At 37.7% G+C, this 144,179-nt stretch overlaps 5 protein-coding genes across 11 annotated transcripts; 2 read left to right on the forward strand and 3 right to left on the reverse strand.

The window, feature by feature from the left end:
* Nucleotides 1-29,133: 29,133 nt before the first annotated feature.
* On the reverse strand, nt 29,134-31,198 carry LOC149677328 (uncharacterized). The gene is made up of 3 exons (XM_089837337.1): nt 30,751-31,198; nt 30,573-30,704; nt 29,134-30,389 (listed from the first exon to the last, which is right to left on the reverse strand). The coding sequence occupies exons 1-3, from the start codon at nt 31,196-31,198 to the stop codon at nt 29,134-29,136; spliced, it is 1,836 nt and encodes a 611-aa protein (XP_089693463.1).
* Nucleotides 31,199-39,599: 8,401 nt separating this feature from the next.
* LOC149677329 (uncharacterized) lies at nt 39,600-47,815 on the reverse strand. Its single transcript, XM_089837338.1, has 9 exons — nt 47,662-47,815; nt 47,480-47,534; nt 47,284-47,416; nt 46,932-47,107; nt 46,693-46,824; nt 45,510-45,545; nt 45,356-45,444; nt 44,612-44,771; nt 39,600-43,212 (listed from the first exon to the last, which is right to left on the reverse strand). Exons 1-9 carry the CDS (start codon nt 47,813-47,815, stop codon nt 39,600-39,602), a joined length of 4,548 nt encoding a protein of 1,515 aa, XP_089693464.1.
* Nucleotides 47,816-79,173: 31,358 nt separating this feature from the next.
* LOC149677330 (uncharacterized) lies at nt 79,174-79,895 on the forward strand. Its single transcript, XM_089837284.1, has 2 exons — nt 79,174-79,733; nt 79,808-79,895. Exons 1-2 carry the CDS (start codon nt 79,327-79,329, stop codon nt 79,878-79,880), a joined length of 480 nt encoding a protein of 159 aa, XP_089693410.1. The 5' UTR covers nt 79,174-79,326; the 3' UTR covers nt 79,881-79,895.
* Nucleotides 79,896-99,370: 19,475 nt separating this feature from the next.
* On the forward strand, nt 99,371-101,509 carry LOC149677331 (uncharacterized). 5 transcript variants are annotated; one of them, XM_089837291.1, is made up of 6 exons: nt 99,371-99,575; nt 99,650-99,745; nt 99,823-99,978; nt 100,036-100,293; nt 100,368-100,520; nt 100,589-101,509. In XM_089837291.1, the coding sequence occupies exons 2-5, from the start codon at nt 99,664-99,666 to the stop codon at nt 100,400-100,402; spliced, it is 531 nt and encodes a 176-aa protein (XP_089693417.1). In that variant the 5' UTR covers nt 99,371-99,575; nt 99,650-99,663; the 3' UTR covers nt 100,403-100,520; nt 100,589-101,509. The 5 variants fall into 5 exon arrangements, with proteins under 5 accessions (XP_089693417.1, XP_089693418.1, XP_089693414.1 ...); XM_089837292.1 differs by having other exon boundaries at nt 99,826-99,978; XM_089837288.1 differs by having other exon boundaries at nt 99,371-99,745.
* On the reverse strand, nt 101,193-105,086 carry LOC149677332 (uncharacterized). Of its 3 annotated transcripts, XM_089837286.1 has the most exons (8): nt 104,816-105,086; nt 104,701-104,728; nt 104,344-104,620; nt 104,213-104,269; nt 103,741-104,140; nt 101,957-103,665; nt 101,769-101,898; nt 101,193-101,710 (listed from the first exon to the last, which is right to left on the reverse strand). In XM_089837286.1, the coding sequence occupies exons 3-8, from the start codon at nt 104,602-104,604 to the stop codon at nt 101,481-101,483; spliced, it is 2,787 nt and encodes a 928-aa protein (XP_089693412.1). In that variant the 5' UTR covers nt 104,605-104,620; nt 104,701-104,728; nt 104,816-105,086; the 3' UTR covers nt 101,193-101,480. The 3 variants fall into 3 exon arrangements, with proteins under 3 accessions (XP_089693412.1, XP_089693411.1, XP_089693413.1); XM_089837285.1 differs by having other exon boundaries at nt 101,957-104,140; XM_089837287.1 differs by having other exon boundaries at nt 101,610-101,723; nt 101,957-104,140.
* Nucleotides 105,087-144,179: the final 39,093 nt, after the last annotated feature.

Genomic DNA, 144,179 nt, shown 5'->3' on the forward strand with positions numbered 1-144,179 from the left:
ACAGGGCCGGTAGGCCCTTGTAGATATGACTTGATACCCGTTTGTAATGCTAAACAAAAAATAACCTTTTTAGGGTTAGCGTCCCATAGAAAAGCATTACATTTTGCCCGGTTTTTTGGGGAAATTGTCATAGGCGATACGGAAAAACTACAGCGAAGTAAGTTTTCGGAATACTTTCAAATTAACAAGCATTTACTAAATGAGAAACTTACCTGTTTAGTTTTTAAATAAAGTCTAATTTTTGTAAGTTAACTAATTAATTATGCCTCGAATTCCCTATTTCATAGCAGACGACAGTAAGCAAGTTTATTTCATAGCAGACGACAGTAAAAAAGTTTATTTCATAGCAGACGACAGTAAGAAAGTTTATTTCTTGGCAAGTTGGCAGACGACAGTAAGGCAACACTAATTAATTTTTTGATATTTCATCCGAGCTTTAACACCTTTATTTGGATTTTCTAATGAACTATAACGCCCTTAAAAACCAAAATTGTTTTTATCAGGTCCAATTTTCGTCTAAAAAAGTAATTCAGGTAAATAATTACAGTTAATAGAGGTTTTAATATCGTTTGAAGTTTGAAGTAATTTTTCGACGTTCGTTTTGGCCAAGGCCTAAGTGGAATTTTGGTAAGTCTGTGTATTTACGTAATATACTCTTTGTAGCGTCTTTCGTCCTTTAAGATTATAAAAAAGCTGATTTCCAGCTCTGTTTTGGAATTTGATATAGTCTGCTTCGTTTCATGCTAGAAACATATCCTAAGTTCCTAACCCTAGGTTTTACACTTTAAAATACTACTGGAAAGATGACAAAAAGTGTTTTCGCTTGGCAGTTAAGACAGTGGTGTTTACGTAAGCGCAATTAAATCAACACTTCCATATGAGGTATACAGGGTTTCATTATTTTTTAATTATATATTAATTTTATTTTGGCTATTCTCAGTGAGCATTCATATGTTAGAACGCAATATGGGATTTTTGTGGTCTCCCAAGTCTCCAAAACTGTAAGTTTAACATTTTAGGGCAAATTATTATAATAATCAAGAATATGTATAGATCATCAAGGGTATAAATAGGCAACCTAAGACCCATTTGATTTATGATGTAATAGATCATGTTAGGTTTAGATACAGGGTTAAGCCAGGGATAGATAAACTTTTTTAAGACGGAATGGGTAACAGGGTTATTCGGGTGCGCGTCCTAGTCCACGACCCCCTTACCCGTGACGGAGGAGTATGAAAGAAGAGGCGGGTCTTATTTTTGTTATGGCGTTGTACAGGCTGGGAAATAAGGATATTTTTTAAACTAGTCCTTTGGACCAGTGACCCCCTAGTGTCTGAAATAATTTACTGGTCTCCGGACTGGTCCCAGCCTTTGCTCTCCAATAGATTTGCAATTAATAAACTGGTCCCGAGGACCATTAACCCCCACTTCTTGAATTAAAAAACTAGTCCATGCAATTAATAAACTGGTTTTGGACCAGAGGAAGTGTGCTATTTCCCAGCCTGGCGTTGTATGTATATCCGGGTCAAATAAACGTCGTCTGCCCCTTCGTCTGCCAAGTTGGAATGGGCTCGGATTGTAATTTTTGAAATAACATTGTTTAAAAATGGAAGTTACACAAGACATAGGGCTTGCAACTGAAAAAAAAACGGGGAAGACCCAAGAAAATTAAAAGTGAGTTAGAATTGAGTAAAAGTCTTCATAGATATTACAGCACGAACAGGTTTTAACCAAACACTAAGCTCACAAAACTCCTGACCATTCACTAAGCCTTTGTTAACTTCATCAAATTCGTTTACAAAATCATGAGAATAGTAGAAATGATTGGCTTAAGAAAGAATTAGCGAACACTTTTCACCTTTACAGATGTACTCCAAATCTAAAACACCGGCACGAAATTCACTAACTACCTTCTTAATTGCTATTACAAAATATTCCCGAATAATTACCGTACCCTCGCATTTAGACAGCTCCATTTTGAACCACTGTGAAGACGCTTATCTGTACAACCATAGCCCACTCGATCCGCGCTCTATAGCTATAACGCGAGCAGCTTGCGTCGTGATCGAGTGGGCTATGGTACAACGCAAGAGGGGTCGTAGTCATGGCGACAGAGGTAAACAGGAATGACGTATTTTTGGCCCTCCCCGTAAGCAACGTCACCAATACGTAGTTTTTGTGAGCCAATAAGATAATTTCATTTTTTGGTTACGTGTTGAAGGAAGGGACTATATACTCGTCTATGAGTCGGACTGAAGTAAAGGCCAAACATTGTTTATTCCGTCTTAAAAAAGTCTATCTATCCCTGGTTAAGCTTATGTTAGGCTAGGTTGTTATGAGCGGCTAAATGTTCACCTGTTTTTGGAATTATCAAGTTTTATAAACTGAATATATTTCCCTTTTCCAAAATTTTACCAATTTGGATTTGTTTTTACCCCTGATTATTGCTAATTAGCTTGTTTATTGCCACAAATTTCCTAAAACAATGGTATTTTAGCTTCTTTCTACCCTAAAAAGAGGCGCACTTTTAGCCATTCGTAGGTTGCCTTTCTTTTAGCCATAATCAAGGCACCCATGATCTTCTCAGAGGGAATTTACATAGGCTGATTGCAAGAATGATTTTACAGACAGCTTCTTAAATAGCTTAGAGCACATTCCTTTTTTTGTAAAGTTTAACACACGTAACTTTCTCAACACACTTATTTAAGAAGTAAACAGTTCTACGAAATTAAATAGTTAATATATTTACGATTTTGAAAAGGCTATTAATTTTAATTAATACTCACTAATATCTCGTCACTAATGTATGACAAACCAAAGATGATTTCGATTTATATTTTATACAAAACCGCTAACTAATAGCATTTTTGGTTCCTTAGATAATAGGGACGGGAAATGACCCTTTTCAGCCTGTTAAGAGTTGACTACCGCCTTAAGACTGAAGTGACAGATATTATACAAAAACGTCTTTGTTTGGACCAAGACCGAAAAAACCAACGATATGAGTGAGGTTTATCAATTGACTGAAGTTCAGATATTGAAATTTTTCTTTAAGTATTTTTAGTAGTTTAATCCTTAATCATTAATTAATTCAATCAACTGATTTTACTCTTAATCGATCTATTCCCTCTAAATTTATTCAAAAAATTGCATATCTCCGCTTTTTCAAGAACAATTCCATTTTCCGAAAACATTATATCATGAAATAAATTATTTTGAAGGGATTTCGAATCGATGTTCCTTAACTTGTAAGCACCTTGACGGACATTGGTTTAAATATTAGTGGCTTGAGAAATTTTCAAGTTTGCACCAAAAAAGATTTTTCAACGGTTACAATTTGTTCAGAAGACTGGTACTCGATAAAATATGATTAAGAGTAATTTATTTTGCTCGGACTAATAAAATAATGTCGTTTACCAAAGGAAAAGGAACAACTTTTGTTCCATGTGGTTGCTTTTAGTAGGTAGCTCTCCTTTCATGGACTGGAAAAATATTATGTAAGCATAAAAATAACCAAAGGTTAGTGTAAAGATTCCATAAAAAGAAAAATTTCTCAGTGCTGTACCATGTCATTTTATATTCTTTTCAGCTAAATTAATACATAAATCACTTCACTCTAAACGAGTTATGATATAAAATTTGGGACCGTTCATAAACTACGTCACACTCTTATGGGGGGTTTCTAAATTTGTGACGGTCCGTGACAAGGGGGAGCGAGGGGTTCTTCGATGCGTGACGTCACATTTAGCATTGATTTTTTTACGAAGTCAGTAAGAGGCCGATTGGCTCTCTTATGTTATAGAAGAAGAAAGAAAACATTCCATAGTCCACCGTTACAATAATTTACCAAAATTGTTATTCCATCATCGCTTAAATTGTAGAAATTTAAGCAATTATCTACCATTTACACCTTTATATAGCCAATTTAAATAGCGCATTTAAAATAAACAGCGTAAACTCTCTTATGCCTCTGTTTATTCGCCCCTATTATTTGTGAGGATGAATCAAATCCCCCTACCGATTGAAATGATTTCGATTTTTTGGCAAATTTTCTAAATCTTAAGCTCGATTAGTCTGTTATCGGTTACAGTGTCGAAACCTAAAAAGTGTGCCCCTTTAACTAAGCTTTAAGCAAATTTTTTGAAGCTTATAAAAAGCACATCCAGACATTAAAATTCTAAAGGTCAATCAGAGGGAAAAAGCTTAAAACGGAAGAGACTTGAATTTTCAGCCGAGCAAAATATTTCTGAGAGGGCGGCATATCACTCAAAAAATTAGTCAAATTAAATTTGTAAATTAAGACAAATCAGAGTGCGGAGGGGGGGGGTTAAAGAAATGTGACGTGGTTTTTAGGGGAGGGGTCTGAGAAAAGCGTGATGAAGCGTGATCTGGGGGGGCCGGGGGGGTCAGAAAATGCTTTTTTTCGCGTGACGTAGTTTATGGACGGTCCTCGACGATCGAGTGGTCAGAATGAAGGATGGCGAGCGCGAGTTCCCATATAATCGACTGATACTGGTGGACCCGACGGTGCAAGCATCGGATGAGAAGATCCAGCCGAAATGCGCCGAGCGTGGGATCCGGCTAATTCATTACCACGACAGATTAAAATGGCTTCTGTGAGAGTAAGGTTGCGGATTTCTAAGAGCCTGGTTCGAAGTTGAGGATCGCGAATTCCTTCTACTATCTGCGTGCAGATTAAAGAATCATTGATGGGTTCGAGATCGCAGTGTTTCACGAGAGTTTTTAGTTCGGCGACAAATGAATCGAAGGATTGAGTGGGGCCCTGCCGCGACGCGAAGAATAAGTGCCGAGATAAAGTTAGGTGTTTATATGGTTTATAGTAAGTTGAGTACGCTGTGTATACATCGTCCAGCGTCCGTACCGGAGGCGGCTCGTGCGCAACAGGAAGCGGTAGTTCGGGAAAGTCTAAGATTTTATATAACTTACGTCCTTCGGCACCAATGATATGAAGGAAGGTATTGATTTGGGTTTCAACGGGTTTTTTCGAGAGTTCCGTCGCTTTAGCGAAGATTTTAAACTCATCCTTCCACGATTCCCATGAGTCAGCGGGCGTATCACCCGGTAAGAACTCGGAGGGTGCGCAAAACGTAGCCATAGATAGCGTTGAAGAAGAACTCAAGAGGGCGCGACTAGACGGAATACTGACCGAAAGCAACGCGACGGAAATAAAAGTTAAGGTAGAGCTAAAGCCAACTTGGGAAGGGAGGAGGGGTTTTTCATATGCCTTTAGTTTCTGCTCATTTCCAAGCAAGTGTTTCAAATAAGAAATTTCAAGGCTTTACAAACCGAAATACAACATTTCAAAGATTACAACAAAATTGTGAAATACTTTTATTTTTGAAATTACATTAAGTTAAATGACATTAAATTTAAAGTTACTAATTCCAATATATCTTGTCTTTCCGTCGTTTAAATTGCATAAAATTTTTCATACACGCGCATTTACACCCACGCTTGTGGTTAATCGAGACACTTTTGCAAAATGTCAATTATGTAACTAATTAAGCGAATAAATTAATTTAATTAGTGACTTAATTAGTTAAATAATTGACATTTTCCAAAACTGTCTCGATTAACCACTAGCGTAGGTGTAAATGCGCGTGTATGCAAAATTTTATGCAATTTAAACGACGGAAAGACAAGATATATTGGAATTAGTAACTTTAAATTTAATGTCATTTAACTTAATGTAATTTCAAAAAAAAAGTTTTTCACAATTTTGTTGTAATCTTTGAAATGTTGTCTTTCGGTTTGTAAAGTCTTGAAATTTTTTATTTGAAACACTTGCTTGGAAATGAGCAGAAACTAAAGGCATATGAACAACCCCTCCCCCCTTCCCAAGTTGGCTTTAGCTCGACCTTAAACGGCAAGAACGTGATGGAACGGAAAACTGACCGGCGATAACGGGACGGAACGGAAAACTGACCGGCGATAGCACGACTGAACGGAAAAATGACCTGCGATATCGCGACTGAACGGAAAAATGAACTGCGATATCGCGACTGAACGGAAAAATGACCGTGGCTCGACAATGGGAGCCAAGAATGTTATAAGTTCTAAATGAGAAACGCGTGGAACTTTGCCACTTCTGACACCATGTTAAGTCAGAATAACTAACTAGAGAAGAATTGTTTATTAACTTCCTTTATTGGGTGCGACTAGTTAGCTGCTTTAGTCTTGTACATTTTTGGTATCAAGTAAACTCTTATCTTATCTAAGCTCAGAGTCCAGCATGTGGTGATACATTTACATAGAACTAAATGAGATAAAAAACTAAACAATAAAATAGAGTAAATTACGTAACAAAAGTAAGTTGTCTTTATTCTTTTTTTATGGCCCTCGGGAGATTCTCCCTTAGTTAAATTATCATACGGAGGGTTACAATATTCTCTATGATTTCATACCTGTCATCATTGTCTTTAGTCAGTGGCTCTGATTTCAAATAAGCCCAATTCATCTCGTGGGAATCATCTACATCGAGTTCAGCTTCATCTATGGCCGTATCCTAAACGTTGGAACTAGTTGAGGAGAACTTGGACCAATTTCAATGTAGTTAAGTGCCCAATCCGGCTTAAATTTTGCTATCGAGCCTTTATCGCGATGGGGAGAAATATCAATTGGAACTCTTGGAGTAGTGGAATCACTGATCAGAAATACAAGTGAATAGGATGCAACAGTAGTTAAGCGCTTCAAATTTCTTATTGTTGCTAATTTTTGACATACTTCCATCAGGGATATACCGACATTTCGGAACTGTGCTGAAGAAAGATAACATTGCGTATCCGAGTTCTTTCTTTGTTCTAGGTGCAGCGCGACTTTTTAACAGCTTTTTAAATAATTTTTTTTCTTCGTGGTTTCCCCCCGACACAAGAGAAGAGGGGAAACTTTTGTTAGAAAATTTCTGGTCTGCCACGGTCGGTTAAAAAACAATTGCTCACACCAAGCCCAAAAATCCTGTTTTTAACGGGTTCTTCTTTGGGAAACTTATATTTTTATTTGAAAATGTGTAACTATTGAATTCGGAAAAGCAACAGGTATTTCCCCTAACACGGTTGAACGACTTATTTCATGTTTTCCGGCAGAATGAATAGGGGACGACGGGTTCTTCAAAAGAACAAAGATAAATATGTTGTCTTTTCTGCCTCGAAGCTGCATCTCCTGCCCTCGCGTAATATCCTTACTCCTACTTGAAACTTTGGAAGAAAATTTATTGAAGCATTTTATAATACTTTGCTTACACCTAAGGGGCTTCACCATTCTATTCCCTAATTCATCCCCTGTTCCTCGCCCCGTACAGGGCTGCCAGTCTTTGTAGAGTGTAAGTTACCAGACGGCTTTACGTTTCCCGCTGCAAGAAGTAGAATTTACCATAGGGGTCAAGGCTTAACTATTAATCTGTTTTCTAATTGCTTTAAAATGTGTTCAAACAAAAGCACCCCTGCAGCAAAGCCGAGTCGGGTCGACTAGTCGGCTGGCAGTCTCCCCGACTTTCCAAAGGCTGGTATTGATTGGGTCATATGGAAAGCCCCCGCGGAGTCGAAATGTCCTACCCGCCCCACAGTCGGCCGACTGAGTTTGTTTGAAACAAAAAAGACTGACGGCCTACTAACATTGTATTATCTACCGGACTCTAAATATCCATGAAACGTATATCTTAGCCGACCTTAGTACTCTAGGTTTGCCTACTCTTGGCCGTCCGAAATTAGACCTTGTGACCGACCTTTAAACAACTTTGGAAAAGCACTTTTGCTGGCTGTAACATTGCTTCCTAAACCACTACCTCCCGACCAAAATTATCTTGCGCCCGACTTTTAGATAGCTTTCAAAAAATGTGCACTGATCTCTAGAAGGTGACTAGTCCCATAAACGTAGGCCCAAGCTAAGGGGGAAGACTTAACTTCCCATTTTTTATTTGTCTTACTACAACATCAGTGAACAAAATGACAGCAATGAAAATGTTTATTCTTTTATTTGAATATAAAACCACTTGTTTCATATCACTGTTATGCTCTATCACAGAAGCTTAAGTGTATAGAGAAAAATAATGGACCCCGCACTATTAAAAATGAGAAATGGTTTCGATTAATTGAGTCGAAACTATGAATACCATGGTTAAATGTACTGGGTCCATGTCCAAAACAACTGAAAGTAATTTAAATGAAATGAGGAATCGTAGTAATTTTCTTAGTCTTCATCGTCATCATCTGTCAGCTGTTGACGATTTTCTTGACTTCTTCTGCTATTATTTCTTTGCCCACGTCCTCCATATCGATCTTTAGCATGCTTTATCCTGGTTTTCATGACTGTTTCCACCTCGAACTCTTTGGTGTGTTTAAGTTTTTGCGTCTTTCGTACAGCATCTTAAAAAACATGACATTGTTTATTAAATGGTGATAATTCCCTTTAAATGAGAAACGGCCAAATCGTTTCCAAAAACTTTCAATTGAAGCACCCAAAAGAGAGATGTGAAGTTACTGTAATTTTTACATCCAGTAACCTAAAGGGTAAATAAGCGACAAATTACTGATGAACTAAACGGTAAACTAACTATAAGTTACCGATGAATCTATCTATAAATTACCGGTAAATTAAAGATTAAAAATTCTGAAAAAGTTACCGTTCCGTCGCAAATTAATTGTAATTTATATTTTGAAATCTCTATATCGTCTATTAAAACACGTTGACTGCATGGTGAGCACTTTTTATTTGGTTCAGGTCCTTAAACACCAAGAACTAAGAGGAAACTTAAGATAAACAACACTCAAAGAAATGGAAGTGTTAAAAAAGTGTTAAAATGGTGTAAACACCGTGAAAACACCCAAAAGAGAGTTTTATTACCTTCAGTTTTTAGGGGCCAATTTAAAGTGTAAATTCGGTGTAAAATAACACTTTTAAAACACCGTTTTGAAATTAAACATGTAAAATTATAGTATACTGCGGGTTTCTTAAAAAAGGTTTTTCTTTTTCATTAATGTTTTAATATTCAAGTCAATCCGAAGTTCCGAACAGTAAAACATCATTGAAAACCTTAATTTTTAAACATTTTTTTAAAGATGATATTCATGAAAGAATATATTTTTATCCTTTAAATAAAATTAACAAGGAAATTGGTAATCCGACGGTATTGTACATTCATAAAGCACTGCTAAACGTGTTAGGTGACACTCTTAAAAGCGTTATGCGACACTCTTAAAAGTGTTATGCGACACTCTCGCAGTGGCGTCACTAGGCCTTTTATGGGGCTATAGCGCCCCCAAATTTTAAACTTAGCCCCCTCAAAAGAATCTGTAAACTATACCAAAAAATTGCTCGTAGAGTCGTAGCCCCCTAAAATTCTTTAACAATATAGTGTATAACAAGACGGCCCAAGGGCTCGTAATAGTAGCCATATCGTACGAGTGAATAGCCCTTCTATACTCTACCCTAATGAGTGGATAACCCCTCTATACCCTACCCTAATGAGTGGATAACCCCTCTATACCCTACCCTAATGAGTGGATAACCCCTCTATACCCTACCCTAATGAGTGGATAACCCCTCTATACCTTACCCTAATGAGTGAATAGCGCTATCTTTTTCAATGCTTAAATGATTTACCGTGCATAAAATCAGAGTGAATAGCCCCTCGATTCCCTACTCTAAACAGTGATTAAATTATAACCGTATAAATTTACTTATGCTGTAATTCTAATATTCCGGCGAATCGAAGAACAGATAGTTTTTAGTGATAATCCCCTCGATGAGTTTACAACATAGACTTATGCCGATGCACACTTATCGCATCTTATAAATTTCTAACAAGGACTTGTGCCCAGAAACTTTTGAAAGAGAAAGTTTAGTTATAGTGATTACGCATTTTAGTGATTATCCCCTCGAATTACCTTTAGCAATGCTAAAATGATCAAACGCATAACGCTCATTTAACACTATGTTAGCTCCATCTAAACCCACATTTGAATTAACCGCCAAAACGTTCCAGTCAAACATAACATAGATGACGATAGCTACCGAACGAGAACGAAACACATGAGGAGCGCGGTAGGAAACGGGGAAAATCGTTATCTATTTAATTAGCACATACATAAAAAATAAAAAGAAAATAAATATAAAAACCCCAAACATACAAATTCATAAGTATCCGACTCCACAGATAAAAATTCAAAAGTTTCCGACCCCACAGATTAAGAGGTACCCCACCCCACATCACCCCGACATTTTAGAGATAAGAATAAATAATAAAAAACTCAGCGTTTCCATCAAGTCTCTATGGTTCATTGGTACAATGGATGTCTTCTACGCCAGCGACCCGGGTTCGATTCCCGGGTCTGACCTGAAAAAATTTTAATTAAAATTAAATCTCTAACCGAGCCCAGTAACCCCTATGGGTGGGTTGTCGTAATATAAAGTTCCTTTTAAGCTAAAATCTGACGATAACGAAGCGAAAACTCCGGCCACAACTACTACTACTACTACTACTACTACTACTACTATTACGGCTCGGGTCAAACTATGAGCCTATCGTATACTACGATATGGCAAAAAATTATAATATAAAGTTCGTTAAGTTTCATCGTTTCATCTTTGTAGAGATGAATTTCAATATCAAACAGTAGTGGGGACTAAAAGCAAACGAAAACTAAACTTAAACAAGACGGCCCAAGGGCTCGTAATAATAGCCATATCGTACGAGTGAATAGCCCCTATATACCCTACCCTAATGAGTGGATAACCCCTCTATATCTTACCCTAATGAGTGAATAGCGCTATGTTTTTCAATGCTTAAATGATTTACCGTGCATAAAATCAGAGTGAATAGCCCCTCGATTCCCTACTCTAAACAGTGATTAAATTATAACCGTATAAATTTACTTATGCTGTAATTCTAATATTCCGGCGAATCGAAGAACAGATAGTTTTTAGTGATAATCCCCTCGATGAGTTTACAACAGACTTATGCCGATGCACACTTATCGGGGTCGACTAATCTGCAGGTACTCTGAATGTCTGAAATGCAGTCCACGGTAGGAAACCTACTATTTCTAGAATGCAGGTTCGGTTCACATTTACAAATATAAGAAAGCAATACTATAATTCATTGCCTAACATACAGTCGAACAAAATTAGAGTTTCAACTCTGAAATCTCTTGACTAAAATGCAGTACTCTGAAATGCAGTCCTCGAAAATTATTATTTTCAACACTGAAATCTTTTGACTAAAACGCAGTACTCTGAAATGCAGTCCTCTAAAAATATTAATTTCAACTCTGAAATCTCTTGACTAAAATGCAGTACTCTGAAAAGCAGTCCACGAAAATAATAAATTTCAACTCTGAAATCGGTTGACTAAAGTGCAGTACTCTGAAATGCAGTCCTCGAAAATTATTAATTTCAACTCTGAAATCGGTTGACTAAAGTGCAGTACTCTGAAATGCAGTCCTCGAAAATTATTAATTTCAACTCTGAAATCGGTTGACTAAAGTGCAGTACTCTGAAATGCAGTCCTCGAAAATTATTAATTTCAACTCTGAAATCGGTTGACTAAAACGCAGTACTCTGAAATGCAGTCCCCGAAAACTTTTAATATCAACTCTGAAATCTCTTGACAAAAATGCAGTAACCTGAAATGCAGTCCTCTAAAACTATTAATTTCAACTCTGAAATCTCTTGACTAAAATGCAGTACTCTGAAAAGCAGTCCACGAAAGTAATAAATTTCAACTCTGAAATCGGTTGACTAAAACGCAGTACTCTGAAATGCAGTCCCCGAAAACTTTTAATATCAACTCTGAAATCTCTTGACAAAAATGCAGTACTCTGAAATGCAGTCCTCTAAAAATATTAATTTCAACTCTGAAATCTCTTGACTAAAATGCAGTACTCTGAAAAGCAGTCCACGAAAATAATAAATTTCAACTCTGAAATCGGTTGACTAAAGTGCAGTACTCTGAAATGCAGTCCTCGAAAATTATTAATTTCAACTCTGAAATCGGTTGACTAAAACGCAGTACTCTGAAATGCAGTCCTCTAAAACTATTAATTTCAACTCTGAAATCTCTTGACTAAAATGCAGTACTCTGAAATGCAGTCCTCGAATATTATTAATTTCAACTTTGAAATCGCTTGACTAAAGTGCAGTACTCTGAAAAGCAGTCCAATTTCAAAGTTGAAATTAATAATATTCGAGGACTGCATTTCAGAGTACTGCATTTTAGTCAAGAGATTTCAGAGTTGAAATTAATAGTTTTAGAGGACTGCATTTCAGAGTACTGCGTTTTAGTCAACCGATTTCAGAGTTGAAATTAATAATTTTCGAGGACTGCATTTCAGAGTACTGCGTTTTAGTCAAAAGATTTCAGAGTTGAAAATAATAATATTCGAGGACTGCATTTCAGAGTACTGCGTTTTAGTCAAAAGATTTCAGAGTTGAAAATAATAATTTTCGAGGACTGCATTTCAGAGTACTGCGTTTTAGTCAAAAGATTTCAGAGTTCGAAATAATAATATTCGAGGACTGCATTTCAGAGAACTGCGTTTTAGTCAAAAGATTTCAGAGTTGAAAATAATAATATTCGAGGACTGCATTTCAGAGAACTGCATTTTAGTCAAGAGATTTCAGAGTTGAAATTAATAGTTTTAGAGGACTGCATTTCAGAGTACTGCATTTTAGTCAATAGATTTCAGAGTTTAAAATAATAATTTTCTAGGACTGCATTTCAGAGTACTGCATTTTAGTCAATAGATTTCAGAGTTGAAATTAATAGTTTTAGAGGACTGCATTTCAGAGTACTGCATTTTAGTCAATAGATTTCAGAGTTGAAATTAATAGTTTTAGAGGACTGCATTTCAGAGTACTGCATTTTAGTCAATAGATTTCAGAGTTGAAATTAATAATATTCGAGGACTGCATTTCAGAGTACTGCGTTTTAGTCAAAAGATTTCAGAGTTGAAAATAATAATATTCGAGGACTGCATTTCAGAGTACTGCGTTTTAGTCAACCGATTTCAGAGTTGAAATTAATAATTTTCGAGGACTGCATTTCAGAGTACTGCATTTTAGTCAAGAGATTTCAGAGTTGAAAATAATAGTTTTCGAGGACTGCATTTCAGAGTACTGCGTTTTAGTCAAAAGATTTCAGAGTTGAAAATAATAATATTCGAGGACTGCATTTCAGAGAACTGCGTTTTAGTCAACCGATTTCAGAGTTGAAATTTATTATTTCGTGGACTACTTTTCAGAGTACTGCGTTTTAGTCAACCGATTTCAAAGTTGAAATTAATAATATTCGAGGACTGCATTTCAGAGTACTGCATTTTAGTCAATAGATTTCAGAGTTGAAATTAATAGTTTTAGAGGACTGCATTTCAGAGTACTGCATTTTAGTCAAGAAATTTCAGAGTTGAAATTAATAGTTTTAGAGGACTGCATTTCAGAGTACTGCATTTTAGTCAATAGATTTCAGAGTTGAAATTAATAGTTTTAGAGGACTGCATTTCAGAGTACTGCATTTTAGTCAATAGATTTCAGAGTTGAAATTAATAATATTCGAGGACTGCATTTCAGAGTACTGCGTTTTAGTCAAAAGATTTCAGAGTTGAAAATAATAATATTCGAGGACTGCATTTCAGAGTACTGCGTTTTAGTCAACCGATTTCAGAGTTGAAATTAATAATTTTCGAGGACTGCATTTCAGAGTACTGCATTTTAGTCAAGAGATTTCAGAGTTGAAATTAATAGTTTTCGAGGACTGCATTTCAGAGTACTGCGTTTTAGTCAAAAGATTTCAGAGTTGAAAATAATAATATTCGAGGACTGCATTTCAGAGAACTGCGTTTTAGTCAACCGATTTCAGAGTTGAAATTTATTATTTCGTGGACTACTTTTCAGAGTACTGCGCTTTAGTCAACCGATTTCAAAGTTGAAATTAATAATATTCGAGGACTGCATTTCAGAGTACTGCATTTTAGTCAAGAGATTTCAGAGTTGAAATTAATAGTTTTAGAGGACTGCATTTCAGAGTACTGCATTTTAGTCAATAGATTTCAGAGTTGAAAATAATAATTTTCTAGGACTGCATTTCAGAGTACTGCGTCAAAAGATTTCAGTGTTGAAAATAATAATTTTCGAGGACTGCATTTCAGAGTACTGCGTTTTAGTCAAAAGATTTCAGAGTTGAAAATAATAATATTCGAGGACTGCATTTCAGAGTACTGCGTTTTAGTCAACCGATTTCAGAGTTGAAATTAATAATTTTCGAGGACTGCATTTCAGAGTACTGCATTTTAGTCAAGAGATTTCAGAGTTGAAATTAATAGTTTTCGAGGACTGCATTTCAGAGTACTGCGTTTTAGTCAAAAGATTTCAGAGTTGAAAATAATAATATTCGAGGACTGCATTTCAGAGAACTGCGTTTTAGTCAACCGATTTCAGAGTTGAAATTTATTATTTCGTGGACTACTTTTCAGAGTACTGCGCTTTAGTCAACCGATTTCAAAGTTGAAATTAATAATATTCGAGGACTGCATTTCAGAGTACTGCATTTTAGTCAAGAGATTTCAGAGTTGAAATTAATAGTTTTAGAGGACTGCATTTCAGAGTACTGCATTTTAGTCAATAGATTTCAGAGTTGAAAATAATAATTTTCTAGGACTGCATTTCAGAGTACTGCGTTTTAGTCAAAAGATTTCAGAGTTGAAATTAATAGTTTTAGAGGACTGCATTTCAGAGTACTGCATTTTAGTCAATAGATTTCAGAGTTGAAATTAATAGTTTTAGAGGACTGCATTTCAGAGTACTGCATTTTAGTCAATAGATTTCAGAGTTGAAATTAATAGTTTTAGAGGACTGCATTTCAGAGTACTGCATTTTAGTCAATAGATTTCAGAGTTGAAAATAATAATTTTCTAGGACTGCATTTCAGAGTACTGCGTTTTAGTCAAAAGATTTCAGAGTTGAAATTAATAGTTTTAGAGGAGTGCATTTCAGAGTACTGCATTTTAGTCAATAGATTTCAGAGTTGAAAATAATAATTTTCTAGGACTGCATTTCAGAGTACTGCGTCAAAAGATTTCAGTGTTGAAAATAATAATTTTCGAGGACTGCATTTCAGAGTACTGCGTTTTAGTCAAGAGATTTCAGAGTTGAAAATAATAATTTTCTAGGACTGCATTTCAGAGTACTGCATTTTAGTCAATAGATTTCAGAGTTGAAAATAATAATTTTCTAGGACTGCATTTCAGAGTACTGCGTCAAAAGATTTCAGTGTTGAAAATAATAATTTTCGAGGACTGCATTTCAGAGTACTGCATTTTAGTCAAGAGATTTCAGAGTTGAAACTCTAATTTTGTTCGACTGTATGTTAGGCAATGAATTATAGTATTGCTTTCTTATATTTGTAAATGTGAACCGAACCTGCATTCTAGAAATAGTAGGTTTCCTACCGTGGACTGCATTTCAGACATTCAGAGTACCTGCAGATTAGTCGACCCCCACTTATCGCATCTTATAAATTTCTAACAAGGACTTGTGCCCAGAAACTTTTGAAAGAGAAAGTTTAGTTATAGTGATTACGCATTTTAGAGATAATCCCCTCGAATTACCTTTAGCAATGCTAAAATGATCAAACGCATAACGCTCATTTAACACTATGTTAGCTCTATCTAAACCCACATTTGAATTAACCGCCAAAACGTTCCAGTCAAACATAACATAAATGACGATAGCTACCGAGCGAGAACGAAACAAGGAAAATCGTTATCTATTTAATTAGCACATAAATAAAAAGGAAATAAATATAAAAACCCCAAACATACAAATTCATAAGTATCCGACCCCACAGATAAAAATTCAAAAGTATCCGACCCCCACAGATTAAGAGGTAACCCACCCCACATCACCCTGACATTTTAGAGATAAAAATAAATAAGCATGGGCGAATACTCGAGTAACACGAATAACTCGATCGAATATCGAGACGAATAACCGTCTCGATATTCGATAAGCCCCATTTCGGGTATTCGAACGAATATCGAATAGTGAATTTTAATATTCGGGCCTACTATTCGTTAAATATTCGATTAACTATTCGAGAAAACAAAAATATTAACCCTAAAAATGTTTTAAAAAAGTAATGGCAGTTACACTTTTTAATGTATAAGTTTCTATGGGAAAATAGGCCTGAAGTGCTACTACTCTATAGCGCACCTAAATTCTAAATATAATTTAAATTGATTTTAATTAATCCTTCTATTTCTGACTATTCGATAACTATTCGATAAGGGCAATTTTAAGTTAAGCCTAATTATTCGATATTCGGTTCCCAAACAACTATTCGTCTCGGTATTCGATAAGAAAATTTTTCACTATTCGATATTCGTCTCGACAGTCAAAAACTGGTATTCGCCCATGCTTAAAAATAAATAATAAAAAACTCGGGGTTTCTATCAAGTCTCTATAGCTCAGTGGTAGAATTTCCTTCTACTACGTGAGCGACCCGGGTTCGAATCCCGGCTGCGATCTCAAAAAAATTTTAATGAAAATTAAATTTCTAACCGAGCCCAGTTACCCCTATGGGTGGGTTGTGGTAATATAAAGTTCCTTTTAAGCTAAAATCTGACGATAACGAAGCGTCAACCCCGGCCACTACTACTACTACTACTACTACGCACGGCTCGGGTCAAACTAAGAGCCTATCGTATACTACGATATGGCTAAAAAGACGAGTGAAATTCTTTCAACCACAATTGTCTCATAGTCGATAACTCGGTTCCGTACTCTTTATCAATAAAAGTTTGTATATCTTTAATATACGAATAATAAGATTAAGCCCCCGAAATTTCAAGCCCTAGCAACGCTATTGCACTCTTGAAAGTGTTACGCGATACTCTTAAAAGTATTGTGTGACAATAAAAAAACGAGACTAGGTTAGGTATCGGCCTCACAGTAGGGCGACCATTTTTTGAGAAAAATTAGAGTAGAAAATGGTTTTTTTTTTAAATATTTTAGAGTAGATTAGGTCAAATGCGTTTCTGGTGTTCGAAAAACTCTTCGTGAAAAGAGATTGTTAAATTTAACGAGTTCGTCTGTATCTACTGCTGGGATATTAGAGCCTCCAAAACCAATTTAACACCCGATGCATTTATACTAATTTAAAACTTTCTGCCTTTTCAGAAGTTATTGAAGAGTAAGTAGAGACATTTTTCTGGAAATGTTAATTCCTTCATTTTTGGTAAATATGAACTGTAAAATGTTCATTTCTAAAGTTTTATAAAAATCTGACGAGCGGTTATTGAATTATAATGAAAACAAAACGAGATTTAGAAAAGGCAACTTTTGTAAACATTAAACACGTGCAATATAGATCTGACGTCAAGAGAGCTGGCTCCGTTATTGGCTGGTATAATGCATTGTTTTGTTATGGAAAGGCGTGTCTAATTCTAACCCGATGTACGTATGGGGTGACTGCGCTTTACAACTAATGAAATTCTCTATAATTTGCACTTAACCTTATATGGTTAAGTGCAACTTTTTATAGAGAATTTCATTAGTTGTAAAGCGCAGTCACCCCATACTACATCGGGTAACGGGTCTATAGTAGGCAAGAAGTTTTATCTAGTTTATTTGGAAGGTATAAATTCGCCACATTTCTATCGTTATCTCCAGTCCAAACTAAGGTCCGGAATTAATCCCCGCCGCCTCTAAATTACAACCAGCATCTCATTGGTTCTTGAAAACTCACGTCAGCGCGACGCGAATGACGAGAACTACTGACGACTGTCCTTTTACGTCCCCCCTTTTATTTTGAATTGGGACTGGGACTATGGCGCGCGAATACTTAGGCATATTATACCTTCCCCCTATTAAACTAGATATCCCTTCTTGTAGTATAGGCTTATAAGTATAATCATGAATGATATAATAGGGCAATATAAAGAAATCATGAAGCTTATGCAATTATGGAAGTTAAATGGAGTTTTATACCTATTCTTTAGCGGCGATTTTAACCCGGCAAATCTGATCAATAATTTTGTAAATATTATTGGCTTCATACTGGGGCCTTGGGCTATGAGTCGGACTGAAGTAAATACTAACCGTTCTCCATTCCTACTTCTAAAATTTAATCTATCCCCGGCTGCGACTTAAACCCGGAGAATATGATCAATAATTTGGCTACCCAACATTAGAAGAATAGGATGCGCGAATGATTTACAATAAAAAAATCGGGTTTATATGAGAATATTTACCCTTTCTAAGATTGAATTCTACTTAGATAGCCTCATATTATACACCACTTAAAAAGTCGGTTTTTCGCTGGTTTAGCTTGAGGTAATTGTAGTTATGGCAAATATTAGAATTGCTTTTATTTTAAGCATAGCGCGGCTCCAGTGGATCCCTACGAGGGGACTTTGCTCCTGAACTCCGGGCTAGGCTTGCCAAGGCTATGGGCGGGTTTTATACATGCACGTATAAATCCCGCCCACAAATGTCTCTAGCAAAGCCAAAACTGGAGTTCGTAAGGAAAGTCAACTTGTAGGGGATCCACTGGATCCGCGCTATGCTTTAATAAGCAATTCTTATAAAACATTTCAATGAAAATTCGATATCAGAAACAAAAACTTAGGCCTACTTCTATCGTTCAGTTTCAAAGTTTTCGCGCTCACAGTCAAAAACTGTTTGAGTAAAACAAAGTGCACTAGACTGCCAAAGACGATAAAATTACCCCTTTTAACTTTAGAGTTCAGTATTTCGTCAATTTCCCCTTACCTGAACCAAATATAAAGTGCTCACCGTGCAGTCATCGTGTTTTAATAGACGGTATAGGGATTTCAAAATATAAATTACAATTAATTTACGACGGAACGGTAATTTTTTCAGAATTTTTAATCTTTAATTTACCGGTAATTTATAGATAGATTCATCGGTAACTTATAGTTAGTTTACCGTTTAGTTCATCAGTAATTTGTCGCTTATTTACCCTTTAGGTTACTGGATGTAAAAATTACATTAACTTCACATCTCTCTTTTGGGTGCTTCAATTGAAAGTTTTTGGAAACGATTTGGCCGTTTCTCATTTAAATATATACTTTTTATTTTAGAATAGTTAAATGAATACTGATGTAATTCCGTCTGGGTCTTTCGGACCAAAACAAATAAAGGCCATTTACAGCTTTTAACAGTGCCTGATTAAAAACCTCGGGGACAGGCGTTTTGGGGCCCCTACTGTCCAAAACCAGGAGCAATATGACTTTAAATAATGAATTTTGGAATTAATAAATTAACTCAAGTTTTTCTCAAAATTTCAAAGATTTAATTTCTAGTAATATATGAATTTCGAATCGAGTTCGGGTAATGAATAATTTACTTGTAGGGTATCGGAAGGGGGAACAAGTATTCTGGTAGTAGATTAATTATTCTCGGGTAACAATGAAGTATTAAAAGTTAGGCTGAATAGCTAACTAGCCTCTCATTTGAGAGTTTCACAATTCTATGTATAAGTGATAATAGTTGAACAGAATTAAAAGAAAATTTAATACTCGCCTTTAATTCCAATTTTTAATTTGAGAACTTTTGGAGTTGTATAACGCGTGTGTACTCATACGGATATTGGCTATCGCGTCTTTACGCACCCCGTGAACTGCGCGTTCTGTTAACCACTGCTTCCTTAAACTGTACCGTGGGTTTAACAGTATAATGGAGCAATATAAAGAAATCATGAAGCTTGACGCAATTATGGAAGTTAAATGGAGTTCCATATTTATCCCTTAGCGGCAAATTAAACCCTGAGGAGTGAATATCTGATCAATAATTTTGCTAACCAACATTATAAGCGTTGGAGAAGCGAAAGTTTAACACTGGAAAAAATCGGTTTCCTACGAGAATATTTACCCTTTCTGAGATTGAATTCTATTATAGTTAACCTCATATTATATACCATTTAAAGACCATTATACGTGTTTCATATAAAGTTAGTTTAACTGGTAATTATAGTTCATGGCAAATAATGTACTAGCTTTTATTCAATAATCTCTTAACCGTGACTTGCAAAACTTTGTGTAGAAAATTCGATATCAGAAACCATTATTTCGTTCGCGTGCTTCGATTTAAGGTTCTAGGAAACGTTCTGGACGTTGCTCATTTAAGCTAATTTTCAATTTTGTCCGCAATCGAAGTGTTTGATTTGATAAGTTGCACATGAATATTTGCAAATTTCAGGGTTTATTCATTAAGCTTAAGTCAAACAAGTCACGTGAGGAAAGTTTCCGTATTAACTAGGCGTGGTAGGGGAGACATGTTACTTTTTTATGTGCTAATGTAGTACAGTATTCAAGTTTTTTAACTCGCTAAGGTAATATTCGAGATCGCCTAATGATTACACCGCCCATCAAATTAAACCTAAACTTCAGGATTGCCGCAATAAATGTAAAATAACACTTAATATTTTAAAATTAAAATTCTATACCTGTATTTAAAATATCGGACATTTCCAAGAAATTCCATTTCGTTCAGCGCCATTTTGGGGGTCTCTTTATCAAAGACTGAAAAGTTTTCCTGCTGGATTTACCATTTTTGTCGATTAATTCAGAGGAAACCGAGGATGGTTAAGCGCGTTTGCTTTCAAACTAGGAAAATCGTTGCCGTTAAGCGCTCAAACTTTGTTGACTACAACATCAATAAACAAGTTGGGGAAACCAAACAACCTCTCCGAGTCGAGAAAAGGGCTATTTAGTAAGAGGTTTACTTGGATAATTAAATAAATGTAACTGATATTAATTTTTTTAATCATCAGTAATTTACCTTAAATCTAGTTAGAAACTTTATTCCTAAAATCATTTTAAACGTAGCTATTGTTAACGTTTGACTTCTATCGAACACCTTTTTCACAATTTTTGTAAATGTAGGGTGTGTAAGGACATTGGGAGGCTAGACGTTTCTCGTAACCATAGCCGACCACCGCGTACATCTCAACCCTAACGATGATAATGGAGTAGAAGTCAATATGGCTCTCTGTAAACTGCCAACGTGGTCCGGATATTGCGAATTCGTTTGCTCCGATTTGCCCACTGCGAACGCGGTGACAGACAGACGGACATAAACACAAACATACCAGTCTTGACGCTTATAGGTTTTATTGGAAATCGATGATTACTTTTTTTGTGACGCCTAATGAAACAGGTAAATATTATTTAAATACAAACAAAGAAGATTAGAAATGTTCGTAGTGATGTAAGCTTCAATACTGGGAAAGGGGGTTTCCAGCAGAAATAAATACCTTTCAATTCCCAGAAGCGGTAGTTTTCGAAATTAAACGAACTAAGCTCCTTTGGACCACGCCTCTCCTCGGTCACGAGCCTCTGACGTATTTAAAATAATTTTTACCCGCCCCGCCGATGCCTTCTTTACAGTCCCTTTAAGAAACATTTAGCAACAATAAGAATGAGACTAAATAAGGTGTGTTTCCGTGAAATCTATCTCTATATCTATATAAATCAAAGTCCTGACTGACTGACAGACTGACTGATAATCAACGCCCAGCCCAAACCGCTTGCCCTAGAAGCCTGAAAATTTGCAGAAACGTTACTCATAAGTAGTAGGCGCGTACTAGGAAAGATTTTTCCAATCCGCCGCCATCTTAAAAAATGGCGCCCAGAAATGTAAAAAATATACTGTATGCAATTAAGTACGCGCGTTTCAACCGATTTCACAAATATTTAGTACACTGGTTTGCTTTAACCTTAAGACGGGCTGAATGGTCTTTCAGGTTCGATTTTTCGCCATCTTTTAAAATGGCGCCCAGAAATGTAAGAAAATATTCTCTATGCAATAAAGTCCGCGCGTTTCAACCCATTTCACAAATATTTAGTACAATGGTTTCCTTTAACCTATTGACGGGCTGAATGGTATTTTGGGTTCAATTTGTTGCCATCTTTTTAAATGGCGGCCAAAACTTAAAACTCTTCTTTATGGAATAATGTCCGCGTGAAAAGTAATAAAAAATATCCCGACGGGCTGACGGACTGTGCCGAGTGCCTTCGCTCCTAGGGTGCTACAAAAATATTAGTCATCATTAAAATCTACCCATTCTTTATATCATTTTAGATGGAAGTTCTTATTACACGCGAGCGACGCCGCGGGTAACGGCTAGTATCTATATAAATCGAGGTCCTGACTGACTGACTGACAGACTGACTGATAATCAACGCCCAGCTCAAACCGCTTGCCCTAGAAGGCTGAAAATTTGCAGGAACGTTACTCATAAGTAGTAGGCGCATATTAAGGAAGATTTTTCCAATCCTCCGCCATCTTAAAAAATGGCGCCCAGAAATGTAAAAAAAAACTTCTCTATGCAACAAAGTCCGCGCTTTTCAACCGATTTCAAAAATATTTAATACACTGGTTTCCTTTAACCTATAGATGGGCTGAATGGTCTTTGGGTTCGATTTGTGGCCATCTTTTTAAATGGCGGCCCAAAACTTAAAAACCCTTTTTAATGGAAAAAAAAGTCCGCGTGAAAAGTAATAAAAAAATGTCCCGACGGGCTGACGGGCAACGCCGAGTGCCTTCGCTCCTAGGGTGCTATAAAAATATTAGTCATCAGTAAAAATTACCCATTCTTAGTGTCATTTTGATGGAAGTTCTTATTTCACGCGAGCGACGCCGCGGGTAACAGCTAGTACATGATATTTGTCAAACACTGTCTTAGAAACGACCACTGGCAAGGCAATGCAAGTTGGTATAAACACCAAGGAGTAATTTGGTTTCAGTCTGAAGTACCTGGATCTTTCCCAGCCCGTTTCCACGTAAAACCAATTGAGATTTCTGATAGCTATGGACTGAAGTATACAATAATATACATGTGTATGTAATAGTTGATTGCCAAATTTAGTATGTGAACGATATATTAATGGATGAATTCTTCGTGGACTCCAGCATTTATCACCACCTCTTTTTTGTGCAAATTGCTAGACATTTAAAACAATACCAGTATATCCCTGTTTTTGTGACTGAAAATTTTTGTGAAATATTTAAATGGCTGTTAATGATAGTAAATCACATTGATATCTTAAATATATAATTATCCTCTACATGTTAAAGAGTGGATTTAAAATGACGTAACACGATGTGATTTCGTTCGATTAGTATAATTTTGGAAGATTAATAACAAATTGGTGTCATGTATGGGAAATCGATTTCATGTTCCAACCTAGTTAAAAGTCAGTGTATAAGGGGGTTATTTGAAGATTATTTCGGTAATGACAACGGCTACTATTCCTGACAAGAGCATAAGAAGAAAGTAGAAAGGAACACTGACGCTACTCAGGTACAAGGCTTCGGTGCTTTGCAATGGTTTCTTCCACATGAACTGTTCAATAGAGTAATGTAACGCTAGTTCCTGATGCTTTAAAATTTGCTTTTCGAAAAACGGTTCCACTCTGAAATGAAACCGGAATTAAGACTATTAATAGGTTTATGCAGGAATACGTAGATTTAGTACTTGTAATCTTTAAGAGGCCATTTTTTGGGCCTGGGTGTCTGACGGAAAGGGGAGGAGGTGTAGAAACCGTCACCGTTGACGTCATGCATAATTTATTTGACGTATTTTGCGACCTGCGCCGCGACTCCCGCGACCTATGCGCGGTGAACCCGAATGTAAACATGATACGTCGTCTTAACGAGTAGACCTAGGATTATTTTTCTGAAAAAAAAAGGCGAAAATACTTGGAGACTTGCTTTCAGTTAAGAACTCGATATTGGGTGGAGTAACAATTTAATTCCTTCCACTCTTCACCAAAGTTATACAAAAACAAAACATCAGTATCCCTATGCAAAGGCTTAGGGTTTAAGGGGAAGTAAACGTCATCTTTTGTCAAAATTATTTATTATAGCATTCGTTTTCAATACTGAATTTCGAGCTACACTAACTTCTAAATCGTTGACTTTAGTTACAGTTAGAGAAATTTCCGCCTCAAAAACGTCGTTAACGTCAAACTGTTCCAAGTTCTCGCACTTCCCGTCAAATAAGACAAGTTTACAGGTCAAAAACCAGTTTATTAATAGCTTGGACCACTTTTATTCAAAACGTGAGGGTAACTGGTCCCAATGACTAGTTTATTAATTCCTACTTTTATTAAAAATTGATATGGGGACCTCTTTAATTATTTTCATTTTAACATAAATTTCGTTTCCAGGAGTCCAGTTGTGTATACAACCCTAAGCCGAGAGAGATTTTTTTAGAAGAGAGAACGACCACAAGTCCTGGGACCAGTAGAAAAATAAATAGGGGAAGGGTCACTGGTCCCGGGACCAGTTTCATATTTAAGACATCAGGGGTCACTGGTCCGGAGGACTAGTTCAGAAATAAACCTTATTTCCAAGCCTGTAGTTCCCGACCATTTCAGAGCCGAAACTGATGCAGACGACAGCTTAAAAGGTCATGATCTCGATCTGTCCCACACATTCGCATAACCAATGAGACGCGAGGAAGGAGGAGCAAGTGGTTTAAAAGTTTTTGGTGCTTCCCCTCACAGTCAATCAGATATTTGTGTGCCTCTTAAAGATTCCCAGAAGTAAATCTATGTATTCCTGGTTAGTGATAAAACTGTTACTGACATCAGTTGGGCGTTCAATTGTGGCATGCTTCTGATCCAAGAGGCGTTGAAAATGTAGTGTTTGTAGTCGAGTTTAAGAACTTGTGGCGAAAAGTAAAATCCTCCTTTTCTCACGATGAGCTCTTTATCCGTCTTGGGATCCTTCAATAAAAATCCAAAGAGCGATTTCATCAAGTCTGCGTTTATGATCAGAACCTTTTCCTCCAATAAAATAACACGGAGCGAATCAATCACCGTCGTCGAACCATGGTAGAAGACGAGCAATTTCTCTTCATCGAATGCGTCCAGCCATTTCTTAGCAACTGGGTCCCGGGCCGCCTGATACAAACCAATGACGTCAGAATAATATATAAAGGACTTAACATGAGGAAGATTATTCACCCAATCTTTAATATATTCGATATCGTTTTCGGACAAAAATGTCGGTTTAATTCCCGATTTGATCAAGTCCGAGAGAGTGTCGATGCAGTTGTAGCTTTCCGTCGAAAAGTTCGTGCACAAGTAACAACCCAAGAAGAACAGAATGAAAGTCACTCCGATAAGCCACGATGAGCAGACGACAAGTAATATGAGGCAGAACAGCAGGAACCGATACAAAACATTATTATCCTACTCGCTTATGTCTGACTAAAGCAACGGGCATCTTTCAGAATTAAGGGGGTTAATTGTATCTGCTATACGATGTTGAATAGGGATGAATTAATTGCTTACGTTCGGCGCATAAGAGTGACGCGTTTTCCCAGAAAGTTTCAAAGCCTTCTTGGGCAATTTTCCTAACAACTTTCCTGTTGGGCACAGATTTGTATTTGTTGGTTACGACGGAGTGAATGACGAGTAAAAGAGAAAGAAGGATCAAGGTCAACACTATTAAGATCACAACCTGAATGAATCAAGAAGAAAAACTCAACGATTTAGGTATTAAGTAGATTGTTATTGAGCAAAATTTACTTCGTTGTCCATATTTAAGAAGGACCAAGAATTGGACGTGACTGTCACTTTGGGGCTGGAAACGATAATCAGCTTGTTGATTCGACGGGGGGAGACGGATAGAAATGGTCCAATATAGTATGGAAAAATGAACTTGACGGTTTCTGTGCAATAACATGCGATTTCTAAAACCGGCGAAAGGGTTAATTACTTTTTAAATAGGTTCTTATTCGGAGCTTTTTAATATTAGCTGCAAAATCGCAAACCTTGAAAAAATTTATCATATCGTCTGCATTATAAAGGTCATTATAACTATAAACTTTGAAATCCAGCCTAAAAGTCATCAACAAAATTTAAATACAATATTCTGTAAATGTTCTTTATTAACAGTTCGTACGCTGAATAATCAATATAATCACAAGTAGAATTATATAAAAACGTCTTGGTTTGGACCAAGGCCGAAAAAACAAACGATATGTGTGAGGTTTATCAATTGACTGAAGTTCAGATATTGAAATTTTTTACTAATTATTTTTATTCACTCAATCCTTAATCAATATTTAATTCAATCACTGATTTTACTGTTAATCGATCTAGTCCCTCTAAATTAATTGAAAAAATTACATATCTACGCTTTTTCAAGAACAATTACATTTTCCGAAAACATTTTATCATGAAATTAATTATTTTGAAGGGAGTACGTGTTGAGGCATCAATATTGAATATTTGAAATGTTCTACTGGATGTCTAAAAAAGCAAGCGAACTTTGGCATAACTCGAATGGAAAATGTAAATATTTGATCGTGGATGCCAAACAAGGGTGTTGCGCGATTGTATACATTTAATTTCTGTTGTATTTATGGTAGTTTTAAAATCAATTGAGTTTACTTGGATAAACATTTTATTTACATTAAAAGATTAGATTACAATTCAGTGTTATGAGTCCTACTCTAGCTCCGGTTTGTCATTCAACTAGTGGCGCGCGTACAAAGTATTTTTATCTGTATATAGCTGCCGTAATACTTTTTTAACCCTTACGACTTTGTCTTGCCTAATACATGCTTTTTTAATCCGAAGTCTACTATTAGTTTTTTATCCTAATAGTAGACATCTATACATCAACTTTTTTTTTTTTAATTATTATTATCCCGGAGAGAACCACGCAGGTGTTTTTAATGGTCTTCCATAGGCGGATGTTCTTGTTGGTTGCTGTGGTTGCTCTTGAAGTGTTGGCGGAAGTGCCCTTGTGTTGTTTGCCAAGTCATGTTGTGGTGGTTGATCAGGTTGTTGGTGGTTATATGTGATATCCGCTCGTGAGACTGTAGAGGGGTCTTCGGTCCGAGTTTCGTTGGTGCCGTGTCGTGATGTGCTAGTGTTGGCAGTTGGCAGTTCCGTCTGGTTGCTGCGGCGAGGTTGATGTAATTACTGTTCTGTATGATGGGCTACTTGTGGACGCACACTTAGGTGGTTGTGCTGAGTGGAGAATGTGAAGCTGGCACGTGCTGTGGGTTGAATTCGCGTAACCATTGGAGGTGATTGGCATCGTTGGTGTGGCGTTACACTGGGGTCGGAGTCCACTACCGGTTGAAATCTTGTCAATGTTCTGCTCTGTGGTCGGAGTTGAAGGCGAGTTCGTCGAAGCGTTTGGTTGCTCTGAGTCTGTATTATGTATGAGTCCGGAGTATTGGCCGTCTGACGTATTGTTGCTTGTTTCCAAGTACGAGGGCCTGTGAGGTACCATACTTTCTCTCCTATTTGCAATGGACGTAGGCTTTTGTGTGGTCTGGTATCTGCCTGTAATGTCATCTTGCGCTGACGTTGTTGTAGTCCAGTTTGTATCACGCGTGTTGGAAAAATTGGCTTGAGGAGTGTATTAGACACTGTTAACGGACTACGGAGTTTTCTCCCCATCAACATTTCCGCAGGGGTGAGGAGGTTTGCAAGTGGTGTGGTTCGATATTCTAGAAGAATGTGCTCGAGGTTTTTGCCTTCGGGTTGTGTTTTGTAGAGATAGTTTTTGAGGGTTTGCACCATCCGTTCCGCCAATTAGTTGGCCTGCGGGTGATAGGGACTTGCGGTAACGTGTTTCACACCCCATTCCTGGAGAAACTTGGTGAACAAGAAGGAGGAGTAAGGCGGACCATTATCGGATATTAAACGTTGTGGGATGCCATGACGTGCGAAATGTGGCATCATGAATTTGATGACTGATTCAGCGTTTGTAGATGAGATTTGCTGGGCTTCGACGTACTTTGAGTAATAATCGATTAGTAATATGTAATCCTTTGACTGGAACTTGAAAAGGTCTGATGCTACCGTGTGCCATGGATATGGGGGTATGTCCAGCGGTTGAAGCGGCAGTGAAGTGTTTGTGCGCTGTCTCTCATTGCAGGTATTACACTGTTGTATGAAGTTACTAATGTCAATTGTCATGGATGGCCAGTATACGTTGAACTTCGCTCGAGAAAGACAGGCTGTCACTCCCTGGTGTATGCCGTGTATTTGTTGCATTGTCTCATGTTGTTGCAATGCGGGAATTACCAGACGTTCTCCGCTGTATACTAGACCGTCTTGCGCATGAAGCTCTTCTTTGATGGACCAGTAGGCCCGTACGGCGTTGTTCCGAAGCGAATTCAGGTTTGTTGGCCAGCCTTGTTCGAGATAGTATTGTATCTGCTGTAGCGTGGTGTCCTCTTTGGTTGCGTTTTGGAGTTTCTGTAACCTGCCGTCCGATAGTACCGTTACAGCATATAGTGTGGCTGATGGACCTTCCAGGAATTCAGTGGACATTTTGGAGTCAGGATGTGGCACTCGTGATAGAGTATCGGAAATATAGAGCTTTGTTCCTGGTACGTAGATCAAGGTAGGATCGTATCTGGCTAATCGCAGGGTCAATCGTTGAAGTCGAGGTGAGAGAAGATAAAATGGCTTCTTAACGATGGCTAGGAGTGGTTTGTGATCGGTGTGTACAGTGATTGGTGCTGCAGCCACGAAGTAGTGAAAGTGTTCGCATGCGTACAGAATTGCGAGCATCTCTTTTTCTATCTGTGCGTAGCGAGTTTGCGCGGGATTAAACGTCATGGAGGCATAGTCGACGGGTTTACCCTGTTGGAGGAGAACGGCGCCAACACCATGTTGGCTGGCGTCCACGGAGACTGTGTTCGGCAATTGTGGGTCGTAAAATGTCAATAGGGGAGAGGAAGATATGGTCTGCTTAAGATCTTCGAAAGCGCTTTGATGTGATTCATCCCATTGAAATATCGTGCCTTGCTTCAGTAAAGGTCGTAGCGGAGCTGTTCGTTCCGAGTATCCAGGTATAAATTTGGCCAGGAAGTTTATCATCCCCAGGAAGCGTAAGAGTGCAGGCTTATCCGTTGGGGAAGGTAGGTCACGTATGGTTTTAATCTTTTCCGGGTCGACAGCTACTCCCGTTGGTGTGATGATATGACCCAGGTAATTGATACGCTTAACAGCGAGTTGAATCTTCTTGGAGTTGAATTTCAATCCAGCATTCCGTGCCCGTTGCAAAACGGAGTACAAAGTCATGTTGTGTGACTCCTTGGTTTGGGCATGGAGGAGAAAGTCATCTGTAGAAATTCGAATCCTTGGAATGTCTCCGAATATGCTGTTCATTATCCTCTTGACAGTGCTCGGAGGCAGTTGCAATGCCGTATGGTAGGCGGGTGTAACGATAGTTCCCGAATGGTGTGGAGAAAGTGCAGAGTCGAGAACTCTCGTTGGTGAGCTCAATTTGCCAAAATGCTGACTTTGCGTCAAGAACGGTAAAGAGTTGTGATCCGGAAAGTTCCGCAAAGATTTCTTGCGATGTTGGCATTGGGTATTTTTCTCGTAATAGAGCTTTGTTCAGATTTCGTGGATCGAGGCAAATACGAATTTCGTCATTAGGTTTGGGAACCACCACCATTGGGTGTAGCCATTCTGTGTAGTCGGTGACGGGAATGATCACCCCAGCCAGCACCATGCGTTTGAGTTCTGCTTCAACCTTAGGTACTAGCTTGATCGGAATTTTTCGTGCAAGAGCGCGAGTGGGAATTGCGTCAGGTCGAATTTTCATGTCGTTTTGCTCAGGGAGCTTGCCAACTGTGTCGAAAACGTCTGGAAACATCTGTATTATCTGCTGAGGTGTCGAATTTTGTACCTCAGTTGGAGTTGCAGTCGCTTCCATTTTTGCAATTTGATGTTGGGAGTCCTGGTGCTCGTTCGTTTCGTCATTGCTCGTTTCGTCATTGCTGATGCCTAGGTTGTATGGGAGGCGCGTGATGAGGCCAAGGGTGGCAGATGCTGCTGCTCCTAAGATCGAGGTTTGATTCCGTGGTGTGACGTATAGATCCAGCGTTTGGTATGCCATTGCCGAGTAACATGTAGCCTGAATCTGGCCGAGTACATCAACGATGTGTCCCGAGTATGCTTTGATGGTGTGTTGTGCTGGTTTCAACGGTGGTCTCGGGTGTAGTTTATTGTAGGTATCTTCCGAGATGACATTGACTTGCGATCCTGTGTCAATCTTGAACTGATGTTCTATGTTTTCAATCTGTATTACGGCATGCCACAGTTGATCCTTGTCCTTTGTCATGGAGTTTGGTTGTGTGGCATATAGTGTGAGAGAATTAGCGTAGAGGTGATCGTCGTGGGAGCGATCTTCGGTAGGTGTGTGATGGAATGTTCTAGTAAGCTCATTGGTCTCGTGGACGTCAGGTTGAAAATATTCGTCCTCGGACATGTACTCGTCGAGTGTATGCACTGCCCCACATGCAGTTGCCCAATGATTACGTCCTCCACGAGCTCTACAAGAGGCTCCCATTGCCGGACAGCGGCGACCTGAATGACGGAGAGCGCATCTTTAACAGCGCAGGGTGTTTGGTTGGCTTGGCTCATGAAGGTTGTTAGCTCTGGTTGAGTGCGAGGTTGGAGTTCGACGACTGGTGTGATTCACCCGGGGTGTGGTGTACGTTATCGGTCGTTGCGTGTTTAACATCCGTCGACGGCGGTCATGTTGCTCACGTGGTTGATGGGTGGACTTGTGTCGCCACATTTCATGAAGTACAGAATTTTCTTCGTCAAGCTGATCCTTTTGTGTGTTGAGAGAAGTTTTGACTGGTTGTATAATTTGTGACTGTCGCAAGGAGGTTTCTTCTGCCTGTGCGACCTGTATGGCTTCGCTAAGTGTTAGAGCTTCTACCTCGGACTTCGGGATTAGTTGTCCCAATAGCGATGAGTGTTGCCAATAAGGAATCTGTGAGGTTCGGCTTATCTAGGTCACATTGAGCCGCTTGCGTTTTTAGTTTGGTCAGAAAGGCGTCGAAAGGTTCGCCAGACTCTTGTTTTGTAGTAAAAAGATTGTAACGGGCGTAGGTGACGTTTTGGTAAGGCTTGTAGTATGCGTCAAAGGCGGCGTAGACTTGCGCCAGCGTGCGATCTGGAGGTGTGGGCGGAAACGGTATCGTTTTATAGATGCGGAGCCCTTCGAGACCAATGACATGGAGAAAGACATTGAGTTGTTGTTCGGATTCTTCTTTATTCAACTTGCTGGCGATGGCGTAAATCTGGAAGCGTTCTTTATACGAAGCCCAAGCCTCAGCGGGGTTGGAGCCAGGCGTGAACCGTTCCGGGCTCTTGAAGGAGGCCATCACAAGGCGGCGGACGAGAGGAGACTATGCGACGGGCGTGAATCTTCAGTACCCCACTTCTGACACCATGTTGTATTTATGGTAGTTTTAAAATCAATTGAGTTTACTTGGATAAACTTTTTATTTACATTAAAAGATTAGATTACAATTCAGTGTTATGAGTCCTACTCTAGCTCCGGTTTGTCATTCAACTAGTGGCGCGCGTACAAAGTATTTTTATCTATATATAGCTGCCGTAATACTTTTTTAACCCTTACGACTTTGTCTTGCATAATAGATGCTTTTTTAATCCGAAGTCTACTATTAGTTTTTTATCCTAATAGTAGACATTTATACATCAATTTCGTATATCGAAATGCTACATTTCTATTGTCGCCTCTATGATGGTAAAGTTGCACTGGAACTTCCTTTTCCGTACTTCTTTCTAGGTCATAACTCAGTCTATGGTAATATTGGCTGAGTGTGTTGCGATGGCTCAGATGACCCATGCACTGAAACCACTGGTGGTTATAAAATGCTATATATTGGGAAAATAGAGGAAGGGAGGGGGTGTCGGAGTTAAATGTGACCTTCTTGGCATAACTAGTAATGAATGATGTGTTTAATCATATTATTTCCGCGGGAAATGAATATAACAAGTACTGAGAAGTATTTCTGTTTATGTGATCTTTACCCTTTACCACGCAGGATAAACTTTGTTGCTTTGTCTTAAGTAGACGACATTCACTGTAAACGACAGTCTTATCAACAACTTAAAACAGATTTAAACTTCTTTTGGTGCAAACTTGAAAAGTTGTCTAGCCAGCAACAATTAAAACTATATCGGTCAAGATGCTCACAAGTTAGTGAGCATCGACACGAAATCCTTTCAAAATAATTAATTTCATGATAAAATGTTTTCGGAAAATGTAATTGTTCTTGAAAAAGCGTAGATATGTAATTTTTTCAATTAATTTAGAGGGACTAGATCGATTAACAGTAAAATCAGTTGATTGAATTAAATATTGATTAAGGATTGAGTGGATAAAAATAATTAGAAAAAAATTTCAATATCTGAACTTCAGTCAATTGATAAACCTCACACATATCGTTTGTTTTTTCGGCCTATTACGTTTTTATATAATATCTGTCACTTCAGTCTTAATGTAATTAAATTTTGAATAATTATGGTTTCTTTACCGTCATACATTTGCACTCTAAAATATAATGGTGCATTCAAACACCATATAAGCTGTTTTTTCCAGTGCCAAAAAAGACATCATTTAGGGTGTACTTTAACCCCATTTTTATGATCAATTCACGCCATTTACTAATATTATTTGCAAGTATTAAGGAAATATTAGGCATTTATGCACCATTTACAGTAGTTTTTAACATCTTTTTTAGACAATCTGTTGAACTTCTAATATTACCAAGAATTTATTTACTATAAGAATGCCTAAGGAGCGCGATTTTACGCTTCTACTCTTGCGCCGGTGTTAGTGGACAAATAAGCCCCACCCTTTTCATGTCCGTCATTGCTCTGCGCTTTCCTATTGGATCCCGTGGGGATAGGTCGTACACACGCGATTGACGTATTCCGAATAGAGAAAAAAACCTCGAGCAAAGTAAACAAAAAATGGAGGCTACCAGCGGTGCTGAAACGGTACGCGAATGGTTTTTAATTGCCATTAACAAGTTAGTTAAAGGTTTTGAACCTAACTTAATGGATTTTGAATATGTGTCTCTACGTGAAAATCGTTAGTTCTATGATTGTTTCTAAATCGAATCAAGTGTACTATGCTTATGATTTCGTGAGTTCCAAAAACCAAACCAAGGCTTAACGAAAAGGTAAAAGAGATAGATAGTGGAAAACATAGAGTAAGAGAAAATATTAAGCCCCGCCTCCGTTTCCAGCCTCCCCCACCCATGAGGGGGGATTGTCGACTATCACGCGCGCACCGGACGCCTTTTTAGGCATTCTTATAGTAAATAAATTCTTGATATTACTTAGTTTAATGGTTTTAAAAGTAGGGAAAAAGTACGCTACCTATGTCACATTATCAAACCAAGTAGAGGGCTGCAAACTGAAAAAAGTCATTCCCAAAGCCTGCCATTTCCAATGGTAAAATTTTCACAAACGCCACAGCTACCCTGACGCCAGTGCTATATTTTCAACTCCTCCCTAACGCCACACTAAAGTTCATTTCATTTTTGATTCTCTGCCAAAGCCAATTTTGAAGTTTCACACGAATTCCAATCCCTGCCAAAGCCGATTGACAGATTTAAAAATCTTTCCAAACCCTACCAAAGCCAATTGATAAATTCAATAATATTTCCAATCCCTGCCGAAGCCAATGTGAAATTTAACAATTTTTCCAATCCCTGCCAAAGCCAATGAGAAATCCGACAAGTTTTCTAATAATCCCTGCCAAAGCCAATGAGATATGCGACAAGTTTTCTAATCCTTGACCAAACTAATGAGATATCCGACAAATTTTCCCATCTCTGCCAAAGCCAATGAGAGCTCCAACAAACTTTCTAACTCCAAACACAAAAGCATTTAACCTAACCAATTTTCATTTATATTTACCCCAACGTTTCCCAGCCGGCCGTGTGGTATATTATGAACTTATATATTATGCAGGTTTTCCAACGTTATCCCAATTATTTCTATTATAAACTCGAACATTGTTTATAATTGTAGTTTTCCTTTTTACGTTTAATCTAAGGCGACGGAAAAATTTATGACTTTCTAACTTAAAAAGAACAAATAGTTTTAGTTTCGTTTTCTCTCGCACAGCAATGATTTTGATTTTTTTGCGGAGGGACGGCTGTACCAGCCGCGACCGTCATGTGCCGTCTGTGTGGGGTTGAACTTCATGCATCCCGCTTGCGCCAAAACAACCGCGTGGGAAATTCAAAGAGGAAAAATTGACTAATATCACTAATGCCACCCAACTCCAGTTGAATAAAATAAGGCTGGCTCTTAATGCCACCAACTCCATTTGGATCCTATAAATGCCAACGCCAGCCAAAGCCACCTGAATCCAACAATAATCCAGTCCCGACCGACTCCCGTATAAGTTTTCAAAATATTTCCACTCCCTTCCGACTCCGTTCCATTTCAGAGATAATATTCCCAAAGCCACCCAAAGCCTAATTATTTATTTTACCCAACTCCAACTCCGACCAAAAATGAGGGAGTCCCTTGGCTTTCTATGGAGTTGGAGTTTTCGCAAAGCCTTTGCAGTCCTCTAGTTCTAACTGAACTGGTGTTGGCCCGAATTTGAATTCTTCTTCATAGCCTACTAACAGTACTAGGCACTAGAAGGTCATTTCATTTTCACTGCTTCAATTTCCAAAGAAGGCTATTGTCCTAGTATTTACAGAGAGGAGGACCGGTTCCCTTCTCCCGGGTCTCTACCCCGAACCCCTCACACGTGTTTTGTCATTCTTTCTTTCACTCGTTTTTGCCCAAAAGAAATTCCAAGAAGCTAAATCTAAAGGTTTTACTTCAGTAAGTTCAGTCTATTCTTAGGGATGAGCGATACAGGAACGTGGATTTTATATAAAGCCCTCGTTTCAAACGTTTTCTGCATATAGTAGACATAAGATAATAATTTTCATTGGATGAATCATAGTGAATTTTATCAAATATATATATATATATATATATATATTATCTAATTTTGGTCAGTTCTGCAGCGGGAATATGAATCAACTGGGTGCACAAAACTATACAAATGCGTTCAATGTATATCTTATTCAAGAACATATTTTCAAATGTTCTTACGCACATGAAAAAGATCACGAACATGACCCCAGCTTTAATGTTATTTGTGGATTTGAAGGATGCCAACGTTCGTTTAAAAAGATAGATTCGTATAGAAAGCACGTGAGAGATAAACATAAAAACAAATTTGAGAATGAGGCTTTCCAAGAAAATCATAATAATGAAGCAATTCCTAACGAAGAAGTTCCGCAAAATGAAGTGAATCACTTAGAAAACGATGAAAGCTGTGAGGAAATGATAGAAGGTGAAGGAAATCTAGACGATTGGGCTAAAAACAAAAATCCCCTGAAACCAGTTGAGATTAAAAACATGATATTAAAATTACTACTGAAATACCGTGAAAAACATCACCTTCCGGTGAGCATAATCGAAAGCTTATGTAAAGACTTTCATGACTATTCTATGTATTTACTCAATATACATGTTGAAAATGTGACTCAAATTTTAAAAGACAAAAACTATGAAATTCCAAAAAATGAGCTCTCATTCGTTTTGCACGATGTTCAGGATGGTTTTGAAAGTGTGTCTTCTAAATATAAGATTAAAATGATGTGCAAAAAAGAGCTTGGCATGGTGGAACCTATGCAGTATACTTTCACTGAGTCATTCTTTCAAAATAAAAAGAAGCATTTTCATTATGTGCCAATAATAAAGGTTTTGGAAAAGTTATATTGCAATTTCAATGAGCACGCGAAACACGAACCGCCAAATCATGACTCACCCATAATTTCTCATTATGTAAATTCAGAAATTTGAAAAAAAATTTAATCGACAAGCACATCAAAGTCCTTGGAATTTGCAGCTGCAAGCGTACTTAGATGAGTTCGATGTTTGCAATCCCCTTGGAAGCAAATGGGGAAGAATAAAATGTTCGGATGCTATTTTTCTATATTAAACCGGCAAGCGAAACATAAGTCAAAACTAAGTAACATACACTTGGTTTTTCTGGCCAATTCTGCAGATGTGGAAAGGTTCAGAATGAGAGAGCTATTTGAGCCTTTAATATACGCCTTAACCTTGCTTCAAGAAGAAGGTGTTTTTCTCAAATGCTTTAATCGAAATGTGATAGCAACCGCCTCTGTGTTTTCGGGGGATAATCTTGGATTGCATAAGCTTGGTGGTTTTAATCAATGCTTTAGCTCTGGACGGGTTTGTTGATTTTGTATGGTTGACTATCAAGATTTATCTGAAATTTCTAACGAGCGACAATGTGTACTACGCTCTCTGCCTCGACACATCTATTATCTTCAACAAATCGCTATTAGTGATAAAAACAGCTCTATTTATGGTGTTCGAAGCGAAAGTCCTTTAATGCGAATTAAGGATTTCGACTTAACTGAGCAATTGACGACTGACCCAATGCACGATATAAAAGAAGGAGTAATTCCGTCTATTTTGAAAGGCGTTTTGAAGAAACTTATATCTAGCAAAAGGCTTACATTGGAAGAATTCAACAAATGCATTGAAAACTTTCAATTCGGTAAAACGGAACAAAATAAGCCACAAGTTCAACTACGACAAGCAATTATGGGCGACAGTACTTTTAAAGGTTCCGCTAGTGAAACATATTGTGTTTTTCGACTCTTGCCTCTTATAATTTTTGATTTTTTACCCGAGGTAGGCGACGCGCATTGGGGCGTTTATCTTAGATTAAGAGAGATATGTGACATAATTTATGCGCCTTATGTTCATAAAGATTATATTCCAGAACTTGAGTTGCTTATAGAACGTTTTCTTCAAGATGTTAAAAACATAATGGGTTCACCCAAAATTACACCCAAGTTTCATTTTTTGGTGCATTATGCAAGGTGCATAAAGTTATATGGTCCCTTAAGCCATATATCATGTATGCGTTTCGAAAGTAAGCACCGTTACTCTAAAGATATAGCTAAGATTTCCAACAACTTTTGAAACCTTACCAAAACCCTAAGTCAACGGCACCAATTTTATCAGTGTTATGAAATACCACCTCAACCGACTGGTCAATGAGACCTTTTAAGAGCGGGAGAAGAGAAGTATTACGAATTGCTAGATGGTTATAGCATTCATCAAAAGAGCTTAGTCGTTGTGAAATGTAAATTTTTGGGAACAAATTAAGCCTAGTATGTTTTATAAATAAATTATTAAAACTCTCTGGCAGCTGTCGCAGATCTGCTTAGTCGGCGTTTCCCTCTTAGGCCTCAACAAGCTCACCGCAGACCTACTCCTGACGTACCTTCGCGCACAAAAAAGAGGCGTCGGTATGCCCAATTTCAAACATTATTCAAAACTAATAAAAAGAAGCTCTCTAAGCTCATATTGGATCCTTACTTGGACGCCACGGCGGTTCCCAGCGTTTCGGAAATCTCGTCTACCTTTGGCGAGCTGTTCTCCTCCGCGTCCGCTGATGACCTCGCGCCAGTTGTTCTTAAACCACGTCGCGCCCATACCTACTTCCCCGTACTCAGTTCGGAGGTATCGCACGCGCTCTCGCGACAAACGGCCTCGTCTACTGGCCCCGATCAACTTACCCTGATAAACCTGCGGTCCCTACGTATCTCCGACCTAACATTTATTTTTAATGTCTTCTTCTATTTGAAGGACTTGCCTGATTCCCTTAAACAATGACGCACGGTTCTCATTCCCAAGGCGGGCGATCTTACGTGCGCGACAAATTGGAGACCCTTAACTATTCTGTCCCTACTAGTTCGCGTCTTTCATAACATATTGGCGTCTCGCTTACGGCAGGCACTACATCTTAACCCGGCCCAACAGGCGTTCATCTCAGCCGATGGCGCTATGGCCAATACCCTACTGCTGGATTACGCGATAAACACGGCAAAAAAACGGCGTCGTCCTTTTTTACGCGACAGTTAGTTCAAGCAAAGGCACGAGTAATGTTCACAAGTACGCGTTTAAACACAAATGGTTATGTCTGTCGTAACGAGTCCTGGCAAACTCACCACTTTATGTAACCGTAAAATTAGAAAGTAGGAAAATGGGGCCAAATTTCACGACTCACAAAGAATATAATTTAAAAGAAGACTAAAATTTTCCCAGGTTACCCGTTTAAAGTACTTATTGTCCATGACTAATAATATTAACCAAATGAACCATTGTAGCAAGAAAGGGCAGTGGTAGAATAATAATAATATTTGGATTTATTAAAAAAAAACACGTCCAAACAGGAGCGCGAGTACAAACAACTGGGTCTGACACTACTCTGTTTAAATTTTTTCCGCGTCTTTTTATGGCGTATATAAAAAATAATAATGTATAGTCTGTCAAACGAAAGAAGAGCCCTGAGAAATTTGTCCAAATTGGTGTCGCCACCATCGACCCCATAGTACTTTATCAACTTGTTTTGTTTTGTCAATAGTCGTCTGTAATATAGTCTGCTATAAACAGATAGGCTTAATCGCAATAGAACCAATAAATTTTGCTATATATATTTAATATGTTTATGTTTCATGATTTTTTACGATCATCGAGTATTAAAGAATATAAAACAAAATTAACGACAAGACACCAGTTTTATCTTTGTTGAACTAGCATTGCAATATATTTTAATGACATAAGTTAAAGTACTTGTCCATAAGTAGTTCAGCATCTAAGCGTCTTCAGTCCACGTTTTCATCAGAGTCTTCGCTGTCTTCTTGCATATTAATTTTAAGAGGTTCAATTGTGGTTTCTGTTAGGGTTGAAACTCGATTACACTGAGAGGTTTACTTAATTTAGAATAACATAGTTTATTGTCCTCGATGTTACATTGCTAGCGGTCAGATTACGTCTGCCTTCTAATTGAAATGATCTCTATTTATATACATTGTTTTAGGTCATAAAAAACTGATAAGAGCTGATAAAAATACATTGCTAAAATGACGTAACTCTATGACAGAACTCTACATCACTTCCCTTTCTTTAATGAGTTCCCTAACGTTATAAACCCAAGAAGTCAGGTGGTCTTCTTCGACGCGTCGACCTGCGTAATTCGGGGGACGCTACTTGATCGGCATCGTTGCGCATTGTGCCTGCCCTTTGTACTGGTGCAGACGCCTCACGGTCGGCCTCCTGCGTCGGCATAACTGCTGGGCTGTGGATTGGTCGGTCTCCTCTCCGATACTGCATTCTCACAGATAACTGTGGCAGAGCTTGATGTCTGGTCGATTTTCGTAGGTGATGGAATGATGTCTCGGGCCTGGTGAGTTGTGGTTCGACTGGTTCGGTGGTCGATTGATTTTCGGTGAATCGAATCTGGTTTTTGTGTCGGCGCCATATGCATCCTGATGCTGTCTGGATTTGGTATAGCATTCTTCCCAACCGCTTTATAATGTGTCCCTGGACCCATCGTTCTCCCTTGCCAAAATTCCTCGCGTATACGTTTCGACCTGGCGGCTCGTCGGTGTTCTTTGATACTTGGACAGCCTGTCGTGGGTGCAACAGGTCCAGACGGGTACATATGTCTCGGTTTAGCATGGCTCGTGCAGGTGATGGGCCGCCGTTCACGGGGGTTCTTCTGTAGTTTATCAGGATTCTTGCTATCCTGGTTTCCAAAGAACCTTCAGTATGAGTGGAGAGACCGTTTCTTACCGCTTCGCGTTGTGCTGCCAGGTCGTCCGTGAGTTTTCCAAGCTGAGTTTTGACCGTTCATACGGCTCTTTCCGCTTGACCGTTCGACGGAGGGTGGTACGGTGGGGTCGTTAGATGCTCGACTCCGTTTCTTGCAGTGAAAGTCTTGAATTCTTCACTGGTGAAGGACGTCGCGTTGTCGGAAACCAGTTTTCGCATTATACCAAAACGTGCCATGTGTTGACGGAGGCATCGTATAACCGTGGATGATGATGTTGACTTCGTGATGTCGATTTCCATCCATTTGGAGTAGGCGTCAACCGTGATGAGCAGGTATTGACCCTCGATTGGACCGGCGAAATCTATGTGTACCCTTTGCCAAGGGGCGGATTCTTGTGGCCATGGTGAGTATTGTTGGGGTGGCAGGGGTGCATGTTTCCTGCATGTCTGGCATGATCGGGATAGGTTTAGAAGATCCTGGTCGATGCCGGGCCACCATATCTTCGATCTAGCCACTTCTTTCATGGATCTCAGACCTTGATGGGTACTGTGAAGCTCGTTCATTATTTTTGGTCGCAACGATTCCGGCACGACGACCTTGTTTCCGATCAGTAAGATGTTGTCTGCGGTTGAAAGTTCCATGGCGCGCCTGTGATACATCCGGATGTCTGGGTGGAGTTGGGCATTGTTGTTTGGCCAACCCTGTCTCGTGTACTTGATCGCGAGTGATAGAATGGGGTCTTCTTGCGTGGCTTTTCCAACTTCGTGGACGTCGATAGGGCCATCCGGCCCTCCGCGGAGCAGAAAGACTAATTCCGTAGGAAACGGCGGTTCCGTCTCGGGTGTTTTGAGGGGTAAACGGCTGAGGGCGTCGGCGTTGCTGTGATGAATTCCCTTTTTGTGTACGATCTTGAAGTCGTACGCTGCGAGGATTAAGGCCCAACGTTGAAGGCGAGCTGCCGCAGTTGCTGGAATAAGTCTGCTTTCGGAAAAAATAGCGATTAACGGCTTGTGGTCCGTGACTAGGGTGAACTGTTTTCCGAGTAAATAATCTCTGAAACGAGTGACTCCGAAGATTATCGACAGGGCTTCCCGTTCGATTTGCGCGTAATTGTTTTCGGCAGCTGTTAGAGTGCGTGAGGCGAAGGCTATCGGCCTTTCGACGCCGTCCACAATGTGCGATATCACGGCGCCTAGTCCGACTGGGGATGCGTCGCATGCAAGGAGAACTTCTTTCCTGGGGTCGAACAGTATAAGGAGATCCGAGGATTGTAGAGCGTTTTTTGCCTTGTCGAAAGTTTCTTGCTGTACTTGTGACCATTCCCATGGGGTTGATTCTTTCAATAATGCATATAACGGAGCCAGCAGTGTCGCAGCGTTGGAGATGAAACGTGCGTAGTAGTTTACGAGTCCGAGGAAGGACCGGAGTTCATTTACGTTCTGAGGTGCCGGTGCATCCTTGATGGCGGTGAGCTTTTGTTCTTGTGGATGGAGGCCCTTGGCGTCGAGGCGGTATCCAAGGAAGTCTATCGATGTTTTTAGAAATTGGCATTTCTCCTTGTTTAGCTTGAGTCCGGCTTGGGCGAACGTTGAGAAGAGTTTGTCCAATTTTGCTAGAAGATTCTCTGCTGATGTACCGCCCACGAGGACGTCGTCTTGGAATGGGGCGATGCCGGGATGGTTTTGAAGTAATATTTCCATGTGTCGTTGAAACAATGCCGATGATGATGATATGCCGAACGGCAATCGGTTGTATTGGTATAATCCTTTTGTTGTGTTGATAACGACGTATTTGCGAGAGTCTTCGTCTAATTCTAGTTGATTGTATGCATTTCTCATGTCAATGCGTGCGAAAACACGACAACCGGTGAGCCGTGCGAAGATGTCGTCGACCTTTGGCAGTGGATAACGTTCGGTGTCTATTATCTTGTTCGTGGTGACTTTATAATCGCCGCAGATCCGTACATCGTTGTTTTTCTTCAGGATTGGAACAATTGGTGTTGCGAACTCTGCGTATGGTACTGGAGTGATTATGCCTGCAACTTCTAGTCTGTGAAGTTCCTTTTCCACTTTTTCCTTGAGATGATACGGCACCGATCTGGCTTTGTGGAAACGGGGTGTTGGCGCGTTGCTACGTATGTGTAGTTTGACCTTGACGTTTTTTAAACATCCCATGCCAGGGGAGAACAACTCTTCGTATTTATCCAGTAAGGTGTTTAGGGGACCGGCGGAGGATTCCACATTGTGAACGATGTCGTCGGGACGAGTGAGTATTCCAAATTTGGAAAAGATCCATTCGCGTCCCATGATGTTCTTAGCTTGACCTCGGGCGATGAGCAGTGGCAGAACTAATGTTGTATTGTTATACTCGACGTTGACGTTAATCTCTCCTTTGATGCTCAAAGGATGACCTGTATATCCGGATAAGCGTACGGGGCTTGGAGATATCGGCCCACTATGGCGTAGCTGTGGTAAATGGACCTCTGAGATGATGCTATATCCGGATCCTGTGTCTAGTAGGAATGACATCGGAGCGTTGTTGACCTTGCAACTGATTTCGATGGCTGGTGGCGGATGACTTCGCCGCGTTGTCAAATGGGTTGTTGAGATTGGTGATAGATTATGAACGAAGTGTTCTGATGTCATGGTACTGAATTCTTCAATGAAGAACATGTCGTATTCTGTATGCGGCGCATGAGATGTCGCCGCGTGGATGGTGTGGTACTGCGGATCGTTCGTATAGTCGTCGTCGTCTCTGATGTGATGAGTGTGTCCTTGGTTTGGTTGGGATGTCATGGACCCTGGGATGCGATTGGTGCGTGAGAGTGAGTCTCTTTTTCGGCAAGCTTTCTCCAGATGCCCTCTGGTTCCGCATCCTCGACAAGTATAAGATATATATGGACATTCCCACTCTGGGTGTCTCGTACTGCTGCAGCGAATGCACGGTTTGGTAGGCGGCATTCGGTGATGGTTACGGTTCGGTCTTTGGTCAGGCGTGCTTCGAGACTTCGACGTGCCCCGACGTGGTGGTGGTTGGTTATGAGACAGGTTGTTGATGTCGGCGTCGGCATGGTTGGATCCTTTAAGTTCCTTAGCGTCGTGTTCAATCGTTTCTAACGCCTGGACGGTGCTGATGGTTTTTTGTAAGTCGAGTTGCTTGATGGCCAGGAGTTGTTTCTGCATGTTGTCGTTGTTGATACCGCATACTATACGGTCTCGTAGCATGGTGTCCAGTGTGGAGTCGAAGTTGCAAAATTCGGCCTTCTTGCGAAGCGCCGCCACGTATGACGCAACTGATTCCCCGGGCTCCCGATCTCGTTTGTAGAATTTATAGCGTTCGACTATTTCCGTCGGCATGGGTTCAAAGTGTTGTGTCAGCAAGGCCGTGATCTCGGCGTATGTTTTATCTTGAGGTCGGGCGGGAGCAAATAGAGTTCGGAGGAGAGTGTAAGTTGTTGTACCCAGTACCGTGAGTAAGATGGCCCGCTTTTGTTCTGCGATGGCCAGGTTGTCTGAGGCCGCGGCAGTCGGCTGGTTGTTTTCCTTGATGCCATGTGCTATAAAGAACAGCTCCAAACGTTCCGAGTAAATGGTCCATTGATCGGTGTTGGCGTCGAATGGGGGAAACTGTCCGATGGACGAAGAAGCCATGTCCGCGGTAAAAAAAATACAGGTTGACGCGGAATTGATGCTGTTGGTGCCCGCGAGATAGGGTTCAAGACTCCGTCGCCATTGTTAGGGTTGAAACTCGATTACACTGAGAGGTTTACTTAATTTAGAATAACATAGTTTATTGTCCTCGATGTTACATTGCTAGCGGTCAGATTACGTCTGCCTTCTAATTGAAATGATCTCTATTTATATACATTGTTTTAGGTCATAAAAAACTGATAAGAGCTGATAAAAATACATTGCTAAAATGACGTAACTCTATGACAGAACTCTACAGTTTCGATGATGGAATCTTTTTCCCAATACTCATGCATTATATTCTCGACGTGAACTTTATGAAATAATAAAGCGTCACAAGTCCAGAACCCTGAAGTACGAAATTGACGAGGTTGCTAAAAGTAGAGGTCACACGGTAGTGAGGATTCCACCGTACCATTGCCTGTTTAACCCGATTGAACTAATATGGGCACAAGTGAAGAACGACGTTACGAAGCAGAATTCTGGTTTCAAACTTTCGACGGTCAAAGATGCAGCAACATTGAGCGCCATTGAACGTGTGACACTAGAGAATTGGCGTAAGGCAATAGAGCACGTCGAGAATATAATGCATGAGTATTGGGAAAAAGATCCCATCATCGAAACCACAATTGAACCTCTTAAAATTAATATGCAAGAAGACAGCGAAGACTCTGATGAAGACGTGGACTGAAGACGCTTTGATGCTGAACTACGTAGACTTATGGACAAGTACTTTAACTTATGTCATTAAAATATATTGCAATGTTAGTTCAACAAAGATAAAACTGGTGTCTTGTCGTTAATTTTGTTTTTTATTCTTTAATACTCGATGATCGTAAAAAATCATGAAACATAAACATATTAAATATATATAGCAAAATTTATTGGTTCTATTGCGATTAAGCCTATCTGTTTATAGCAGACTATATTACAGACGACTATTGACAAAACAAAACAAGTTGATAAAGTACTATGGGGTCGATGGTGGCGACACCAATTTGGACAAATTTCTCAGGGCTCTTCTTTCGTTTGACAGACTATAGTGGTGCTCGAGGCGCCACTACGGAAAAACAATATTGACGCTTAAGGAGCCTATCTAAAAAATGAAACCAACAGCAGACGACGTAGGAGGGGTGGCTTCTTCGTCACACAACTTTTAATGGAAAAATGGAAAAAATATTTAAATTTTTTTTTGAACTTGGGCTTTCGTTTTTCCTGTAAAAATTTATTGAAAATATCAAATTAGAAAATTAAAAATTGAATCGTCGAATTGTGGTTCTTACTATGAAATCTTTTTTTTGTATTCGGTTTTTGGCTTTTCACTGCTGCCCAAAAATGTAAATAAGAATTTATCATTTTTTTCTAATTATCTTGCAAGTTTAATTCGAACGTAGACTTACGCTTTGGTAATAATAGCATTTCTTTTTCCTCCTGGACATGTTTTTTCTACTATTTCCGATGATGTTGTTCTTATTTCGTCTTCGTTTTCTACTTGTTTAGGAGGCAATACTCCTGCAACATTTTGATATCCTGGTTGTGTTATGGGATCGCCAGCCATTCCTTTAAACGCGTAGAAATTAATGAAAATACTTCGTAGGTGCTATAGTACAGTTTACACTTATAAAGATTGTGAAAAGCCTTTCGACAGTTTTTTTTCTTTAAATTGCAATTTTACTTGTTTTTATAATTAAAATTCTCCTATAATAAAGTTTTATTGAATATTAAGTATTGCGATTTACAAAGTTACCTTTCAATTGTTATTCTAAATATTTTAATAGATTCTTTTCGGTAGTTTTGTGTTTTTTCGCGAGTTCACTAATTCTTTTTTTCATTTCCATCATGCTTCTAACTTCCTTTTCGAATTCCTCTTTTTCTAATAATGACCTTAAATTGGCGATGACACGCCTTTCCTCACTAACGGATTGAATTTTCTTTTGTCTCTATAATTTCCGCCTCAGTTGTTTTTAGAGTGTCCTTTTGTGAGGCTATTTGTTTTAAAACGTAGCTATTTGTTTTTAAACGTAATAATCATTGTAAGTAATCATTAATAAGTAATTTCCGGCTCGGAGTCAGTTATATCCGAACGAGTTTTTTCCCAAAATACGACATTAGCAATTTTTTAAATACATTTCACTTCAACCTACCTTCCACTAAAGTAGTAGAAGTGAGTGTGCCAACAGAAACTGCCCCTGCATAATACTTTACATAGGCGCTCGGTAAAAGTATCATTTTTCTGAAAATTTTTTGGGTTTAGAAGTTTCTTGTAACCTTCTACGAAATAATTTGGCAGCTTCTTACCTTTTTGTTTTGATGGCTAGCTTCGATACTTCAGGTCTATATGATTAAATTCATTATATATTAAACATTAAACCATCAAATACTGGTAAAGTTTTACGAAGAAGTTATATTACAAATTTTTATTTTAATAGTACCAAAAGGTTTCACCAGGAAACCGCAAATTATTTTTGAGTATGGTTGTCCTTTCTTCGAAGAAAAAAGTTAGGAGGAGTGCTGTCAACCTTAGTGCGAAGAATCCCGAGCCATCGGAGGTGTGCCTACACCTCTCTTCTCATCGGCGGTATATTTTGCACACCTCATCGATGACCAAGGCTTAGTGCGAAGAATCCCGAGCCGTAGAGTTTTATTAGGTGTGCCTTTTCCATGCCGCGCAAATCGCAACTCTCATCGGCGGGAAATTTTACACACACCGTCGAGGACCAAAGTTATCAACGATGGTATTTTGAAAGACGAAATTTGATGGCGAAGAATATAACATGAAATATAAGTACCGATAATTGGGCACAATAAAAAAACAAATCCTTTTTTCTATATTATAAATCTATGAAACTTCTAATCATTCTTTGAGAGCCTGAGATTCCTTATAAGTGTACAAAACTTTTGAAGTGAACTTCTCCAGAAATGATTTTTTCTCCATGGAAATGGTACTAATTGGTGTGGAAAATTTATTAATAATTACTTCTAATTATTATTTACCATTTTGATAGGATTTAATGGGAAAAAATATCGATTTTGCAGATAGCCTTATTTATAATTTAAACCTTTACTTTAATAATTTAAACCTTTACTTTAATAATTTAAACCTTTATTAAAGTTGTTAATATTTACTTTAAACGTTAAACACTTTTCCTTAAAAGTTGTTAACCTTTTTTTCTTAAAGTTTCAGTTTTAAACCTTTTCTGAGATTCTTAAAATTTTTAACCTAGTTTGAGTTTTTCCTTAAAGTTTTTAAACCTTTTTCTTATTTTCTAACATTTTCCTAAACGTTGAACACATTTCCTTAAAAGTTTTTAAGCTTTTTTCTAAAATTTTTACCCTTATTTCTGAAGGTTAAACACTTTTGCTTAAATGTTTTAACACTATTTATTAATCTATTTTTGTTTAAGAAATTTTTCCCGTATTTTAACTTTTAGTTGCATTTAAGTAAAGCACCCTCATCCTCAGTTTGGAGATCCTCGCGAACTTCCCCATTATCTTCAATGGTAAGGTTTTTAAGATTTTCACATGTTTTTTTACCATTTCGAGAATTAACTTCTCCAGTGTCGAGAGAACCAAGTATTTGCGATTTATTTTGCGGTTTTGAAACGCCATATTCCTAAAAATTAAATTATGTCATTATATTGAATTCAGTGATTAACGTAGATTTAATTTTTTTTAATTGAACACTTTGTATTTTGTTCTTGTAGAAAATACTTTAGCTACCCATGTAAGTAACGCAAAACAAGGTGCAACGACATAAATCTTATCAAAATCCACTGCCTCAACTGTTCTTTTGTTATTGGCTTCCCAGAGTCATTTTGCACGGGTTCTTCTTCGTCGTCCAGCAGCATTTTTCTTAAATGCGAAAACCTTTCGCTCATCGATATTTTCGTTTTGTCCTGTAAACAATATTTGGAAGTAAGTAAAGACTTGCTTTTTAAATTTCCCCCTAAACTCGTGGTTTAGCTTGTTGAAAGTTAGGGCCGGATTTACAAGTACAAATATAAATCTGAACCACATATGGCTTCATCGTTTGTCATGGGCCCAACGTACAATATTTTAAATTATCATTCACTTTGAAAGTATTTGTAAAATATTTGATGAACGGCGGCAAATGTTCGATGACTAATTTTTCAATCATCTTCAAAATTAAACACCACCCCTCTTCATTTACGCAGAAGTCTGCCGCAAAGGAGTAAGGCGGGCTTCTATACACAAGAAGTTTAGTTTCATTATTCTAAATTAAATACCTTTAATTGACGCAAACTTACTTCTTGATGTATTTAGGTTGTATAATTTCGTTTACTTTTAGGACAGTTATAGAACCTAATTCAAACAATACGTACAAATAAGTATTTATTTAGAAATATCATAAAAGGTGGTGGTTGGGGTTCCTAACAAGACATTTTCAAACTGTCTCAGTTTAAAAATAAATTGCACTCATATAACATACTGTTAGCACTGAAGAGAACTTCAATTTTATCATCCAATGCCTTCAATTGACTTCTCTCTCCCTCGGAACTGTAGTTCGGTATCGGCGGGGTTATGAGAATTCCAAATTTATTTTCTTTCCAAATCGTGTACTCCAGTTCCATGAACTTGTCCATTAACTTTTTTTAAAATTATTTCATATTCTATGGCTTCGCCTTGCGATATCTGAAACATTCAATGTACATGGGTGAAAAATAATGTATGCTGTTAGTGTAAATAAGCCACTTGCGAGGTTTTGCATTTACACATTTTTCCCATTACTGGTGTCGTCCCCACATAAAACATGCAATTGATAACTTATTTTTATCCACAGCGATCTCAGATTGGTGAGTGCTTATCACAACTTCTAAGAGGCACCTTATGGACTTAATCTATATCATTAGTGTTTCTGGATAATTGTAAAGTACAGGTCCGACAAACCGCGAAAATCGTTAAATAAGGGAAAAGTATGTCTAGGTCCCTATACATATAACTGCGCTAAAGTGAAAACTGAAACGGGGGTTTGCTAATTTTCATATATCCACTTTAATTAAAAGGATAGAGTGCTCTAAATTGTGACATCATATACTAATCTAAACGTCGTTAGGCACGGGGCGATCGTAAAAGTTAGTACTTTAACCAGATTGAATGTCACTCACGAGTGTGTATAGGTCATTTGTACCCGTCCAAAGCACAACTTTTTCTAATTTCACTTTTGGAATGAAGTTAATCATAGATTTGATAGTTGTATCTGATTTGCGCTTCGTAATACCATTTTTCCAGATTATATATGAAATTTATTGAAACAAATATTGGGAAAAATTTATGCACTTATTACTTGTCCAAAGTGGTTGCGACATGTACTTTACTAATGGCACTAGCATTTGCATGTCGCCTAATAAGCAATGTTCGTAATAATATTGAATTTCTATAAAGAATGAGAAAAATATCTTATTAGTTTCGTAGCAAACAGTACCCATGAAAATTTTATATTGTAGATAGTTTTTAGACAAGTTTGGTCAGCCATTTGTGAGTTGTTAGGCGATGAAACTGTCTAGGAACATAAAATTAACTAAAAAATAAATTGATTACTCTCAATATCTCTTTCCGCATCTTTCAGCATTGGGCTTAGGTCGTGTGCGAGGAAAGCGGTTAATTACCATAGTCAAATCAACTTGAAATGCTGTAAATGGGAAGCCTTCATATGAGCAGTTCCCTTATGAGCGGATTACATAATAGCAGTCCTCATAACAGCATTTCGCTAAATAGCGGTTCCCGAAATGGCAGTTTACATATTACAGCAATTACCGATACAGCGGTTCTCGTAAACGCGGCGTAAGGGAGCGAATGTGTTAGAAAAGCATTCTAGAGGTTAAAAATGACTTTTAAAGGGCACCTACACGCTCAATAATTTGAGCAAAAAACGTGGGGCCCGTTATTTAAATTACAAAGTATAAATAAAACGTTATGCAGACTAATAATTTGTGCAAAGTTCAAATATAATGCTACAATATGTATTAGGAAATGGAAAATCATTTGCGTTAAATTTTGGACAATATTTGCTTAAAAAAACTGAACATATATATTGAGTGAGTTTTTATTGCTCAAAATATTACTCAAAATACGAACAATATTTCGCATTCGATTAAAACTAAAGTCTGTGTATTTAACGATTTATATGTTATGTTTGTTCCTTAAAATTGTACACGGTCCATGGACTCAACATGAACTTTTTCATTGCGACAAAATATATTCAATATAATTGAATAAATCGTGTGCAATGTGAATTTTTGTTCTACATATTGAGCTTTCAATATTATGACAGATATTTATTTGCACAAATAGTGAAAAGTCTAGGGAATAATTTATAAGATGATGAATTTTATAAATGTCCCCCACTTAATTTGTGCATAACACTGAGCGTGTAAAGGCCGCTTTAATCATGAATTGTGGTCGAGCGTTTATCGTAGCACAGTTGTTAGGATAAACGTAATTATTAGTTTTAATGAAAATTAGTATAGTTATTAATGTGTTACTCGGAGACTTTCCTATAATAAATATTAAAGCGATTAAAACTTGAGATTTCTAAAATTTTGACTTTCCTTTGGTTTAAGGTTGTTACAATTATTAAAATCACCCTTATACACCCGCCGAGTGTGAGATATTTTTCAACCAATAATAAAATGGGATCTTTCCGGCGGCGATTCGAAAAAATCGGTATTTTACATGGCGACGGGCGATTTTTTTGGCCTATTTTAAGAAATTTAATTTTAATAAAATTTAAATAAATAATCATGATTAAAACGAATCATTAATTTTCTAGAATAATTATCAACCGTTTCCAAACAATATAGCAATCTCGACTATAAAAGTCATTAAAATATTTAATGAAATATACTTTAATTTCTGTTCTCACCATGGAGTCACTTGTGTTTATTAGGGGGGAATACTTGAAAGGTGTTTACAGAAATAAAAAGTGAAAACGTTCTATAGGATGAAAACCTAGATGGCGCGAAGCGTCCACGAATTTTGCTATGGATGATATTTTCCGAAGCACTCCCACCTGAGAGAATTCAAGTTGGGAATAAAAACTTAGGTTGATAGACTGTCTAAAAACCACATGATCAGACATTAGAGACCATTTCCGGTAGGACTTTCTTGTGACCGAAGTCCACCTGAGAGTTGACTCTAGGCTCCCCCGCTCGTTTGAGATCCAGCGTCATATGTAATGTAAAAGGCGAAAGCTTCCATTCCCTTCATTAATTTTCTCTGCTCTACCACTCGCCGAAGAGCGGAAAAATTATTCCGGTCAGAATCTGTTTGTCGTGTTGGACCTCCACACATTGCTTTCGCATAGGTTGTCTTATAGCTTTTGAAAAGCCTTTTTAGAGTGATTCAGCCAAACACCATTCTAAATAGGAGGTCCAAAACGCTTTAATTACAAGCAATAAAACCGTACGCTGTTTTCAACAGTATGTTAGGTTAATTTTCTAATCGAATCAGAAAGATTCGTAGAAAAATTGAGCGAAGTATAAATTTTGTACGTTTTTCTTGGAAGGATTAAAAAAGGAGAGCCAAAGTACCTCTAAACTGAGCCTTTCAATAAAGAGCCAGTTTTCACGGATTTAAATAAAAACAACAAACTGATCCACAAAAATCCAGCAGAGTACAAATTTAGTTTTATCTAAATTTTAAAATTGAGCCTCATTAAAGAGCCAGTTAATTGCATTGCGTTTTAAATGCTCTAAGCTATAAGAAGACTCTCGGAAACGAAACAGGAAGCCAAGCGTTTCAAACGGGAGAAGACGAAGGCACTGTAGACCGTGAATTCGCTTTAAATATTTTCAAGAGACAGATTGACGGGTCTTTTAAAGGGAAGTTGCTTTCTAGCATTCCCAAGGAAGGTGTAAAGTGGGGTTACGTTTATGTGTTATCAAACGAGACATTTAGTGAGAAACAATTTTTAATGGGAGATGACATGTCTTGGCGACTAAAGCAAACAATTGCCAAGAACGATAACAGTTCAGTCATCCAAAGGTACTATTATCTCAAACTAGGCAAAGGTCCTGACAATTACACAACTGAATTTAATAGAAACGTCTTCACATTAAAAGACTCGAAAGATCGCCCCGCAGTGTACCTCGTTCACTATTTAGCAAACCAAAGCCTAGGTTAAAGATCAACTCCCGAAAACATCCCTCAAAAAACTGATAAAAGAAATGGTTCTATCAAAAATAACCAACAACATCCTTCTGCAGCAAACGAGGACCTTTTGCTCAGAAATGAGGAAGAGTTATTTGTCAAAAATAACACGGAGTTACCTGTCGATAATCGATCAGAGACACGTTTTCCTGAAGATTTAGAAAGCAATGATAAAAGGGAAAATATTGAAGACATTCCAGGTAAATGCAGTTTATCTAAACCACGGATTAGTCAAGATTCTCTCTGTTCATTGATGTCCTTGAGATCTACCGTTTTTGGAACCACAATAAAACAAATTAAGATTGATCGTGAACTAGGGGTAATAATTGCAAACCACAAGGAATTGAGTTGGCGAGATGACTTTTAAACGTTTGTCAGTTTGCAATGCATTTATTGCAGTACATCTATGAACTTGGGGGTTGTACCCCGAAAATACAGTGAAGCATTCTGGAGCACCCTTAAGCCTCTTTCAGACGATCCAACTTTTTGACTCAGCTTGATGGGTAAACTCGAGTTGAATCAACTAGTTGGATCGTGTGAATAGACGCTGGTGATTTGAGTTACCACAAAAGTTGGCTAGGAAAAATTGGATCTGTGATCCAATTTTTGCTGACCAAATTTTTTAACTTCATTTCTCCAGCCGATCAAAATGAATTACAAACAAAGCCTTTTTCGCGGGTTATTTCGTAATTGCCAAGGTAGGTCGCGCATAAAAGGTTACATTTGGCCGTGCAACGGTTCTCGTCCATAAGCCGTGGCAGACGACGGAGGACTGAACCCTCATTTAGGAATATGTTCAGTAGGCCGCCGTCCACGTCACCTCCTCTTCTTTCCTCCCTTTTTTCTGCAAAATAGTTTCGCACGAAGAACGACGATATAAAAACAAGTGGTTAGAAAATTTTTTCTCTCAGTTAAGAAGAGACCAGGCTCGGGTCTCGATTTTTTCATTTTTGTCCGCGAATCAAATATTCGCGAAGTTTTCCAGAAACGAATTTTGTGAAACCTTTTGTGTTCCAACGAATAAAAGTACATATACGCTATTAACATGAGACGATGGTATGTCTCGTTCGTTATTTTTACTTAGGTTCCCGATTGGGATTTGATTGACGGATCAACTTGGAATCCCTGTATCGTAGACTTGTACCAGTAAATCCCCCGTAGAACGGCCACTCATTTAGGTTAAAGGGATACCTGTTACAAATGGTGCCGTGCCCGTCTTTTTGAGCCTCGGTCATTTTTTTTCGCGTCCCGTCGCTTTCTCTTTTGCGACGGGGTGGTCTGGCCCGATTCGCGACCTTAGTTATAGGTTAGTTCTAGTTTAGACAAGATCGCCGCCATATTGGGTACCCTTCCTTCTCGAACATTCGAGGCGTAGTTCTCAAATTTCTATTTAAATCGGGCTGAATCATAGATTTTATTAATCCTACCATTGATATAAATTGAATTTATTTAATTTAGAATTAAATCGCATGATAGATATTATTGTTTTCCGGGATAGATAATTTTGAACTAAATTATTTTTTAAATTTAAATGAGCAATCCCGAATCGTGCCCAATTTCGAAATTATACCGCAAAAGATACAACACAGAATCTTCTTCGCCTTCAGGAAATATTTCGTAATCTTCAGGGTCCACATTGCCGTTAGCTAAGCCTAACCTCGTGGTCGCGGATATCATACGCCAACCTCGGTTGATTGATTCAAATATGGCGCACGCCCTAAACCCAACTGAAGATTCCCCATGGGATGATAATCTCGATGTAACCCGTATTTGAACGTATTACGGATGAAAGGATAGAAAATTCCGCCCCCACGTATAAGATGAGTAACCCAAGAGAGGAAGAAAAAAGTAAATATGCTAATAATTTAGCCCTCTTTAATCGTATGAGCGAAAGTTATAACCCCCAGGGGAGTAGCCTAGTTAGAGCCAGACATAAGGGGAGTACCCCTGATCTAGTCATGTTAAGTGAGATACCTAGACCGAGTCCACCAAAAGCAAAGGTAAAGGTTGTCAGATTGAATCAAACTCATATGCAAGGGCAAAGCATTTTATGAATAGTTGGGTTCACTCAAGGCACGTTATACCTAAAGCCACGTCAACTGCGAATATTCCGACAATAACAGTGACTACTACCTCTCCCTGTGGGGCAATTCCACGTAGTAGTTCGGTTGTATATACAAATGCCCCTAGTAGGCAAAATAGACCCAGACCAGTAAACCCGGGACAAACCCAGAGCCCTACAGGACAGGTTCCCCAGATTCCACAAGGAATTCCCCAGTCTCCACCTAGCTTTCAGCCTCAAGGCACACAAAACCCTAGCCATTCAACCGGGACATCCAACCCACCACCACAACAAAGCGCTCCAAATAGTGGAGGTGCTCAGGAAGCCGCATTTTTAGCATCGGTTCTGCAATCCTTTTCTAACATGGCTATAAGCCAAGGCGCCGTCAGAGGTCTAGAGCCCCCGGAAAGGTTAGCTTTTTACGGCAGGAAAAATGAAAGCGTTCCGGAACTCCTCAGAAACTTTGACGAATATGTAAGATTCCACAAAATCAGCGAAGATAACAAAATGCTATTTATGCTCCTTTTTATGAGGGAAAATGCTTTATATTGGTTTCGATCTTTCCCCCAAAATATAGAATGGCCAGCGCTTATAGGGAGACTAAAACGTCCTTATTAAATAGAGGGTGAAGAGGCAAAGGTTAGGATCGAATTACTTAATAGGCGACAAAAACAAAATGAGTCTGTGGATGAGGCTTTCGGCTATTATGTTAGGGTAAATCAGAACTTACATCCTCCAATACCGGACAATGAACTACTTTTAATGATGAAACGCAATTTAAGACCAGAGTTTAAAGGATTACTTATGTTCCTTCCAATGTATACAATCTCCGATTTGCATGATGCGTGCTTAAAAATAGAACAAACGTTCGACTTAGACCTACCCCTCTCATCCCAAGATAAACCCAATCCTACCACACAACAAAATATTGCTGTTAGAGAGCAACCTATAGCTAGTTTCGATACTATGAGAGAACTCTATGTTTGGAATTTTATAAATTGTTTATGCGTGTCTATCACCCATACGAGACAGTTATCAGCGGCGGTGTCTTTGACAAGACGCGCTTGTGGATTTTTGTCTCACCCCAAAACGAGGTTAGGGAGTTGATTGCTGAGGATTTAGTACCAAACAGTTATAGAATTAACCCCGTGCACGGTGCGATGCCCATCTGAAGTTTGTTGAGCGGGAGATCAAACAAAAAGGGAAGAATGACGTTACGAATCTAATGTATTAAGATGATACAGAGTGGCATCCATCTTCTATTATCCCCTTTTGATAATAACAAAACATGGAAAAACTATAAGGAGAAATGTAAAAAAGTTTTATTATTCATGTTTTAACCGTATTTTAACCGTTAGTTTTAATTATTTTCGAAATTTTGGCATTTTTAGTAATTTTGTTGTGTCTATTGATTTTTGGGTTTTTCTTTTCTGTGTTTTTTGGATTATCTTTTTTTTCTTGAGAAAAATGGGACACGTTACTGGTACTGGGCGCTTCCAATTCCTTTGTTTTTTCTTTTTGACTTTCTTCGAGCTCGGCTCCTCCGCTACTTTACGGATGTTCATCACCTAGAGTAAAGTAATACGAACGTACGTAAGTTCATGATCCAGGTCTCGTGTCGAAGGTACTCAGAAAAATTTATCAAATGGGCTATACTTACTCTCCGAAGCGCTTTTTTCGGATAACGCACTTTCAACTTGTTGTCCCGTTGGTGCAGGACTCTCGTCTTCACCTACAATCGCGTAACAAAATTAACGCCTAATTTAAGGTAAATGATTAATATAAAATATTCTTACTGTCCGAAGTTCTGCCTGGAGTACGCGGGACCGAGTCGCGTTCGTAGTCACTCGTAACTGGCCATTCAATTTCTTCTTCTAATTCTAAACGAAAAAAAACAGTTACTTTTTCATTACGGAATAATATTTATAATACCAACCATGAGGTGGGGATTTTGACTTGCTCGCGGTCGTGGGTTCTTCGTAATCTAAAAAAAATTAAAGTTATTATTGCCAGAAAATATAAGAGAAGCTTAAGCGCTTCCCCCGGCACTGTAAATTAGCGCGCGGTTGTCGGGAATGCTTAAACACTATAGAATTGGTAAATATGTCTAACCTGAATCATCGGGGCTTATAAGCCCTTTACTAGACGCTAACTGTCGGAGCGTTGACAAAAGATCTCCTCCTGTCTTTTGCGTTATTTTTTCGACGATAGAGATACATTTGTTAAACTCGGCTGGTGTAGCGTTGTTTGTCGCCAATCTCAGTCGCAATTGCTCCGCCTCTTTCTTTTCCACCATGAGTTTTTTCAAATTTTTGATTTTCATCTTATGGTTGTCGATCATTTTATCTGTGGCGCGGAGGGCCACCTCAAATTTCTCTTTATTATTTTGCAAAATTGATAACCCCTTTTCATAAAGATTAATCAAATTTGGAAGAGTAGAATGCTCTTCCGAGCTTTCCTCCGGAACAATTGGCAGCTCTTCGATTTCTAAGAGTCGTCAAAATTGTACAAATAATTATATTTTATTACATCATCATGATATACTTTATAATGCAATAATTACCGGCAACCGGGAACCTTGCGCGAGGAACGTTCGCGTGGGGCTCTTCAAAACATCCGCTTTCCATTTGGAACGGTTTACGCCAATTCGGATCTTTTTCAAATACATTATGGTACACCACCACAACCGCTTCCGGGAAAAGTTCCCTTAGATTCGTACCAGGGCCTAGTTTCGCCTCTACAATGAATGAGCAATATCAAATTTTAAAATGTCATATTTGTCAACCTTAACAATGTAAGACTTACGGACTAGTTTCACAACAAAACAAATTATTGTATACACGAAATAGTGTCTTTGTATCTTTCCGTCCTTTATTAGGAAAAGTTCGGAGAACTTCACAGTGTTATCCGAAATAGCTTTAAAAACTGTTCGCGAAGGCCTGTAAACGTAAAAGGATGAAGTTTGTTTCTCGCTTATTGGTTGTAAACACTCACTGTTCCGATTCTCCGCTTTCGAACAACTGCTTAAAAACTTGCTTCCAAGTAAAGGAATGAGTATTTTTGCGAAATGACTCCATTTGTTCCCGGCTAGTCGGGAACAGTTGTATTGAGCCGGCATTGATAAACGTTTTTTGAAAAGTTAAAGCCATGGCGTCCACCAACTGGCTCGTGTTGAATAATTTGCTTATTGACCCCGGCATGGGCCTTTTGTGCCATTTTGCAAGTTCTTCTTTAACGTAGCCAATGGTAATAATGTTAATTTTGAAGACTAAACGATAAACGGATATTCAATGAATAAACGGAAGTAGGCACCTGTACTTAACAAAACTTATTACTTAAACGGCAATAAGTTTGCCAGTGTAATTATTATTAACAGTCTTTGAATAAATCGGGGCTTTTAAAAGGTTAGGTATGGCTAAAACAATATTACGTACGCGTTATTTTTTCACCCGAATAACATTCTCGGCCAAAGTGGTTTCGGCAAATCAAGAATGTTATTTGAGTCAAGCTTGACCCTGGTAATGTATGGCTAATAGTGTTAGCTTTATATTACCTTTTCACCCATACGACTCTTTCCCCATTAAAATAAAAACGGCAACCATCTACGCAGCTATACTAGCGTTGCCCATTCCATACAGATAAGAGGAATCATTCTGTAGCCTCCCCGACTCCCTTTTATAAGTCGGCAAAGATTGAGTGAGTAGCCCCTCGACTACCATTAAAAACAGGCAATGATTAAGCGAGTAGCCCCTCGACGCCCTTCGTATTAAAATCTCCAAAGATAAAGTGAATAGCCCCTCGACACCCACTAAAACAGGCAATGATAAAGTTAGTAGCCCCTCAACTCCCTTTATAAATCGGCTATGAATAAGTAGGTTGACTCTCGACACTTTTGAAATCAAAAATGATTGAGTTAGTAGTCCCTCGAAACGCCAATCATTACTTATGAATTAGTGAATAGCTCCTCGATGCCCTTTAAATATTACCAATTATTCTAGAGGGCCGGTAGGCCCTTCTAGATAAGAACCCACACCCTCCCGTAATGTTAAAGAAATAATTCACAGATTTTAGGCTTAGCGTCCCATAGAAAAAGCATGGGATTTTTGGTGGTCCACTCCATCGAATAACTCAGAAACTACTTCGAAGTTAAGGTTCGGAACACTTTTGAATTATCAAGCAACTATTGAATGTTGAACTTCTGAAGTTTGATTAAGAACAATTAATTCTAAGTATTTTATTTTAATTAATTTATAAATCATGGTAAAACCGTTACATATATTACACTGTTTGCATAGCATTTTATTCAGCCTTCGTCGGGTTTGTGGCGCATAGGATAACGCGTCTGCCTATGGAGCAGAAGATTGCAGGTTCGAGTCCTGGCAAGCTCGGTGTTTATTTTTACAGATCTTTTATTCAACATAAATGAAATAATCCTATAAATACAATGTTTGGATAATTTTTTTGTTACGAAATACGGGCTTATGGCGTAATGGATAACGCGTTTGCATTTGAGGCAAAACATTGCAGGTTCGAGTCCTGGCAAGCTCAGTGTTTATTTTTACAGATCTTTTATTCAACATAAATGAAATAATCCTATAAATACAATGTTTGGATAATTTTTTTGTCACGAAATACGGGCTTGTGGCGTAATGGATAACGCGTTTGCATTCGAGGCAAAACATTGCAGGTTCGAGTCTTGGAAACCGCGTTGTCTATTTTTGATGAAGAATCTTAGTATATAAAAGGGAAAATTCTTAAATAACAAACTTTCAATGAAATAGGCGCGTGCTGGCGCGTGGTTTAGAAATAACGTTTTTTTAAACCTATACAAAGAGGTCAACTAAACTTAATTGAGTCACCAACCGCCTTTTTGTATGAAATAAGTTACCACCCGCCTATCTATGGTGAATTAATTTACCACCCTTCTACCAATTGTGAATTTATTTACCACTTCCCTGCCAAATGATTTAAAATTTTAATCTTTCCCATAAAATAATGAGAGGCACTTGGAGTGAGCCAACTGGAACATCGAATTAATGACGTTTGGCAAGCATATTATTATTTTTATAATAGATTAATACAAATTAAGGCTGAAGGAACAGATATTATATAAAAAAGACTTGGTTTGCCCAAGCCTTAAAAACAAAACGATAAGAGTTTTTCCAGTTGTCTGAAGCGCGGATATTTTTTCTATTGAATTTGAAAGACAATCCGTATTTTACTACTCTTTAGAATTTAATTCAATCACCTGATTTTACTGCTAATGGACTAGTTTCCTAAAAATTAATTGAAATAAAAAAATTACTTATCTCAGATTTTTCAACAACAATTCCATTTTCCTGAAACATTTTATCGTGCATTTATTATTTTGAGGGATATCGTGTAAACTCAACCAACACTTCTAAAATCTTCCCCACAAGTACTGATATACACAGTTCAATAATTGTGACTGTGCTTAAAGAAGAAACGAACCTCTTTATCAAATATAAGAATGGTGATAACAGCCCCCTTTTGTATTCGAAAAGACCGCATATAATACATAATTAATGAGAATATTATTTGAAAATTAAAGTACGTTCTCCATTGAAAAGAAAAGAAAATTCATGATAAAATGTTTCAGGAAAATGGAATTGTTGTTGAAAAATCTGAGATAAGTAATTTTTTTATTTCAATTAATTTTTAGGAAACTAGTCCATTAGCAGTAAAATCAGGTGATTGAATTAAATTCTAAAGAGTAGTAAAATACGGATTGTCTTTCAAATTCAATAGAAAAAATATCCGCGCTTCAGACAACTGGAAAAACTCTTATCGTTTTGTTTTTAAGGCTTGGGCAAACCAAGTCTTTTTTATATATGAAGTATAGGTCACCATTGAATAAGTGAGTAGCAACTCGAGTGAGCTTAAAAATTGCCAATGATTTAGGGACCCCCCTTTTGAAATCGCCTATGGACCTTCGACGCGTAAGCGTTTGAAAGAGAATTTTTCTTAGGGTTACGAATAGGAAATACGTAAGCGATTGAAATGAATTTGGTTTAGGGTTTCGGTTTCGTTTTCATTCTCTACTTAAGTCTGGCTAAAATTTAAAATCAATTATAGCATTTCCTAACGGATGTCATTTAAAAAGTTTCTTCAAAAATATGTAGCATTGCGCATCCGCACCGCACTCTTATTTAAATCATGACCGCTTCTTTTCCGTTTTCACTCTCCCTTTAAAAAGGCGAACGATACTTTTTCTTCAGACCAAGTGAAAGTAATAGCCCATCGTTCGATGTTCATCAAACGATGTAGTGAAAAACCATGGATAAAGAATGCGCGTCACCTTGAACTTTTATTATCACGACGCTACAGGATCGGCAACTCCCTATCTCGAACTACAGCTTATTCCGAATATACTCTGTTACAACAACGGTTGTCAGCACGCGCAAACCTAGATCTCTATTTAACCTAGCTTTGTACGTGGTGTCAAGAGACCAAAGGATTTTCAGGATCTTCAGGATTTAAAATCGTTTAAAATATCCCGAAGGGTTTTAGCCTCTTGTCAGCACGCGCAAGGCTAAATTACATGGAGACCTAGGTTTGCGCTCGCTAACAACTGATGTTGTAATACACGGAATAAGCTGTAGGGAGTTGCCTATCCTCTACAGTGGAAACAAATTTTACGCTCTCGGGCATTCCTTATCCATGGAAAAACTATCGCGCTACCTTTAAGATTGCTAAATTATAACCCATAAGCTGGAAAATTGAAACAAAAAGCACGCGTCTTCTATTCACCGCATTCTATTCTAAATTCTGGGCACCAGACACCAGGCCTGTGCGAAAAAATCGAAAATCGAGTCTCGAAAATCAAAATTTTGGGACTTGAAAATTATTTCGAGTCCTTAAAAATCTTCACTATTGGACTCGAGGAGGACTCGAACCGAGACTTGACGCCTTATCAAGTCCAAAAATATTTACTTTCTGACCCGTAATTTTAAGTAAAGAGCCGCATCTAGTAGGGTTTAATCGATTTAAAGTTTAGAATAGACAGGTGATTGGACAAAAATTTGACTTTAGCTAAAGTAGTCAAGCAAACCGAAACCAAAAGTTAAAAATTTTTGTTACTGCGCGTCATTGTCGTCGTGAAATTTATACTTTGTTAGTAAAATTTATCCTTATTAGAAATTAATTTATTATAATTCTTGTATTATTAATTATGTAAAATTAAACTGGACTCGCACAGGCCTACCCGACACCCTGGGAAATATGCATCTTAACCCGCGTCTAATTGCCCGTCTTTCAATTTGAGAGATTCTCGGCACTTTCCAAGAAGGACAATCGCGTTTAAGATCCCACGCATTTTTATAAACCAGCTCAATACATTCAAACAATTACCATTCAATTACTAATTTTAATTTGCTGAGAAAAATAATTAACGTGCGAGTATGGCTAATCGTAATAAAAACTATATAAAAATGACGACAATCGCCGAGTCTTAGTATTGTACTTACGGTGACGTCTCTCGAATGCGAAGTCCTGATGTTTCTTGACGAAACTTTTATTAATTGTAGGAAGAAAGGTTTTCAAACCAACGAATAACGCAAACTAAGTTTTTAATAAAGCTAATTTTAAAAGGATAAAATAATATTTTCACGGACGAAAAGATGACTTACTAGCTAAACTTCTCTAACTATAATGTGATAGGTCGAATAACCAGCGGCCTATGAGACGGAACTCGTAAGTCTATAATATGTATCGCATAAGTCTATAAGTTGTATCACGCGTCTAATAAGGAGTAATTTCAAAGGACTGTCAGATACTATTTCTCGGATCAGTTCCGCTCCACATAAACTTTGAAAACCAAGATTTTAAAACAATTTCCATTTTGAAATTTTAATTAATAACGAAATGCTTCAAAGTAATACAGAATTGACTCTAACTTTAAAAGCGAGACTTTCTCTTAGAATTCAGAATCAATTCTTTCATACGCTAACGCTATGAAAAACCCAAAACTTGAAGATGTAATAAAGCGCGGAACATTAATTCAAAAATGACAAGAAAGATTGAACATTCCAAACTTACTTACTAATACTTACTTAGTACGGTACGCGACAATTTGGTCTCGCCGTTATGGTCTTGCCGATTTGGTCTCGCTGTTTTGGTCTCGCCGTTCTGGTCTCGGGACAAATGGGTCTCGGGACAATTAGGTCTCGGGACAAATGGGTCTCGGGACAAATGGGTCTCGGGTCAATTGTGTCTCGGGACAAATGGGTCTCTGGACAATTGGGTCTCGGGACAAATGGGTCTCGGGACAAATGGGTCTCGGGACAAATGGGTCTCGGGACCTAACCCAACCCAACCTTGTTTCGAGGTAAGAAGATTATTTATATGAGTATTAAAAGCCCGCCTCTTACCACGAACAATTTATTAGCAATAATAGAAATATTTTGGATGGTGTCAGATAATTAATTGGAGAATATTTTGGAAAAGGTGGCAGCTAACTATTAGGAGAACATTTTAAAAAAAAGTGGCAGCTAATTAGTAGGAGAATGTTTTGGAAAAGGTGTCAGCTAATTAGTAGGAGAATGTTTTGGAAAAGGTGTTAGCTAATTAGTAGGAGAATGTTTTGGAAAAGGTGTCAGCTAATTAGTACGAGAATGTTTTGGAAAAGATGTCAGCTAATTAATTGGAGAATATTTTGGAAAAGGCGGCAGATAACTATTAAGAGAATATTTTGGAAAAGGTGGCAAATAACTATTAGGAGAATATTTTGGAAAGGGTGGCAGCTTACTATTTGGAGAATGTTTTGGAAAAGGTGGCAGCTTACTATTTGGAGAATATTTTGGAAAAGGTGGCAGCTAATTAGTATGAGAATGCTTTGGAAAAGGTGTCAGATAGTTTATAGGATAATATTTTGGAAAAGGTGGCAGCTAATTAATTGGGGAATATTTTGGAAAAGGTGGCAGCTAATTAATAGGAGAATATTTTGGAAAAGGTGTTAGCAAATTAATAGGAGAATATTTTGGAAAAGGTGGCAGCTAATTAGTGTGAGAATGTTTTGGAAAAGGTGGCAACGAATTATTGGGACCATTGCTTTGGAAAAGGAGGTAACTAATTAGGTAAACAAATAATCACGAGACCAAACCGTCCCGAGACCAAATAATGACGATACCAAATAGTCCCGAGACCATATAATTACGATACCAAATAGTCCCGAGACCAAATAATTACGATACCAAATAGTCTCGAGACCAAATAATTACGATACCAAATAGTCTCGAGACCAAATAATCACGATACCAAATAGTCCCGAGACCAAATAATCACGATACCAAATAGTCCCGAGACCAAATAATCACGATACCAAATAGTCCCGAGACCAAATCGGTGAGACCAATTAGTCCCGCGACCTAATCGGCAAGACCAAAATGGCGAGACCAATTCGGCGAGACCAAATTTTCCTGTTCGTACTTAGTGTCCTTTTGTCCAGTTTACCGTCGTCATATTGGAATAGCGGTGGCTAGAAGGCCCGCCAGCTTTACACGAGACCCGTCTTCAAAAGCTAGTAGCGAAAGAGTCCCATGCCCCTAGTTCCAACTTTGGACATTTTTGCGCTACAAACCCTGACTCGTAATGCTTTTTCTACGATGATCAAATTTCAAAAGTGGACTCATTTCAGAGCATTTCAAAGGTATTTGCTAAATTTTACAAGATTAGTCGCGTATGTTTTAATTTCAATCTTGAGGCGTATTTCGTAATTTTACGTCCGTTATTTGGCAAATAATCAATGTTCAAAGCTGATAGAAATGCTTTGAAACCGACTCTAGCACTACCGCGAAATTTATGTTGGAAGTAGGGGCGCTTTCGTTAAAAGTTTTTTAACATGGGTCGCGAGTAAACCTGGCAGGCCTTCTACTCAAAACTCATTGGGAACTCGGTATCTGGCTGGACTTTACCATCACCCCTTCAGTGGCGTCGCCACAGGTAGGGTGGGATTGGCTTAAGCCTATGTTGATATTTCCAAGGGGACTCAAAATTCTCATAATAGGGCCTCAATTTGTGAAAATATTTTGTCGTACTTATTTTTCAATGTCATTTACTTATGGCAAATCGCTTTTCTTTTTTGCAATTTCCAAAGAATGAAAGAAAGTAAGTAATTCTAGGAGAGCGATAGCTCTCTTAGATGAGACCTCATACCGACTTTAATGTATAAGGATGGTTTTTTGATTGGTTATAACTTTTTTTGTATCGTATTAACTGCTTTGAAAAACTTCCACAGAACTACAATTCGGGCCCTCAATATGTGGTTAAAATTTCAAAAAGATCCACTCATTAGTTTATTTTATAAAAAATAAAGTTGCTAAGGGTGGTTTTCATTTGCATAAAATGATTCAGCCCTTTTGGTGAAAAAGTTAAATTTTCCCATAGAAATAACATGGAGTTTTTTTCAAATTTAGCCATTTTGTCGCAACCCTTTTGAAATGAAATATTCGTTTGTTACGTTTGGGAACGGTTTTATATCAAAATTTAAACCTTTTTCTAGGACCATTTTTAAGGTTTTTGAGAAAAATTAATTTTAAGTATGTTTAATTTTAAATTTTAAAAACTACCCCAATCTGCGATATTTTAGCATGGATACGCTGTTTTATTGGTAAATATCAGCGCGACCAATATTGGCCTTTTTTTACGTATAGTTGCGTCATATTAATCCGATTGTTTTTTCTTAATGCCTTTTGGTTGAAATGGCCTATCGATAGTGAGATAAGACTGCTTTAATATTGCCGCCGTGACAAATTACCCCGTTTGTGGCCGCTATTTTTTTAAGGGGAAAAAATTTGAGAGTGGGTCCTTTTTCGTTGCCATTTTCATATTTTTTGAGGATTTGCTCATGGATGGATTTTAAATATAATTTAAAGTAGGTTTCAAGCTTTAATATAAGCCTAATTTCATAATTTTCCACCTTTTGATTGTCCCACAATCTATTTCTAAACTAGGCACTTTTTTTAAGGCGGTGAAATTGCGCTAAGCCTTGGCTTAACGTTCATTTTTGCCGTTTAAAAAAATGTTTACCTCTCGTTGCCCTTTACTACTTCGCCTTCTCGTATCGTCGTACTTTTAATTAAAGTTTAGACTTTGAAAGTAGTGCTTTGTTTTCTTAAATATTACTTAATTGTATAAAATTTCAATATTATAATTGCATAAAACGAATTCAATTTTGTTTGTTGATGGGACGCGCCTTGCATTTGAATTTCGTTCCCTCGAAACTACCCCCCGAAGAATTTTTATTTATCGCCGTCTTTCGGTCGCTTCAGCCCGAAAACAGCTGTAGTGAGAATTTAGAAATGTTATTTATTAAAAATGTATGCGCTCAGTGTGTTGTTGTGTTTGCATTTTAATGCTTCTAGAAAATCGTGGTGCGCGTCGAGGTTTACGAATCCAACGTGTGTTGCGAAATGAAAATCAAGGGTGGATACTACATGATCTATGCTTTAAAAGGAATTTGACCGCGCCATGCAGTCAAGCAAAACGGTATTAGGCCTTGCCAAAACTTGACTGAGCTATTGCGCCTTGTCAGATTATCTTGTCTATCTATCAATAATATAATAAATTCACCCTCGGATATCCTGTGACGAGGAGATGGTTTTAAAGTTACTAACACTCGATTTTGGAGGTAGATACTGTCTTGTGACACTTGATGTAACGATTTTATCTTATAAACAGACTATTATCATAAGCCCATATCGTAAATTAACCGCTGTTGATATCAAAGCTTAATTGAAATACTGATACCAATTTTTTAACTCAATGAATCATCAAAAATTATCTACTAAAAGAGATATCTACTTATATTCCATTCAAATTTCTCGCAACATTTCTAATTAACGAGTAGAAATGTGCAAATGAAGTTCAAACTGATTAATTGGGCAAATTGCTATATTGGTCACCATTACCGATCACAGATAGATTTGCGTCCTTCAGTAGTGTTTATTATGCTTGTAAAATGGTAAGCGAAATCCGTGATTAAAGTTTAAAATGGACATGAGCAAAAACGGCTTTATTCATATCAACTCTATTACCGAATATCTAAATTTGACTAAAATTAACAAAATATTCTATTCATGGTTAAAAATCTTGTTTGAAGCAGCAAGCCATCTAATCCTTATTTACCTTCTTTTGAAAAAAAATAATAGGTTGATACCTCTTTCAGTAGATGATTCATTGATATTTCAGTTTCATTGAGTTTAAAAAAAAATTAGTTCCACCATTGGTTGATTTTCAATATTGACCAATCGATAATCACAAATTTTAATAACTAAATTATTAAAACCGGTTCAAAACCATATTAGTTTTGAAACGATTAAATTATAATTTTAAACATATATACTAGTTAATTCCTCGTAGTCGTAGGTAATTAGTTTATTTCCTTAGTGAAATTAATGCTGAATATTATATACACAAAGTAAATAATAAATTAACTTCTAAAATTTAAATGTAAAGTGTGTGCATTATTTCCCAATTAATAAAAGATATACACCTATTTTCATTCAAATTAATTACTAATTTGTGGATAATGGATAGAAAATGTCGAGCTCTAATTGCGATATAGCTAAAATCAATCCCACGGGCTAATTATAATACAATATAACCTTTGCCCTATGTTTACTGTTTTGAATTTTATTTGTAAAATTTAAAACATAAAATAGTATTACAATTTTTTTTAATTAAATAATTATAAATAAATTTCAATAAAATAAATTCTGGTTAAATACATAACACTACTTTTTATTAATTTTCTGAAATTATCAGAGCTAAATATCAAAGACACATATTTAATTGCTCTCATTTCGACACAACTGCAACCGTATAGATTTATTCATTTAATAACATTTCTCATTTCTAATTATTTAAATTCAAAGGGCTGTATTAACTTTTAAAGGTGAAAACCCAGCTGACTTAGAAGTAAAAAAATACCAGGCTGTCAGGCTGTCTCTTTACACAACAGAGTTGGCCATTCTCGCTTATGAGAAATGAATCCTTGTCATATGCATCTCTGGACTTTAGGAGCTCCAGGACTCCCAACTGAATCAGGGTGGGAAATAGGGATTTTTTTAAAACTAGACATTGGGCCAGCGACCCCCTGCCCAGGAATAAATGAACTGGTCCATGACCATTGACCAGGGCGCGGCGTCTGCTAAACTAAAGAAGTGGGTAATTAAAATAGTTCAGATAATGTCTGGACCCTGGTTACCCTAGAATTTCCTTAGTGGTCCTGTGGACCACTGCTCACCCTTCGATTTAATTTTTAAACTGGTCATTTTCCCTGTGCCACCGCCTTATTTGCAACGCTGAACTGAAGATTTCTTTTGACCGGACCATAGCCTACTCGATAACGCGCAACACGTCGCAAGCTGCTTGCGCTATAGCGCGAGTCAGGGTGGGAAATAAGGATTTTTTTAAACTGGACATTAGGCCTGAGACCCTCCTGACTTGGAATAAATAAACTGGTCCGTGAAAATTGGCCAGAGCACGTCGTCTGCTAAGATAAGGAAGTGGATAATTAAAATATTAGAATTTTAATGTGTGGACTCTGGTTACCCTTGAATTTTTTAGTAGTCTCGTGGACCACTGACCCCCCTCCGATTTAATTTTTGAACTGTACCAGGCAATTTTTAAACTCGTCATTTGCCCTGTGTTACCGCCTTATTTCCCACGCTGGCGCGAGTTGCTTTGCGTTGTCGAGTGCGTGATGGAGCGGGCTATGCCTGGAGTCCCAACCCCCGTTACTTACTACCAAAATACCCACTAGCATAGCCCACTCGATCACGCTCTCTTTTCCCCGGCTACATATTTTGAAGAGGGCACTTTTTAGGCGTATTTATTAACAATCTTGGATCACCTTTGTGGACTTTTAGGGTAGCCCTTATAAACTGAGTCGGCATTGCCCTGACTATATTGTGTTTAAGGTTTATAAGCTTAATATCAAACAGACGTTAGTTAATGCTACAAAAAAGTTCGAAATTGATAATTTCGGATCGTCTTTGAGAAGTTTTAAGGATATCCGAATTTCATATTGGGCTTATGAAAAGTTTGAGCTAAAGGTTAAACAGACATAAATCAGCGTTTTAAAAAATTGTGTAAAACTGTCAATTTGGTCCTATTTGTGGAATTTTTAGGGGAGCGCCTCGCGTTTCAATAAAGGGTTGTAAAAAATTGTATTATGTTAATTACAATAAGAATACAAACTTTCAATGAGTTACGTTTTTATTTTTTGGAGTATCATTATAAATAAATGACTGATTGAGCTAAAGTTACGGTCCCCTTTTTATATGTTTCTGCTTAGTGTAGATTTTGAAAATGTAAAACAGTTTCTTAACAATCTTAATTAAAATGAAGACTGAAGGAGCAGATATTAATCAAAAATGTCTTGATTAGAATCAAGTCCTAAAAAGTATCGATAAGACTGAGGTTATCACTTGTCTGAAGGATCAGATATTAATTTTTCTTTTTAATTGAAACTTAAAGGCATGCTTAAGAAAAAACAACGTTATATTACCGTTTTCCGTTGAAATAACTTATTTTACAGGTAATCAATTTCAAAAATTTACTTATCTCGGGTTTTCGGGCACAATTCCATTCCCCCAAAACATTTTATCATTACATTAATTACTTTTGAGAGATAAAGTGTCAAAATAAGCTTTAAAACAATAAAAAACTGAATGAGCGGTCTGTTTAGCCATGACCAAAACCTTCAAATCAGTGTTGCTAATGTTAGAAAGTGGATGTTCCCACTTCCATTTTAAAAATTTCCCACACCCCCTTTTTTACAGTAATATTTCCCACACCCCCTTTTTTACAGTAATATTTATCTGGACTATTTTATCATACTAAGTTTAATATGGAATATCACTCCGCATGGCTTTGACAATATGTACAAATGCTATAAAGCTTTAAAATTCTCAAAATATGCTTTCTTTTTTTTTCAGTGCCAAACTTAAAATCACCGAATTTATTTCAAAATGTCGCTTGAAATTATTAAACCGGATAAAATTTTCGAAAATGCACTAATTTTAACTGTGCAGTTAAAATTAGTGCATTTTTGAAAATTTTGCACTATTAACCCTTGAACAGGAAAATTCCGACATTTGATTGATTTCGGAAAAATATTACTTTTTCCCCACAGAGCCTAAAACCAAACCTAAATCTCCCACGATGTGGGAAATTACCCACACATTGGCAACACTGCTTTAAAAACACACAACAAGCACACTTTCGAGACATGTTCTGAACAAATTAGTGCTTAACCCTCTAATCGTACGACCACGGAGAATTGATGTAAACTGTAGTTGAAATATATTCATGTGCGACCTGCGGCACTGAATGGTCTCTAACCATTGTTTGAAACTAGAGAGAGAAATAGTGAGCAGCATTAATCATGTCCTGAGCTATGAGAATGAACAGTATGACTGTTGACTGAAGTACACTAGACATTACATCATTTTCCATAACCACGAGTAAAAATCTAACTGTCCCTACTTAATTTTCCGCCATTGTTTTAAAACGTATCCACTGCGAAGCATGCCGGGCACAAATGAGGGAACCTTTTAAAACTCAATGTCATACACGTACTCTCTTAAAAGTAATTAATGTAATGATAAAATGTTTTGGGGGAATGGAATTGTGCCCGAAAACCCGAGATAGGTAAATTTTTGAAATTGATTACCTGTAAAATAAGTTATTTCAACGGAAAACGGTAATGGAACGTTGTTTTTTCTTAAGCATGCCTTTAAGTTTCAATTAAAAAGAAAAATTAATATCTGATCCTTCAGACAAGTGATACCCTCAGTCTTATCGATACTTTTTAGGACTTGATTCTAATCAAGACATTTTTGATTATTTAATAATAAGGAACTGTGGTTATTATTATTCATGCGTTATATATAGATCTCTTTACAACTAGTTGCTTATTTACACACCGTTATCTCACCATATTTAATAAATACTCCCAAGTTTTTCAACGTGATTCCTTATTTTTGGGGTTGGAAAGTGTGTGTTATTTTTACATGTATTTAAACTAAAAAGCCACGTGATATTAACATAGCTAGCGACCTTCACCGTGATTCGCGTGACCTCTGAGCGCCAAACCCAAATTTAAACAAATTCTCTTTGCGTGTGTTCTGAACTAGTAGAACTAGGGTTTTGGGAATTTTAAAATAAATTTTTTTGTTCCTATACATGTGAAGAGCGAATGAAAGGCGAGGAAGGAGGCGCGGGCTGTTAAACAAATTTTCAAGCCCTTCCCCATACATTCACTCAGTTATTAGTATGGGGTCTATGGTCTCTTAAAGATTCCAAGAAGAAGATATCTATTCCTGATGGAACTAATAGTTCTACATTAGTAGCAGTATTAGAAGTATTAACAAAACGCAAAGACAAAGAGAAAAATCGGCATTGAGGAAGAAAGTAGGGCATCGGTGACGTGTGGTTCTCGTTGCCTCGTTGCGAAAGAAAAATTATTCCCCCCTAACTGATATAGTGGGGCATTTTTCACTAGAACAATGTTGCCTAATTATGGGCTACATTATTTTCAGGTATATTTTGTGATCGCACGACTTCATTTACAGATATTTTGATTTCGAATTAAAAGCCTCGATTGTCAAATTTAAATGTACCCTATATACAGCGTGGTCGATATCAGATCAACACCTTCCTTTGTGAACAGCCCTCAATACTGCCAACGGATGACGTCACTATTCTAAATATTACAGGGTTTAAATAAAAGTTTGTAATTCATGTTTTATTGTATGCAAGTGACAACGGGTGACAAAATACGAATAGAATGGAGAATATGTCTGAATGCAACAAAACGTTTTAAAGCTCAGTCTTTTAGATCTTAGGCCTCAAATTACAACCTCTAATCTCTTTGGTAAACACCTCAAGTATTCGATGTGTCTACCATTACTGTGGACGCTCACTTCTAAACAACTGTCCATGTCTTGCAATACATTTGCAAGCCCTAAACTCATGACTCAGTGTACGGAACGCGTACGTTCTGATTCATCGCGGTAATACTCGCGATGTACGCGTCAAAAGATACATCGGCGGGTTGTTTAAACTGAGCTGTTTCTAGGCGGAGGGATTCCTCCGCTCGTACCGAAAAGAAATAGTCTCTAAACGCGCCTTTTAGTGTACGCCACGTTAATGCTTGATTAGGCCTATTCATGTCTCTAAACCAGATTAATGCACGGCCCCTTAATATTTGGGGGAGAAGCGCGATAACGTCATTTCCAGTCATGCTGTGTTATTCAGCGAATTCCGTCAAAGTCCGAAGGAATTCCGGCGCGCTCTCACCTTCGACACCACTAAATATTAAGTGAGGCGGCGGTTTTGGCCTACTTTTGGCGGCTGGTCCAGTGCCTACATTTGCTAACGTAGTTTCTAGAGTTTGAATAGTTTGTAGCCAAATATTTGACGCTGCACCTTGCAGTGGCGGCGGTGGAGGTGGGATTCCTCCAGCCGCTTGTCCTTGCGAAGGACTAGTACCGAGGCTTGGAGGGGGAGTGATCCCCCTCGGGGGAGTATGGGATCCCGGTAACTGCGCGTTAATCGCGGCGATTAAAGCATGCGGATCGGCAGGATTCATGACGCGACAGTTAATTCAAGCAATGGCACAAGTAATTGTCACAAGTACGCGTTAAAGCACAATTGGTAATTGTCAGTCGTAACGAGTCCTGGCAAGCTCGCCACTTTATGTAACCGTAAAATTTAAATGTAGGAAAGGGGCCTAATTTCACGGCGCATAAAGATATTTAATTAACACTAAGAATTAAAGAAATTCCCAGGTTACCCGTTTAAAGGTCTTATTGACCATGACTAACTTATATTTACCATATGATCCATGGCGAGGAAGGATAGACTCAGAGTTGGATAACAAAGAACTTTTATTAAACAATAAGCTGGTGTTTTTCGCGAACACGGACTAGACTGCCGTGTACAGATAGTACGCGGGGGTTTTTATCCCCGCGAACTAATGTTTTTTAATAGTTTGACAGCGGTGGCGCTTAAGGCGCCACTTCGGAACAATTTAACATTATGAAAAATTTAGTATAAAAAATACAAAATTAGTAAAGCAGACGACGCGGTTTCTTCCCGGGAAGGAGAAGCTTGGTGTGGACGGTTACAGTTTCAAAAACGAAATGCACCTAGACGAAGGGAGGAGTACACTTGCTTCCTAAGTAGTTTCGTTACCTCTTCAGGCTTGAAAACTTAGAACTTAGAAACATTTGAACTTATCGGCCCCTCCTCGACTCAATTTGTAAACGAGCGAATCCAGCGATGCGGGTATGAACCTAATAGTCTAAAAAGCGTAAATTGCCAATAGAAAACGAAATGTAGGTTTCGGAATTCGAGGGGATACCAAATAAAAATGGTGTGTGAAGTCCCACTGGGTTTTATTATTAATTTAAATGTTTCAGCTTTGATAGTTCTGTTGTTTTTCAAGAACATGATTACTGTCTCCCTCAAAATTACAAAGCTTTAGCTATGATTTTAAAGTCATATAAAACTAAAATATCTCAACTTCAAGCGAGTGCCAGTGAATGTAAGAAAATGAAAAACTTGAATATGACACTTATGAATGAGAACTTAGCATTAAAAGAGGAGAAGGCCAAGCTTGAAGACCAGCTATGGAGTTTCTAAAGGACACCATGAAGCCAAAACCGTAAGTAAATGTTGTTAAGTTATGTCCAATTCAAGAAGGGGCTTAGTTTGTTTTCTCCTTAAAACCAATATTCTAGGAGAGCGGTCGCTCTCTTAGATAAGACTTGATACCGCCTCTAATGCTAAAGGAGGGTTCTTTGATTGGCCGTAACGTTTTTCGTATTGTGTTTGCTGCTTTGAAATTTTGCCAGTGAACTAAAATTTGGGCCCTAATTTTGTGGTTAAAATTTCAAAGAGATCCAACTAATAGTTAATTCTATAATGAAAAAAGTTGTTAAGGGTGGTTTTAGAATCCATAAAATTAATCCGACATTTGGTGAAAGATACAATATTCTTCCATAGACATAACATGGGAATTTTATAAAAAAGAGCATTTTCTCCGAAGGCATATAAGGAAAACTATTCACTCGTTACGTTTGGAAACCATCTTAAATGAAAGATAACACTTCATTCTACCGACTTTTCAAGTTTCATAAAGATCAATTAAGTTTAAGTATTGATTTTTATCATTATTAACACATACTTTGACTTACGTTGTTTTGGGTATTGGAATTACAGCGTTTTACCACTGTTATTTAGCCCTAAGTTTTTAAATTGGACTTACGGCGTTTTTGTCGTGATTCACGCCATTAGAGGGATATTAAGCAAGAAAAACATGGCGTTTGAGCTCTTGTAGGTGCTTAGCCCGGGTGCTTGTAGGTGCTTGTGGATACTTGTAGGTGCTTGCGGATACTTGTAGGTGCTTGCGGATACTTGTAGGTGCTTGCGGGTACTTGTAGGTGCTTGCGGGTACTTGAAGGTGCTTGCGGGTACTTGTAGGTGCTTGCGGGTACTTGTAGGTGCTTGCGGGTACTTGTAGGTGCTTGCGGGTACTTGTAGGTGCTTGCGGGTACTTGTAGGTGCTTGCGGGTACTTGTAGGTGCTTGTGGGTGTTTGAAGGTACTTGTGGGTGCATGTGGGTGTTTGAAGGTACTTGTGGGTGCTTGTGGGTGTTTGAAGGTACTTGTGGGTGCTTGTGGGTGTTTGAAGGTACTTGTGGGTGCTTGCGGGTGTTTGAAGGTACTTGTGGGTGCTTGCGGGTGCTTGAAGGTACTTGTGGGTGCTTGTGGATACTTGTAGGTGCTTGTGGATACTTGTAGGTGCTTGTAGGTACTTGTTGGTACTTGTAGGTACTTGTGGGTACTTGTAGGTACTTGTGGGTACTTGTAGGTACTTTTGGGTACTTGTAGGTACTTGTGGGTACTTGTAGGTGCTTGTGGGTTCTTGTGGGTGCTTGTAGGTTCTTGTGGGTACTTGTGGGTGCTTCTAGGTACTTGTGGGTACTCGTGGGTGTTTGAAGGTACTTGTGGGTGCTTGTAGGTACTTGTGGGTACTTGTAGGTACTTGTGGGTACTTGTGGGTTCTTGTAGGTACTTGTGGGTACTTGTGGGTTCTTGTAGGTACTTGTGGGTACTTGTGGGTACTTGTGGGTACTTGTAGGTACTTGTAGGTACTTGTGGGTACTTGTAGGTACTTGTAGGTACTTGTGGGTACTTGTAGGTACTTGTGGGTACTTGTAGGTACTTCTGGGTACTTGTAGGTACTTCTGGGTACTTGTAGGTACTTCTGGGTACTTGTAGGTATTTGTGGGTACTTGTGGGTACTTGTGGGTACTTGTGGGTACTTCTGGGTACTTGTAGGTACTTCTGGGTACTTGTAGGTACTTCTGGGTACTTGTAGGTACTTGTGGGTATTTGTAGGTACTTCTGGGTACTTGTAGGTACTTCTGGGTACTTGTAGGTATTTGTGGGTACTTGTGGGTATTTGTGGGTATTTGTGGGTACTTGTGGGTACTTGTGGGTACTTGTGGGTACTTGTGGGTGCTTGTAGGTACTTGTGGGTGCTTGTGGGTACTTGTAGGTGCTTGTGGGTGCTTGTGGGTACTTGTAGGTGCTTGTGGGTGCTTGTGGGTACTTGTGGGTGCTTGTGGGTACTTGTAGGTGCTTGTGGGTACTTGTAGGTGCTTGTGGGTACTTGTAGGTGCTTGTGGATACTTGTAGGTGCTTGTGGATACTTGTAGGTGCTTGTGGATACTTGTAGGTGCTTGTGGATACTTGTGGGTGCTTGTGGATACTTGTGGGTGCTTGTAGGTACTTGTGGGTGCTTGTAGGTACTTGTGGGTGCTTGTACGTACTTGTGGGTGCTTGTACGTACTTGTGGGTGCTTGTACGTACTTGTGGGTGCTTGTACGTACTTGTGGGTGCTTGTACGTACTTGTGGGTGCTTGTACGTACTTGTGGGTGCTTGTAGGTACTTGTGGGTGCTTGTAGGTACTTGTGGGTGCTTGTAGGTACTTGTGGGTGCTTGTAGGTACTTTTGGTGCTTGTAGGTACTTTTGGTACTTGTAGGTGCTTGTGGATACTTGTAGGTGCTTGTGGGTACTTGTAGGTGCTTGTGGGTACTTGTAGGTGCTTGTGGGTGTTTGAAGGTACTTGTGGGTGCTTGTGGGTGTTTGAAGGTACTTGTGGGTGCTTGTGGGTGTTTGAAGGTACTTGTGGGTGCTTGTGGGTGTTTGTAGGTACTTGTGGGTGCTTGTAGGTACTTGTGGGTGCTTGTAGGTACTTGTGGGTGCTTGTAGGTACTTTTGGTACTTATAGGTGCTTGTGGATACTTGTAGGTGCTTGTGGATACTTGTAGGTGCTTGTGGGTACTTGTAGGTGCTTGTGGGTACTTGTAGGTGCTTGTGGGTACTTGTAGGTGCTTGTGGGTACTTGTAGGTGCTTGTGGGTACTTGTAGGTGCTTGTGGGTGTTTGAAGGTACTTGTGGGTGCTTGTAGGTACTTGTGGGTGCTTGTAGGTACTTGTGGGTGCTTGTAGGTACTTGTGGGTGCTTGTAGGTACTTGTGGGTGCTTGTAGGTACTTGTGGGTGCTTGTAGGTACTTGTGGGTGCTTGTAGGTACTTGTGGGTGCTTGTAGGTACTTGTGGGTGCTTGTAGGTACTTGTGGGTGCTTGTGGGTACTTGTGGGTGCTTGTAGGTACTTGTGGGTGCTTGTAGGTACTTGTGGGTGCTTGTAGGTACTTGTGGGTGCTTGTAGGTACTTATGGGTGCTTGTAGGTACTTGTGGGTGCTTGTAGGTACTTATGGGTGCTTGTAGGTACTTCTGGGTACTTGTAGGTACTTGTGGGTACATGTGGGTACTTGAGGGTGCTTGTAGGTACTTAATTGAGGGTGCTTGTACGTACTTGTGGGTGCTTGTAGGTACTTGTGGGTGCTTGTGGGTGCTTGTAGGTGCTTGTACGTACTTGTGGGTGCTTGTAGGTGCTTGTACGTACTTGTGGGTGCTTGTGGGTACTAGTGGGTGCTTGTAGGTACTTGTAGGTACTTGTGGGTGCTTGTGGGTGCTTGTGGGTGCTTGTAGGTACTTGTGGGTAGTTGTGGGTGCTTGTAGGTAACCCTGACTATATTTTGTTTAAGGTTTTAAGCCTAATATCAAACAGACGTTAGTTTATGCTACTAAAAAGTTTGAAATTGACAATCTCGGATCGTCTTTGTGAAGTTTTAAGGATATCCGTATTTCATATTGGGCTTATGACAATTTTGAGCTAAATGTTAAACGGACATAAATCAGCATTTTTAAAAATTTTGTATAATTGTCAATTTGGTCCTATTTCTGGAATTTTTAGGGGGGCACCTCGCGTTTCCATAAATGATTGTAAAAAATTGTATTATGTTAATTACAATAAGAATACAAACTTTTATTGATTTACGTTTTTTTTTTTGAAGTATCATTATAAATAAATGTCTTATTGAGCTAAGGTTATGGTCCCCTTTATATTTGTTTCTGCTTAGTGCAGATTTTGAAAATGTAAAACAGTTTCTTAACATTCTTAATTAAAATGAAGACTGAAGGAACAGATATTAATCAAAAATGTCTTGATTAGAATCAAGACCTAAAAAGTATCGATAAGACTGAGGTTGTCACTTGTCTGAAGGATCAGATATTAATTTTTCTTTTTAATTGAAACTTAAATGCATGCTTAAGAAAAAACAACGTTCCATTACCGTTTTCCGTTAAAATAAATTATTTTACTGGTAATCAATTTCAAAAATTTACTTATCTCGGCTTTTCGACCACAATTCCATACCCCGAAAACATTTTATCATTACATTAATTACTTTTGGGAGATAACGTGTCAAAATAACCTATAAAACAATAAAAAACTGTAATAGCGGTCTGTTTAGCCATGATAACAACCTTTTAAAAGTAACAAGGACTATATAACCCTTTCGAGACTAACAGGACCTGAGAAAACTATATCTTCACCTGCTACTAGCACGACCAGGGAGAATTAATGTAAACTGGAGTTGAAATTTCATCATGTGTGACCAGCGGCCCTGAAACTCCCATAGTCCCAGTGTGTGTAGAACATAGTTTTTTCGCTGTTATCTGCCAAAATCAATCTTTCTAGGTAGTGCCGCTCGTCACTTGAATTTTTCATGATATATTAAGGTTTGAACGAACAAAATTCTAGATAACTATTTTCACTACCATGTCCCTCTGCTAACTTGAAGCAAACTTTCCTCTCTTTCTGCTGCTCATTACCGGTGCCATTCCCTTGACTTTTTGTTCGTTATAACTACTATCATGAGTTTATTTATTTCAAACCAAAATATAAAAAAATTGGATTTTTTTCCTTTTGTGCTACTTAAAATTTACAAATGTATATAACGTTGTCCGTGCCATATCAAATAGTCTCTAACCATTGTTAGAAACTAGAGAGAGAAATTGGGCAGTAACACTGATCATGCCCTGAACTATGAGAAAGAACAATACGACGGTTGACTAAAGTACACTTGATATTACATCATTTTGCAAAACCGCGAGTAAAAATCTAACTGTCCCTATTGAATTTGGCGCCATTGGTTTTAGAATAATTAAAATGTTCCACTGCGAAGCGTGCCGGTCACGAATGGGGATGTAACGTCTTTAGGAACCTTTTAAAACGCAAAACCATACACGTACTCTCCCAAAAGTAATTAATGTAATGATAAAATGTTTTCGGGGAATGGAATTGTGGTCGAAAAGCCGAGATAAGTAAATTTTTGAAATTGATTACCAGTAAAATAATTTATTTCAACGGAAAACGGTAATGGAACGTTGTTTTTTCTTAAGCATGCATTTAAGTTTCAATTAAATAGAAAAATTAATATCTGATCCTTCAGACAAGTGATAACCTCAGACTTATCGATACTTTTTAGGTCTTGATTCTAATCAAGACATTTTTGATTAATAAAAACTGTCTTTGCGACAAAGATGAGAAAAAGTAAGAGATAATTGCCGGAAGTAACAGAAATTCAAATTTTGACTTTTGTAGACATGATTATTAAACATTGAATATTTTAAAAAATTGCTTATCTTAGTTTTTTCACCAAAATACCTTTAGTAAAAGTATTTTATTGTGAAATATCTGCATAACATTACGCATATCTGGGAGCACTGCCGTGCTCCCAGCCAAGTCGAGCACTGACATCCTTTTCTCGAAGCAACTCGTGGCACTTTTAAACCCACTGTAACTTCGTGATGGCTAGAGGTAAAAGTCTGAAATTTTGCTTGCCGCGAGGACTGTCAATCCTAGCTCTAGTTTCCAAATTTCAAGTTCCTACCCTATATACTTTTCGAAATATCGCAGGTGAAATTTACCTTATTTTGTCACTCACTCACTCACTCACTCACCGATCATCAAAATTCTAAGGTACTTCTAGAGGAGATAGAAACTTAAAATTCAGGATTTAGTTTTCATTTATTTTATAAAGCACAGAAAAATTAAAACATCCCGAAATTTTTATAAAATTGTTCTTTAGTTCTTTATTTATAGGATATCGCGTACAATCTTTATTACATATTCTCTGCGGGTCGAAAGGGGTAATTCAGCGTAAATATGGACAAACGTTAGCGATTATATTGGCAAACGAAGTACCACGAGAGGGTCTTGTTTTAATATAACTACCGAAGTATAACGAGAGGGTCTACAAAAAGAAGTGAGATCCTATGAAAAACATTAACATGTACAAAAATGGGCCAAGCCTCGCCTCGTGCCCTTTCCGCTGTAAAACGTTCTGAGATCCCATGTAGAGCCAAGTCTGCCTTTTGATCTCATTCAATCGCCAATTGAACAATTATGTTATAAATTAAGTCCTTTTCCTAGTTAATAACCAATATTCTTTGACTCTATCATTATTATACATCTTTGTTCGTATCAAAAATATCGTGACTTGGCAAGCGCGTGTATATAAGGTTATGCATGACTCTTCTTATAAACTTGTACATATCCCCTCGACCATAAACGATTTAGTGAATATCCCTTCGATTATTTTAAAATCGGCAACGATTTAGTGAATTTCCCCTCGACTTCCTTTTAATATTACTTACCTGCGATTGCCAAGTCACGATATTTTTGATACGAACAAAGATTTATAATAATGATAGAGTCAAAGAATATTGGTTATTAACTAGGAAAAGGACTTAATTTATAACATAATTGTTCAATTGGCGATTGAATGAGATCAAAAGGCAGACTTGGCTCTACATGGGATCTCAGAACGTTTTACAGCGGAAAGGGCACGAGGCGAGGCTTGGCCCATTTTTGTACATGTTAATGTTTTTCATAGGATGCATTTTACTTTCTATTAAAAATATACAGTTAGGTTTGAGTATTCGGCTCTATAAGGAGAATAAAATATACTGAAAATCGATGATCGCTGATAAAATAAAACTAGTATTGAGACCTAACAAAATGTGTTAGTTAATTGACTATAACCCAAGGGATTGAGCATAGCACGAAGGGTCGGTCATTCGAAGAAATCATCATTCTCGAAATCGACATACATACACAAATATACACACAGACACGCCCAGTGTAATACCTCTCCATGACGTCATCGTCACTCGGAATGGTAAAGAGTGAGATAAAAAAATCTGTTTTATCAGGGTTTTTTTAAAGGCATAATGAAATGGTCAGACAGTTTTTTCATCGATTTATAATCACATAAAAATCAATAACGAAATTTAGTGAAACCTTTATAGATAAAAGCGATAAAAAAGGTCCCCCCCTTTACCGAGTTGAAATGATAGGCGTTTCGTATGTTATCAAATTATTTTAGCTGCTAGGCCATTTAGAGAAGGTTGTTTAAGTTTTAACAGGAGCTAATATGGTTTTCGAAGCCGGACATAAGAAAATAGGAAATAAGATGATAGCAAGGTGCTTGTACCAACGGTACCTAAATTTACAAGTGCCCCTCGATCAGATTCACAAAATTGTTCATTTTCGAGAAATAGCGAAGGAATTGGGCGTTAGTTCAAGAAGTCAAGAAAATGCAGCAAAAATGTTTAGGGGAAGATTCATAAACGATTATAAGAGTAGTGACCCAACGGAAGAAGAAGGACTGAAAACGATTTTTATGAAATTAGTTAATTCAACAACTACCGAAGCTGACCCTTCTGAATCAACATCAAATGAAATTCAAACAAGATGGGGAGATTTATTGAAAGAAAATTATACGCCCAAGTCAGGCATGGCATCAAATACCGCATCTAGATTGTCAAATTTCAGTCCTAAGTTTGTATAAATTATTTAATTGTATTGTAAATCTGTTAAATCTATAAGTTAATTTTATTTTATTTTTCTTTTAGTTGTCAGTCAACTCCCGTTAAAGAACAAGATGAAAGGAACAATTGGGTAAGTTGGTTTTTTTTAGCAGCTTAACAATAAAATTAGTAAAATTACACTGTATTTCCACCAATTAGGATGAAGAAGATTTAATGGCGGATAATTTAACCCTAACTGGTCCTGAAATCACAGTTTCAAATATGACAGGCTCTCATGTCCCATTGCCCAATCAGATCTGAATCTCTTATGTCTTTTCTTAAACATGAAGAGGAGGCAAAAGCAACGCCATGATTTTAGTTATTTTTATTTATCACTTTTATTAATTCATTTGTTTGTTTATATTTTTAATTGTCTGTAATTTTTGTTCAAAATTTAGTTCTTTTCTTTTGATAATTTTACATGTCTTTAGAATAAATTCAATTGTTCAAAGTAAAATATTGATTTTTATTAAGAGAGGGTGGTCCTAAATAGTGTTCCTGGCTTTTTTAAGTCCAAAACTTGGGCCTAAATAGAAACAGCCTTTTATTAATGGAGTCTTAAGGCACCATCTCGATTAAATCCGCTACATTTTTCAATATAATAAATAACTAAATCTAACAGAAGAGGATGTTTGCGCCATTCTTCAAAGGGTTCTAATTCTACATAACTTTCCATGTTGGTGAAATGTTCTTTTTTTTTTTTTTTGGAGGTTTCAATGCAAGCGGGTCAGAGGACCTCGGCAAGGATGTGATTAGTCAGGTTTCATTATGCGTGTAAGCAGGGGAAGGAAATGAGGTTTACTTGGGAGGTGACGGATGGGGTGTGGGGGTCAAGTCACCTCCGGCGGACACGGGGCAGTCGGCACCTATAGGGTAGGATCGCCGACATGTGTCTTATTCCCTCAAACTTTGCCTCCCAGAAGCTTAGCTTACAGGAGTACGCCACACTCCCGGCTGTTGGTGAAAATTACAGCAACCAATTTTTCAGAGTAGAAAATGACGGGTAAACTGTTCCATAGCGCTTTAGGTTGAAACATTTTATCCTTATTTTCTATTATTCTTTTACATAAAACTGTTTTACCTGATCCCGAAGGATCAAAAATAATTAAGTTTCCAGGTGTAGTGAATGGTATCATGTCTAATACTTGAATGAAACAAATTTGTAATTATCATTCATACTTAAGCGCGATTAATTAAAACGCGCGCGCGTGGTTCGCGACCCCCACCCCCCCCCCCCTAAACGCGGTCGGACGCCCCCAAACGGCTCGCGGAGGAAAAAGCGCGGTTCACGCGGGTAGGCCAGCACCACAAACGCGTTGACATCGTCCTGCCTTTCACTATAGTATCTTCTATAAGCCTTTAACATAATCTGTCACTATTCGAGATGGTAAATACGGTTAAAGTTCTGACAACCAAAGAAGCTTGGATGAGCAAATAAAGAAATGCTGGGGAATTTTTCAAAATCTCCTTAAAAGTAGAGATAGTGTGGTCCAACGACATGGCTTCGGACCAATTTGCCCGCGAAAATTTTTACCCTTGTACAGTCGCCGCAATTAAAAACTTTCTCTCTCGCGACGTCTTGTTTCAATCATAAGCCGCAAATTATTGATCTGATACAATGGGTATAAAAAACGTATCTTATATTGTTGTTTCAATAAATTTTTTACTAAGCGTTTTTTTTTTACACTCTCCACTTTCCATTTCCAACTGCTAAATAGGGGGTTTTGAATGATTGGGATGATTTTAAAGAGAAGGTGAACAGTTGAGCATAGCTCGTCCGAATTACCGAATGACATTCCAGTAAAGGGAGAGTGATGTTAATTGCAATTTTCTGAATACACGTCCCCCACGGAATCAATGCCTTGAGCCATATTCTTATGGATAGAGATACCCTTTAATGTTGCACAAAGATATAATCAACAATTGTGGAATGAAACTTCAAATCTTCCTCCGGTGAAGATTTGGCCACGGGTGCGACATTCTGTTCCACTATGGTTCGCAAATGCCAGGGGTTGGAGAAAGATTTCTATCTAGATTAGTGGGCGATTCTTGATGTCAGATTCAACATAAGTCTGCACGAACGTTTGGTTGAAAACGGCACATTTCGGAGAGAACCATCTAGAAATTCAATGGCCAACCAATTCCCTCAATATGTCACCCATTGAAAACCGCTTGGTGGAGGAAATACAGGTTCACTGAAAAGGAGAATACCCACATTCAAAGCATAGCATGGGTCACAAAGTGGTGCCTATATTTGAGGAAGTGGTTGTGTTCATTGTATTCAACTAATTGGGATTCGCCATAATCAAGATGACGAACCTTTCTCAAGAAACCCTTTACGAAATTAGTAATATACTAAAGTTCCACTAGTCTTAGCAGTGTATCCGATGGCAAATTATGGTCTTTTTGACAATCAATGGAATCTGCTGAGCTGCACGAAGTATTAAATCCTTGAAGGTTAAGTAAGGACGCAATTAATGCAGAGTGTGTATATATTTTATTGAGAACAACCCAACCAACATAACAAGTTAAATAAAGAACAAAGACACTTTGCTAATTACTATCCAACATTTATTCTTAATTATGAACATGGTTAGGATAAATACATTTATACGTTTTCATTTTTAATTTCATTATGCGATTAATATTTGATCATTTTCCCGTTGGCGTTTACAACCTGTTGCATTCTCTGCGGCATTGATGAAAACAGATTGCTTATGTAATCGGGCCGCTCGCCAACCTCTTCCCATGCGGCCTGGATGATGGTGAATAGTTCGTCCTTATCATTGGGAATTATATTGTTCTGGGATACAATCCTTTTCAGAATCGCCCAGACGTTTTCGATTGGAGATAAGTCGGGTGAATTTCTTGGCCAGTTCATTAGATCTATTTCCGGATGATTCTCATTCAAATACGCCATGGTTGCACGTTGACTTGTGTATACTCTAATTATCTTGTTGAAATATAAATTTACCGTCCGGAAAATGATTGTCTACGACATGAGGGAAAAACGTATGTTCCAATACATCAATATACTTATCGGAATTTAGGTGCCCTTCTATTCGTGCTAAGGTGCCAATTCCATGTTTTGAAATATAACCCCACACTGGCACAGAAAACCGTCCGCTATTCCGGATTGAATGAATGTTAGCCGCATCATATCGGGTCCCTTTCTCTCTCCACACTCTTACGTGATGGTCCGTAGATGAACAAAATGTTGATTCGTCGCTGATGACAACTTCATCCCATTCGTTCCTCCAGTGCACGTGAGCGCGCGCAAATGCTAGGCGTTCTTGTTCGTGCTCTGGTTTGAGATATGGCTTCTCCGCGGCGATACGACTGTGTAGCCCAACGTCACGTAATCGGTTTCTAATCGTTGTTTCCGAACTGGTCAAGAAAATCACCCGACTTATCTCCAATCGAAAACGTCTGGGCGATTATGAAAAGGATTGTATCCCAGAACAATATAATTCCTAATGATAAGGACTAACTATTCACCATCATCCAGGCCGCATGGGAAGAGGTTGGTGAGCGGCCCGATTATATAAGCAATCTGTTTTCATCAATGCCGCAGAGAATGCAACAGGTTGTAAACGCCAACGGGAAAATGATCAAATATTAATCGCATAATGAAATTAAAAATGAAAACGTATAAATGTATTTATCCTAACCATGTTCATAATTAAGAATAAATGTTCGATAGTAATTAGCAACGTGTCTTTATTCTTTATTTAACGTGTTATGTTGGTTCGGTTGTTCTCAATAAAATTTATACACACTCTGCATTAATTGAGTCTTTACTTAACCTTCAAGGATTTAATACTTCGTGCAGCTCAGCAGATTCCACTGATTGTCAAAAAGACCATAATTTGCCATCGGATACACTGCTAAGACTAGTGGAACTTTAGTATAATACTAATTTCGCATTGTAAATAAAGGGTTTCATGAGAAAGGTTCGTCATCTTGATTATGGCGAATCCCAATTAGTTGAAAACAATGAACACAACCACTTTCTCAAATGTAGGCACCACTTTTTGACCCATGCTATACTTTGAATGTGGGTATTCTCCTTTACAGTGAACCTTTATTTCCTATACCAAGCGGTTTTCAATGGGTGACATATTGAGGGAATTGGTTGGCCATTGAATTTCTAGATGGTTCTCTCCGAAATGCACCGTTTTCAACCAAACGTTCGTGTAGACTTATGTTGAATCTGACATCAAGAATCGCCCACTAATCTAGATAGAAATCTTTCTCCACCTCCTGGCATTTGCGAACCATAGTGGAACAGAATGTCGCACCCGTGTCCATATCTTCACCGGAGGAAGATTTGAAGTTTCATTCCACAATTGTTGATTATATCTTTGTGCAACATTAAAGGGTATCTCTATCCATAAGAATATGGCTCAAGGCATTGATTCCGTGGGGGACGTGTATTCAGAAAATTGCAATTAACATCACTCTCCCTTTACTGGAATGTCATTCGGTAATTCGGACGAGCTATGCTCAACTGTTCACCTTCTCTTTAAAATCATCCCAATCATTCAAAACCCCCTATTTAGCAGTTGGAAATGGAAAGTGGAGAGTGTAAAAAAAACGCTTAGTAAAAAATTTATTGAAACAACAATATAAGATAGGTTTTTTTATACCCATTGTATCAGATCAATTATTTGCGGCTTATGATTTAAACTACACGTCGCGAGAGAGAAAGTTTTTAATTGCGGTGACTGTACAACCAATAGTGATTGAGGGCAAACTTTAAAATTAAGGAGGTTCATGTGACCGGAAATTTACCTGGCCAGTTTTAGCGTCGCAGCCTACTTGTTTGAGCTACATTGTATATAGCACAGTCAAGGGCAAGAGCTTCCACTCCCTATTATAAATTCTCTCTGGTAGAACTCACTTTTCCGAACCCAATAAAAAATATAACAGTGCCTTTCATGGTTTGGTATATCTATTGTCTTAAGATATACTTTTGCAGCTGTATTCTTATTTATTAACCTGATTTATTTTTTGAATAAATTTTATAAATTAAAATATTCAACTTGAGAATACTTCGTTGGGAATTACAAAGTAAAAGCATATTTTTAAGAAAGATTTTTCCATTGTCAATATTGAAGGATTTCTTTTAGGTTTGAGATTCATTGATTTTCATTAATCGATATTTTTCATTTCTACCAAGAATTATTTGTCGCACTGTTGTCCGTTTCAACAATTGATTCCTATTGTAGGTATTATTTTATCCTTTCGCAAGAAATACAGTGACTCATGGTTCAAAGATCTCTCTATATGTTTACTATTTCAAAACCGTATCTAATATTTCCATTAAAGAAGCATTTTACTTTTTCTTCTTCATCGAATGTTTAATCAATTAACCATTAGCGTAGCCGAAAAATTCCTATTCATTCCTGCAATCGATAAAGACCTCTCAAATACCGTGACGAATTTTACCCTTAAAAAGCTATAAATAACTTGTTAAGGTCTTAGTTGTCATTCGCCTATCAACATTTAAACATCTTCTGATAATAGGATTATACGGCATTCCAATTCATTACTTATTTCTTTGTGTTTGCTATTAATTCTAGGAATTGTGGAATTTGATAATTTGTGGTTTAAGAACTTTGACATTAAGATAAATTTACAATCGAACAACGAAACAATTGATTTTCCACGGTTTTTATCTTTACAAAACCCTAATAGTACCGATGCTAATTTCTGAGCATAAATACAACCCTTACTTTCCCATATTACCAACACTTTCTCGACGAACACCGACGAAGAAACATGGAAAACGGAGACTCTGACAGTAAATACGTATTTTAACAATTTACTCTCTCTCTCTCTCTTAATATTTAAAGAAACTCTCTCTTTATTTTTCCCCTTTCTAAGTCTCTTTTTACAACCAGAATACCGGCGTCAAAAGAAAAATTTATATTTCTCCGATTATGAAAAATCAATACCCGTTTTCATTTAAGCGATAAAGTGTATTTATCATTTGGATTTTAGAATGTACACCTAGACACAGAACTCTGTATTACCAACAAAAAAAATTTGAAACCTTCGTTTTAACCGACGACGAGTTTCACAATCTGCTCTTAAAACTTGGTCCTCTTGCCGTTTGGACATCGGGCAACGAACCCCGTCAATTCGACGCGCTGCTTTCTAACAACGGTAATAGATAAGTAACGGCTCTCGCGTCTAAAGATTGTTTGAAATTCTATTACGATATTAACGATAAAAAATTGTCCGAAATAACTCTTTACTCTTTTGAAGCTTACGAATCCATTAACACTCGTTTACATAAACTACGATCTCATAAGGTCGTATTCAGAACAATGATTGAAATTATAAATGAATATCTTTCAAGTATTTACGAAATGCTTTTCGACACTAAAATACTCCCCTCTCATTTATACATGATTGAAGAACACGAAAGATATGATCACGTTATTTTACAAATTGCATTTCCCCTTTTAAAATCAAAAAAGAATTTGAAGAAAAATTGAAAGATCACGAAATTGATAACGAATTTCTAGTTACATTATCTTTAGTATATTAGTCGGTCAAATTTATATTTTAAAGGATTGCATGAATTTTTAAAACACGTCTTATTAAATGTTTTTTTTATGTTATGTGATTTTTATATTATGTATTATTGTACCAATAGTAGATATTTGTAACCTATTATTTCAGTTGTATTGGTATATTATTTTCAGGTTTCTTAAAACTCTAGATTGTGATTTGCGGTAATAAGTTTTTAAACTTTATTCACGTCTGACAATTTTTGAAAACTAATATTTAGGTCTTGGTCATCTTGTTTTTTTTCACAAAGGTAACAATATATATTTGTAAATGGGGTAATGAAATGGGGGTCCGTACCACAAAATGGAGAATCGTCCAAATATGGCGTATAACCGAAATGGGGGAGAGTAGGTGGTTGGGATCGCGAAATGGAGAGTCGACTACGTATGGCGTATAAACGAAATGGGGGAAGGGAGGGGTTGGTATGGCGTATAAACCGTCATGGGAAGTCGACCAAGTATGGCGTATAAACCGTCATGGGGGAGGGGGGTTGGTGTGGCGTATAAACCGTCATGGGAGGGGAGGGGAGGGGGGTTGGTGTGGCGTATAAACCGTCATGGGGTCGGAAAGGGGGGTCGCAGGGACCCGAGTGGCGTATAATGCCGTCCTATTCTCTTAAGTGATGTTTTTAACGAGTTTAGAGACGAATGTTTTCAATTTTACAACCTCGATGTTCTACATTCGTTCACACGTAAGGTGTTGGTAATGTAGTTCTTAAATACTAGAAAGTAATGTTTTCAACAGTACCAGGTTACGCCTGACAAGCGATGCTTTTCAAAACTGGGGTGAAACTAGAGTTATTATTAGACATCGACCACTATCTCTTCCTAGAATCGGAAATCCACGGAGGATTTTCTATGATAACGCACCGATATGCCGCTGCCAATAACCCACTTATTCCTCAAACATATGACAAAGATAAACCAAAGAGTTATATTCTCTATCTCGATTGCAATAACCTGTGAGTTATTTATAATTTGAAAAAAATGTGAGAGGTTAATTAATGTTAATTTCAGATACGGCCCAAGTTTAAGTGATTATTTGTCAATTGATGGTTTTAAGTGGGTCTCCGAATTAGAATTAAATGATTTAATGACTAAAATCCGCGAAATACCCGATGATAACAATATGGGGTACATTATCGAATGTTCCCTTCTTTACCCACCCGAAATGCACACTTTCACATCGGATTTCCCTTTGGCTCCGGAAAAGCTGAGTGTTCAGGTTCCGCAACTTTCACCATATTGTCGAAATGTGTTAGAACAATTTAACATACCTCCTAAAGAATCAAATCCCAAGTTAATTTCTAATCAAATGGCTAAAGTGAAATATGCTCTACACTATAGAAATCTAAAATTTTATTTAAAACAAGGTATGGGGTTGACGAAAATTCATTAGGTTTCTTTGACAATACAGTAAACACAAATTATGATGAATGCCAAACACAATTCAGAAAATTATTAGATAAGACACTGTTTCGTAGTCCTTTAGCCCATTTTTGCGTTGTGAACTGCTGTAGCCATCCTCTACCTTTGAAATGAATCTTTCTGTTGCACTTCAAATAAATCGCGAAATAGATTTAAATTTTGAGTAAACTCTAAATTAAAACTCTGCTAATATCTGCTGTGCATATACTCCGAATTCTAAAATCTGAAAATTTTGGGTCACACCATTAAAATGCTTTGTAACCACTGATAATAAATACCTTTAAAAATGCACATTAATCCGAATATGGTACTTGAGAAACAAATACGCCCAAATTAAGGAGCTTAAACTTATGCTGTTTATAAAGGATAAATTTAAACGTAGGAGTATAGCGTTGGTTTTGTTGGCTGCAGCTTCTGGCCATAACCAGGATAAAACCGAAACATACCTGTGCCTCCTTCACGCGGATTACACGATTAGCGAAATTTCGGCATAGTTTTACCCTCCTCGCATACCTAATTGAGATATATAGTCCGCTTAGGTTTTGCGAGAACCGTTATTCTCATATATATCCGCTTTCTGTTGCAAAGATTTATCGCGTATCAAGGTGCCAAGCAAAGGTTTATCACTACAATGTTAAAAATAATGGAACTATTTGACAACTTTAGAGGTGTTTCCTAATGCATCCCCAGTAACACCCCTATTGGTGTTTAAAAGCACTTTTCAAGAGGATGTCAAAACGGTGCGAAATAATACCTTCTCTAGAGGTACTTTTTAAACCCTGTTAGGTGTTAACAAATTGGGAAAACCAATATATTACCTCTCCGAGTCAAGAGGTCTACTACTACAAGCTTATTTACCTAGATATGGAATTATTTCTCTTTTATGAAGTAAAAATTTACGAAATATTGAAGCAGTATTCCAAACATAGGAAATATACAGTAAAGCAGACGATATTTTACAACCAATAAAGATAAATTTTGGACACATGGAAAACAGTCAATGGGGAAAAGAACAGGAAATGAAGTGTATAAATTTTGGAGGGATATAACTTTTATGTGTTCGTAAAGGTCCAATTGTCTACGCTTCAGCTGTTTACCCTATATTCTGATAGCTACATTCAGAACTGGTTTGCAGTGTAAACACTATCGTCTCGTCACACCTCAACAATATTCTTAGTTTTCCAACATGAGTGTTAACGTTAAATAACACCAAAGCTAAATTGTAGCCAGAGTCACTGATAGTCAATGCGCACCAGCCACTATAAAGAGAATAAAAACTCCGTAGCTACTACCCGCTTACCATTAGCCCTATTACTAATCTAATTGCCACCATGATCTTTTCTTCTATTATAAAAGCTTAACCTGATTGTTTAAGAGTGTATTTAACTTTCGGCTCACTCTTAACCGTTGATGTGTCTTCATTTCAGACACGAAAATAAAAACCCAAAGTTTGCTTCACCTCAGGACTCAATTATTTACACTTTGTTTTAATAAGCCTAATGCGGATCATACTTGATATACCCACCGGAGTCTAGGTCTTAGCTTTCTTCATGAAATCACTAAACCAAGAATTATTCTATATACAGATGTAGTATAGCTTAAGTAATATATAAACAGCCTTTTCAAATAACAATATTAAAAAAAATCTTTGGAATATCAAAATGAAACGGAGCTTTATAGCTACAAAAGTACTAAATGCATCATAATTACGAAAAATATTTCCACATATTCATTTTATATTATGGAAAAAGGGAATATTAAGGTTCTGTAGAATTTCTTTACACATCAAAACGAAACGAACTCCTAACGCAGCGCACTAGTGTAACAACGGAAGGACACACAGACAAAAACATAATTGCTTTTGAACTCTTTCCGTATTAATTTTGAATTGAGAAACGAGATTATCTTAAATATTAAAATAAATATTGTAACCCTCCGTAGAATAATTTAACTAAGGGAGATAGACTCCCGAGGGCCATAAAAAAGAATAAAGACAACTTACTTTATATATCCAACAATAGAAGGATGCCTTTTTACTTTATTAAAGTTAATCAAACTTACGGGATAAAGATCCCGCAAACTACAACGTTTGTACACAAACTCCGTCTTTGGAGGTTAAACAAAAACCGAGAGAACTGCTCCTGACCGATGCCAACAGTAAACTAAAACTCTCTATACAAAATATCGTAGTAATAAACTGGAGGAGGAGTGTGTAGCATGGAGGCATAACACCCTGCCAGATCCATGGAGTGGAAAACTCCATGAATCTGGCAGCCATGCCACATCCCCCCCTCGTTAGGAACTTTTAACTATATTGGAAAATTGTCGAAATCAAAAGAAAAAGGTTACCCCGAAAAACCTTGTAATTATTAGCAGGGGTAGTATCACAAAAATATCTGTTATCTTTTTTTTCATATTGGAGCTGGGTCCTTGCTTGAATCATCCTTGTTCTTTTTTGCCAAACGGGCCAGTCGTCGTATTTCCCTCCTTTCCAAAGCTGCTTTACTCCTCTTTCCGGGGCAGTCTGCTACAAAGTGATGCCCTAGTTTTCGGCAACGCTGGCAGATCGTGGTGGTCCATACTAGCGGGTGTTTCGCTTCGGCAACTTTTGACGGGATTAGTACTTTTGGAGGGATTTTTGGGGTCCACCCCATGGAACCGAATCGCTCCCAATTCATTCCATCTTCCTTATCCTCATCATACGGATCTTCTAAAGGAACCCATTGGCGTGGTACCTTATTTGATGTCGGGGAGATATCTCCCTTGGTTAAGGCTGCCCCCACTATTTGAGGTTCTTTAACTTCCTTGTGTTGAGGAGGAAGCGGGAGAAACGGTGTTAATGACCAAGGATCATCGATGTTTTGGCTTACTGAGGGAGGCCGTAATCGGGTAAAACCCTCTTGACTGGTCCGGGACCGACTGAGGAACTAGGATTCCTTCCATTTCCTCTATGGGATCGTCCAATACCAGAACATCCCCATCATCTTCTAGGAAAGGGCACGACGTAGAATTATGTCCTGGCGTATAGCACTTAGAGCATGCGTCAGTCGCCCTCGATCGTTACAGTTACGACATATAAGGACTTGATCTTGATCTAACGGGCAATAGCCCTCCAGGATTCTCACGGATTGGTCCGTCTTGCTTAGAGTTTTTTGATTCGTTTACGAATTTTCAAATCCTTTGGAAGGTCGAAAAGCCAATTACAAGCCATCTGCAATTATACAATATTAATATCGTCCCTTAGAGGATTGGGAAACAAATTCCAATGGGAAAAAGGAGATTGGCTCTCGGGAGAATCAGAAATATTCCCTTTCTAGGTTAGTGACGTTATTATTACTAAGGTAAACCTGAACCTCGTAAGGAGATCTTAGCCTTTTATTATCTGTCTGTAGTAGATATCTACTTCATTACCTCCGGGCTGAACCGTCGCCCTCTTACACACCTCTCGGCGCCACCCCAATTTAAAAGGTTCTAGATAAATGTCGGGTAAGGTAGCCCTATTTAAACGAGGAGTTCTCATAGACTCCGATAGCGTGGTCGACGAACTGTCAGACGCACGCAATGATTGGGATTGCGTTTGAGAATTAGGTTCAGGGGTTGATATTTCTTCCGAAAGAGGAGATATCTGTTCAGGAGGTACTATTTCCTCCGAAAAACCAGAAGAGGGAGAATGCTGTAACGCCGGTTCCGTGACTGATAGTTCAGAAGACGTTGATTTGCCTTCCGGTGTTCGAATTTCTTCTGAAAAACTGGATGTTGACTTATGTAGCTCTAGTTCCTCGACTGATTCTTGATCAGACGGGGAAGCCTCCCCTGCCGCAGAAGGCGGACTATCGTTTGAGGGATGATCGAGCTGAAAAGCCCTCATATCATGATAGGTAAAAAGGAGGAGAGGAGGGTCTTCAAAAAGGGCCATTCCCGGTTCACTGTCAGAATCTGTAGGGCGATGTGAATCATCCCGAACTGCAGGAGGGATCGGTTGATCCGCTGCTTGATCTTCTACTGTACTTGATGTCGAGGGTTGAGGGACATCTGGCATAACAGGAACAATCGGTTGATTGACGTCCTGACCGTCCTGCGGTGGCGGTGACGTAGAAGATGATGATGATTCGGATGACGTGGTTGAGGAAGTCTCTTCAGGTTGGTGGAGCGCTCTATCATCATCCGTAGAAGGACTAGGTTCAATTTCGTCTGCAACGTCCGATTGAGAAGTGGGGGCATTTTCGGCATTGCCGAAGACAGCTACATTGGTCCAATAGAGCTTTAAATGTTCTAAGTTAACTTTCCCTACGTTCTGCCCTGAGTTAGCGTCTTCTAACTCGTAGACTACGGGAGAGTGTTTAGCTACTATTTTAAAAGGACCTGCCTATTTAGGACTGAGCTTTTTCATAAGCTGCCCTGTCGTACTGGATAAAGGATGTGTTTCTATCCATACTAGAGTTCCTACCTCAAACTCTAAAGGGTCATGACGAAGGTCATAATACTTCTTTTGGTGAGCTTTAGGTAACTTAGACAATTCATTACTGAATGCTAATTGTTCCTTAAGAACCTTTAAAGCCTTACTACGACTAGGGTCATCATTGTCCTGAATGGGTTCTTCGATACCTAAATCCCAAGGGAGACGTGGCTCCCGCCCTAAGTTCAAAAAGAAAGGGGATCTTCCCGTGGTATCATGGGGTGCGGAATTTATTGCGAATTGAAGAAGATCAAGGGATTCATCCCATCTATCATGGTGATTCCCTACATAGAATGATGTTAACTCGCCTATTACTCTATTTACTCTTTCAGTGGGATTTCCCTTAGGAGTATAGGGGGTGGTAAACTTTGGGTTTATTTTAAAAGCTCTGCACGTCTGCAGCCAAAGCTTTGAAGTAAAATGTACCCCTCTATCACTAAGAATAGCTTTTGGAGCTCCCCACCTAGTGATAATAGACTTGAAAGCCTGTACACAGGTCTTAGCAGTAATAGTTTTAAGCGGAATCATTTCCACAAACTTAGTCATGTAATCCACAAAAACTATCAAATATTTGTAGTGATGTCTACTTTGAGGGAATGGTCCCATTATGTCGACACTAATTTGATCCCAAGGACTAGTTATTTCTGAGGGTTGCATTAGCCCTGGCTTTTTCCTATTTCTAGCCTTGAATTGTTGGCATAGTGAACACCCTCTAACATAATCCTGAACATCACTAATTACAGTGGGCCACCAATATCTATAAGTTACTTTACTAAGGGTCTTATCTTTGCGCCTGTGAGCTGATAAAGGGTGGTCATGTAACAACCTCATGGCCTCTAGCCTTAAACGAGGAGGTAGATAAATTTTTTCAGGATGTTTCCTGTAAGGTCTTCTATAAAGAAGATCATTTTTTATTTCAAACATTTTATTCCTAACTGGGTTAGGTCCTTGCAAGGAATTGATAATAGGGGAAGCAAAAGGATCTTCCCTTTGAGACTTTCTTACGTCATTCAACGTGAAGACTGAATATAAGGCTCTAGGACCTGGGGGACGTACCCGCCCTTCAACAGAGTCACTAGAGGATGTTTTACTATTACGACTACCGGTAGAATTTTGACTAGTACTACTACTAGTTGGATCCAATTTACTATTAGAATTAGAAGTACAAGAACTAAAGTTTATGCTCAAAACGTTAATCGGGGCCCTCGACAAAGCGTCTGCGACTACGTTTTCTACTCCTTTCTTATGTTTGATAGTAAAATCAAAGGTCTGGAGGTACATTGCCCATTTAAATAGCCGAGAATTTGGTTCCCTAATATTAAACAACCACTGTAAAGCCTGATGGTCAGTGAGGACAGTGAATTTACGACCTTCTAGAAATGGCCTAAACTTCTTAACCGCCCAACAGATGGCTAAACACTCTTTCTCGCTAGTTGAGTACCTCGTTTCTGCATTTTTAAGCCCTGTGCTAGCATAAGCTATAGGGACTTCTATATTATCCTGAATTTGGGAAAGAAGGGCACCTAACCCTGCGTCACTAGCATCAGTAGTGAGGATGCACGGGGAATCCCTTCTAAAGGAAGCTAAGGGGTGAGCCTTACAAATGGCTTCCTTAATTTTTTCCAACGCTTGTTGCTGTTCGAAACCCCAATTAAATTTTTGATCCTTCCTTTTGAGTTTATTAATAGGGGCTACTATTTGGGCGTAGTGATTAATAAAACGGTTATGCCAACCTGCCATCCCTAAAAATCTCTGAACTTCCTTAATATTTTTAGGAGGAGGGAATTTCTGAATGGCTTCTATCTTAGAAGGATCTATGTGCACCCCTTTTTCATTTACAATGTGACCAAATATGGTAGCTTCTTTCTGAGCGAAACGACATTTCTTTAACTGTAGGGTGAGACCCGCTTCCTTTAATCTATTGAGGACATATTCTAAACACGTTAAGTGTTGGTCCCAATCTTCGCTAAGCGAGATTAAATCGTCTAAATAGTCTATTAATTGGAAGTAATCTGCGTCCCTAAAGATCTCGTCAATTAAACGCTGAAAGGAGCTAGGGGCGTTACATAGCCCAAAAGGGGGGTCTCGTACATAATCCCCCTGGACATAATCCCCCCGGACAAAATCCCCCTATTTTGGATTTGCCAAGACTTTCTTCCCCCGATTTTAGACGTGTTTGTACAAAATCCCCCCAGAGAAAACGTCCAGGACAAAATCCCCCAAAAGGAAAACTGTTCAACAAAATCCTACCGAAAGGATCATTTTATTGAAAATCCCCCAGATAATAGGCATTTAGAAGTAAAGGTAAACGGAAGCCCAAATCCAAAGATTATCTTTAATAATAATGCAAAAGTATTATTCACAAGAGTGAAAGGTATTGCAAACAATGTTCCTAAACCAAAAGAAGTAAACTACTGATTTTGTTTTAACTTATTTCCAAAATTCCAATATTTTGGAAAAGGCGTCATTTTATGGTTAGTCAGCAATATTTTGGAAAAGGCGGAAATTTATGGTTAGTCAGCGATATTTTGGAAAAGGCGGAAATTTATGGTTAGTCAAAAATATTTTGGAAAAGGCGGCAATTTATGGTTAGTCAGCGATATTCTGGAAAAGGCGGCAATTTATGGTTAGTCAGCAATACTTTGGAAAAGGGGGAAATTTATGGTTAGTCAGCGATATTTTGGAAAAGGCGGAAATTTGTGGTTAGTCAAAAATATTTTGGAAAAGGCGGAAATTTATGGTTAGTCGGCAATATTTTGGAAAAGGCGGAAATTTATGGTTAGTCAGCGATATTTTGGAAAAGGCAGAAATTTATGGTTAGTCAGCGATATTTTGGAAAAGGCAGAAATTTATGGTTAGTCAGCAATATTTTGGAAAAGGCAGAAATTTATGGTTAGTCAGCAATATTTTGGAAAAGGCGGAAATTTATGGTTATCAGCAGTATTTTGGAAAAGGCGGAAATTTATGTTTAGTCAGCGATATTTTGGAAAAGGTGGAAATTTATGGTTAGTCAGCGATATTTTGGAAAAGGCGGAAATTTATGGTTAGTCAGCGATATTTTGGAAAAGGCGAAAATTTATGGTTAGTCGGCAATATTTTGGAAAAGGCGGAAATTTATGGTTATCAGCAGTATTTTGGAAAAGGGAGAAATTTATGGTTAGTCAGCGATATTTTGGAAAAGGCTGAAATTTAGGGTTAGTCAGCGATATTTTGGAAAAGGCGGAAATTTATAATTAGTCAGCGATATTTTGGAAAAGACGGAAATTTATGGTTAGTCAGCGATATTTTGGAAAAGGCGGAAATTTATAGTTAGTCAGCGATATTTTGGAAAAGGCGGAAATTTATGGTTAGTCAGCAATATTTTGGAAAAGGCGAAAATTTATGGTTAGTCGGCAATTCATACTATTTTCCCCATCATTGGTTCCGCTTTTCCTCGTAGTGGGAATACTACTATTTTTTCATCTATCCTACTAAAAAAATTCCACTGTGAAAAACGACCTCTAAAATAGGAATGACCCCTGAAGGGTTCGTCTCCAAGGTGGGGATTTCGTTCCGTAAGCGGGGGATTTTGTCTCCAATTTGGGAGGGATTTTGTCTCCAGTTTGGGGGGATTTTGTCTTATGCCCATTTGGACGGGGGGAAATTTTTGGGGGGATTATGTCCAGGGGGATTATGGGAGTCACCCCCCAAAAGGGAGTACATTAAATTCGTACTTTCCCATATGAGTCACGAAGGCAGTTTTTTCTCTGCTCTTAGGGTGCATTTCCACCTGCCAATACCCTAATTTAAGGTCAAGTGTAGTTATGTATTTTGGCCTTCCTACTCTAGCTAACATGTCCTCTATATTAGGCAAAGGATAAGGGTCCTTGATGGTAACTTGATTTAGTTTTCTGTAATCAATACAAAACCTATAGGGTTTACCCCGTTTTGTTTGATCAACTAAAACTACGGGCGACGCCCAAGGAGATACTGAGGGTCTAATTATCCCGTCATCTAACATTTCCTTTACATGTTGTTCAATAATTTTCCTTTTCTGGTCATTAACTCGATAAGGCTGAGATTTGATGGGCGGACTATTACCCGTGTGAATCTCGTGGAAGACTAGTCATGTTCTTCCTACTTTATCAGAAAACAACTCAGGGAATTTCAATAAAAGGGTTTCTAGTTGATGACGTTGTTCATCAGTAATAGGGGCTGCGGAAACTGCGTCCCTGATATTCTCTACAATCTCCTTATCTATGGGATCCTTTTCTGATTGAATTGAAAACGGGATCCTTAAGTTACCTACTAAGCATTGAGATGACTCAAAATCTAATTTGACCCGGTTTTCTTCAAGAAAATCTTGACCCAATATATAGTCACTATTAAGGGAAGGAACTATGTAGAATTTAAATTTGAATTGTTTCTCACTGTCAATTGACTTAAGAGTAAATTCTAACTAGTGAGAACCTTTTGTAAACGTATAACGGCCGTCGCCCCAAACTACACAATCTAGTTCTTCATCTTCAGGTAACTCTGAAGAATTTCTATATTTACTGATTTTCTGCCACTGGTCAAGACTAACAAAAGAGGCATCGGCCCCGCTATCTAATTTAGCGTGAACTGTCGCGTGTTCAAAAGTAACGGGAATAGTAACCCTTTTATAAACTGAACCCTTTCGGACTGATTCAATCCTCAAGGGAAACGCGACACGCTTCTTATTAGGAGAATTTATTGGGTACCGGGAGAGGGACCACGAGGTCTGGGCTTCCCCCGACTGAATCGTATTTTTATTTGGACAATCGGGTGCAAGATGACCAGGTTCCTGACAACTGTAACAGGTGATCGTACGTGTAGAGGGGTAAGACAAGGCCAACTGACGACCTGGAGATTTTGATCTTTGATTATAATATCGGTTATAAGATCGTTGACCTCTATTTGAAGTGTTTTGAGCTCTAGCTTGAGACCTAGAGTCTAAGGGTTTCAAGGGATATTCCCATTTAGGATGTGATGGGGAAGTAGGACAAGGGCTTTGACAATGCCCGGGGGAACACTGATTATGGGCAGAGCCTTTATTAGCTGGGCAAGAAGACTCAGCTTTAACTTTAGGTTTAGGGGGTGACTTCCTCTTTTCCCTTTTCTCAGCGTTCTTTCTCCTAACTTCAATATCCTTTTCTATTGTTTTACAGGAATTTCTCAACTGTTCCATAGTAGTAAATTGAAGGAAAAGGAGGGGAGTTCTAAGTTCATCTTTTAAATTACTCTTTATTATAGGAACTAATTCCTTTTCGGAGAGGGGATGAGTCATCCCTAGATTCAGCTTCATAACTTCCCCGAAGAATTCCTCTACCGACTCCTTATCTTTTTGACTTCTATGGTTTATTTCTATCTTAAATTTAGAATCAGCTTCGGAATCTCTAAACTGAACCTTAAAATGTCTCTTAAACGTATTCCAAGTTAAATGAGGATGGGAAGGTCTTAAGCTACACATTTTGTCATATTGACGGGCTAAATCCCTGTACCAATACAAGGCACGTCCTCTTAAAAGGAGAGGCAATGCAGCTAACCTTTCTTCATTTGATAGCTTGTGAAATTTAGCATACTCCTCAAAAGCAGCTAAAAATTCAGTGGCATTATCGTTAGACGATCCCATAAAGGCTAACCTTTCTAGCGGTTCAATAGGGACTTTTCCCGTTTGAGGGGTTGAACCTCTATTTATTAACATGGGTAGATCCCTAACTAACCTATCAAAACTAGTAGCTAGAGCTTTTTGTATTGCTACATTTTGGTTTGAATTATCCGCCAGTGTTTGGAGCAAGGGCAATATAAAAGCTTTTAATTCCTCTTCGGGAGTGTCTGGTCCTAATTGAGGAATTTGTCGGGACGGAGAATATTGGGTTCCGATAGTTCTAGTTTCTAGTTTAGGCAAGACATTAGCAGAACAAATTTTAGGCTTAACAATTGTGGACTCTGATTTAGGAGGATCAAGGTAATTAATCCCAGTTTGAGGAGAGAAATTCGAGGGAGTTAAACATCCCTTAGGGGCAGGAATACTCTTATGAGGGAATAACAAGTAAGGAGAGAAGTTAGGCTCTGAAGAGGCTGCAGTCCTCTTTTTTGAATCTTCTTCGTCTCTCTCTTCCTCAATACGAAGCTTCCGGTTAAAGTCCTCCAAGGTATCATCTGTTTCAGGCGGTGCTAGCATGTCGCCATCGTCTTCCATAGACGTAAACAGATCTTCTTTTGATTTATCTTCCCTTTTCTTTAAGATTAAGTTCTCGTCCTCATCCTCAGAAGTTTGAGGCGATCTCCATGTTTGATTGTTAGCGTCCGAGTAAGCCATGATTTATTTAATTAGTTTACAAAAATCAAAAAAATTTACATCAATCAAGTTAGGTCAAATTTATACAATATAAACAGTAAGTCATCTTAATTCAGTAATTTTATAAGAAAGATAATTTTATTTCTTAATTTAGTGTTTAATTTATTCCTGATTAAGTTAGATTTAATTTAAAACAACTATCTTATTAACTATCTATCGATGTGGAAGCCAAGGCTTAGAGCCACATGGGGGCGGATATCCTAACCGACAATGATAAACAGTATTTCTATGGGACTGACCTAGGCTTATTCGAGTCCCTGTTCGGGCGCCAATTTTATGTAACCCTCTGTATGATAATTTAACTAAGGGAGAATTTCCCGAGGGCCATAAAAATAGAATCAAGACAACTTACTTTAATCATCCAAAAATAGAAGAACTAAGTCTTCTATACTTCTTTATTAACACCGTTTAATGCCTTTTGATACAAAGGGATAAACCCGCGATAGCCTAACTTTGACTATATCTTCTTTAACCAAATAGTGACTAACTTCTCCAAGCGAGAAGTCTTAACTGACTCTTCTAACAATATCACAGTCCTGGATCAGAGGAGGAGAATGTAACATGGAGGCGTAACACCCTGCCGGATCCAAGGAGGAGAACCTCCTGAAATCTGGCAGCCATGTTACATCACTAAGAAAGATTTAAGTCAAAAAGACGATAAATATATCATTCAAAGCCGAATCTAGTTTGCCTTTTCTTCGCGACTCGAGCATTTCTCTAAATTTCTACCCGAATAGAATTCCTTACAAGCACATTGGCTGGAAGTTAGTCCTTCCAATCATGGATTAACTAACGCTAGGGATTGTTCGTTCCAACTAAAAGATGAAATATGCTTGTTCCAAACGCCCCCTAGCAGCAGGTACTATCCCTAACAGGAAGTCATTAGAAAATTGGACCAAATATCACGTGTCCTATGACGTCAAAATTTAAAGACCAGCCTGTCGTCTGCTTTGAAACATATTTTTAAAATGAAAAGCTGAAGCAACAGTGGGAGTTATAAATCATTACTTTTGTTGTCATGAAATATAAATATAAGTCTTTCAAGATATTCATTTGTTTAGTTGTTTACCAAAATATGTTCTCGAACCATACATATGAATTACTCGGTATTTCTCGTCCAATAACTACAACATTAAGTTATGGAGAAAGTTCCTCCGGTAAGTAGTGTTGGTAAAGTAGCAACAATTTAAATTAAATGCACGTTTCATTCATGTTTCATTGATTGTCATTACAGCAGACGAGGACTTAGAAGCAGTATCACGGGATTTTGAGGTTAAGGAAATTTCTAATGAACCAACACCTCCATTAACAAACATAGTTAATGCCGTACCAAATACGAAGAAAAGGAGATGCACACCCAAACCAAAGGGCCGTGCCCAAATTGTCGAGCGTAAGCAATACTATAAACTTATTACCAGTTTCATTATATCATAACCTGCATTACTAGAAAACGAGTATGATTTAATGTTTGAAAAAACATGGCAAAAGAGCTTAACTGCAGTAAATAACGAGTTTGAAACATACGCTGATGAGGAGAATCCTGTCAATGAAATGTTGAAAGATTTTATTTGTTCAATGCAAGTAAATGGAGATTTGTACTCGGCATTGAAGAAATTACTGGCCACGTTATTTACCAACACCAAAGAAGAGTTTGTGCATACTACATTCAAAGACGCACTAAAGCTGGATTTTCATACTTTAATAAGTAACATTCGTACTACTTACAAAAGTACAATACCAGACCTTGAAATGCTGAAAGGATTGCATGTATTGTTGCAGCATTTGTACTCTATTGGAAAGTGTTACGAAAGTAGTTCACCTAAAAATGATTCATATCCTCCACTAAAAGAAGAGAAAGACAATCTATATTATGTTATTGGATACATTATAAATAAGCTTCTCAATCACAAGAGTTCCAGCGAAGCAAAGAAGGTGGGAAATATTTTAATAGAAAATGATTTTGAAAAGGTTCCAATTAAGTTTCGCAAATGGGTTGAAAGGCAGGACCGTGGAGCCCTCAAATATGCAACAGCAGAAGCCATAGAAGTCTTCGAAAATATCCAGCGTCACGTTGGTAGCGTCTACAATGAAATTTACCAAACGGACAAGGCTAGAAAGGCTACAGAACTGATTCAAAACGATAAAGCCATAACCGACAAATGGGCCAGTATAGCTATACAAGCTGGTGTTTCCGAAGACTTTATAAACAGTGTTAAATGCATGTTTATTCGAAAATACATTAATACAATTGGGAAGGGGCATACTAACAAATTAAGAAACTACAAAAAAGAAGAGACCAGGAAAAAACAACGTCAAACTAAATTCAAAACCAAAGAAAAAAACAAGCTTAAAATTATTGAAGAGGTGAAGAAGCAGTTGAGTTACAAGCACAAAATAGTATTGTAGTATTCGTATGATCTCAATAATTATAGTGCGATCACGTTATTATTTAATTGAACATATATTACAAAATTCTCGGAGACTGATTTGGAATGAATTTTATGCCATGGATTAACTAACGCTTAACAGTTAACCCAAGTTTATGCGTCCAATTTTGAATTAAATCAATAATGGTACTATGACACGATATGATAAACATCGTCATTTCAGTTGAATATTACTTTATTTCCTCATTAATGACAATGCTGTGATATGATGTGGTACAAATTGTAATTTCGTTTAAATGTTCCTTTTATTTGTCAATGACGGTGCTGTGATATGATTGGCACAAATTTTAATTTCGGTGAAATGTTCCTTTTTATTTGGCAATGACGATACAATGGTAAAATTGTAATAAACTGTGATATGATTGGTATAAATTGTAATTTCGGTTAAATGTTCCTTTAATTTGTCAATGACGATACTATGACAAAATTGTAATAAACTGTAGTATTAAACTGTGTTGCCACCACCAATCTTAATTTTTACACGACCCTCTTTTAGACATTGTAATTTTGGTGCACTACGGGAATATTTGTACAAGGTTGGCATTGAACCAGCTTTACAAGCTTGGCGTTGCTTACTAAAGTATTGCTCTAGCGGGTCTTGATTAAAATGGTCTGTTAGAACAAACTTTGCTCCTTTATCCAATAGAAACGGCACTAGTTCCAAAAGGCAATTAGCTAAAATTCATAACTAATTAGAAATAAGGTTTAAATATCTAGGAAAAGTAACTATTACTTGTTTGCCGCAAACCCGACAAAGTTTCCTGGCTAAGCAACATTTTGTTTTTTTCGGATCGTTTCATGGGTTTTTCAGCAACGTACTGTTCCCACTCTTCCAAATAAACAAGGAATACATCTTTCAGCCACTAAAACAAATAAATTTAAGTAAGGGTCAAATATCACATATTATAGCAACCAATTTACCTTAAGTCGAGAATCGTTTTTCGACGTAAAAGGGCGAATATTTGGGTTTCTGGAATGATCAACTAAATGTCCAACGTTCATGATGTCGAACCATTTATTGAATATTTCAATAAATCGAATTAGTTCTCGCGATGATTCCCCGAACTCCAGTTTCATGGCGTTAGCTACTGATTGACTGAGCACTTGTGTGGCATATCGAACTTTCATTCGATTCTGTAAGTTAATGTGGTCAGAAGTCAATTTATGCAGTTTTCTTAAGTTGCCACTTGAATTAAGATCTTTATGATATAGTTCCTTGATCTTGTTCCAAGTTAAATTTTCACCATTGATCTGCATTAGCCTGTATTTGCAGTTTTCAGTGCTGTTGGCTAAACAATTACGGACAGTTTTTATTAAATGTGGAGAGTCAAATAAGATATAAATCCAGCGGTCATCGGCACCAGAGTAGGGGTTTTTTGCCTTGTAGTAATCTTGTTCAGACATTGCATTCATGCGGAAACACTTTCTATTGGTTGCAGCGCCATCACCTACAACACAGATAATTTTGAAGCCAGCCAGTTCCAGTTTCCTAACTGCTTCCCATATTATACTGTCAAGCTTCTCTGCAGTAAGAGAAGCGGTTGCAAAATACGCAAATGGGTAAATGTATCCTGACGTTAGACCTCTTAGCATTAACTGAAGTATGTGAGTAGCTAAAGGCTTTTCTTTGTACAATTCTAATTTGCATTGTGCCAAACGTTCTGTCACATCATTTAATTCAGTATAACCACAAATATCCCCAGTATCAACCCTATAAACTAAATCCTCCTGGATTTTTATTTCATCTAAAACTAGGCAGAAATATTTCTGGTGTTCAAACTTTTGTAACTCCTTTATATCATTCTTCATTTTTGTGAATATCTCTGGATGAAATCCAGTTTTTGTTCCAAAATCTGAAGAATGACGACGTAGGGTACTATTGGAAGGTAATTGTAAAATTCCAGAATCATTTAATGCCTTATAGAGTCCAGGAGACTTTTCGTACATAAAGAGGCACCATTGAACTACAAGGGGATGCCAACGTCTGGCACTGGGCTTGGACTTTGCCACAGCCAGTTGGCTCTTCAAGAACATGGTTGAGAATTCATTTTGGTTCTTGTTCCAGGAGCTCCCAGGCTTCTCTGAATTCTGTCTTTTATCCTTCAAATGGCCATCTTCATGAGGCTTCTGGCTTAAATTTGATTCAAGAATGTTTAACAGAAAAGCGTGCTTATCATCATCCACTGTCTCCCCTCGCTTCTTGATATGTCTTTCAAGTTTAATCTTCTGACGTTTAATTTTAGCCTTTAAATTTAATGCACTGTTCGTTTTCTCTCTCAGCTGACTAATAAGTTCATCTTTTGACAAATTGCGGTAAGGAGTTAATGTTTTTTGGTTATTATTTTTCGATCTTTTTGCCGTAATTCTAAAACTGTCTCGTTGCTTTATACAATAGAAACATCGTCTAGTTTTTTGTTTTAATAGAGCTAGGCAGCACCTTTGACTGTGAATGGCACCCAAGTAGTCTTCAAATCCCAAGGGTTGCATGCGGGTTTTGAAAATTTGTTTGTACTTTTCTTCGCCGTTTCCAATACATATTCTTAACTCTGACATAAGGGCAATGGTTTTCTGTAGTTCTTCTTGTGTTTGAATGCTTTCAGGCAATATTGCTAAAATTGAGGCATCACTCACTGCATGATTATTTATCTTGTAAGAAGCTTGTAACTTTTCATTAATAGTAACACCTATTACAGTTAAGCCAGTACCTTCATGGATTTTTCTAACAGTAAAGTTATTCTCAAGCAATGTCTGTGACCAACCTAATAGTATAGGAAATTGATGAACCATTTTCCGCAAGTTCGGAGGATCATTATCTTCATTTTTAGAGTCCACTGGTGCTTCGTTTGCAGAGTTCACTAGTGCATCATTTGCAGAGTTCACTAGTGCATCGTTTGCAGAGTTCACTGGTGCTTCGTTTGTACAGTTCACTGGTGCTACGTTTGTAGAGTTCACTGGTGCAACGTTTGTAGAGTTCACTGGTGCTACGTTTGTAGAGTTCACTGGTGCTACGTTTGTAGAGTTCACTGGTGCTACGTTTGTAGAGTTCACTGGTGCTACGTTTGTAGAGTTCACTGGTGCATCATTTGTAGAATCCATTTGCATTTCCTGATATAATAAGTAAAATTTTAATCACCACATCAGAACCATAAGAGTTAATTGCAACTCAAGAACACTAACTGCGGAGTCTTCACAGATTAATATTGAACTTTTGGGTTTCAATATAGATAACAACCCCTGGAAGAGTTAAAAAACTTAGATTAATTGTGGTTATCCTAATAATTAAGTTACCATATTTATGAGTATATTACTTTGACTTCATGAATGGGATCAGGAAACAGTTCTGTCGGCCCTTTTCCACCGACAAAATGCTTGGAGCATAAGTATGTGTCCCCACTAACCCGTTCGATTGGGTAGTCTTCCCTTGCAAGCCAATCGATCCACTTCTTACATTTGTCATATTGTCTCTTTGGTTTTGGGAAGTTCACGAAAAATACACCCTTCATGTGTGGTTTATGATTATACTGGGAATTGCTAACACAACCGTTATAAACACACCGTTTCTTCCTCATTTTACAAATAATATATCTATAAGGATATTAAATGCATAATTAGAAAGATTTACACTCTCAAATTAATTAATATCGTTATTAACACCAAACACTTACCAATCCACAATTGTCGAATATATTCAAACTTCAGAACAGGTTCGTAATTGCAGAAATAACATAATTAGTACTGCACAACCTATGAATACTTATGAGGTTTTTAATATTTACTCACCAATTAACGATTTCTCCTCTCTTATTAAGCATTAATTAAGTTTTTAATCACAAAATGTCTCACAATACAAATCCCGCCTCAATTGGGCGCCGCCATCTTTAAAATCCGCGAAACTATTTATTTTGCCTAGAGATGGCGCAATATCTACATCCGGTTTGGTCCAATAAATTGGGGGAATGAAGGGGGGAATCAATGACTACTTCGGAACATGTAGTTGGCGATGGAAATACATGGGAAACGCGGTTAGTGGACTATCCCTAGCGTTAGTTAATCCATGTTCCAATGCATGGAGATTAAATAACCTCATATACTTGAAAACAACTCTAAATGAAATGAAAATTTCAGGCAACATAACATTATCCCTTAAAAGAACGGCCTTTTTCTAACCCGCAAGGGATTGCTTCAACTAATGACGTGGGGGTAAGGGGTTCTGGCTAGCAGACGCCTCTAAAAATGGCGGCAAAGTAGTCGTCGTTTTTAAGGCCAATTAAATTCTAATTATTTTGTGAAAATAGTTTTTTTTAATATTTTCCCTTTCATATTTAGATAAAGGCCGTTCTACAAGGTATAATGTGTAGATCGGTGATATTTGCATTTAACCTAAAATAAACTTCACTGATCTAAATTTATTATAAATTATCCTAAAAACAATCCCTTTAACCTGAATTAATATGAAAATAACTTAACATAAAATTAACTCCATTAATCTAAATTAATGTAGAATGTACCTAAAAATAATCCCTTTCAACCTCAATTTGAAATAAACTTAACATAAAATAAAATAAACCTCATCAATATAAATTAAAATTAAATTAACCTAAAAATACGCCTTAACCACAATTTGAAAAAGTAAAATCCTAGAAAAACGTTGAAACAACGAAACTATAACTCGGCGGAGAAAAAAATCGGTTTAAGTTGGATGCAAGCTTTGACTAAATAAAAGCGAAGTCTCTATTAGTCCAAGATGCAAGCCTCTTCGACGGAACTAAGAGAGAAACATGGGGGGTAAAAATTTGACTTCCATCTCGCTTTTTAGCGCCTGCGCTATAGGCTAAAGGGATTTTTAGAGTGCGAAGAGGAAGGCGGCAATAATTCAGCCACCCGTTGTACGTCCCGACTCCGAGGGTTGCCTACTCCCGTTTTGTTACGTTGAAGCTAATTACATTCAGTCTCAAATGATTTTGTAGAAACGCTAACCCACGTGGTCGTACCGCATTGCTTGGGTAATAATGGCAAGCCGCCAGGCAAGAGTGAAGCCAATACGCGCTAATCGCGATACAATAGGTCAAACAGCTAACCTTAAATTACGCGACAATTCACCACTTACCACTACAACTTAGAATCCTTCCCATAATTAATGCTAGTAAATCCTTGGAAATTCCGTATTTTATCAACTAATAAACTAATTAAGTTTACCAAAATCATGGTTTTAAATTCAAATTAAATACAAAAATTACCCTACTTACGATCATAAAATATTGACGGAGAAAATCTTGAGCTGATGATGCGGAAAGAATGAAATTTCTATAACGTATTTCTTACGAGTTGTAGGAATCGACCGCCAGGGGGCAAAGTGGCGCACAAAGGAAAAATAGAACTAATAGCGTGAATAGGCCAAAAAAGGCGTGAAAGTCATATTTTTTGGGAGAAGGAATGGGGAACGCGTCGTGTTTCCGCCAATTCAAAACCTTGGAGGAAAGAAGTGAGATGGAGTTAAAACAAAATCCTCCCAGCGTTTCGGTAGAGTCGTGCGGTACAAAAACGCCGACGATGCCCCCTGTGCCTTGAAAAAACCTAACAATCGCCTACATAAGGTTAGCGGCGTGCGTTCCGAACACTGGGAGACATTAATTGCCGCTGACAGCGTATCACAAGTACGACTCCAGTTCACCTCTTTCCTCTCTGGTGAAAGAAATAGTCTTTCAACATCCGCAGAGCTAGCTGGAATAGCAAGGTACGTCTTCGCTAACCTAGCGAGGGTGGGAAACCTGTCTTCCTTTTTCTTCCAGTACTGAAGTGGTGAGTATGGTCCTGAATCTGAAAGAGTGGGTTCCTCCATGTAGTCATTGAGGTCTTCAAGACCCCTGTTCTCCTCTGGCATAATAAGCTCCAGCCCCGGAAATAAGTCAAACGCCGAACAGTCATCTGACGCTGGCATTTCCCTTAATTTTTTCTTCAGCGCATATACTGCCTTCGTCTTGCTCCATGGTTTAAAATTGGGAAATTCCTCTATCCATGGTGGATTTTCGTAGGTCCCTAAAAAAAATTAATATGTAAACTAAAAGGTGTGCCAGAAAATTTCTAATATTCTACCTTCAAACCTAGAACATTTTGTCCTTTGGTCCAAAAGTGCTGCTAAAACGAAGTCTTCGTCGTTTATTTCCTTGGTGAAACGTTCTACCATTTTCTCCATCAATAACCTTTGAAGCTTTCCAAAGTGAGGTGCAGCAATGGATTGAGTCTCATCCAGAAGGTTAAATAAGGTCGGTAAAACTATATTTGACCCAGGACCACCCGTCTGGAACCGATCAGTGGCCACTTTGAAAGGCCGCAATAACGTCAAAAGTTCTCGCAATACGTATTGGTCGTTCTCTTTAGGAAGAGAAACTTTCTTCGGACATTGACGCGTCGCCCTGGCCGAAAGGATGGTCTCCTTTAACGCCTCAATCATTCCAGGCTTTTAATAGAAAGATGTTAATTGGAAATACAATCTTGATAAAGAAGAATATATTTACCTCCACTAAACGTTCAATAGCCATGAAAATTGCATTCCACCTAATTCCCCCATTCTGCTTCAAATCCCTTCCTCCTGGAGAACGAGACTTAAATGACTCTGTCCATTTTGTGCTTCGGCGAAGCCAAGTAATCCAAGCGTTTATTTTCTCAACCGCTGCAGTCGCCCTCTTCGAACCTGAGATGGCTGCGTTAACTACCAGCTGGACGCAATGGGCTGCACACCTCTTCCTTTCGCACTTGGTAGTTGTCCTAATGTCGAAACCGGTTTCAGAATCGCTTCCGTCAGATTTAGGCAAGTCTTCGGATTCGGAAGTCTGTCGTGAATCGTGATAGGGAAAAATCTGCGAGAGTGCGTTCCAACCTTAGTTGAAAAATATAATAAATAAAATTAACAATTGTAACCATAACTATACAAACTTAATTATTGTTATTTACCAGTATGAAGCTCGACATCGTCTTCATTTGCCGAAGTGTCTACTTCGGACGCTCTAACGAGCTCCAGATTGTTTGGCCATGGCTCTTGCACAACTAAATCCATGTTTAACGCCGCTGTTATGTTCAGCGCATTATCCGCGCAAACACTGTAAATCTATTTCTTTAAACTTAAAAAAGCCGTACTCAACAAATAACCGTGAATTTTTGTTAGTTTACCTTCTTCGGTTCAATTCCCGCTCCTTCAAGCATTAAACGTAGTTTCTTGTTGATTGCCTTCCCGGTGTGAGCCCCAGGAAAGTTTTCGAACCCCACCAAGGTGTTACGGAAAAACCAGTCTTCGTCAATAAACTGGCAACGAACGCCAAGAACAGAGTCTCTCATTTTAGAGCTCCAAATATCCAATGTCAAGTTAAGAACTTCAACATTGCTGAGGAATTCCTATATTTAAGTATATGTTTCAGTGAAGGGAAGATTTTTTTACCACAAATCAATCATTCAAAATTGTTATAAATACCTTTTTGAGCGGCTCGAGTTTCAGCGCTGTTGAATCTAAATGCCTCCCTAGAGTTCTGCGAGACATATTCCTGCTGTCCTTGTTGAGGGTTTTACATAGTTCACGAAAGCCCACTCTCTCAACAATGTTGAAAGGCGTGTGGTCTTTCGCAATCATACTGACAACGGCATCCCGAAATTCAATATTTTCATTGGACTCTTACATCCAAACTTGGGAATCGTTGTTGCTTGATGTTGAAGCCTTTGAAACTTAATAAAATACACGTTCAACCTTAATGGATATATCAACTGATTTTTTAACGATGCGTCCAATAATTAGAAGACCATAGTCGAAGATCCATGAAATACCTCCGAGTTGATTTAAAATTCAAATTAGTTTTGAGATTTAAATAATAACTTGAAATTTGCGCCTTATTGTTGACAAAATTCCCTTGGCACGAATTGTTACATCGCGCGCAATTCTTATCAAATCTGGTGCTAAACCAGGGGAATTTGTTATCAAGTCAGGACGAGCAGATTTCAAATTATCCATGGAATCTCAAACTATTTTCAATTTTAAAATAATTCTTAACTATTTCATGGATGTTTCGCTATGCAGATTCGTCTTACAATATTACAATAATCTCTAAAAATCACTTAATGTTCCGTTTCACCCTCCCTTTAAAGAAATTTCAAAACATCTTGAGGGTAGATAATCTTTGGTTTTCGCGTATTTTGGGTGAAATAAATCATACTCTAGCCCAGACCCCTCGTATATCACGGACATTGCATCAAAAATTTGAGGATTGTAAATTAAACATATAAATATAGTCTAGGAGATAGCCTCTAAAGAATTTCCAAAACGTCCTGAAAGTGGATAGCCCCTCGTATAAGACACATATTGGTTCAAAAATAAGGAAGGTTAAATAAATAATATGGAATATATTCAAGGGGATAAGCACTAATAAATTTCCTAAACATCCTGAAAGTGGATAGCCCCTCGTATATCGCGCATATTGGTTCAAAAATAACGAATATTAAAAAATAATATGGAATATAGCCAAGGGGATAACCACTTAAGAAATTCAAAACCAATATAATCTTTACTTATGGTTTCAACTTACTAATTCTAATTAATTAGTTTGATAAATAAATACGTATTTTGTAATTGAATTAAATTATATTCTATGTCTAATTGCTAATTGGCTAATTAGTTAGTTCATAAATGTTTATCTAATTGCTAATTCTAATTCAGTCAGTTGTCAGCTAATTAGCACAGCTCTGGTCTAGGGGATAAGCACTAATGAATTTCCAAAACATATTGAAAGTGGATAGCCCCTCGTATATCGCGAAGATAAAGCTAAATAAATAATACGGAATGTAGTCTAGGAGATAACCACTAAAGAATTACGAAACAATGCAAAAAGTGGATAGCCCCTAGTATATCGCGTAGAGAAGGTTAAATAAATAATATGGAGATAACCACTAATTAATTTTCAAAACATCCTGAAAGTGGATATCCCCTCGTATATGGCGTATGTTGGATCGAACATTTAAGGTTAAATAAATTATACGGAATATAGTCAAGGGGATAACTACTTAAGAAATTCAAAACCAATTCAATCTTTACTTATGGTTTCTTTTTTACCTTAGTAATTCTAATTAATTACTTTGATAAATAAATACATAATTTCTAATAGAATTTAATTATATTCTATGTCTAATTGCTAATTGGCTAATTAATTAGTTCACAAATATTTATCTAATTGCTAATTCTAATTCAATTAGTCGTCAGCTAATTATCACAGCTCTGGTCTAGGTGATAAGCACTAATGAATTTCCAAAATATATTGAAAGTGGATAGCCCCTCGTATATGGCGTATATTGGATCAAAAATTTAAGGTTAAATAAATTATACGTAATATAGTCAAGGGGATAACCACTTAAAAAATTCAAAACCATATTTGAAAGTATGTAATTGAATAAAAAATACGGAAATGAGCTTACCTTCTAATCTGGTGGTCCAAAAAGAGGCGTTTGCGGGCTTTCGAAAAAGTTCAAGTTTAAACCGAGTTGACGCCAAAAAAAAAGTTCGAGTTAAAAAAAATTGAAAATTAAAGGAAGACGGAGTTCAAAAGGTTCGCAAAAAAGTTAAAGTAAAAAAAAAAACTTGAAAATTAACCGAATCAATGCACGCACTTTCGCAAAAAGTTAAAGTTTTAAAAACGTTAAAAAACACGCAACTTAAAACGAATTCAAGTTTAACTTGAATTTTAGCTTTTAAAAAAGCTGTTTGGAAACAGTACTAGGACTGTTGAGGAAATTAAAGTCTTAATAAAACTGCGAAGATTTAAAAAGGCTTTGAAAGGGTACTAGTCTCGGAGGAGAAGTCGCAAGAGAATGGACATTGGAGAGCGCCCTTTCCTATTTATAGTTTTTGAACGACTTGCAAACCTTTTTTTTTGGCCAATAAGATGGAAAATAAGTTCAGCTAGCTAATTGGACCAAGTCATCTTGCGACTTTTTGCCACTTATCTAACGCCTTTACAATGCATAGAGGGGTGGTGGCTAGCCCCTATGCCACAGCTAACCGACAGCGCCCTATACTAACTATTACCGTTAACCTCTGCAAATTTTGATGGAAAGGAGAAACCGGGTTAGACCGCGGAGGAAAACTCCTTTAACAAGCGGGGAGAGAACTTGCAAACTCTACGCAGAAGGATTTGTTCCCAGATTTTTCACCCGGTGCCACAGTCCGGGATTGAACCCGGGATCCTCTTGCTGCGAGGCGAAAGCGCTAACCGCTACGCCACCCTGAGAGATGCGAGAGAGTGTGCCAGTGACGACGTGGGTTTTTGCTATTTTCCAACCGAAGCCATCTCTCTCACCTTCCCAGGGCTTCTCCGTGAGCATTGCGGTTTAGTTCATGATAACATCGAACAAGTTGGGAAAACCAAAATATTACCTCTCCGAGTAAAGACGACTACTTACAAACTTATTTACTCAGATATGGAAATGTTTCTTAAGTTAAAATTTATGAAATATTAAAGCAGTATACAAAGCATAGCAAATATACTGTAAATCAAACGACATTTTACATCCAATAATGATATACTTGTACACATTAAAATCATCCGATGGGGGAAAAACGGGAAATGAAGAGATAAAACTTTGAAGGGATATTACCTTTACGTGTTTGTAAAGGCCCAATTTTCTACTACTCAACTGTATGCCCTCTATGTTCAAAGCCATATTCACAACAGGGTTGCCATATAAACACTATCCTCTCGTTTCACCTCAACGATTTTCTTAGTTTGTCAACATGACTGTTAACGTTACATAACACCAAAGCTTATTTGTGGCTACACACACAGAAAGTAAATGCGTACCATAAAAAGCACGAAAACACGAAGCTATTATCCGATTACGATCAGACCTTTCACTGGTCTGGGCTGCGTTCAGCAGAGCTCACCAAAAAAGACAGCGGATTTTGGAAATGTTTACCGGTGAGCTCTGTCGTCATAGCTTTTCTCCGGTCATGGGCGTTTTATAAATGACACTAGCGCAATAAAGCGTGCAAGGTACCAAGGCTTAACAAAAATTGTATGATAACGTATTTATAGAGATAGATAACAACTTTTATAATTAAAATTAGAAACTAACATATCTCTTAAAATTCTCGCGTGATCAACTGGTTTCACGCCAATTAAATAGCTGTAGTCCCATAGAGCTATTTGTATTAATTCCTCCATGGTTTTTTCGCCAAGCTGAGAACTACGCGTTTTACGTCACGTTATCTAAAGAACCGACTATTTTCTTTGAAGACCGCGCTAGCTCAGCGCTAAGCACCGTGACGTCATAATTCAAAAACAAAATCCCGTTATGTAGGACACTGCTAACAGCGCTGGGCTCTGCTGAACGCGGCCCAGATTTCCACCATGATTATATAATCTAAGCCTAATTATTTGAAAGTGTATTTAACTTTCGGCTCACTCTGAACCGTTAATGTCTCTGCATTACAGAAACGAAAACCAAACCCAAGCGTTTACTTTTTGGTTCACTAGACCTATTGACAAATAAAAGTTCATTTGACCAACATAGTAGCGTTGTGTTTGTATTTACTTTAGAAAGGATTATGCTATAAACAGATGTATTATAGCTTAAGTAATATATAAACATCCATTTTAAATAATAATATTAAAAAAATCTTTGGAATATCAAAATGAAATAGGGCTTTAAAGCTACAAAAGTACTAAATACATCATAATTACGAAAAATATTTCCACATATTCACTTTATATTAAGGATAAAGGGAATATTATGGTTCTGTAGGATTCCTTCACACATCAAAACAAAACGAACTTCTAACGAAGCGCACTACTGTAACAACGGACGGACACACAGACAAAAACATAGACTGCTTTTTAACTCTTTCCGTATTAATTTTGAATTGAGAAACAAGATTATCTTAAATATTAATATAAATATAATTAATATTTAATATTTTCTTCGTTAGTTATTCGCTTTATTCAACGTTACATCGTTTTAAAAAAGAACAATTAAACATTCTTGAGAGACTTGACTAATATTGGCGTTTGAAATGAAGCATACGCCGGTTGCTTCGCCTTACTCAAATAGGTTGTATATAACAGTGTCGAACTACAGCTAAAAGCAAGAACAACCGCAATTGCGAAAACCTATCGTGGACAACCCTCCCTAGGGAGGCTAGACGTTTCTCGTAACCCTAGCTGATCGCCGCGAATGTCTTAAACCCAACGATGACGATGGAAGACCACTAGATGGTGGTGTTTAGAAGCCAGGTGTGCAGACTGGTGTCCATGTGGGATGGACAAAAACAAAGACCAGAAGATGGTGGTGTAGAAGCCAGGTGTACAGACTGGTGTCCATGTGGGATGGACAATGACCTGAAGATGGTGGTGTTAGGAACCAGTAAGTACAGACTGGTGTCCATGTGGGATGGACAAAAACAAAGACCAGAAGATGGTGGTGATTAGAAGCCAGTATGTACAGACTGGTGTCCAAGTGGAATGGACGAAGACCAGAAGATGATGGTGATTAGAAGCCAGTATGTACAGACTGGTGTCCAAGTGGAATGGAAGACCAGAAGATGATGGTGATTAGAAGCCAGTATGTACAGTTTGGTGTCCGTGTGGAATGGACAAAGACCAGAAGATGGTGGTGTGAGAACTCAAGTAGAGGAGCCATTTTCGTGACTGTGAAAGCAGTTCGGAAATGGCGAACACGTTTGCTCCGATTTGGAAACTGCGAACGCGGTCACGTGGGTGTAACAACAGACACACACACAGACAGACAGACACACACGATCGTTACAGAACCTCTCCGTGACATACGTCACTCGGAGAGGTAAAAAGAGTTTGAGGGAAGCTTTGTGGTTACATTTCTTAACCACCAAATCTTCCCTTTACATAAGCTTAAAATCATTTTAATAGAAAACAATACACAAAATGCAAAACATTTTGTAATAACAATATATAGGTTATTTCAAAAAGGGGTGGGAAGACAAAAGTACTGTGGGTTAATTTAAGTTCACTATACATTTTATTTTATTGTGCAATTAATTAATTTTATGCCAACTTGTAATTTTGCGCGAAATAATTCTACAAACGTTTGTGTATTTTTGTCCGAGAGTATTTTTAAAATGCTTTCAAAAGCGCTTTTTATATTTCGTTCAAAATCTAAATATATGTCAATTTTTCATTTAAGATTTCCTTTAGTCACACTTAATTATCAAATTCATAAAAAGTTGCGGTTTATTGATACGTAAAGAAATGCTTCCTTCTAATTCAAGGCACGGTGTAGTGAGGATAAAGCAACCTTCAGGCGCCCACAGAAGAACACGTGGGTTCAAATCGGATTAAAAACTCTTATAACTCGCTAAAGATTGCAAAAAAATAATAATAATAATAATAATAAAGGTGTCATTAATTTAATGAACTTAAATCTTGAGAGTTATATACTCTATATCTGAATTAAAATGTAGGAGAAGCGAGGTTTTAGAAAGCGAGATTTTTCCGTAATCGGGAAAATCCGTTGAAGGGTCGAGTTGCCCGCCCAACACGCGTCAAAAGAGGAACAACCAAGAGTTCATTTTAGAGATAACATCTATTAGACTCTTGGTCGGCAGTAATTCGTATTGTATCGTTTATTTTCCAAAATTTCGTATTTCAACTTTGAGTTAGAAAGATTTAAAACAAAACTTTATAATCTATACGAATGTACAGTTAAAATGCATTTAGGCATACTAATTTCGAAAAAGAAAGAAAAAAATAAAATATGAAAAAATAGGCGTTTAATTAGCAGGGAAATGGTTTTTTTCACCAATTTAAAGTTCCGGTGTACTGCGGACAAATCATTCTACAGGGGCTCATAGGAAATACATAGGATTGAAAACGCCTACAAGAGGGCTGAAATTATACTTTTTTATTTTTCAAAATTTAGAAAAGCCATAGGCTGGAATTGAAATCTATAACACGAAGCTGTAAACGTTTCACGGGGATTATCGAACTTTTTCGTGGATAGGAAAAAGCCACGATTGACAAGCTCAATCCGCCCATCCCATAGAAAACGGGTCACTGCCAGTTCAAGATAAATTCTTTGGCGCCAGTAATTCCCCGAGAAATTTCGAAAGGAACCTTTTCTCTCTAGAAGGTTAGGTATTTTGGCGCGAAGCGAATAACAGCGTCATCAAGGCGAGGTGGATGGCTTCCAACTAGATTGTCAAAAGAATGGTGCATTTTTGGGGGATTTCTAGAAAGAGCGGGAAATTTTGCTTGACAATAGACACTAGAAAATGGCGGGAAAACTCGGCAAAATAAAATTATAAGTTGTCGAAAATCGCAAAATAACAATCCGGAGCTTCTTTTCTGGAACCTTTTCTACAAAAATATGATGCTCTAAAATATTTTGTCTATAAAAATAAGCCGGTCTTTGTCGTAATTTTCGAACCAAGAAAACTTATTGGCTAATTTATGAATCCGGTAAAGACAGTTTGTACTTAGGCCTAACTTGACATGTAACTAACAATTGTAACAATACACTTTGAGGCGAAACCTTAAGCAATATTTAGGGTAGCCCTTAAAAGGGCCTTTTTTGGTATACAGTTTAAAATGTCATGTCTAGGACCGTCGATCGAATCCAAATTAGTCTATATAATGGACTCCCATTTTTGGCTTTGGGGGACAATAACGGCCCATAAAAAAATATTTCCTTCGGATACGGGCCCGTTCCTTCTTCTCTTTCGCCTTCTGCTCCATCTTCTCCCTTTCCTCCCTTACTTCGTCGAAAGAATCCCAGTCCACCTGGACCTCAGCATCCCTCATTAACGGGTTTGCGGTGTTTGCCCTTAATAGTCTCAGTTCCTCCCTTAACTTTCGGACCTGGTCCCGAAGTTTCATCTCCATGGTCCTCTCATCGGCGCTTGGCAGAGACATTTTCAGCTTTCCAGAGAAATACGAATAATGATGCTCCTTATGGGCTTGAAACTCAATGTAGAGGTTCTCAATTCTTCTCCCGCGCCTATCCCTCCAATTTTGTAAAGCCAAGGAGTTTGGTCGAGGTAAAAACGCGGGAAACGCTCCCAAGATGCTAAACAAGTTACGCAAGTTGGGATTTTCGTATTTGCTAGGTGTGGTGGGGGGAGTGCATTATAACTAAATATGTACTCACGTTTTCTAACTCAATATGGCCCACCGATTGGGGTACAATACTTTCTTGCGCTACCTAGCTAAAAAATATATATTTTAATGTATTCAACCACCACATACAAAACACAAACACACGTGTACTTCTATCAATCACGCTTCATGCTATGACGTAATGTAACTACCAATTGTAACAATACACTTTGAGGCGAAACCTTAAGCAATATTTAGGGTGGCCCTTAAAAGGGCCTTTTTTGGTATACAGTTTAAAATGTCATGTCCAGGACTGTCGATCGAATCTTAAAATCCAAGCAAATGCTTTTGCGAATTCAGGGTAAAAGACATATCGTCTGGTAGTTCTGGATATCCAGATTTGGGTTCAACCAAAGTTAGACATTGATAATCTAACGCTAAAGATTCTGGAACGTAGGAAGATTCGGCCTTCTTTTTTTTCGGTGGGCTGCCTTCGTCATCAGAAGAATCTACAGATTCTGAATGATTTGTTGATAATTGTAATTCCGTTGCTGGAATGATGTCTACTCCAAATAAAGAATTATCTGAAGTAATCGTCATTTCAGAATAGGAATTACTATTATTAAAAAAAGATTCAGAATCATTCAATTCACTGGAGACTGAAGGTGCCTCCCCCAAGGACTCAGAATTCTCGAAAATTCTTTGAACGACCACCCCCTCCCAAATTTCTTCAGGTTCGGGTGTGCAAGCATTAGTTTCTAATGGCACTAGATCATCACGATAGGCGGAATAGATATTTTTTAGGTCAGAAGCCATTACTTCTTCCAAAGTCATATTACACAATCCAGTGATCGAGATTACTTTAATCGTGCGAAAGACTCTGTGCTCAATGAAAAAAACATCAGCTTGAATTTTACTCAGAGGATGCACGAAAAAGCCAGCCATTCTCAAAGATTCGAAAGTGCTAAATGAATCTCATCTCCTAGTTTCCTCACGAGGCGACTCTAGGTTTCCGTCCGCATCTCCGAGGAAAGAGTAAGGTACTTCAACTAGCCGTATGATTGGTCAGCTACAAATATAAGCCGATATATGGGTTAGAGGATTGGGGGGGGGGACGAAGATAGGAGAAGTGGAGAGAGCATTAAAAGTATTCCGCAAATTTTTCCTCCAAAAAAGAGGTACTTAAACTGTTCTTGAAAGGCTGTTATAAGGGCCATATTTAATTTTTGAGGAAAAATTGAAGGTTTCCAAAACAAATGTATTGAAATCCTGCACACTGAAATCACACACACACCTATATTAAATTAAGCCCATATGCATACCTCGGATAAAATAAAAATAGGCAGCTCTCCCAGATCAACGAAAATGTCTTAATTAAATTTGGGAGTGGTTACTCCCTCGGTTCTGTCACGTAGAAAAAAAGAAGCTGGGAGTTTAATAATCTTTACTTATACAATAATTAAGTTATTGTTTTTTCTATAAACTTTAGTTAATCAATCCATAAAAGGTAAATTCCTATGAGAGAAACAACGCGCTGAAAATACATTCAATGAAAATGTAATTCCTATAGTACACCACAGAATTAAATTTATGAAAAATGCGAAATGAAAACCAATTTAATGTTTTAATTGACATGAAGTTTTTTCATCGTTTGATGGTTATGGCAAATAATTATCAATTCATTAAGCCTACTAATTGAACGATGCAATTTTATAGACGCTATAAGTATGTTTAAAATCGCCTTAAATGTTTGGAGAAAATTTCTTACAGAAGAAACTTTGCTTATAATTTTATTTTGCCGAGTTTTGCTTATAATTTTATTTTGCCGAGTTTTCCCGCCATTTTCTAGTGTCTATTGTCAAGCAAAATTTCCCGCTCTTTCTAGAAATCCCCCAAAAAATGCACCATTCTTTTGACAATCTAGTTGGAAGCCATCCACCTCGCCTTGATGACGCTGTTATTCGCTTCGCGCCAAAATACCTAACCTTCTAGAGAGAAAAGGTTCCTTTCGAACTTTCTCGGGGGATTACTGGCGCCAAAGAATTTATCTTGAACTGGCAATGACCCATTTTCTATGGGATGGGCGGATTGAGCTTGTCAATCATGGCTTTTTCCTATCCACGGAAAAGTTCGATAATCCCCGTGAAACGTTTACAGTTTCGTGTTATAGATTTCAATTCCAGCCTATGGCTTTTCTAAATTTTGAAAAATAAAAAAAAATAATTTCAGCCCTCTTGTAGGCGTTTTCAATCCTATGTATTTACTATGAGCGCCTGTAGAATGATTTGTCCGCAGTACACCAGAACCTTAATATGGTGAAAAAACCATTTACCTGCTAATTAAACGCCTATTTTTTCATATTTTATTTTTTTCTTTCTTTTTCGAGATTAGTATGCCTAAATGCATTTTAACTGCACATTCGTATAGATTATAAAGTTTTGTTTTAAATCTTTCTAACAAAGAAGATTCAATGTTGGGTAACTATCACCCTCAACATCATTCGATGATATTTCAAATGGTTCCAAGACATCGATTAAAGTTGTTATAATGTCCCATTCCTTATTCAATAGGTTGTCTATGTTTCTAATTGAAAGTAGAGTTTGTGTCAGCGGTAGTCTTAGTTCATACAATCGTTGTAACGTATAAAATTTACTATTACAGCGCGTCTTGACATCTTGAACAAGTTGTTAGGTGTTGTTTTTGGATACCCCAAACAAGTTAACTTGAGCATCACTAAGTAACTTATCCGCTTGAGCACTCATTTTGAAATGACCAACCAAGGCCCGAGCCTTCGTCAAAATATCGCTTGTGGAAGTGCCTCTTAAATTCAGCTTCGATAATGTAATAGACAAAACGAATGAGGAAAACGAGTAAGAGAAAATCATTTGAAGATTCATTCGACACACCTGGAGAAGGTAGTATTAAGAAACGGTTCGTGACATTTTCTCTCCCTAAAAATGACTTAAGCTTGACCTCTTTGAAAGGCGACCAACCTATTGAATTTGAAGTAACGTTTAGCGGTAGCGAATACGTGGATACAGCCTTAGCAATGCTGTGCACCAGAACTGAAATTGTAAATGAAGATGGAACTCCTTTAACAACCACTGACAAAGTCGCGCCCGTAAATAATTTTCAGCATAGTCAATTCGAACATGTCGTTTTCGAGTTGAACTATTGCGCAACAACACCTGCCGCTAGTAACTACGCGTACACGCCTTTGCTTTCGGCCCTAACGTCATACGGTCCGGCATCTAAAGCATGTCATTTGGGAGCCTCTTTATTTTACAAAGATACAAGCTGAAGCATGGAATCGCTTACAGGAACTACAGGTTTTGTTAAACGACAGAAACTCACAGCATTATCCGAGGAAATTGAAATGTATTCCAGCCTTTACTTAGACATGTTTGATATCCCTCGATGCCTGATAAACGGCGTTTCTATGAAATTGAAATTACATAAAAGCAAAGAAAGTAATGTCTTTTGTGTAAACTTCCCGCGTCAGGCAAAGGTTATAAACCCGTAATCGTTCAAGACGTATTATACGTCTTGAAGCTTCATTTAGCTCCTGAAATTCTAATTGCTCATGAACAAGGTTTAAGTATTAAACCTGCCCAATATAGCTACACTAGAACGGAAACTAAAATATTCAAAATCTCGCCAAATATATTAAACACATCAATCGGAAACATCTACCTAGGTACCCAGCCTTCACGTGTTACAATCGCTATTGCAAAACACCGCTCACAAGCGAACATTGGATAGTAACCTCTTCGACTTTGGACATTTTAATCTGAATTATCTAGCACCATTCATCAATTCCGAACAATACCCATCCAAAGTCTTAAGACCCAACTACATTGAAAAACAATTTGTCCGAAACTATTACACTTTATTTCCGGGGTCAAACTGTCACTATAATGACAAGGGGTACAATATTCAAAGAGGCACTACAGTAGTGCGGGGGGAGATGCTTGGGTCACAGCGGCATTGTAAAGAGATGGCATACAATTTTCGATTTTATCACTGACATTTTCCAACGAGTCAACAACGTCGGTATTGGATATCCAAAATTGTTTATCAACCAAAATATTTTCATCAAGTTGATCAATGATATTCTTTAATGTTTTTGCAATTTGTTTCGGAGGAAACGAGAACAACAGTTTCGGGAGAAAGTTCTACAAACGCTAGCACTAGGATTATTGTATCCCGGACTGACAACGCAAGAAGACGTTGCGAATTTAGAATCTTCTGACACGATTATATTATGGGCTACGGTTTGAATTTCTAACAACGCGGAAGCGATGGGAAGTAATTCAACCAAGTCAGGCCTTCTTTCTCCAAGGCTCAACTTTTCTTCACTTTGAACAAGATTCGTGCGCAATTGGGGGTGGTATCAAACATCACTCGATTTATCCGTGGAAGGATCAATAACGGTAGAAGTTCTAAGAATCGAGCTATTTTTTGCAATGTTATTTTCACAAACAATGATGTGCTTATTAATAACGTTTTTATCACAAATGCTGTCATTATCCTTCACGAAATCTTCAGTCTCCACCTAAAAACATTTTATAACAGCCTTCCGCTAAGATTTTAGAAACTGGGAAACATTGGAAAAAATTTCAAAACTAAAAAAAGCTCAGGCAAAAATTCAAACTATAGGGAAAATAAGATTTTTTCCTGAAATAAAGTATTTTATAGTAGAAAATAATGCTTTTGTAGAAATATGTTGGACTAAAAATGCTGCTCAATCCGATAAAAGATAACAACTTCGATTTCACTTTGAAAAGAGGAAATTAATTAAAATATAATATATAAAATATCACGAACAAGTTCCGCAATTTCGGGTTTTTTTAGTCGGATGTGATATCGATAAAAGAGCAGAATAGATTTGGATAAATTTGATTCTAAACTATACGAACACTTTAGCTAAGTTAAAAATATACGATATCATAGGGAATTTCATGAAATTGTAGTTTTAAGTTACTTATTCATTGTTTAGTTAAATTTTAATAAATGACAATTGAACCTTATCATTCTAGCCTGATTTTCTAAATCATTTAATGAACACTAGTTAAAGTATTTTACTGGGACATCATTTATACAATATGGGCCATTAATATTTTTTAAGGTCGTATACAATCTAATTTATCCACAACGCTAGTATGAGGAAGTAGCGTTTTTGACGTTGTACACATATCACTTTCAAAATACGCCATGCACCTCTGTTCAACTTCAGTTTTCTTTGCCTCAGGAAAATTGCAACCTTTTATCTTTGAAAAGCCCCCCAATTTACATGTTTTAATGGCAAGAAAACGCAGTTAATTTATCCACATCTATTGTGATCAACCTAGTTGCATGTTTGGGCGATTTAAAAAACCGAGGTCTTTAATATTGTTGCTTTTGTGCTTTTGTTAGTTCAAGGAATTGTTGAAATAATACGCATATTTCAATATGGTCTCTTTGATCTAACTCGAATGACTTTGTCAATCTCCTCACATCTTTTAAAAATGGACACAAAAGTACAATCACTTTACAGGATCTCTTTTTTTACTAAATTCGTACCTCATAGGATTTTTCTCTAATATTTACAATGTTGTAATGACAATGACCTCCTCCCATTGAACTTAATGTTAATTTTGATTTCCTTTGATTTTTCCGCCGGTAATCCAAAATTCGCACTTTTTGGCCTATTGAGTATTCGAGCGCGTGATGAAGTGGGCGTCGTGAAGACCAACACATGAATAGAAAAGCTTGTATCATTTTTCGCTTCCATTAACGTCACATCCGGTTAGTTAAAAGGATCGCGACATTCTCGAACGTCAGTTTTAAATCCAATGGCACTATTACTCATCCAAGCCATAGAGAATAAAAGGAAACATGATTTGATGGGTTTCCCATTTCCTTTACAAAAAACTTTTACTTCGGCGTCTTTTTAGGCCTATTGCCTCTACTTGGACTAAAGATGGGAGTGAAAAACGTTTTGACATAAAGTCTCACCTATTGTCGCTACTTGGATTATACGCTGATTTACATAGTTTCTAAAATTCTGCTTGTGCGTGAACTTTTCGCTAGTGACGGAGCTCGAGATGTTTTTTTATACGTTTTTACAGGCTCAAGCGCAAGCTTCAAGCATTTTGATTTACGTTAAGCCTAAATTTTGAAATTTTTCTTAAGCCTAAATTTTCAAACTTTTCTTAAGCCTAATTTTTAAAACTTTTGATAAGGCTAATTTTATAAATATGTGTAACGCCTTTATTGCAGTCATTGGTGTCGCGATATCAAAGACCAATTTTTTGATGGAAAAAATACCTTTACTGGCTATCGGTGCACGTTATTAAAATTAGCGTATTACAAAATAAGGTGGTTCATCCGTACCATTTGGCTCAATAGAAAATATAACTTTAATTCGGTACATTTGGCATTTCAAAGTGGCCAGGTATATAACTAATATCCGGTTAAAATTTAGTCAAAATGTTTAAAAACGGATATTTCATTGATGGTGGAAGCATTTTTGACGCTTGCTAGGAAAAAACCAAACTCGTTTTAGTTCCTTATTGAGCTTATTAAAAACCAAACCAAGGAACAAGCGAAGCTACAAGCAGTCATGTAAATGGACGAGCTTGAGCTTTCGCAGAAAAGATTTAAAATATTTCAAGCAAAATCCTGTTTTTACGAGCTACAATCGTGCATGCAAATGAGCCTTTAGAGTTCGTTTCGTTTTATGATTTAATATTCACGACGTATCCGCACAAAATGCGTACAAAGCCGTTAACAAATAACATAATAGAAGGCAATGAGTACATATTACTGTACAAGTGGAATAAACGATATCCAATAAAGAATTCAGTTCTGGATCTGAGTTGGAGGCACCATAGCTAAAAATGCGTTACTCATTTCCTTTCCCAAAAAATTGTTACTTTGACAGCATTTTTGGCCTACTGACGCTACTCGGTCTACATATGCTCTAATCTAACAATGAATCTATTAGTAAAAATGTTCCTGAAAGGGCTGCATTTTTTAACACCATACCCATAAAAGCGTATAAAGCTGAATTCGAGGTATATTTGGTATCACTCGAAAATGGTTCAAGTTTTTAGCAACTTCGTTGATGGAACGCGTGGCCGTCGAAGGGGAAGGGGAGTAGGAAGGCGAGGTGGTGGAAATCGCAGTCCTAGTACACGACTCTGCTACGCTTGCAGGCAGTTTGGTTATCAGGCTGCCAACTGTCCGCTATTAAGAGGTAACGACCGATGTTTAACCCAACCGATTACTATTGGGCTTTAAACAATTAAACCTGACATTATAAATTTGGGGTCAAATCACCCAACCCAACCGAATACTATTGGAGTTCAAATAACCCATCCCAACCAAACATTAAAACGCATTAACACACTAGACCACGAAACTGTTTGTTGGACAACCATTAAAATTCAAACTTAAAGCTGAAATTAATACTAATTAGAGCTCGGCATTATCCATCCGTTATCCGTAAATTAGTGAATAATCGATTATTTATAGATAAATGTTGTGGACATAATTCGATTTAACATACAACTTCTGTTGATAATTCTGGATTATGGATAATGATAAAATAACGTGGGTAATGGATAGATAATGCCGAGCTCTAATACTTTTACCTTCAACAATACGAAACAACGCTCAAGATTTAAACGCTGTAATCAAAATGCGCTAAAACGAGAAATGGCTATAATGGCAAACGCGTTTATGAAAAAGCCGTTTTGGACAATGCTGTTTTGATAACACGCCCAATCGATAACATGCCATTTAATTCAACGTCTACTGAAGATTGGGTTAAAACTGAAAGTTTTTGTCTGCGATCAGGGATCAAATAACCAAAACATTTACAAAAGACTCAACATAATCGAGCAAACTCCTTTCATATTTGTGGATGGCACAAAAATTTTCTTCATGCACGACTCGTCCCATCTTATTAAAGGTCTCAGAAACAATTTGAAGAGCCATGATGCATTGATTGGCTATGCACGAGCATCATGGGCCTACATAGAGAAACTTTTCAATTTAGATTCAAAAGAAACTCTGAAGCTGGTCCCGAAGTTGATTGCAAAACATATAAAAGTTACATCTTTCACAAAAGTAAAAGTGAAGTTAGCAACGCAAGTTGTAAGTCACAGTGTATCGATGGGACTTCAGTTTTACATTTTAAGGGGCGAGCTACCAATCGAAGCTCAAAACACTGCTAACTTCATTAAAGAATTTGACAATATTTTTGACTGCCTCAATTCGAGTCAGGAAAAAGATGTTAAAGAATAAAGATGTGCTATATCAAAAATTCAAATCACATAATCCTCCTTAAAGAAAAATTAAACTGGCTTGAAACAATGAAATTTGACTGTGTTAGGGTAAATTGGCTTTGTACAGAAATTGTTAATCATAATGTAACCCTCAACGGGATATTTTAACTATAAAGGGAGCTTCTCCCGAGGACCATAAAAATATTGAATGATAAAGACAACTTACGGTTTAAATAATACTTTATTTTTGTTGAATAATTGAAGAAAAAAAGGGATAAATCCCGGAACCTAAATAACTATTACTAACCCCGTCTTGGGAGATAACAAAACAATAGAGAACCGTTCTCCTGGAAAGAGAACCGTTGCCTGTGTATCAAAAATACCACTTTTTTCATAGTAAAGCATTTAGAAGGGGGCGGGGCATGTAGCATGGAGGCAAAAGCCCTGGCTGATCCTGGGAGTGGAAGCTCCGAGGATTCTGGCAGCCATGCTACTTCCCCCCACTCTTTAGAACTGTATTACATTTTAAAGAAAGGAGAAAAAAGGTTACCCCGAGGAACCCGGTACTTATTAGCAGGGTTTTTTTTTTCAAAAGTTTAGTTTTTTAGTCAATGTTTTTGGCTAGGACGGCGAAGGTATGTTATTTCTCTCCTGTCCCTCGCTTCGGCGCTTCTAGGGAAGGGGCAGTCCGTGACTAGATGGTGGCCAGTCCTATGACAACGCAGACATTCAGAGTCCGACCAGATGTAGGCCTTTTTGGCACCAGCTGCTTTGGCAGGAATCCTTCTTCTGGGGACAGCTACTGGAGGTGCAACTTTAGTGTTCTCTCGCAGACGGAGTTGAGATTCCTGGAGGGTTTGTTTTCGTTTTGGAACCCAGCCCAAGGAACCAAATTTTTCCCATCTGATAGGCTCCTTAGGAACATTGGTAATCGCTTTCGGGATCGATTCCCTCTCCTTTCGTTTTTCCGATTCCTCCTTCTGGATCTGTTTTTTAAATTTCGCGAACACCGTGATAGGTTCCGCTAGTTCCATTTCCTTTTCTTCATCCTGTAATAGTAAAATGGAGTCGCACTCCCGGGCAACATGCCCTCCTCCCCCACAGGATGTGCAGGATAGCAGGACCTCTTCACTTTCATCTTCCTCTGTCCTACTACGATTAATAGACGGGTGATCTTCCCGAGGGACATAACAATCACGTTTAGTATGCCCTTCTTGAAAGCATAACTCGCATATAGGAAGAATAGGTCTTTTGTCCTGGAAATTTTCTAGGACTGCTAGAGAATTTGTTTGAAAGGGATCTGACATATGGTTTGGGTTTTCTCATTCCCTTAGGAAGTTTAAATAACTCGGGCGATCACGTCCTCCTTCCTTCATCTAAAAATGTACACTATTAATAAGTTCTCTTATTTGCTTGGGAGATACTCCCAAGGGAAAACTGAGATTAGCTCTCGGGCAAAAGAGAAATGTTCCCTGGTTAAGTTAGTTATCTTATTATTCTGGAGGTAAACTTGGACCTCATAAGGTGACCTTAATCTTTTAATGTCTGGAGGGCGATAGTAAATATTGACTTCATTTCCTCCTGGCCTAACCGTTGCCCTTTTGCACACTTCTCTTCGCCATCCCAATCGAAAAGGCTTTAAATAAGCATGGGGTAAGGTAACCCTATTTAATCGAGGAGTTCTCAAAGATTCCGATAACTTGGTCGAGGAACTTTCGGACGCACGCGGGGTTTGGGAATGTGATTTAGGCGTTAGAATCTCTTCTGTAAAACTAGAAGTTGATTTGTATAGCTCAGTTTCCACGACTGATTTTACATGATCAGACGGGGAAGCCTCCCCTGCCGCAGAAGGCGGAATGTCACTAGATGGACTAGTGAGCTGGAAAGCTCGCATATCAGGGTTGGTATGGAGTAGGAGAGGAGGGTCTTCAAATAAGGCCATGCCCGGTTCACTATCAGAGTCAGTAGGTTGACGAGGTACATCTGGAATATCAGGAATGATCTGTTGATCTGTTGATCTGCAGCTTGATCTTTCAGAGTAGTTGATGTCGAGGTATCAGATGAAGTTGTGTAGGAATAACTCGTAGGTTGGTGTTCATGACCACCGTCCGGAGAAGAGCTTGACTCAGGATCATCTGCAACTTCTGACTGTGAAGCGGTGGCATTGTTGGCATCGTCGAGGACAGCGACATTTGTCCAGTATAGTTTTATATGTTCTAGATTGACTTTTCCTACATTCTGCCCTGAGTTAGCATCCTCTAACTCGTAGACTACAGGAGAATGTTTGGCGATTATTTTAAAGGGACCTGCCCATTTTAACCTGAGTTTACTCATAATTTGACCTGTCGAACTTGACAAAGGATGGGTTTCCATCCATACTAATGTTCCTACCTCAAATTCTAGAGGGTCATAAAGAAAGGGGATCTGCCCGTGGTTTCATGGGTTGCAGAATTTATAGCAAATTGAAGAAGGTCTAGGGATTCATCCCATCTGTCATGGTGATTCCCTACGTAGAATGATATAAGTTCGCCTATTACTCTATTTACTCATTCGGTGGGATTTCCCTTAGGCGTGTAGCGGGTGGTAAACTTTGGGTTAATTCTAAAAGCTCTGCACGTTTGCAGCCAAAGTTTTGACGTGAATTGTACCCCTCTATCACTAAGAATAGCTTTAGGAGCTTCCCACCTAGAAATAGTAGGCTTAAAAACTTGGACACAAGTCTTAGCTGTAATAGTCTTAAGGCGTATCATCTCCACGAATTTTGTCATGTAATCGACAAAGTCTATAAGGTATTTATATTGGCGTCTACTTTGGGAAAAGGTTCCATTATATCGACACTAATTTGGTCCCAAGGACTTGTTATCTCAGAGGGTTGCATTAGCCCTGGCTTAAATTGTTGGCATAAGGTAAATCATCTAAATGGTATACTCCTATTGGATAGAATCCCGTTGGACCGAATTGAGATTTCTACAAATGTAGCCAAATTTAAAACAATTTATAGCCCAAGGAGCGATTTTCTGCTGAATGGGAATATTTATATGGAAGAGCTTTCGACTGAATGGGATGGGTTTACACATATAAAATCATAGCGTTTTCCTTGAGTTGCCAAGCTCCAGTAGCGCAATGGATTAAGTGATTTGGATGATCGAAGAAGTTAAGCAGCATCGAGTGCCGTCAGTACTTGGGAGGGAGATCTTGTTACGTTAGGTAAGGTTAGGTTAGGGTTAGACAATTTCAAAAATGAAAGTTATTTACTGATATTTATTGAAGAATGTCATTGGTGAACATACATATTATTTTCTGCAATATAGAAGTTTAATAAGAATATCAATTTTATTGTCTGGTTAGGTTAGGTTAGTAATATTTTATAATTCATTTAACAATGTTACGCCTTTTCCAAAATATTGATGTTTAGTTTCATTGACTTCTCAAATAATTTGCCTTTTCCAAAACATTACTGTTATGTTATGTAATGTTATGTTATGTTATGTAATGTTAGGTTAGGTTAGGTTTGGTTAGGTTATTTTAGGTGAGGTTAGGGTTAGTAATATTTTATAATTCATTTAATAATGTTACGCCTTTTCCAAAATATTAATGTTTAGCTTCATTGACTTCTTAAATAATTTGCCTTTTCCGAGACATTACTGTTATGTTAGGTTTGGTTAGGTTAGGTTAGGTTAGGTTAGTAATATTTTATAATTCATTTAACAATGCTACGCCTTTTCCAAAATATTGATGTTTAGTTTCATTGACTTCTCAAATCATTTGCCTTTTCCAAAACATTACTGTTATGTTATGTAATGTTAGGTTTGGTTTGGTTTGGTTAGGTTAGGTTAGTTATATTTTATAATTCATTTAACAATGTTACGCCTTTTCCAAAATATTGATGTTTAGCTTCATTGACTTCTCAAATAATTTTCCTTTTCCAAAACATTACTGTTATGTTAGGTTAGGTTTGGTTTGGTTAAGTTTGGTTAGGTTAGGTTTGGTTAGGTTAGACAATTTCCAACAATGAAAATTAATTACTAAAATTTATTGAAGAATGTTATTGGTGAACATAAATATTATTTGCTGCAATATCAAGAAGTTTAATTAAAAAATCAATTGAAAAATAGGAATGAAAGGAAAATTCATGATTGGAAAACCGCCCAAATTGCGGTATTCGGTCTAATGGGATTCGGTCGAACAAGACATTCGATCCAATGGGATTCGACCCAATGGTAGACAATCCCTCTAACATAGTCCTGGACATCACTAACTATAGTTGGCCACCAATATCTAAATGTACCTTTACTTAGGGTCTTATCTTTGCCCCTGTGGGCTGATAATGGGTGGTCATGTAATAGACGCATGGCTTCAAGCCTTTACCGGGGTGGTAAATAAATTTTTTCACGGTAAGTCCTGTAAGGTCTTCTATATAGAAGGTTATTTTTAAGTTCGAACAATTTATGCCTAACTGGGTTGGGATCTTGCAAAGAATTGATTATAGGGGACGCAAATGGGTCTTCCCTTTGAGAGTTTCTCATATCTTCCAACGTAAATACTGAATATAACGCTCTAAGACCTGGAGGACGTATTTGACCTTCAACAGAATCACTAGAGGAAGTTGATGAACTACTACCGGTAGAATTTGAACTTGTACTACTACTAGTTGGATCCTGGATATTAGTAGAATTTGAAGTAGAGGAGCTAAAGTTTATGCTTAAGACGTTTATCGGGGCCCTTGACAAAGCGTCAGCTACTACATTCTCTACTCCTTTCTTATGTTTAATTGTAAAATCAAAAGTTTGAAGGTACATTGCCCATTTAACTAGTCGAGAATTTGGTTCCCTGATATTAAATAACCATTGTAGAGCCTGATGGTCAGTAAAGACAGTGAATTTACGACCTTCTTGAAAGGACCTAAGCTTCTTAACCGCCCAACAAATGGCTAAACACTCCTTCTCGCTAGTGGAGTACCTCGTTTCTGCGTCTTTAAGTCCTGTACTAGCGTAAGCTGTAGGAACTTGTACGTTATCTTGAATTTGGGAAAGAAGGGCACCTAACCCTGCATCATTAGCATCTGTAGTTAGAATGCACGGGGAATCCTTTCTAAAGGATGCTAAGGGATGAGCCTTACAAATGTCTTCCTTGATCTTTTCGAACGCTTGTTGCTGTTCGATACCCCTAATGAATTTTTGATCCTTCCTTTTAAGCTTATTAATAGGGGCTACTATTTGGGAGTAATGATTAATAAATCTATTATGCCAACCTGCCATCCCTAAAAATCTTTGGACTTCCTTAACATTTTTAGGCGGAGAGAATTTCTCAATGGCTTCGATTTTTGAAGGATCTATATGCAGTCCTTTTTCATTTACTATGTGACCAAATATGGTAGCTTCTTTTTGAGCGAAACGACATTTTTTAACTGAAGGGTGAGACCCGCTTCCATTAATCTATTTAGGACGTATTCTAAACACGTCATGTGCTGATCCCAATCCTCGCTAAGAGAGATTAAGTCATCTAAATAGTCTATTAATTGGAAGTAATCTGCTTCTCTAAAACTTTCGTCAATTAAACGCTGGAAAGAGCTAGGGGCGTTACAAAGCCCAAAAGGGAGTACATTGAACTCGTACATTCCCATATGAGTCACAAAGGTCGTTTTTTCTCTACTTTTAGGGTGCATTTCCACTTGCCAATACCCTCATTTAAGGTCAAGTGTTGTTATAAATTTAGGTCTTCCTACTCTAGCTAACATGTCCTCTATATAAGGAAAAGGATAAGGGTCCTTAGTGGTAACCTGATTTAGTTTTCTGTAATCAATACAAAACCTATAGGGTTTACCCCGTTTGGTTTGATCAACTAAAATTACGGGCGAAGCCCAAGGAGATACAGAGGGTCTGATTATCCCGTCATCTAACATTTCCCTGACGTGTTGTTCAATTATTTTCCTTTTCTGGTCATTAACACGATAAGGCTGAGATTTTATGGGCGGACTATTTTCCGTATGAATCTCATGGAAGACTAGTCCCGTTTTTCCGACTTTATCCGAAAACAACTCAGGAAATTTTAATAAAAGGGCTTCTAATTGATGAAGCTGTTCATCAGAGATAGGGGCTGCGGAAACTGCGTCCCTAATATTATCTACAATCTCCTTGTCTATTGGATCTTTTTCAGATGGAACTGAAAAAGGGATCTTTAGGTTACCCACTAAACATTGTGACGACCCTATGTTCTTCAAGGAAATCTTGACCCAATATAAAGTCACTATTAAATTATTTATTTATTTGTTTGAACACTGTTCGTGAAGCCAGCAGAGTGGCTTATGTACGAACATCAGATACAATGTGAGATGTTAAAACAGATTAAATAGATTAAACAATGAGTATAACGTCTATTTTGTTACAGGGGTACCTTCGTAATTTAGATTGTTTATAATTATTTTTATATTACTAATATACAGGGTGTATCTGAAATGGACGTAGGAGCGGAAGTATTTGGGTTCCTGGGGCCAATATAAGGCGAAACTGTGGTATGACATTTTGTCGTACGCCAACCCATTTGGTAGTTACTTGAACCTAACACTTGCTAGTTTGCATAAATCACAGCATGTTGACTTCGTCTAAAACAGTATTAATTAAGTTCAAGATAGGATGATTATTGCAAATTAGTGGTTGCCAGCTAAAACAAAAAAAAAGCCTCATAGCCACAAAGTCAATTTTGTTATGGAATAGAAAGTTATACAGTTGGTGACTCATAACGAACATCATTGTAAAACAAGATGTTACGATTAGTTTGTTGAAACAACTGACCGATACTAACGGGAAACTAACAGCGATAAGAAGCGGAAACTAATAAGGAACAACGATATTTTGCTTCATTCTTGAATCAATTGAAAGGTTGCAAAAGCGTTCATTTTGGTTTGTGTACAGTCTGTTAGAAGTCTTAGCCCGTTGATTTTTTTTCCGAAATTGTTCAATAATTCAAAGACCGTTAATCACAGTGATATGATACATGAAACTATTATAAATAATATGTTTACTATCAAACGAGACTCAAGTTTCTGATAAAGGTTGAAGCACGTGCTTAAAAATCACAAAATGTCCAAAATCTGAAATGTTGAATCTTTTCAACTATGAAGTTTTGGAGAAAATGAATATGATTTTTGGCATCAGCATGGTCGATTTATATTTAGAAGGTGTGAATATTTTCGTAGCATCTTTAATAGTTTGCGAGATATTATATTTTATTTAAAATCGTAACATTGAGAATGTCCCAAGTGCACACAGTGTGGAAGTGCAAAGCGTTACCGCAAAGCCTAGAATTCTCGCATGCAGGGTTTTTACTCCTATTAATTTGGTGATGCTACGAAAAGGTGCACTATAGTTTTTTATAATATTAATGGGATACTTAAACGGTGTAATTATTATTTGTTTCTGTAGTCTCTTACTTAGAAACCAATGAATGACGTTACACGAAATTATTCTTGCATTTTGAGAAGCCATTCGAGAACAAGCGATTAAATAAACCTACAGACATTTCGGGAGTGGGAAGCATGCATGTAATCAAAATGCCTTTCTTGCAAATAGCTCGAGCCATAACATTCTGCAGAAGGGCCCGCCTCCCATTTCCAATCAAGAGTGGAATTGACGAAAAAACCTGATCCTAGCACATTTAGCGTATTTCCCGAGAAAATTGCTCCCAACTAAATCTCCAAATTTAACGGATTTAGAAAAGTGGGTGGCACGGCTGAGATGTGGGAGTTTTTCAAAAAAGTCAACGGCTTAGTTCGCGGAGCAGAGTCAGCAGACTACTTAAATATTTAGCTCATGACTGGCGCTGGCAGCCAAGTTTACAATAACTACCGTAAAAACTGGACTATATAGATTACGAGAAGTTTTCTATCCAACAAGGAATAGGATACAGCCTCCTTGCTATGTCTTTGACAGGACTTTATGGATCGAGCTATTGAATACGACACCTAATCTATTTCAATTGAGGTGGAAAGGAGAGTGTTTGAGGCGGGGTTTTGCCTAGGCGCCATTTGGTTTGGGAAAATATATCGTAGAGTTCTTCAGCGGCCTTCATGGAGGGAAGGTGAAAATAAGAAAGTCTTAACATGTTTCAGATTGCACCGTTCTTTCACGACTTATCAGTGTGTTTGTGAAAATATATATCGAGTGACGTTTAAATGGCCATATAGGTTACGTCAAATTATGGACTACTAGAAGTAAAGCTCGTTGCGGCTAATACACCAACGGGCGGTAGCGAATAATGTTTTTGCAATTTTTTCCCCTTGGTGACAATTACTCCTTGGTGGCTAAAATTGAATCTAAGCCCAACCTACACTTGAACCTGCAGATAAAACGGAAATCGACACCCCAAAACTGGAACGGAGGCCAGGGCGTTACGCTATTGGCCGGAGGTGCCAGTTTTAAATTATCGATGAAATCAGAATCTATTTTGATTTTTAAAATCATTCAGAGATATTTCCTGGATGTTTCACAATGCAGATAGGTCTTATAACTAGTAGAAGAATCGTTTGAAAATCACGAAAAGTGAATTCGGACGAGCGGCGCGAGAAAAAATAGGCTGTTATATGTCGCGCGCGAATTTTATCAAATCTCGTGATAAATTTCATTCAACACGGATCGTGCCACGAGAATTTTGTTAATAAAAAGGCAGGGCGTTACGCGATTTGTCGGAAGACCTTCTTTAAAATTATTCTTAAAATCTGAACCTAATTTGAATTATAAAATCATTCGGAAGTATTTCCTGAATGTTTCACTATGCAGACTGGTCTTGTAATTAGTAGAAGAATTGATAAAAATCACTTGATTTTCTACTTCACCCTCCCTTTACGGAATGCAGGAATTTTTATATCAAGTCACAAATATTTTTTGAGTGCGTTTCCCGTCTATAGAATCTCTATTCAAAAACGTTTTGCTTTAGGTCTAAATAGAGATTCTATAGACAGGAAACTCACTCAAAAAATATTTGTGACTTGATATAAAAAGGCCTACATTCCTTTAGAAAGTAAACAGTTTCAATCATGCCTCGCATCACGGAAGGACAAAGAGTCGAAATTATTACTCTAAGGAGACAAGGATGGACCTGGGATGCAATCGCTAATCGTGTTGGATGTTCAAGTAGAGGTGCTCGTTAAACGTATTCACGATATGAAAGATTCCAAAGGGTTCAAGTAAGGTTTTGCTTAATATTTGCCTTTGGTTTGATTATATAAGGTTAGAGATGTAGAAAGTATAAGGTGGTTCCCCTACGTGTAGGATTTAGATCGACCTGGTAGACCGATCGCCGGCAATGCCGGAGAGACGAGGGCACTCACCAGGGACGCCAAGAACAACCAATTTCTTTCAATCAGACATTTAAGAAATAGGTGGCAAAACAACACTGGTGTCAACGTTACGCCAACAACCGTTTGGGCCAAATTAAAGAAGGCGGGAGTAAGGAGACGAAGGTCGGAGAATAAGCCTTTTCTCACGCTAGCCCATAAGCGCGCTCGTCGGGAATTTTGCGAAGAAATGCTAACTTGGCCACGGGAAGACTTGGAAAGGTTCATTCTCTTTTCCGATGAAAAAGTAAATATTAACTGGGTTGTTTCTTACGCTAATTTCAATTAATTTTATTCTTGATATTTTATAGTCCTTTCAAAGTTCGCCATCGTCGTCGGTGGTGTGGGTCACGAGGACCACAAATCAAAGACAGGACCCGAACTTCGTCAATCATACGAAAAGGAGCGGGCGTTTTAGCGTCAACGTTTGGGGATGTATTGGCGATGGCAGGGTCGGCATTTTGCACCCAATTGATGGACGTCTAAACAGCCAGTCTTATATTCGGATTTTGCGGGACTGTATGCTTCCCTCTGTGGCCGATATTTATGACGTGGAAGACCAAAACCGGTAAGTTTATTAACATTAATTCTATGGAATTTACTGACTTCACACATAAATATTTTAGCCTGTGGTTCCAACAGGACAACTGCCCCGCGCACAATGAACGAATTGTGGCCAATTTCTTGGACCACGAAGAAATTAACGTGATGGAATGGCCATCGCACTCCCCGGACTCAAATCCCATTGAAACCATGTGGGCACATATGGCAAACAACATGGAAAAGAGAATTCCGGACACTCGAGAAGATCTTCTCAACATGGTTCTTGCGCCTTACAACGCTTTGCCACCTGATTTCATCCGGAAATTATGTGTGTCCTTTAGGAAAAGGCTACGAATGTGTTTGTGCGTGAGGGGCGATTCGCTGCCGTATTAATTAAATATTTATCACTTTTTTTTTGGTTTACAAATTGGTTTTTGCAAGCGGTTTATTTTTATTGCCAAATTGATGCAAAACGGTTTAATCTAGTTAACCATCATTATTGCTAAATATTTGTTTCCAAAAATTCATATGTAACTTTTTCTCGCTTTTGATTTATTTACGTTTCTATATGGTAACAAACAGAAAAATAAAGGAATATTTAAAACCAATTTGCAGATTTTGACTTCCATATTTATCTTTTGAATGTCACATTCGAATTTACGTTATCCCTTCATATTCCGCAGGATCTAACTGGCACCACCCCGACTCATCTAATATATAACAGCCTATTTTTTCTCGCGCCACCCTTCCGAATTCACTTTTCGTGATTTTCAAACGATTCTTCTACTAGTTATAAGACCTATCTGCATTGTGAAACATCCAGGAAATATCTCTGAATGATTTTAAAAATCAAAATAGATTCTGATTTCATCGATAATTTAAAACTGGCACCTCCGGCCAATAGCGTAACGCCCTGGCCTCCGTTCCAGTTTTGGGGTGTCGATTTCCGTTTTATCTGCAGGTTCAAGTGTAGGTTGGGCTTAGATTCAATTTTAGCCACCAAGGAGTAATTGTCACCAAGGGGAAAAAATTGCAAAAACATTATTCGCTACCGCCCGTTGGTGTATTAGCCGCAACGAGCTTTACTTCTAGTAGTCCATAATTTGACGTAACCTATATGGCCATTTAAACGTCACTCGATATATATTTTCACAAACACACTGATAAGTCGTGAAAGAACGGTGCAATCTGAAACATGTTAAGACTTTCTTATTTTCACCTTCCCTCCATGAAGGCCGCTGAAGAACTCTACGATATATTTTCCCAAACCAAATGGCGCCTAGGCAAAACCCCGCCTCAAACACTCTCCTTTCCACCTCAATTGAAATAGATTAGGTGTCGTATTCAATAGCTCGATCCATAAAGTCCTGTCAAAGACATAGCAAGGAGGCTGTATCCTATTCCTTGTTGGATAGAAAACTTCTCGTAATCTATATAGTCCAGTTTTTACGGTAGTTATTGTAAACTTGGCTGCCAGCGCCAGTCATGAGCTAAATATTTAAGTACACAGAAAAAACAGTGTTTAGAGTCTATACATTTTCCTAAACGGAAAAATGAGACTCGTTTTGAAACATGTGTTTTACCTAAACACGTGTAGTGTTCGAAATGTTTAGGCTCTAAATGGTGTTTAGTAGTAAAATGTTTAGGCTCTAAATGGTGTTTATTAGTAAAATGTTTAGGCTCTAAATGGTGTTTAGTAGTAAAATGTTTAGGCTCTAAAAGGTGTTTAGTACGAAAAGGTTTAAGATCTAAATGGCGTTTAGTACGAAAAGGTTTAGGATCTAAATGGTGTTTAGTACTAAAATGTTTAGGATCTAAATGGTGTTTAGTACCAAAATATTTAGGATCTAAATGGTGTTTAGTACTAAAATGTTTAGGATCTAAATGGTGTTTAGTACTAAAATGTTTAGGATATAAATGGTGTTTAGTACTGAAATGTAAAGGATCTAAATGGTGTTTAGTACTCAAATGTTTAGGCTCTAAATGGTTTTTAGTAGACAAATGTTTAGGCTCTAAATGCTGTTTAGAAGTAAAATGTTTAGGATCTAAATGCTGTTTAGAAGTGAAATGTTTAGGCTCTAAATCGTGTGTAGCACTAAAATGTTCAGGCCCTAAATTGGTAAAATGTTTAGGTTCTAAATATTTTGAAGGCCTAAATTGTAGAGGTTTCAGATACGTTTTACATCTAATGATAAAGGAAGGCTAAAGTGTTTTTCTTTTTTAATTAATATATAAAACTTGATATTAGGTAAGACTAATTTTAAACAACACAAAAAAACTAAATTCATTAACATTTAATTGCTAGACTTAAATGACACGTAAAAACATTTACAAATTTATTGTAATAATTTTTTTTCAATCTCCTTTTCTTCTACAAACTTTAAATATTTAGATGATTTTTGGAATGAGCAAGATTTATCACCCACTAAATATTCCTGGAGGAACCCTAACATTTTCCCAAAACCAAAGGGTATGCTAAATCGAAAACGTAGTAAAAAGCTAACAAGTAGTAGACGCAGATTACCAAGGGTTCTTGGAATTTTATGGTTTTTCTTTTGAAAACAAGAAAGAGCTCCGTTTCATTTTAATTTTTTTCCACTACTACTAATTGTGGCGCATCTTTAAGAGAAGGCTCGGAGTTTTCCTAGAGAGAATTCAATATGAATAATATTAATGCATACTTATTTTTTTGCAGTTGTTCACGGTGTTCTAAAAAGGAAGGTAGGACCGAAGTGCAGTAGTTTGCCCCTAGGAACAACGTTTACAAGTTATATTAGGAGTGTTTTAAATTAGCGATGTCTTTCAGTTTCTTACTCAATTTTGAGGGATCATTCGTGAAACATTCCAATCACAACTTTTAAACCGTGTTCCTTTGGACAAAACGTCATTGAACATTTCGGCTCAAAGCACCCACTGTACTTTGGTCCTACCACGTACAATTTTCTTACTTTTGATACGTTTATCATTGAAAAAGGTTCACTTTTCCTTCCCTTACCCTTTTGCTTCGAGCATCCTTTAGTCCGTGGGGGTGTGTTTAAATTTCTCTCCAAGTATTTAATGAGCGCTAAAGTTTGATGCAGATCATCGCAATCTTCATCGTCTTTTGATTAAAATTATTTAGCGAGGAAAACTAGCCAGTTTGAATTCTAAATTTAATTATTACAGATTCTATATCTTCTTTCAAAATGATCGATAGTTTTTCTACATTTTTCAAATGCGTTGATTTTGAGTCTTCTACCTTCAAAATCAAATTAAACTCGGCTTCCAACTAAGATAGTAGTAAATTATTTTAAATTAAGTTTCTAGAATATTGTGTATTTTTAATTACAATCATCTTACAAGGCGTGTGTCCATATAGTAAGGAAATGTTTCAAAAAAGGTCTCAAAATTAACATTGTTTTTCTGCATCCATTTTCGTCTTCCAACAAAGGTTTGGCGATTTAATCGCAATATTTTTGGGATATCTGGATCTTTTTCATTGTATTCCACCTTGATTTGAATTATAGCATCGTCATAAGAAATATCGGCGTCTTCTGCATGTTCAACTTCAACGCTGAATTTAGTGACTCGCGAGTTTTTTTTTCTTTTTGTGGGCCTCTGGGTTTCATCATTGTGTTCTGGATTGCTCTCTCGACGTTTCTCAAGCCACCTGATATGTCTAATTTTCGCTGAAAGCCTGTCTATGAAGTAACGCTAGAAAAGCATTTTTATGCTCTATTTAGTCATTATTCCTTTCATCAATTTGTGTTATGGGCCTCTTATGAACCACATCGTCTTGGTAAACTCACCGTTGAGTCTTGGCTTTCCTTCTTCCTATTGACATCAATGCATGGATAATTTTTGTAAAGTAAATTTGCAGCAGCCTGGTATTCAACGTGTGTTCTCATTTCATGATGAAGAAGCAACCCGTAAGCCATTTCCTTAACCAGTTGGTCATAAACAGCCATTGGCTTTCCTTCAATCAACCTCTTTACTGTGTAGTCAGAAAGTTGTGGAAGACTGGAAGGCAGCCTGAGTGAGGTTCGGGTTGAAATCTGTGCACAAATTTATCAGTGAACCTCAATTTGAAGAAACTAATACTCTAAGCAAAACAATATAAAGATAATCCACCGAAGTCGAAGGTGAACTTTCTGTTGGCCAAACGGAACTATTAGCGGACGAAGTTTCGCCAATGTTGAACGAAATTTCAGAGCTGTTATGATGACTTAAATTTTCTTGCAAATCCATCAGTTCATACCCAGGAAGAATGTCTGATATGTCCGAAGCAATAACAGGCACATCTTGAAAGGTTATCGACTATATGTAAAACAACGTCTTTATCTTATGAACAGTGAAGAGATATCTTTTTAGTATTAATCGCCCACCGTAGAATTTGATTCACTCTCTTGGGCTTCAAAGTTTTTTCCTCGATATTTCTCGTTCTTCTGGAGAAGCATTAATAATTCTTTACTGACGAAAGAAAGAATATCCCAGTCATCCACCTCGGCTCCATCCGATTCCAAAACTAGTGTCACTCCCTCAGTTGATGATATACCTAGTTTTACACATGCTGAAAATATAAATAAATAGCCTTTAGACATTTTTCTAAGTTTGCGCATCAAAAAACTCGATACATTCTCACCATTTTTCAAAAATTCTTCAAAATTTTCTCCGGTGACTATTTTTTTAATTTCTCTATTTTGATTAGTAACTTTAAAAAACAAGGGCATCTCTTTTCATTCTAAAAAATTAGTTAGTAACTTTAAAAAACAAGGGCATCTCTTTTCATTCTAAAAAATTAGTAATTGTCTAAGTATTTTATTGTTGTTACCATAAAATATTTAAATCTTAAAATGGACAATTAAAGAATTACATGAAGTTGAGAAACAATTTAGAAATGAGATGGTGATAAAGTCATAAAATTTTTAACTATTATCAAACCACTTCCAGGCTTGGAGTATTGTATAACATCAAATTTATCATTAGTGATATGAGAGATTTGTGGCCATTTAAACTGAAGTTTTTGAATTTGGTATAGGAATTTCCTTCGTTTCCGAGGTCTTTCGAAAACATAACGATTCAAATGGATGTGAAAAAAATCAATTTCAGCTTTTAGACAAATGATGTAACATTTCAGATTAATGCACACAGTGCTGACGACCACTATAAAGGTGGGACCACATTGATCGGAATAACTGTCGATTAAGACTGTATCTTTTTCGTAACAATGTCCGCACACCGTTATTGTCGGGCTTAAGTGCATAAGCTGGGTTGCACCCGCATTTTCATCGTATAAATGCAACAAAGGCTTAATTTCATCGTCAATGTCAGAGTCAAATCCAACTTTAATATCATCTAAACTACCTAAGAAATTTTGATTTTTCCCGCCACTTCCATTTGTTTGTTGTAGGCACAACCAGCGTTGATGCCTTAGGGCCATTGTTTTGGGTACTGACTTAAAACACCTCCATTTTTTTCCTTTGAAATACGCGTGCTTACTTTCTAGCCTAATGCAAGAATGGTACCTTAAAGGTCCGTATTCTTTCATTTGTTTTGGAAAATGGACTAAGTAGTGCATTTTAGGTGTAACATTTGAATTTGGATAAAGTGTTTGAAAGTGGTCGTTGTGCGCGGCAATTAGACAATGAAGTGTTATAGGCGCACTTTCATTCGCGAGACTTGAAAAGCAGATCTGAGTGATTTGAGTTAATCGTAAAATATTTATCCAATGCGGATTTTCTTTAGGTATAAAATGACCTATGTACATAGGTAGAAGGAAAAGAAGTGTTTTCATGGCTGAAGCCGTTTGCTTCAGCTCACCTTTGCCTTTCAAATGACTTTCTTCAATCAAAGAGGGTTTTACTTCAACTTGATTTTTATGGTACTTAAATGACTGTATGGAAACGTTTAGCTCCTCTAATTTGAAAAACTTAACTTCGTAGATAAAATGAAAAAGCATTAACTTAATCTCATATTTAACTACACCCTCCAGTAACACATGCATTGGGTCGTGCAGTAAGTCTTTTGTTACTTTAAAATCTGGTATATTAGCAAAAGGGCTCATTTTATTTACTCCCCACATTTTAGACCAGTAAATTCTAGTTTTCTTCGAACATTGGGGCAACATAACTAAACGATCATTATGTTCAACTTCATCTCTTAAACGAAATGTGTCTGCTGAAATGGATTCTTTAATTTCAGGTCTAGTGATTTCGCATGTTCTACATAATTTGTAAGCGCTGCCAACACCCTCTTTGAATCCTCCAATTGCCTGTGCTGCTAAAGTGTCTCCGAGAACATAGGCTATTTTCCCTTTTATAAGTCTTTCAACTCCATTAAAATTTATCTTAACCCCAGCGCTAAGCGATTTAATGTCGTCGATGAAATCCTTCAGCAAAACCTCTAACCCAAATTTCTTTATATCTTTTTGTTTACAACCGCGAGCAGTTGTATAGAAGTTAATTTCGATCGCAAAAATGGAGGTATGTTAAGACGTCGCCAGCAAAATACTGTCACTTTGTGAGTTTTCGCGTGCGCACCTAAGGGGTTAGCAATTTCCAAGTCATCCAAATACAAGTCAAAAAGTAAATATAAAGCGTTATCTGTATTGTCCTCAGCTAAACATTTTTGTTTAATTTTCTCCCCACTAAATATGTCTCACATTGTACCATGATCGTTTTCAAAATTATTAATTAACAAGTTGGGAAAACCAAAATATTACCTCTCCGAGTCAAGAGGTCTACTACTACAAACTTATTTTCCTAGATATGGAATTATTTCACTTTTTTGAAGTTTATTTACGAAATATTGAAGCAGTATTCCAAACATAGCGAATTTACAGTAAAGCAGACGACATTTTACATCCAATAAGGATAAATCTTGGACACATGGAAATCAGTCAATGGGGAAAAGAACAGAAAATGAAGTCTACGCTTCAGCTGTTTACCCTATATTCTGATAGCTACATTCACAATTGGTTTGCAGTGTAAACACTGTCGTCTCGTCTCACCTCAACAATATGCTTAGTTTGCCAACATGAATTTTAACGTTAAATAACACCAAAGCTAAATTAGCTAGACGCAATAATAGTCAATGCGCACCATAAAGAGAATAAAAAGCCTGTAGCTACTACCCGTTTACCATTAGCCCTTTTACTATTCTAATAGCCACCACGATCTTTTCTTCTATTATAAAATCTTAACCTGATTATTTAAGAGTGTATTTAACTTTCGGCTCACTCTGAACCGTTGTTGCCTCTTCATTTCAGACACGAAAATCAAAGCCCAAAGTTTGCTTCACTTCAGGCCTCAATTATTTACTCTTTGTTTCACTAAGTCTATTGCGGATCAAACTTGATATACCCGCCGGAGTCTAGGTCTTAGTTTTCTTCATGAAATCACTAAATCAAGGATTATTCTATATACAGATGTAGTATAGCTTAAGTAATATATAAACAGCCATTTCAAATAACAATATTAAAAAAAAATCTTTGGAATATCAAAATGAAACAGAGCTACAAAAGTACTAAATGCATCGTAATTACGAAAAAGATTTCCACATATTCACTTTATATTATGGAATAAGTGAATATTAAGGTTCTGTAGGATTTCTTAACACATCAAAACAAAGCGAACTGCTAACTCGGCGCACTAGTGTGATAACGGACAGACACACACAGACAAAAAATAGACTGCTTTTTAACTCTTTCCGTATTAATTTTGAATTGAGAAAAGAGATTATCTTAAATAGTAAAATAAATATAATTAATATTTAATATTTTCTTCGTTAGTTTTTCGCCTTATTGAGCGTTACATCGTTTTAAAAAAGAATAATTAAAGAACCTTGAGAGACTTGACTAACATTGACGTTTGAATTGAAGGATATGACTGTTGTTTCGCCTTATTCAAATAGGTAGTATATAAAGGATTCGAATCGCAGCTGTAGATAAGAACATCGCAATTGCGTGAACCTTGGAGGAAGACCCCTCCATTGGAAGGCTAGACGTTTCTCGTAACCCTAGCCGATCGCCGCGTATGTCTTAACCTTAAGGATGATGGTGGTGTTAGAAGCCAGGTGTACAGACTGGTGTCCATGTGGGATGGACAAAAACAAAGACCAGAAGATGGTGGTGTTAGAAGCCAGGTGTACAGACTGGTGTCCATGTGGGATGGACAAAAACGAAGACCAGAAGATGGTGCGTTAGAAGCCAGGTGTACAGACTGGTGTCCATGTGGGATGGACAAAGACGACAAGGTGGTGGTGTTTAGAAGCCAGTAAGTACAGACTGGTGTCCATGTGGAATGGGCGAAAGACTAGAAGATGGTGGTGTTTAGAAGCTAGTAAGTTCAGACTGGTGTCAATGTGGGGTGGACAAATGAACAGAGTTGTTAGACAGGCAATGGAGTAATAGCCTGTAAGTGGAATACAATTTCCGGGACTGTAAATGCGGTCTGGAAATTGAATACACGTTTGCTCCGATTTGCAAACTGCGAACGCGGTCACGTGGGTGTAACAACGGACAGACAGACACACAGACAGACACACAGACACGTCGAAATTAGAACCTCTCCGTGACATACGTCACTCGGAGAGGTAAAAACCGTTCAACCTCTGGCATAGTCAAAAGAATCTCGAGCGATTTCAGAAACGGGATATAATAAGCCAATACTGGTTTAACTTTACTACTAATAGCGTTGCAAATTTTAACTGCAACAGGTGCAACATAATTCATTTCAGACTGAAAAAAACCTTTCTCTTTTGTAAGCCGTTTCTAGTCCATCGAAAAGAGTTCTGCCTCTATTGTCAATATTTTCTGAGTTGTAAGTTTTTATCAGACCAGAAGTGGTCTCCATTATGTTATGAATCACTTCGTCTGACAATCCATGCTTCACTTCGTCTGACAATCCATGCTTCTCCTTTAATTTTAAAATATAAGTTGCTTCGATGAACTTTTGTATTGGCTTAGCAGTACTTCTAAAATCAGTAAAACTCTCAACTATATTCGCGTCATCATTCCCACTCGCGATATCGTCATTATCCGAAACATCAACTTGAAACGGGTGCTTGCGTGATTTGTGTGTATTAAATGAACTTGGATTTTTAAATACTGCACCACAGGTATTACAGCGAAATGATACTTTATCAGAATGTTTATGAAATCGCACGATATGTTTCAAGAGTAGTTTACTGTCCTTGGTGAAATAACTACAGAACTGGCACACTATGATGTCTTCACGATCCATAATACTTAAGAAACCTCACACGGTAGACTGCAACGAGCAAAATATACCACAACTACATTTTATCGATTGTTTATGGTTATATACTTCTGCTATTATTATTATTCTTGGGAATAAGGTCTTTCAAGGTTACAATATCTTCTTCGGGCTTCTATGTGTGTAAAATTCAACCAAACCCGAAAAAGGGTGGAAACTTCAATAGAATTCCTGACACTCATTTTAAAGGGAGGGTAAAGACTGAACGAAATTTCAGAGTTGCTGATCGATATTTGTTAATTATTCTGCGTACTTGCAAATTTCAGTTTCTGTAAAATAACTCAAATTTGAATACGTAAAGTACCTATTTGTCGCGATGTTTCCGTTTTGATTGTTTTAAATATATAAGAAAATCTTTTATTATTTAAAACATCGATATCGGAACAACGAGACAAATAAGTAGTTTTCGTATTCAAATTTGAGGTATTTTACAAAAACTGGCATTTATAGGCACGTAGAAGATGTGATAAATATCAATTAGAAACTCTGAAATTTTATTTAGTCTTAACCCTAAATTTTAAAAGACAGGAATTCTATTTTAAGTGGTAACTATATTTCCATTTCAGCCTCCCTTTACGAAGAAGATACGCTGAAGGACATACCTACAACTCAACAATGGATCTAGGAAAGTTTTTCAGCCCTTGC

The sequence above is a fragment of the Phalangium opilio genome, unplaced genomic scaffold, assembly GCF_054372755.1.
Source record: "Phalangium opilio isolate 3A_F unplaced genomic scaffold, DU_Popi_V2 ptg000043l_1, whole genome shotgun sequence".
Classification (NCBI taxonomy): Eukaryota; Metazoa; Arthropoda; class Arachnida; order Opiliones; family Phalangiidae; genus Phalangium; species Phalangium opilio.

Excerpts from the sequence above, each read along its gene's own strand:
- LOC149677331 (XM_089837289.1), top strand. The coding sequence starts at position 99,607 with ATGAAATATAAATATAAGTCTTTCAAGATATTCATTTGTTTAGTTGTT. Across the intron at positions 99,979-100,035 it reads CCGTGCCCAAATTGTCGAGC|AAAACGAGTATGATTTAATG; the intron begins GTAAGCAATACT and ends CTGCATTACTAG. Across the intron at positions 100,294-100,367 it reads GGATTTTCATACTTTAATAA|CATTTGTACTCTATTGGAAA; the intron begins GTAACATTCGTA and ends GTATTGTTGCAG.
- LOC149677330 (XM_089837284.1), top strand. The coding sequence starts at position 79,327 with ATGGTTTTCGAAGCCGGACATAAGAAAATAGGAAATAAGATGATAGCA. Across the intron at positions 79,734-79,807 it reads TTGTCAAATTTCAGTCCTAA|TTGTCAGTCAACTCCCGTTA; the intron begins GTTTGTATAAAT and ends TTTTTCTTTTAG.
- LOC149677328 (XM_089837337.1), bottom strand. The coding sequence starts at position 31,198 with ATGGCCTCCTTCAAGAGCCCGGAACGGTTCACGCCTGGCTCCAACCCC. Across the intron at positions 30,705-30,750 it reads AACTAATCCCGAAGTCCGAG|AAGAAACCTCCTTGCGACAG; the intron begins GTAGAAGCTCTA and ends TCGCACAGGCAG. Across the intron at positions 30,390-30,572 it reads CAAGTCCACCCATCAACCAC|GTCGCCGCTGTCCGGCAATG; the intron begins GTGAGCAACATG and ends TCCGTCATTCAG.
- LOC149677329 (XM_089837338.1), bottom strand. The coding sequence starts at position 47,815 with ATGGACAAGTTCATGGAACTGGAGTACACGATTTGGAAAGAAAATAAA. Across the intron at positions 45,445-45,509 it reads CTAGCCATCAAAACAAAAAG|AAAAATGATACTTTTACCGA; the intron begins GTAAGAAGCTGC and ends AAAAATTTTCAG. Across the intron at positions 43,213-44,611 it reads AATGCTATTATTACCAAAGC|CATCAATTCCGCGTCAACCT; the intron begins GTAAGTCTACGT and ends GGGCACCAACAG.
- LOC149677332 (XM_089837285.1), bottom strand. The coding sequence starts at position 104,604 with ATGAGGAAGAAACGGTGTGTTTATAACGGTTGTGTTAGCAATTCCCAG. Across the intron at positions 104,270-104,343 it reads ATCCCATTCATGAAGTCAAA|GGGTTGTTATCTATATTGAA; the intron begins GTAATATACTCA and ends TAACTCTTCCAG. Across the intron at positions 101,899-101,956 it reads AAAACGATTCTCGACTTAAG|TGGCTGAAAGATGTATTCCT; the intron begins GTAAATTGGTTG and ends TATTTGTTTTAG.